We start from the raw sequence: 138891 nt of genomic DNA, 5'->3' as shown, positions 1-138891 counted from the left end.
GCACTGGTCAGGTGGGAGAAAGAGTTGCAAGAATTTGGTATCTCAATTTCACTATAAATAGGGCTCATGTTTCATATCCAGCTCTTCCTGGAATTCTTTCATAATGGCTTCGTAGCTTTTCCATAATAAACCTACTTAGCTGTCGTGTCCTTAGAAAACTATATCTGAAGGCAGTTGCTTTGTGGTTTCTTTTGATGAGTGGGTGGGCAGATTTTTTTTGTCCCTCCAGATTGCTTACTCTCTAGGACCCTGAGCCACTCAATGAGCTTTAAAAGGGAAGTTTAAAAGGCAAGTGATGCTATTAAGAATCATGAACCAAGAAAGATGAGCTTCAGCGGTGTCTTTCTTTCCAAAGCTTTGTACTTTTGAAAGAGAAAAATGCATCCTTGGCCAAGTGGATTCTGGATACAGATAACAGGACATAATGTTCTATCTTCGACATGACTGCAGAGACCTTGGACTGGAGGATTCATGCTTTGTTTTTCAGAATAACTTGACCAAAGTAGTCAGGGAGTCATGTAGCAAAGGGAAAGTGAAACAATAATTGAAAGCAAATAGTGGCATTTGAATGATAAAAAGAGATTTCTTGAGGGAAAAATAAATAGCTAATGCCTTCATTTAAAAACAATATGCTCATGAGTACAGAGCCTCTGAGTGAATGTTTTAACATCCCGCAATACTCTACCTGTGGTTATTCAGAGTAGCCTTCAACAAGAACAGTTGTATGAGTATTGGAAGCATAAGAGGAGACCAAATAGGAATTTATTTTTTTAGAAAAAATTCAGTTGGGTTGCTCAGGGACTAAAGTCAAACTACTGAGTCTTCTTGCATTTTAAAAGTGGAAAGAAAGACTTCCAGTTTTGCCTGCCTTATTTTCAAAGGTCTGTTTCAGGGTGGAGGAAACTGTCTAAAAGATGAAGGGCAAACATTCCTCTAAGTAATTTCTCCAAGTCTCCATTCCTGGTCCCACTCTAGCATCTGATAAAATAGGTAATTAGTTGTGAAAGCTCCCTGCTCTCACAGTAAATTCATTTCAACTTCATAAGAGCCAAACTGGCCTCTTTTAATAAATCCTTTTTTCTTATGTGGTCCTCCCAACACATTGTGTGAAAAAAAAAATGACTACTTGATCTAAGGATGCCTTGATTAACAGAATATAAGTGGGTGTTTTTTTCTACCTTGACAAACTTAGAGCAAATCAGCTTCTTAATATTATTTGCACACCAGACACATAACCTTGGATGTCTGGTGGAACTTTCTCCCTAGCTGGTATTTGCAGCTGGTGTCTTTGTTGCACCATCCATCAAAGTCATGCTCTGTTGACTGTTTCAGCCCTATGTATGTGACTTGATAAGTGTTCCCCAAATTGCCCCACCAATTTTACATTATAGATGGTCCTTGCTCTCTTGCACATTGTGAAATTGCTTTTTCTCACACACAAACATACAGAGGGAGTCATTGTGGCAACCTTGCCACAGGGCCCATCCATGCCTATAAAGTTCAAAGCAGTGATTCCCACCAGATATGATTGGAATGGTTTAAAATTTACCTTCATCCCAGTTGACCACATTGGCAACAGGTGATAGCAGTGGTAGTCCAGGGTATTTGGAGAAGCATCTGCTTGGGGAGCTGCTGAGGTCCAGCTCTTGAGAAGATCAAGAGTGCATGCTGTCAAAGGAGTCACTCCTGCAATCACAGTTGATCTGCCCCTCCTCAACTGAGAGTGATTGCAATAACGTTCACTCAAATGGTGATTGCAGTGGTGTTCAGTGGAGATCGATGACAGTGTGCTTTTTTGCTATCCTCATGTAGCATTTTCGTGATGCCTGACAAGAACTTCAGACAGAGAGATTGTAGGAGGAGAGCCATGTTCCTCCATCGAAGCCAAAATCAGGAGGAGTTCAGTAGCCCCTTTTCTGACTTAACACATTTTATTAAAAAGCATCACCTTTTATGAGCCAATGTTAGTCAGAAATGGGGTTACCAGACTCCTCCTGATTTCAGAGAGGATAGAGATGAATTTGTGAATCCCACCCTGTAGCTTGTCAAACATGTGGCCTGAAGAGATTCACTGTGGCTTTATATGCCCAGCTGGGTGGCAACATCTAGTTATCCTTGGCTGATCTCAAACGCTAAGCCAAGCGAGACCTGGTTAGACCCAAGAAGACCACAGGGGAATTCTAGTGCTGTAGGCTAGACTGGGAAGGCAGTGGCAACCCACTTCTGTATGGTTGCAAGAAAGCTACCTGAGGTCGTCCATGGAATCATCAGCAATCAATCTCAATTTGGGACTTTGTGTCCGTATATTAGGGGTAGCCTGTGGGCTACCTCTGTTCCCCCCAGCACTGTTTGGACAATCCTTGAGAACCCACTGCCCCAGGTGGGCCTGCCAACCAACTGCCCATTAGCAGAATGAGGTTTTCCTCTTTAACAACCTAAGCCTCAAAATAGATGGCTTGAGGCACCTATTTTGAACTCCTTCCCCCATCCCTGCCAAAAGCCAACGGTCCGAACAAGGTGAATATTTCAGTCCCAGTCCTTCCAGGGAAATCACTGCATCAGTACTGAACCCTTGCAGTCTCAGACGTTCCCACAATAAAGTAAAATCTCTAGAGAGAAAAAAAGCACCCCTTAAGTATAATCACTTCTTTATCATGATTTTTTTTTTCTTGCTGCAGGAATGAAATCTGGTTCTGGACCTCCCTTAGGAGTACCGGCTGCCTTCAAAATTCCCCTACTGCACAGAAACCTTCAAAATACACCTTGACATTTCATTCAAACTGAAAATTGAGCAGCAAGTTAGCGGTCTGTGGCAGATCCTCCCCCACCCCTCTTCCCATGAGACACTTTCATCATATAAATAAAAGTTTGCTTCTTTGTGGTTCCCTTAGATCTTTCATCTGGGCTAAGAAGCTAAATTCCCTTGGGGGGAGGGGGAAATAACAATTCTGCTTCTGATGAAATTCTAGGTTGGCCAAGGAAATGAATGGAGTCCTGAGCAAATAGTCCACCTCCCTGGGGAACCTCCTTCTCAGGGCCAACCAGTTGCTTTCTGATCTGTAGGCTGTCTTGACTACAAACCAATGGAATGGAATGGAAAGTCTGGAAGCCAGATGCTCCAAACCTGAGAGGGTTATGGGTGAGGATCAAATGAGGGAAAATCTCAAGGTAGGGTCATTCTACTTCAGTTGGCTGCTTCACTTTGCAAACATCCTGTGCATGTACTTAAATAAATGCATTTACTTACAGCGTATATTGCATACAAGTGAGTAAAGAAACAGAAGCATTGGTACTCCTCAAAGGCATTTGGTTCCACCCACTCCCATGATTGCAGTTCCTTAAAATTTGGTAGAACCAGGCTGCATCATAAGGTACCAGGAATCCTCAAACACTTAAGGAATCATGACCCAAAGGTATTTTCAGGTCAAGAGGCAAACTTAGGAGCCAAACTGTATATAGCCTGAAGGTGCACTCCAAATTGTAGTCAGAACCAGGATAAGAATGGCATTAGTTGGATTTCATTAATATCTTAGCTAATTCAACATCGTTCATAGAACTAATCTCCATTCATTATTTTTTCCCTTCTGTAACTTAAAAGTTGGTGAGAACGTTGGAAATATCCTAGGGACCCAACCCATCTCTGAGTTGGAGAGGGAGAAGAAAATCCAGAAGTTCACCCAGCCCTAGAAGTGACCATCTTGAGTGCATGCTATCTGACAGACAGCTAATCAACTTGTATTTAGAGAGCCACCAAGACTCAGTAGTCCCTCAGATGCAAGATTTGGCCAGCATAGGACTTTGGCAAATTGTTGCCCAAAGCAAGAAATAGAATACATATTCACATGTTTACCCAAATCCTTGAATGGTTCAAATTAGAGGTGAGTTGCTCATGCCTGGCTCCCTCTCAAGTCCAAAGGACCCAGCCTTGCCTCTTCTACCTCCTCATTTTCCTGTGTTGAAGGAGGTCCGAAGATGTGAAGAGAAAATGAGTCAACTGGTTGCATGATCCACATCATCAGGGTGGGAGCCATATAGATCTCTGCAAGGATGTTGTTCCAGGAGCAGGAGTTGTGAGAGAGAAGGCGCCTTTCCTAGGTCCTGATAGATGGCATCATTTAATCAGGAGGGCCTGGAGCACACCCACCCTGCAGCAACTATCAGAGATAGGTGATCCTTCAAACACTTGTAAGAATTGATTGCAAGCAGCATAAAGTTACCTTCCGTGGCAAGGGAGTTAGTTGCTACATAAACCAGCTTCTGTATGGAAACCTGGACTCAACCTTTGGCCTGCAGAGATACAGTTGGGAGTATAAGATATGCTTAGTGAATGCTTAGAGCTTTGAATGGCCCTCTGCCTTTGCTTAGCATGCTCATGCTAAGGCATGCAACCTACCTTGCCCAATCTCAATGGCTCTGCATGTTCAGACAACAGAAGGAGGAACTCTTGAAGCAGCTGTGCTCAGCTGTTGCAAGGAGACAGAACTTCAGCATTCGCTGCAGCGAGTCTGGACCAGCACTCTGGTGGCTTTCCAAAACAGCCTCTCAGAATCATTTGCCACAGCCCTACAAAATACGTATACAGACCAGCTCTGTTTCTGTAGGTTATTCAGGTCATGTATCCCTATCTTTTTTTTGTCTTCTTCTTATGAGGCATCTGGCTTCCACAAAGGATTAGGACAGTCCCCATAAATCTTAAGTCACCATAAGCTTCGCTGTTAATTCCTCAGTCTCAACTATTTATCCACTTGCCACCTACCTATTATATATATGTATCTGCCAAAAGCTGCTTTTCTTTAGCTCCAGAGATCCCTCTGGAGGGCCAAACATATACTGCCAAACTCACATGAGGTTTCCAAGATTTAAGCTAATTTATAAAGGGGAAAGAAAACAAAGGTTTTCAAAATAATTCCAAAGAAGGCCTCTGGGTCATAGATGTACCCTCACTTGTGCCTTGGTCTGAAAACACAAAATGAGGGTGTGAATTGGCAGGCATTTTTGTGTAGTTATTTGCTGCACACCAAAGCAGAAACTGGCATGCTGGCGGTGGCTCCATATTGCTGAAGGCCAGAGAAAAGAACATGCCTTCGAACATCTCTTGAAGATCAGAAGTGAAGAAGAGGACACGCAAGGCCATTTTTAACACAGACTTGATAGTCCAATCCAGCAGATGAGAAGTTGTACTTGAATTTGTTCCCAGTATTTCATGTAGCATTTTCTTATTTTACTCCCTTGGTAGACTTGGAGCTGAGATTTTAGGTAGGCAAAGATAAGAGGGGATTTGAACTATGGCTCCAGAGCTAGTCAGACAGCGAATTCATGTTTGACTCTTAATTGAATGGCGTTCTGCAGTGGGGGGACATTTGGAAGAGCCATACTTCTGCCAAGGTGTGTCCCTATGGAATAAACATTGTTTTACTGCAGAAATACACCCACCCACACACACCATCTTAAATCTGTGTTCACAAGACACAGCTGCTGTGTTCGCATAACAGCTTCGCTCAGCAAAGAAATATACAGTATATGGCTTAATATAACGTCCTGGTTTATATCACACGCTCACCTAAGAAAATGGCTGTAGCCTAGCCTAGCGTATTGCGCAACCCCTGCTGTTGTGTGGGTGTACATGTGGGTAGGTCAAATGTAAACAAAATGACATTTGAGCGCTGGCTGGGAATGTTGGAAGTTGTAGTCCAATACACACAGAGGATCCTGAGTTGAGGGAAAATAGTCTGATCTGATATCATTCTGCCTCTTCTCTTCTTCAGGGGAGAAAAAGACGTCAACACCACCAAGATAAATGAAAGTTATGAAACCAAATATGATCATGATGGATAGGTTCCTGAAGAAGCAAGAATTTAATGGCCAAATGATGGAAGAAAGAAGGTCTCGACAATATTTTAAAACATGCTTCTCCTTCATCCCTCTAAGAATGAAAGATACAGACAAGCAAGAAGCGGAATTTAAAGAAAATCTTCATCTGTTAGAGCAGTGTTTCTCAACCTTGGCAACTTTAAGATGTCTGGACTTGAACTCCCATAATTCCCCAGCCAGCCATGGCTGGCTGGGGAATTCTGGGAGTTGAAGTCCAGACATCAAAGTTGCCAAGGTTGAGAAACAGTGCGTTAGAGGAAGGGAGGCAATCCATGAAGCTGAGCACTTTTCCTGGTTTCTTAAGAACCAATGCCATCTCCTTTTCCAGCTTGTGAGTGGTCTGAATGCTCCTCTGCCCCCTTCCCCCCCCCCCACTTTCATTCTGGGTTGGTTGGATTTCATCAGATGAATCTCTGCACAGGAAAGACCCTGTGGTTGGTTATGGGGAAATCATATTGAAACGTTTTGATTGGACATGACAGGACGTGTTCTAGGTTCTCCCCAAAAGGATGAGTCAAGTTACGAAACAGAAGACCGTAGAGTGGATATTTTCAATCCTTCCTTCTAATAAAAAATGGGGTGACCCAGTGTGATACACTAAGGCAGGAAAATGAGTTTCCCCTGTACTTTATGAAAAGAGTTCGAGAACTTGAAAACTGTGAAGTGTCCCCGAGAATAAAAAGCCGTGAGTTAGCAAATCAGTCCACGCTTGGCCTGTAAGAGTTCCAAGGTTCAATTTCTGATATTCCCAAGAGAGGCTGAAAAAAAAAAATCCAACGTGAAGCCTGGGTTATATGGATGGGTTTTGAATGCTACGTGAGCTGCAATTCAAGTATCCGTTCAAAAAAAGAAGGGTGAAATAGGTTCATATTTCAATGGAAAGTTGTCTCCCATCCCTGACTGCTGGTAGACACTGGGTTTGTGTTCCTCCTTACAAGAAGGAGGAAGTGATGCAGGAGGCACATTAGATATATGTCATATACTGTACATCTATAAAAAATATATTTTAAAGGAAAGGAATATCTGAGCTTTTGAACTAAAGCCTGGCTGATGCCTATCTACAGGTTAGGCATACAGGTAAGAAAACTTTCCTTTCATCACAATCTCTCCACGAAGCAGAACAATCCTCCTTCCACCCAGCCAAGACTCTGTATCTGTTTGCAAAAGCTTTCAACAGGTTTCATTCAGTCTTGGCTTCAACCAGTAATAGTCTGTTGTAATTCACGTAGCCTAATTAGCAATACATCCCTTAACATTTTCACTAATAGGAGTTATCTCACTCAGCCAGGGCGGCTTCTCCCAAATAACCTTGAAAAAAAAAAGAAGAATTGGTGACAGCCAGAATTCTGGAATCACAGCAAAAGTGCTAATGGTGCTGTCACCCACCTCAACACCTGGGAAAGCCAAACAGCTTAGTCTAGCTCAGCCAACTGCAAGGAAGCCATCTCCATCGGCCTTTTCTTGCTAATGCTTTGCTGTTGGCTTTGATGACCCTTTCTGGGGTCAGCAGAATTGTCCTCTACCCCCTTATCTGCATGATCCTATTTTAGGGGCAAGGCTAACCCAGAAATTTGGGGGAGTGAACGGAAAGAACGGGAAAGCAAGGCAGAGACCAGACAGGTGAAAGCAGAGGTGGGGTTTTCTAGATCTGGGCCCAGCCAATCTTTCAAAATTCTTCACTCTTTTGTGGGTCAAGGAAATGAGCAGGTGATTTCTCCAAATTCTTCCATAAGAAGGAGACATTCTGCTACAATTCCTCAAGGGCAGGATTCTTCCTCAGGGGTGACAGCAGACCATACTGAATATACTCCAAGAGGAGATTCCCCAAGATGGATTCTCTTGTAGTTAAATGGAAATGTAGAAAGCCAGATGGCTGCAGACCAACGGAGAGGAGATGATATAATGAAGAGCAGGACATTCATGGATACCTCTTGGCCACATAAGCTGTAAAGAAGTGAAAGGACACTCCACAACAGCATAGTTTCCCTCAAAATAGACTTCTGCCCCTAATAAAATAAAATAAAGATGGGAGAAGTTTCCTCTTGATTTTTTCCTCTGGAACTTAATAGAAGCATGGGAAATCAGGATGACTGCAAACATTTGCAGAGATGAAGCTCCAATGAAAGACAAGACCATCATAGCACACTTCTTGGCCACCATCTCACTAAATAAGCATAAGAATGGCATACTCCACCCATGATGTTTTCTCCAACATTCTTTTTTTTTTTTTTTTGAAGGACATTTCAAAAGCAACTTGTCATTCATCATTGTCATTCATCATTTTGAAAGAGAACGGGTAGGAAAAATGCAAGAGAGTTTCTCTGCTCATCGTTTTTCATATTTCTATCAATGACAATGTCTTAATAAGTGGGATTGCTTTTTGATGATGGCTGAGAGAAGGTCCTCCTGAGTGAAGGGGCTTAGTGACTACCTTCATGTCTGAGTCTCTTGCCAACGGAAGAGGGGAAACACTGTGGACAAACTTACAAACATGCCATGGACAGCAAATCAGGGACTTGTTTGAAACAGCTTAATTTCCATACTTTCTGGGCAAAAAGCTGCAGTGGGTTTGCAGGAAGATTCAGTCTCCAGGAGGATCTGAAACCTGGGAGAACCCATGGCACTTACTTGAGTCTGATGAATATTATTGCCCTCCAAAGCTTTTGGATTTCATTCATAGCCAACATGCTGGGTCGAAATTCGTGGAATGGCAACTCCAACACATTTGGAGGACCCCACATTGGTGAAGCTGCCCAATGCCCTATGTCTGGATAGACAACACTCAATTTTCCTTTATTCCACACTTTAATTCTTAAAATCTTAAGCTCTTTTCCATTGATGATGATCCAAAGGGAATCAGCTCCCCAAACACAGCAGGATTCACTTTCAAGTCAGCATGCATAAAATTGTACTTGCAAAAACATTTTAATCTACAAAAGCCTGCAATCCTGTATTGTTGTCATTTTTAATGTACTGCATGGAGAATGTTCGAGTAATAAAATGGCTCAAAATAAAGCAAGTTAGCAGCTTTTTGTATACCGAAAGCAATCCAAAATATCTTGATACCAGCCATCCCCATTTGCTAGAACATTTACCTTCCATTTTCTCAGCTCATCCATCTTACCAACAATGACCAAACAATTTTGCACTGAATAAATCCTCATTTTATTTTATTCCTTCTAAGAGAAGGAGGTGGAGGGGGGGATTGCAAGGCACATCTCTCTCACCCTGGCTTGCTCTGAAGCAAGCAATGGCTGTACTCTGGTCCTTGAAGGCATCAGTTATCTGTTGGCATTTTCACAGCCTCAAATGGAGGCTGGCAGGTGGCAGTGAAGGAGAAGAAGTAAAAAGAAGGCATCTTGTTTGATTTGCTGTCAGCTCATTCAATGAACAAAAAGGTGAACAACCTGGAAATTTATTATGCTTCATTCAAACAAAGCAAAAATAAGAAACCAGGTATCTTAGACACAACGTTTCATAATGGCCCTCACTCAAAGCTTCAAAAGTTCTGTTGGGATGACCAAGGGCTCCTTTTCTGCCCCTGACCAAAGCTGAAAGATTTTCTCCTCCTTTGGTGGAACACCAGGCACCAGGTGGTTGTTGAGCAATGGCGGGCTGAAGCAGAGACTGGAGGTTTGAATTTGGGGGGAGATCTGTAGAAGGAAAAGAGGAAACATCATTCCTTTTGTACCTTGATGGGAATTATCTCAACTATCCTTACATGCAGATTTGAATACAGGTCTTGGAAAATGCTGGAATGATGGAAAACCCATCTATCTTAGATTAAGAAGGCTTTGCTCAAGAGAGTTGAGATGTTGGCAGGCCTTACGTTGTAAGAAAAAGGGCTAGCACAGCTTTCAAACGTTGTAAAACATGGCTTAACACAATGGGACAACCCAGTCTCAGAAGGAGTTCTTCATCTTCTGTCATAGTTGGAGGTAAATGGTGGGCAATAAGCTGTTTTGGTTCCCCCCGACCCACACCCTCAACAAAGCTTGCCCATCCTTGCCTCAAGAAGTATCCCATGGGAGATAGACCTCTTTTGTACATCTTCACGCCATGCGAGAACTCAGTGAATATTTTGTTAAGGAGAGACTCTTTGACTTAATCCTACAGCGTCCATGATCATTATAATCCACCCACTATAATTTCTCACTTAGGGAAATTAGTATGTGGTAAGCATTCAGGCTTCGCACTACAATGCACTTTTCGCCCTAGGTACATATTAGGAATTACGCAACATGCAAATGCTGAGGATAAAGCCAATGGGAGTTTTCTACCAGTGCTTCCATTTTCCAGAAGAAGTAGGACTTGATGTGCCCCTTTTCCTAAGCAGCTGGGAAACTGGCCTGACCTCTCTGGGCAGCCTCTTCATTGATGACAATTAGTTTTTCCTTTTATTTGATTGCAAAGTTCCAAACCCAAATAAGCCACTAGTAGGCTAGGATTTTTTTCCCCCAGATGGTGGCTGAACAATCATGCAAGACAAAAGGCATAATTAAATATGCTACTGAGGGTGCTGGATTCTGACTCAGCTGCAAAATGTGTGTAATTACCAGCATAGAGAAGGTTTTCGCCTACAACATGTTGATGTTCCCAAAGCAGTTTAGAAAGATTCTAGGGATGAGCACATCAGAGGAAGCCATGATATTATAGAGGGATCTTATAGCCAGAAGAGGTCACTTAGGCCTTCAAATCCAACCTTCTGCTCCCTGCAGGGATCCACATTCAAGGATCTCCAGCAGGAAGTAGCTGTCCAACCTCTACCCAAACATGTCTAGTGATGTAGAGCCCACAATCTTGCTGGGTCATTGGGTCCACTGTCAACCAGCTCTTACTGTAGGAATTCTTTTCTAATATTCAGTTGGAATCTGTCTCACTGTAACTTTTATCCATTTTTCTGCATCTGGGTGATAGAAAACATCTCACAGTCTTCTTATTCACCTTCAGTTTCTTTCTTCAATCTTTGCCGATACAGTAAGACTTCCCAACCTCCTGATCATTCTTATTACCTTTCTTGCAATCCGTTTCATTTGGTCTGAATCCTCCTTACATTGTGATGCGCAGAACAGGACACAATGCACCAGGTGAGGATTGACCAACCAAGAATAGCATAGAACTGTTACTCTAGTGGTCGGGAATCTGTATTTTGATTGATGTAGCCCAACATTATTTTTTCCCCTTTTCTTACAGGCCTTCTATTGTGTGGCCTTATTTAATGGAGTGGGAAAGGATGTGAGGTAGGAAGAAAGTTGCTGTCCAATTCATCTGTACGGCAGTAAATTGGAAGCAAGTGTGTCATATGTCTGCATGTCTGTTCTCTAAATACCCATTCAACCTTGTTGGGGTGACCTTTCAGATGTCGCTAAACCACAATTCCCAGCATCCCTTAATAAAGGCTATGGTAACTGGACTGCTGGGAGTTATAATTTAGCAACATCTGGAAGGCCAGATATCACCCACCATGATGCCATTATGATATGATTAGCATTGCACACAGCTGCAGTATAGACAACCTCTTATTTTTGGGTGTGGGGATCAGTTTTGCTAATACTTCCTTTTCTGGATTATCTACAGAATGATTAATGTGAATCCCATCTTCTCCCAAAAGCACACACTAAATTACAACCCACTGTTATTGTTCCTTTGCCTGTTACCATTGGTCAGGGAGCAAATGGAACGGGGAAACAATTTTTTAGCCTCAGAATCCAGTAAACAGTATACAAATGAAAACATAAAAAGAGCCATAAAGTTTACAATGTAAAACGAGCAATCTAAAATAAAGCCATCACAAGGAGGGGATGGCCCATGGACCATTAAGTGAAATGTCCCCCAGAACACCTCATCCCATTTTCTCTGCTGCTAATGAAATTTATATCTCTCCATTTGCATTGTTAGTGCCAAGAAAGCTACTCTGTGAGTCGAAAACTTGTCCCGGGTTGTTGCTAGTAGCAAAAAGGTTACTTCTTCTTCTTTCTTTTTTTTTTACTACCAGCTGGCAGGACTGCCACATGGGTTATCTTCTGGAGAAAGCTAAGGACTCATTTCAGCTGCTGTAATCAAGTAGAGATTGGCATCCGGTAGCCCAAGCAGAGAATCTGCCCATGTCCAGGATCTCAGAAAGTCATTGCTGCTTCTTTCTTCTCATCCAATGAGTTGAGAATTGGGAGGAAGGTAGAGAGAAGGCCTTACCCCCTTCTGCATCAAAATCTCCCTTCCTACTGGCATCTGATCAATATTCTCACATGTATACACTTGTGTGTGTGTTAGGTCACCTTGATCATATTATTGGAGAGGCCAGACTGGGAAGTCAATAAATGTAATGCCAGAAGATGATAGCACACCACTTCAGCACAGTTGCCAAGAAAACAGCATGGGTGTGTCCAAGAAGGCAGCAGGGGTTGAGTTCATCTTGAAGGAGACTTTCCTTTTTCATCATGGGCAAATTTTAGTCTACCTCCGTGTTTCTCAACTGTGGCAGCTTGAAGATGTGTGGACTTCAACTCCCAGAATTCCTCAGCCAGTGTGTTAAACCAAAACTAAATAAACAGTATTATGGATTGGTGCAATCCTTTAAAATGAAGTGCGTTCTTTGCAAGGTATTGATTGCAATTTTAAATCTGAGTCGTTATCTGAGTCTTTTAGCCAAGACAGGGATTCTCCTGGTACAACAATCCCACAATCCTGAAAGAAGCCTACAATAGGTAGGGCCAATTGGGAAGCATTTAGTGCTGTTGTACCAAGTACTCTCTGCACAGACTTGTAACTCCCTGACAAATTCAATTTCCAGCCATTTGCCTCTCTGGACAAAGTCACTTTCAGGTTAGGATGTAAGACCAACGGCTTCAGAACATCCTGATCTTTCTTGGCCAACAACCACGATTCGGATGCCCTATCACCTAAATCCTTTACAGCATCCTTACCTGAAGATAAAATTCTTCCTTTCTGACTATTGCATTCAACGAAACTGGCTGATAGGCAGAAGTTGAAAAAGACACTTGTATGTTTGCCTATAATTAATTTGAATTTTACTCTTTGGAGGCCCAAGGAGATATTACTTACTTGCAACAATTGTTTCCTTTTAACCTGAGGACAACTTAATAAATAACTTGGAACTCATAAAAAAAAAAGCATTGTCACTTCTGGGCATTGTATATATTGTGAGTTAGTTGGTGTTAATTCTCCGCGATGGGGCCAAAGACAATGCAATTAAAGAGATTCCATTCATAATGCAAGAGAAGACACCAAAAGGTTTCCGACATCAACTATGCCCTGTGGCAGAGTGATAGAAAAACACACTCTGATCTTTTGGTATTTATACTTGGCTGCTCTTTGAACTTTTCTTTTTAAGACTGATAACATCACCATAATAATAGCTAGTTAATGATTTGTAGCCCCCAGAATGTATTCTTCTCCAACTAAATTTCTGATTCCATTTCGGAGCCAAAAACTCTGTGCTGCATCAGATTACGCTCTGTTTTTCCCAGCATCCCGCTCCCTTCAGTGCACAGACAGACGCCTCTGGATACTCAGAGTAAGACATCAAGGCAGCTACGCTCCCTTGCTCTTTATCCTTCGTGTTGAATATTCACATGTACTTTGCCTGGGCACAGTGGGGTTTATGAAAAAAAAGGAACATCTCGATTGCTTTAACTGATCAGACCAAGAATCTGTTAGCATCCATCCACGTGGGATGCCTCGTCCCAAAACAGAAATGTGTGAACCTGCGAGAATTTCTAGCACAAATGGAGTTTCTGTCACTGTCAGCCTCACTAGGTAGACCAGACCTTGAAATCGCCTCCACAGGAAGGCTAAAACAACTTTGTTTGAGAGCGCTCTAATAACAGAATCTGGCAAGTCTGATTGTGCTGAACCTCCTCCCCCTTATACTCCAGGGAATCAGGGAGGTGTCTGTCTCAGCCACTTCTGAATCTTATCTGTCTGTTGTGAACTTAAAATATGTTTCACTGCTCATCGTCCTGGCAGTAGATCTTGCACATCTCCATCAATCACCATAAACGTCTTACGTCAACATTGAAACGTGGTCATGGTGTTGACTGTACAAGTAACCAAAAATCCATTGATGAGATAATAAGAAGGTAAATAATGGTATTTTAATGCATTTAAAGCAACTCCTCTTATATAGTTTTATACTTATTTTTGTGAGCTTCTGGGGGGGGGAAACCACTTTGCATCATACTTGATCCATTTAATCCAGCACTGTGAATCCCAACTGGCTTTCCCAAGTGTTGTCAGCTCTACAGGGTAGATCAGACTAAGAAACCAATACCATATAGGTTTAAAACTACTTTTATTGCAACAGCTGTAGTAACAGAATCTTGCAAGTCTGAATGTGCTTCCCCCTCCCTTCCTTTATCTGTGTGTGAATTAGGGAGGAGCTTGTCTGAGACATTTTCTCAAGTTACTTCCTTGGCTTGGACTCACGTCCCTCCTATCTAACTACTGCCTTGATAGTGGCTCTTCCTTCTCCCCTTCAAGGCCATTTGATATGCCCTCTACCAGTCTTGAGTGGGATCTAAACCCTGTTTAGACATTACCATTTTATGCTTAGTCCGACATGGGACAGGTAGTGAACATCCCTTCTCCTGATGACGTAAGCAAAGAGACCATCTCAGCCTGTACAGTATGATTCTCTGCAGACCATGACAGCACTGTTATGCTGCTGAAGTTTCTTATTCGTGATCAAGATCAAAATATCAAGCCTATTATAATACTACATTGTCCAATACAGTCAGGTTAAAAAAAAAAGGAGGGAAATATAGAGAATAAGGAAGATGACCTTGACAGAGAGAGGCCAGATCCTTTATCAAAACGACAAGGAGAAAATATGGCTTAAGTCTAAAACAAGCAGAAAGTATGTGGAAGCAGCTTAGACAAACACCTCCCTGATTCACATGGGTATAAGTAGGGGAGAAGGCACAGCTCAATCAGACTTGCAAAATTCTCCTATTATAGCCACTCTCAATCTAAGTAGTCTTAGCCTTCTGGTGGAGTTGATTCTTGGTCTGGCCTACCTAGTGGAGCTGACAGGGAAACAGGAAATTTAAAAATTATTCAAATGAGAGGGCTGTTTGTATTAAATTAATGGCCAAAGGACAGGTAGGTGACAACATTTCCACATAAGCTGGAGATCTCCACTATCAGTGGTCCATCTCCTCTGGAAATGTGAGGCATCTCTTCACTTGCATTATCAGCATGATTAGGAGAAGAAAAGGGCCACCCCTCAGTCTTCTGGTGTTAGATTCACCATTCAAAATGCATGAACAGGGTTATACGCTGGTTTTTTATTCATTGTTGAATGAGTTTCATGATTCCAACAGTATTAAATGCTTTATCATTCTTCAGGCTGCGGCTTCAGCTCGGTGCATTTATTTTTGTCTTTGCTCATGTTGTCCTCTTCATTCATCTCACCATCTCTGGCTTTCATTTGGCCTTCCTACTTCTTAATCTAATTGGCTCTGAATAACCATCCTATGGTGGTGTCATGGGTGCTAGCAAATGAAGAGATGTGAGTTCCCAGCAACTAAAAAACATGAGGCGTTTTTCAATACCTCGAGCCGTTTCCCTTTTCAAGATATTGCAAGCTCCCTCTATCCGTTTTTATAGTAATTTTATTAAACGTTACAATTAAAAAGATAAAAACTCATACAAACTAAAGAAAAAAGTGCAGAAAAGAAAAAATAGAAAGAAAAATAGAAAAGAAAGAAAAAGTAAGAATATAGTAAAGAAAAAGAAAAGAAATATAGAAAGAAATGACTTTTCCCTTCATCACAAGTATAAGCAATTTTAATAACTTATCACTTTCTCTGAAAATACAACCAATGATCTCTTCTTCTCATATCTCATCTCTTATTTATAAACAAATCTTTAAAGCCTTGTTGTTCAGTCCTGGTCAGGAAAAGTCCATTAAGGGTTACCAGAGATAAAAACATATCTATTTGAACCTTGATCAAATAAACCAGCTTTATATCCCTTCCTTTTACTTTTAACAATCTTGATCTTTAGTCCCTTCAAATGATGTCCTAGAACTTGATTTCTTTTCGTTTTTTCTTTTTCACTTCTCACAAAATTCCAGTGTCCTTTTTGATGGTGCCAACCATGGTTTGAGCAAAAAGTTGGCTATTCCCTTGTCTCCCAGAGCATTAAACCCACCAGAGACTGCTGTTTTGTGATCTCCTTGCAAGAAGCAACTGTATGGAGCACTTGTGGGTGATCTCAAGTCCTCTCCTTGTCTGGAGAGGAATTATCGAAGAGCCAGTCTACTCACCAGCTCTTCATTCCGTCGTGGTTGTCGGCTCCGCTAAAATTTCTTCCTCAGAAATCTCTTGTTGCAGACACATTTGAATATATGCTGAGAAAAATAATCCAGTCTGTTTCTTTGATGTGAAATACAATGCCTACATTGCTTTGAAGGCAGTGTATTGTGGCTGGTGTGGGTCTTCCGGGCTGTGTGATGTCACCCTGGGCACAGAGAGAACTGCTCCTGTCTGTGCTCCTGCCCTCTGAAGATGCCGGTCACAGGTGCTGGCGAAACGTTAGGAAACAAACTAACTTCAGCTACTGCAGACTACAACAACCAGAAAAATCTGCAGTAGCTGAACATGCTCTCAAGCACACTGGACACAAAATCCTATTTGAAAACACAGAGATACTGGACAACACCAACAGCCACTATACCAGGCTATACCGGGAAGCACAGCTTCATATAAAAAAGAGGAGAGTCTAAAAATCAACAAAACCTGGCTACCAATCCTGAAAAATACAGCCTGCAAAAGGTCAACGAACTCAGCTCAACCACCAGGATGTGTGAACAGTTCACACAATGAACATACTAATCACCCCCAGCAGCCCCTTGTTAACAACTCAATAGAAGAAAAAACCCTGCCTAATCCCCAGGAAGATACACACATATTCTGACACCAAAACAAGCAGCCACTCGTTAAGCCAAACCCAACCCCCCCCTTTCCCGTCCCCAGATCTCTATAAATACCCACAAAAGGGTCACATCATCCTGCTCCTGTCTGTGCTCCTGCTCTCTGAAGATGCCGGTCACAGGTGCTGGCGAAACGTTAGGAAACAAAACTTCCAGAACACGGCCACACAGCCCGGAAGACCCACACCAGCCATCGTATGCCGGCCATGAAAGCCTTCGACAATGCACTGTATTGTGACTGAGAAGAAGTGGAAGACTTGGTTTTAGATTCTTGAAAAGGAAGTCTTTTGGGTAAAGTGAAGGAAGTAACCTATTCTGTATGCGAACTGTGGATGTGTTCTCGGGGTGTGGATGTACACAGAGCCGAAAGAGAAGAAAATATTGCCTAATTCAGGAGAAGCCCAAGGTTTACAGAAGCTGAGTTCACACATCACATTAAGCCAAGCAGGGTTGTTTGGTTTTGACACAGCCAGCCAAGTGTGGCTTATGCAATAATCCTGGCTCAGCCCATCATAACTTCATGCCATTTCTGAAAAGAAACCCCCAAGGATTAGAGGAGCATAAGATGTGCTGTGAAAGGAATCGCTGCTGTTTTTCTCTCTCTCCCTGAGCACGCTTTAATTTTGTGGTATCTTGTTCGGCTTTCATGCTCTCCATTGGACTGCAAATGAGCTGGTCCCTAATGGGATGAAATTCACACCCTAGGAGAAGGTGAGGATTTGAGTACAAAAAGAGGTCAAAGATGAGATGAACCAGCCCATGGTTAATTTAATTCGTTGCCTCCCTCCTTCTCTCCTTTCTTCTGCTCAGAATAATGTTCCATTCAGCATTTTAAAAGGCAATGAGACAAGAAAGACTGCGTGGCCCAGTTCGGCCCAAATTGTGTGCATATGCCGTTCTCTGAGGGGAGACAGCTGGTGCCACTCCTCGTTATGGTTGGACAAGAATGGCGGTGGAGGAGTTTCTATGGCAACAGCAGGCAAGGCAGTGCAAAGAATGTAGGCATGGGGGCTCACGGAGAATTAGGTCAGAAAATAACTTTGCATGCAACGTTGCCCGGAGTGGGCCTCGGAGGAAGGCTGCAGAAGGCAAAGACTTCACCTTGCCACCAGATTGCTATGGAAACCACCTGTAGGCACAAGCTACAGCCAACTCAAGAGCACAACACACCATTGACACAACCCTTCAGAGGCCACAGGCAGGCAATGAAGCTGGTGTTGATTCTCATGGCTTGGGGTGCACATGGAAAAGGCAGGCTGGTGCAGGCCATGATCTGTCATCTTGATCTCCAGGCCAAGCTGATGCCCCCAGATCTGTAGGAATCACATTTCCAGAATTCCTTGGTGCAATAGCCAACTGGGAATTGTGATCTGAGCACTCTTGGAGGACACCAGCTTGGTCCAGAGCCTGGTTCTCATTGAAGTTTGGGGTTGAATGGTAGCAAGTCACTTGGCAGGTAGGAATTCACACGGATCCCTGAATTAAGAAAGGAAAAGAGACCCATAATGAGAAAGCAGAGAAAGCTGTTCTTCTCAAAAGTATAGTTAGATATCTTCCAATTATAATTGAAAAATACCATTTTATGATGGAACCTCACACTGTGCTGCCTAAAATAGCTTAACAGAGCTTAAAATAGCAAAGGAAATGTTGAATGCTTTCCTCAGAAATCCAGAATTCCATACATAACAGATCGCACGTCATCTCCCCATCTCCTATGACAGTTACTCTCCTCCCCAAAATGTTAGTGTTAACCACTCCCACTTTATCCTGATACCTACTTTCCAAAAACCATTTGGAGTCTGAGGAAGGTTACTACATCTGGTACTACTCAATTTTAAGCCAAGCTGATCTTTTAGTAATGGAATGTCTCTTCCATACACAGTTACAACAGTGTTGGCTAGGACTCTGATTTACAGAGACCGTATTCCAGCCTCCCTTCCAACTGATAATGGTGGTAGCTGCAGAAGACTTCTAAAGATGGTAGGTGGTTCTCCTAGCATACTATTTATCTAATAGTCTGTTTTGCACAAAAAACTCTTTTCATTTAGGAGACTTAATGCCAAAGGCCAGATTTGTGGATGTTTGTGTAAGTGTGTGCCTTCAAGTCAGTGTTGACTTTTGGGTTGTCTATTCCTTTTCAACAGAGAGAAGCTGTTTATCTTTAATGGAAAGACATCAATGATTAAAGAGCTTTGCAGGATTCCATATAGTAGGACTTTCCCATTTCTGCTTGCCATCCCCTTGCATCGCTTGAGGCACTAAAGCTTTGTGGTCCAATATTTTTTTTTAAGTCCTTTTTTTTTTTAAATCAGATTTCCATTTAGCAGCCTGCATTAACCCTTCTTGTTTGGTGGCCTCTCACTGGATGTGGCTATTTTGAGTTATATTTTCTATACGGATATGCATTCTACGTTAAGACTAGAGGATGCCCCAAAAAGCTAAACCAAATGAATGAATAAAGATCTTGGCAGAAGATGGGATTTTTAAAACAGGCTAGTGGCTCCCCCCACCCCCAGCACCCTGAATTCTGTCTTTTTGCTCCCAAGGGACTCCCTTTAACCCAAAAACCCTATTTCCATCATTGGACCATTTTGCACAAATGCATACTCCATTCAAACTTGAGAAAGTGTAGCTGGGGGAACGTAAGGAAAGTATTTCATTCAAAGGTAGAGTTGGCCACCCATACACCCACGCCTTGCATCAATGGTGCACTTATTCATAGAAAAAGAATAAGTGCTTAATACTGATGGCATCTTTTGTATACGCCGCACTAAAAATGCCATCCAAGCCACAAAGCTGATTAATATCAGCACATAAATAAAGCCAATGCCAATAACTAAGGAAACCAAATCTAGAGGGAGGGGAGGGAGGGAAGGAAGGAAGGAAGAGAAGAAAGAGGATAGAGAAGGGAGAAGCAAATCCTGTAGGGAGAGAAGGAAAGATCTCCCCTTCAACATTAACCTTAAGCATCTGTTCCAGAAGTGAGCAGATATCGTCTTCTGGAGAAGTTCTTCTCCAGACACAAGATTCTGAGGATCTTGATGATGCAGTTTGCAAGATTAATGTTCTGCAGCTAAGCATACCACACTCCAGAAGCACTCTTAGCAAAACTTTTCTGTGTATGTTCCTTCTCAAATGCAGATATGGTGGGTATTGCTGTGATTGTCCTGTATCTACTCGCCAGGTCTTTCCCAATGTGTTCCTGAGGCTTTAGAGCCTCTGTTTCCGTCTAAAACATTGTCTGTTTTGATGCATGGACACTCTGGAACGGAAGGTGACCATTCAAAGGTTTACAGGTAGCCCCTGTCATTGCTTTATCAAAAGAAGCCACTGGTTTAGGTAGAATCTATATAGCGATAATTTCTTGATGGGACAGCCAGTCAAAAACAACCTCCTGAAGCTAAAATCGAGCCTCCAGAACTCAGCACAGATTTGTCTTGCAATGAACCAGCAAACCCATAATCTGAAGTTTAGAGGGGGTTCTATGTGACTTTCACAAGGCTTCCTGGGCAGCCCCTATTCCTCACTGGGGCATTGGAGTATTGTAATTCCAGACAGGGGTTGCAGAAAAAAGGTGGATCTACTAGTAGTGATTTCTAAATGAGATGACTCTCAGAGAATGGGGTTCACTCTCCCCCCTAAAAAATGTGGTCAAAAGGAAGATGAGACATGCCCTCTTTTTTACTCTTAACTTTCCTATTTTCTGAATTGGCCACATGCCCTTGCCTCCTTGACCCACTATTTGGAAGCATGTAGATTTAATTTATCTACAATATTAACAATATGAATAGTCTCCAGTCATATAGGTCATTATTTCTCCCTTCTGACACATCAAAGATGGTATTTCGACACACGTTTTGGAGTTTTCTTGGGTCTACATTCAAAACGTGTTGGGGGGACTCCCATGAGGTCCTGGGCCAAAATAGACTTTACTGATTTTTACTTTTTAGTTCCCCCTGATGGGTGCTTAAGGCTCAGCTTGGAAGGGCATTTTCTATTTTTTCCATTGTCTAAGTCTCCAGCTTGCATCCACAAGCTGTAGAAAAGTTTAGAGCAGTGTTTCTCAAACCTGGCAACTTTAAGAACTCTGGATTTCGACTTCCAGAATTCCCCATGTCTGGCTGGGGAATTCTGGGAGTTGAAGTCCACACATCTTAAAGTTGCCCATTAAAAAACACACACACGCTGGTGTAGAGCCATCAGCCGGGAAAAGGAAACCTGAGTACAGAACACCCAGAAGTTGGAACAGGTGACTCTTCATTAAAGCTGGTGACTGAAGCTTCACCTGAGAATGTCAAAGTAAATCTCTGCTTCTTGGCACATCGGCAGATGACTCCAGGGAGGCATTGAGCTGTTCTGTCCCTATGTTCTCCGCTGCATGCCATATGTCAGGAAAAATTCCACAGACAGTGCAGATGTTCCCGGTGTATAAACTCTGCAATTTGCAGATCCTGCTAACCTCCTGTCTGTCTTGGGGTCAAGAGCAATGCATTAGAAGCCAGCCCTGAGAGAAGGGAGTCCCATACACGTCCCAGCCCCGGAGCTGTGTCATCATTTGAAAGTGCTTCATTCAAGGAGAAAAGATCTATCTCTGAGTTCTACGAAGCCAAAGCAATCGGGGATGAATGAAGTGTCTCCCGCTCAGCCAATTTTCAATTTGTTGCAAGCCTCACTGTTTTGAGTTTCATTCCAGAGTTCGACCTTCTGGAGTGCCTTATGGATGGTTTTCCAATTCATGTCGGCTGGTGTCAGAAACAAAAGTGCTTGATATTCCAGAAATGCGTTGCCTTGCTGAGACCTCTAGCAGATCCGATCCATCACTGTCTCTTGTGAACTGCTACATTTCCCTGATATTATATATAGACTCTGCTGCTTAGGCACCAGTATGAACATGTAAAGACACACCAAAAAAAAAAAAGGCAGTGTACGTGCCCTTTAAGGAGGACACAATGACACCAAGACAAACCACAAATACATCCATGAGGATAATAAGGAGCAATCATTAGAATCATGTATTGGAGTATTGTGGCAGATGTATCCCCCAAAATCACATCCAGGGTGGGCTGGCACAGCCTTGAAACTGGATATTAGGAGAATATGTATCTCTGAATGTTCAGAGCTTGCAAGAATCCAAGACAATGTTGGGTGTTGCTTCCTTCCAAAACATTGTTTTCCAGGGACAATGTTTCATTTGTGTTTCATTTTAGGTATTTATTTATTCTTTCCCTTCATTTTTGGCCTTTGGGCCCAAAGGACACTCAAAACCAACACGGCTGTTTTTTAGCTCAAGTAAAGTGGAAGATGCTTTCAAGCCAAGTTCAACTCCAGATATTTAGAGCCGTGCAGTTTTCTTAGCAGTAATGCGCAAATTTATTTATTTATTTACTTACTTATTGATTGATTTATTTTTCACATTTGTCACTGCCCATCTCATTGCAGAGCAACTCTGGGTGGTTTACAGTAAAAATGAATAAATGTTAAGTAAAATAGAATAAGTATTAATTAAAATACACTACAACAACAAGATTCCTATATAATGGCTTCTTCCTGGATTTTTTTTTTTAGCTTCCTGGTCTAGTCCACAACCCTGGAATTTCCAGCAGGTTCCTCCTCCACATATTAGCTACAGCTGACCCCATTAAGCTTCCGAGATGCTCCAAGTTTGGCTATAGGCTGCCAAATGCTCCAGCTTTATGTACTGCAAGAATGCATATTGGGATAAAAAAGCATAATACCAGAAAAGGGTCATTGGGGCATTTCTTCCTATGTTCCCATCCAGGTAATTCCTTTAGTTGTTTGAGCAGTCCAAACTGGCACACAGCAGACACTCCAGTAACATGAGGACCCAAAATAATATAGAATACATACGGTTGCATCAACCATGTTGTTGGATCCAGGAACGTGAGCATCAATAAACCTCCCCATTTCTTCGTGCCTGGAGAACTGTTGCTATGGGGGAAGGGGGGCTTTTGTGCAGGGGTGTGGTGGTCCCTTCCTAAAGCCCCACCCCCACATCACTCCCAAACCTATTCTACATCAACTAGAATTTAGATGGACCGAATTAAAAGAGAAGAGCAATCACAAACGAAAGGAACACAAGAAGGGGAAGACCTATCATCTCTCCTGGAAAAAGCAGGATGAGAGATGAGAGATGATTGCTTGCTTGTTTGTTGACTGATTGATTGATTGGTTGATTGATTAATTAGATCTCCGCCCACCACAATCAAAAGACTCTCAGTGGTACACCATATAGTCATCAAATACAGTAAATCATCCACAGTATAATCTTTTTAAAAAAAGATAAACGCAAGAGACCATATTAAAGCATCCACAGCAACCATCCAGAAAAATAGCATTAGTTTTGGCTGAAGATATATTTAGCAGCGTAAAAGTTAGCAACACTACAATTACAATGGAGCATTATGGTGGCAGAAAACTTCCTCTTCAGAAGCTAGTTTCATAGTGACTAGATAGTGAAGGAGATTTATTTTCTTCTCCTTTTTTTAACTTGATTCTAAACCACTCTGAACAGACACCAAGATAAATGCGGGAGAATAACCTTGACCATCTATCTCCAAAACCTCTAAGGAAGTATAATCGTTTTAACAGAACTTCAAGATCTTTAGCAACCTGCACTAGTCAACAAGAGCCCATTTTATTTGATTTACACTGACTTCACATTTCTAAGGGCAACTAAGTAAACATTTTCCATCCGGCAGCCATCTTTGCCCTCTGGATCACAATGGATCAGAAAGCATTTCCGCAGGAAATAGAGCGCGAGTGACTTCCTTTCCCTATTTCTACCTCTTCGTGTCAATGGACGTTGCCTTGCATTTTTAGGATCAGCACTTCCAGAGGGTTTACAGAGCCTGAAACACAGAGGTTTGGAGAGTCCATCTCTTTGTTCCTAGGCTTATTAACTCGAGCAGGATTTATAAAATGATATCCCCCCAGCTGTTGATAAAGGAGACGGGGTTGCATAGAGCCAAAATTATCAAAAACGTTTCAACTTACATGCTCCCAATAGTTCTGAACTGGGGATAGGGGCAAACACGCTGATTGCACTGATATGTTTTTTCCATTCCAGCCATTTTTCCAGCTTGCTTATTTATGTATTTGCTTATTTATCAAATTGATAGAGCTTCCCATGTCAGGAGTGTGTCTCTGGGTGGCATACAGTGAAACAAAACAATGAAAACACATCTTAAAAAACCATTAAAACAATTAATCGTAAATATAAGTAAGACCACAGGAGAGGGTTTCAAAGACTGACACATAATACAGACCTCTCACGGGTTTCTTGTTTCCAAGGGGTCTCCAAGCCTGCTGGAAAAAACACATTTTGAGAGATTTCTGGAAAGTCAATCGGGTTGTCCTTTTTTAAAAAACAAAAAAATGCACGCAAATTCACATGGATACTCACACCCAATACTCAGTATCCACGCGGATTTGGATGTATTTTTAAAATATATATATTTTAAAGGATATATATTTCCTCAAAATAGGCACCTCAATAGCTTTATACACCATTTAGGTAAATATGCCTAATTTACAGTGGTTATATGCAATTGCAGGTAAGAAGTTATTTCAGCACAGCTTTCCCTAATATTAACTCTATTTAGTTCGCTCAAATGTATTTTTCTACATGCAAGCTTTTCCATCTGGGGTGCACCTTTCACAAAACATTTCCTGTGTTGGTGCGTAATTTTCCCCAATCAAGAATCTTTTGTAGAGAATTTTCAACAACAGCAAAAAAAAAAAAAAAAAGACATGGTGTTTTAAGCAGCTGCTGTTCTCCACTCTGTGCTGAAATGCACTGAGACAGATCAGGTGCTCTGGGTTAAAAACAAATACGAGATACATTTCTTTGGCATGTCTGCTTGGAACTCAAGAATCTCTTGCTCCAGTTGAAACCGGAAGGGAAGGAAATATTCAGCCAAGAGAACAGCACCTTGGAGAGCTCCAGGGAGAAGACTCAAGGTGAATTCATAGCTAAGCAATTAATGTTGCTCTAGCAAAATCCTGAACTCCGCACTGCCATTGAAACCTTGAGTTTCTGTGGATGTGTTCACATGACCCAGATGACCCAACCATCCCTTCCCACAACCTATGCTAATGGTCCAGGCCACAAGATTTGATTTTTTTAGTCCTCCCAGCTGCTGCTGGCTTATTTTTTTCCCTTCCAGTAAGAAGCGAAAAGTCCCATAGAGGTAATATCAGGGCCAGCATGACATGGACAACATCAGAAGGATACTAATCCCCATATCTTACTTCCCAGAAAATATCTCACCAAATTCAGGTAACTAAGCTGGTCATTTGTGTGGGGTAGAGAGTCTATATACCTGCTGACCCTTCTCACGACCCAGTTAAATGTACCAATAGAGGTGAATATGTGTAGCTCAGGGTTGAACTGTGGAGTCCTTGGGGCTCTCAGAGATGTGTTGTGCCAATGGGCCCTCTCTCTTCTTGAGGAAGTTAGTTTCCACTGGCTTATTAAAATTTCTTTTCTGTGCTCAGGATCTGCCCTGTGGCCTCCCTTGGACCCCAGACTTGCTTTTGTCCTTCTCAATTGACACTTTGTCAGTGTGAGAGCTTTGTACAACTATCTTCAACAACCTGGTCAAGGAGCCCATTTTTGACCTGCTGGACAGTTTGCTGGTCTCACCTTGATATGACAGGGGAATCTGAGCACATGGCAGAGGGGGGCAGAATGGGACCGCGAGCTGAAACCCAGTTGACCTATTTGGTATTCTCCTTGTGTCACCCATCCTTTTTTCTCTTGTGGCTTCCCAGGGTCATCACAGCCCCTAGGATGCCAGAAAGATTCCACTTCTTTTCTGCTCATTCCTGCCTCCAAAAGAAACTATCAGTAATAATTAAATTTGTCTGCATCTCCCCTTGCCTTGTCTGTGTCTGTAGATTTATAGGCTGTTCCATTTCCAATCATGACACCTGTTCACCTGCTTTAATATTCCAGATGCACACTCCAACAAGATCACCTTATAAATAATTATCAAAATACATTTTCTACGGGATAAGGCTGTTAGGATAGCAAGCTGGGAATGAGAGAAGCTACTTTGGCAAGTGAGCTAATGAAGCTATTCCAGTCCACAGGCAGCAATTTCTTTGCTCAACCGGCTCAACAGATTTGCTTATTAAAAAACATGCCTGGTTATCTCAGCTTTTAGAGACTGCTTCGGCTCCTCTAGGCAGATTGATTCCAGAGGCAAATGATTAGTGTCTTTAGCGTTATAGGGGGTAGAGAGGAAGCATCTCTTCATTCCTTCAGTAGCTGCTCTACACAGGATTTCAAAAACAGGAATAGCGTTTGGGTGGCTCTTATTACTACTCCTAATCTTCTCAATCCTCAGCGTTTGTGTGGCTGATTACAGACTTAGTCCAAATATTCAGGTACAGCGAAACAGTTTGAAAATGGAAGCAGTAAGTAGTGCAAGGAAACGCAAGTAGCCCCACATCTAAACACCCTTTCTCCTTATAGATCTACTTATATGAAGAGAGGGGCAAAGGAATTTGGTCAGAACATAAAAGGCTTCACCTCTCTTGGCCCATGGGAGACCAATGGGTTGGAATCAAGAAGTTTAAAAGTCGACAGCCCGTAATAAGATAGGAAAGACTTCCCAGCTAGGATGCTAAGGAAGATGGGGTCTTCAAGCAGGTGCTAGGAAATTCCAAGAACATGGATGCTTCCTCGTGCATTTGTTTGGAGATTAAGGCCAGGTCCACCCAAAATGCATTGCTATGTTTGCTGAACCATCATTCATTGAATAAGCCATTCTTGGGAGCGTTCCTACCACCCACCTAGTCATTTACAAACCACAATGTCTGCATCCTGACGACACGATAAGCCCAACTCTAACAAGCTAGATGATGGCTTGCCACATCTTCTGAGCCAGCCAAAGCACAAGCATCCTTGGGAGCTCAACTTATTGACTTAACACCTGGGTAAATGCTGAGCAATTCCATATACCTCTATTCTTCAGAAGCTTTGATTTCCCTCTGACTACTGGGACGGTGCTCATGTGTGTGCATTTGGTTTGTTGTTAACTACGGCATGTCATGTTCAGCCCACTGCTACCATTCCCTAGCCCCCAGGAGCAAAATTACTTATTGATTTTTGAAAGAGCTATCTCTTATTACTCTCTGGAATCTGCTGCTGAATGTAAATATCAGACAAGCTACAGCATTGAAGAATGAAGGCAGCAAACAAATATATAAAATCAGAAGGCAGAAAGTATAAGATCTGCAGGGCTAATTCCTTGCGTTACACACTGTCCTTCATCCCCAGTGTAGGCAGGCAGTAAGTCTGTGGGATCCCCTTTGCCTTTTTTCCTTTGTGTGGTTTTTATCCGGTGGGTGCAGAATGATGAGTGAAGCCACGTCCTACCTGCTGACTGAGACAGGATGTGGGTGTCTACTAAAATCTACAAGCTGCACTTGACAACAGGGGTATCCCAGTCTTTGGGGGCTGAAAGTCCCCCTGGCTTTTGAGCAGTGGGTCAGGAGCCAGCCTAAACAGTTGGGGGTAGGGGGAGTCAGGAGGGGAAAAAAACGGATTTCATTTCATTTACATGTAATTCAAGTTCCTTCTAGTTAAAAGGAGAAACGGTAGTAGAGCAACTTTGAAAGCTAACACACACACTACTATAGAGCTATTCATGGATACAATCCATGCTCACTCTTCAATTATATATTTAATACCGCCCCCTCTTCTGCCAATTGCAGCTTAATAGCAAAATTGAGTTTTGAGACGTCGATGAGAGCCATATCCAAGGTTCTTGGAGGACACACAGGAGGACTTCAGTCAAGCTTTCTTGTGGAAAGGATGAATTGGAGACTCATGAAGCGGGGCAAAGTGGCCCTTGTTTTTCCCCCCACCCCCAAGCAGGTCTCTACAGGAGGGACAAACTAAAAGTCCTTATCTTCACCCTGTGTGATGTCTTTGATCCTCTTCTGTTGCACTTGAGTTTCTCTTGGACTGTGTTCACACCAGACCAGACACTTGTCAATTAAAAACCTAGAGACTGCATTTGAACAATGTTCAAAACATGGATAGCCTTAAACCCATGTTTGTCTATTTTGGAGGCTTACAGTGTTGGGTAAACCCAGCCTATTTGATTAGTGTAAGATTCTTGGTATTGTACAACCCCAAAACGGGGTTAATTAAATCCAGGTTAAACATGTTATAAGCACACAATACCGGTATGCCCAGGGCATAACCCTAAAAGATACTGATGTGTGGCCATTACTGACCAAACTGTTTCAGGAATCACTTTTAAATCAAAAGCTAAGATGTAGAAGGGCCAATTATAGATACATTTGTGGGGATTAATAGCAGGTGGAAGCCCCCCTAATATCTGTGACACTTACAAAGAGCTGGCGACTGGCTAATAGAGACATCTTTGCACTAAAACCAAAAATCACGGTATGTGTTCAGCCAATTAAATATTTCTGCTGTGCTCTAAGACAGAACTAGCCGCTTAGTCCTCTTAATTTCCCCAGCATCCTGCCATCTTTCATTCTCCCATTTTGTTGTGGGAAAGGCGTCTACTTCAACCATTAAACCTTTTTCCTTTCTTTGAGGGACCATCAATATCCCTGCAATGCCATCCGACTCGAGCACCAGTGATTCACTTTTATTGTCCTTTGGAAGGACTTTTTTTTTTTTTTTAATCATGATGACTTCCTTAATGAACCAGTATTTCCAAACATTTTGCATCATAAACCTGAGATAAGTGTCTGGAAACTGGGGAAGAAAAAAAAAAGCCTTGTGCCATTCCTTTCTCACCTTTTCAAGCCTGCAACGAACGCTAGATATTTTGCAATTCATCGATTGACAGAAGGCAAATCCACCCCCTTTTGATTCTGATTTGATGTCTCGTGACCTCAGAAAATGATTTCATTTAGTAGAGCGGTTCATCCTGATCGTCCAAAATCTCTCTTCAGGTCCTTAGATCTAGAAAAGGATTTGCATTTAATTATTTATGACTCCTTCCAAATCATGGGCTGCCTCGTTGAGATGGTTACCCCAGCTAAATCGGGTAGAGGTGGACATTTGCACCTGGAATAGGCTCAGCACGGCCATAAACCCTTAAAAGCAGCAAGCGAAGAGTCAAGTCAGCCCATCATCCCTGAAATCAAGTAAATGATGTGATTCTATTTACTTAAGTCTCATGTCAGGCAGAGAGATTGACTGGAAACAGTCCAAAGGACCAAGAGCCGAATAAATCCCCAAAAATAGGTTTCAGGGAGCAGGTACAAGGGAAGGTAAAGGAAGGTAAGTGCCAACCCATTCAATTGTTTGTCATTGTGAAGACCCCCCATAGTAATGTTTTCCTACTGAATGGAGAAGCAACTCGCTTGCGGACATAGTAGCTCCTTGTAATTATGAGGCTGCAGAATGATCCTTTACGCTACTAAATCGGATGCTTCCCACCTGGCACTTTCAAGTGTCTTCAGTCTCCAAGATCATCTTCCTCGGTTGCACTGTCCACATCTGTTTGGTTCATCTTCTGCATGCTGCACATCTGCCGGTGTTCCCTGGCCTTGATCCTACCAAACTCTCTCCTTTTCAGATGGGGAATCCTCCTATCCTATGGGGGCAACCGAGCAAGGGCCAGGCCTAACTCCTGATCTTTTCCCTGTCAGAAATGCCGTATTCCATTTGTTTGGCCGCTTCTGCACAGAAGCCTTTTCTGGCACTTCCAGTAGCTGACTAAGAGATGGAAGCGGTTTTCTTATATACACGGTGCATACTGAAAAGCAACCAGCAGCCCTGGGAATGCTGAATGAGCAAGAGAAAGCAAAGCAACTCAGCCACTTTGGTTCATCTTTAGAAGGAATGGAATATTCCCTTGTAAAAAAGCTTTGAAGAAATGCTTCGCAGATGCCTTCAAACGAAAGTGCTTCTTTGAAGTTTTGTACACAACTCTAATATCTACCATCTTGCGCTAACTTCTTCTAACATCGCTTGTCACCCCCAAAATCATGCAGAGTTCAATTTGCATCAGTAGCTTTCTAGGTAGTGGAAAATAAGTGACGGGCCATGATATATAAAGCTCTACTGAACATTTTTAACAATATGGCTTTGTTAATGATTGCAAAGCCTCTAGGTTAATGCCTGGATGGATGGATGGATGGATGGATGGATGGATGGATGGATGGATGGATGGGACAGATGATAGACACATTCCTACATAAAGTGTACATGCGAGACCTAAGATCTGGACAACACACAAAAACAAGCAAGGAAACCAACCAACCTGGACATTAAATGACAGGAAAGAGATCCTGAAATCTCTCTTTGTTCCCTTCTAGTAGATGTCTGGATTTTTGCAGCCCAGAGCTGGTAGCCCTAACCCACAGGCACACACCCAGATTCTGCACAGTCTTTTTGCAGTAGGACTTTTGCTTAAAACAAGGACAGTAAGTAGTGAGATCAAAAGGAAAGGCAGGATAAATCTAGATACAAGAAAGGAGAGCAGCTTTACAGCAGCTTGCAATGCTGGTCATTGCAGTTGACAGGAGAGGGATGGAGATGATGAAGGGGATGGAATGGAGATTCAAGCCATGATGGGGCACCGGAGGCCCCCACAGTGAGAAGTCATGGAAGAATGATTGGCAAATGGCAGACCATTTCTATCTTCTCTTCCTGGGCCAAAGCATGGTTTTGTCACCTTATGGTATCTCAAGAAACAGTCACTGTGTGAACTCTTTTCCTTGAGGACTCATACATGAAAGTCTGAATGGAAAGAACAGGTCAAAACTGAACCCCAGCAAGACAGAGTTGGTGTTTATCCATCAGGGTCTCTTTGGGCCCCACTGATTACTCTGGTAGGGGTAGCACTGCCCCTGAAGGAGCAGGTCCATGACATGGGGTCCTCCTGGACTCACAGTTTCTGCTACAGCAAAAGGTAGAGACTGTGGCCTGGAGACTTTTGCCCAGCTTTGGCTGGTGTGGCAGTTGCAGCCTTGTCTGGGACAAGAGGATCTTGTGACAATGACTTGCGCCCTCATCACCATATATCTAGACTGCTGCCATGTGCTCCACATGGAGATGCCTTTAAAGACTACCTGGAAATTTTGGTTGGTACAGAATGCAGTGGCCCACATGCTCACCAGCTGTCTTCACTGGGAGCATGTGACACCTGTCTTGTGGGCCCTGCATTGATTGACTATTAGCTTCCAGTTTCAGTATAAAGTGCTGGTCTTAGCCTATCAACCCCTTTATGGCATGTCACCAGGCTACCTGCAGAACCACATCTCCCTATAAAAGTTGTCTTCACCGTTACAATCATGCTGGGAGAAGCAGCCGGATGGTTGCTCTTTAAGATTTAAACAAGTGAGAAGATCACCCCTGCCCATCGATCACCATGGGGAGGCAGCTTTGACAACCCCAGCACATTACCAGCAAATGGGCAAGAATCCAACCGTAACATGGAGAAACAGTGGCTCTCCTTGTTTAGATTTGATCAATGACCTACTAAATCAAGCACTAGATGGCTGGAAAGGGTCCCATTCTGACTCTTTCTGAGAGGAGAGAGCCTTTCCATCACCCAATGAAGGTCGACACCAATCAATGGATGCTTTGTTTTAAGAAGGAAACAAAGAAATGTAAGTTTAAGGTCATTCAGATGGGATAGGCTGGTCCATATTGAGGCCTGAATTCTGTTCCTGAGATATGCAGCATCTTACATTTCAGGAGGCTGGAAGGAACTTAGTACATTGTTGGTCTTCTTGGGGTCACCATTTCCAAAACAGATACTTTGCCTATGCATCGGAATAGAGCATCCCCCTTGGAGTGCTCAAACAACTGTTCTATTTGTGTGTTTCATTTACTTCACTTATTTCCCACCATTTCTTTAAGGAATTTGTAGCATAGGTGGCTCTCCATTTTCATCCTCCCAACCACAGCTCCGTGAAGTTGGTTGGGTCAAGAACTGACCTCAGATCAACCAATATGCTCGGTAGCATGTGGGGACTTGAAGCTGGGTCTTCTGGACCCACTCTGAAACCTTAACCACAATGCCACACTAGCTTTTCTCTGCCACTTCTATGGTCCTTATATTGTCCCTGAGCAAATCTGGATGACAGGGGCATCCTTGGGAGGGCAGTCAAAAGAGTCAAGATGGCAGCTGTGATGGTGTGACTGAAGCCCTGTCCCTTTTAATGCAATGTGTTTTTATTGACCCCTGTCCCAACACCCCTGCTGGATGAACCAAGAATTGTAAATAAAATGGAGAAAACCTAGTAAAAGTCCTTCTGCCAAAACATTTCTGCTCCTATCAGTCTCCCACCTCCAATGTCTGAATCTTCTAGTTCAGAAAATACCTTCTCCCAGCAAATCTACACCCATATCAGATGAACAAATAGTTGGGGGTGGCTACAACCTACAGTATTTGAAATCTTATCTCATCCTAATATTTTTTAAGCTATATTTCATGTATGCTGTTGGGTAGATGGTTTGCCATATGTCTTGATACTTACAGTTCATTTTCCTCCCTGTTCCTTTCTTTACCAGTGGCTATACAGATGCATTACATAGGTAATACCTGCCCCCCTCCATAAAAGGAAAAAAAGCCAATAACCTTGATTTGATCAAATGAATGTCTGTTTTTGAGCAGGGCCTTTCTAGTGCACAGGAAGAGATGTGCATGCCAGAAAAACATTCCCCCAAAATGGATCATGGTGCAATAACTTTATCTTTTTTAGTGTTTTATCAATACAAAATGCTTTTCAGTGATGCAGAGGATAAAAGAAGAGACAAGCAGCTGTACTTGGCCCAACTTTGGAATTTGTTTTATAATGTGCCTAATTCAACCAAAAGTGAATAAAGGAGAATTCAGGGAAACATTAATGCAAAAACAGTGGGGTGATAAAGGGGTGGAATTGAGAACATTCCCTCCAGGAAGAAGATGGGTTTCCAGCTGCAAAGGTCTTTTTAGACGCTCTTCCCCACCATCACCCCATACCTACCAGCCCTCAAGCTTAATGAATTTCCATTATACGGTAGTCATTTAAACAGAACTTGTTCTAACAAGGAACTTGGGATGTTCAATCTGAAGAAAAGAAGACTTAGGGGAGACATGATAGCTGTGCTCAGGTACATAAAGGCAAGCTACAAAGAAGATGACCAAAAGCTGTTTTCCATGGCCCAGAAACCATGTCCAGAAATGCTACCTAGATTTCATTAAAACGTCTGTAGAACTGTGAAACAGTCTACCGATGGAGGTTTTGGATTCTCTAGAGGTTTTTAAGAAGAGGCTGGACAACCACCTCTTGAGGATGGTTGAATTGGCTTTCCTGCACACTGCAGCGGGTTGGACCAGGTGATCCTTGTAGTCTCTTCAAATTCTACAATTTTAGGATTGAATCATTCATATAATTACATGGGCTTTCCTTTTCAATAGATATGAATGGCTTTTAAAAGTCCAAACTCATTCCTTGTTTCTGGAAGACGAATCAAGTAAGGGCCAGAATTCCAAGAGGGAATCATATCCTGCCCTGTGTTTTTTTAGAAGAACAAATCTGGTGGTCTTCTAGGATGGCCTCATAATGCTACCTGCTTGGTTAAAATGAAATTCACTCACACATAGAAATGTTGAGAGGATCACCCTCATTACCAACATTTATGTTGGCAGCTGTTCAACAGGGCCTTGGGCTACTCTTCAGACTATTTCCTGGTTCCTTCCACCCTTGCAAATGAAGTAGGCAGAAACTGCCAATATTGCTCACCCATGGTATAAATCTCACCCAAGAAATATACTGGGCTGCACAGGAGAATCACCAGGGGAAAACATCAGGCCTCCAGTTTGTGAGGCTCATAAAAATAAAAATAGACAGTGGAACAGCTTCTTCTCCTGCACCTTCTCCTTTTCCTTTTCCTTTTCCTTCTCCTTCTCCTTCTCCTTCTCCATCTCCATCTCTATTTTCTTCTTCTACACCTCCTCCTCCTCCTCCTCCAGGTTGTGCTGCTTGGTTGGAAGGTCCTCTTGTTTCCATTGCTCTTGCTTAGTTAGGGTTCAATTAGAGCCATAAGAGATCTGCAAGGGTGGCAGCTGTCAGGACAAGCATAACCAAGAAACACCTGTAAGTACTAGTTGATTATGATTATGATTGTATTGTCGAAGGCTTTCACGGCCGGCATACGATGGCTGGTGTGGGTCTTCCGGGCTGTGTGGCCGTGTTCTGGAGGTTTTGTTTCCTAACGTTTCGCCACGGTCACAGGTGCTGGCAAAACGTTAGGAAACAAAACTTCAAGAACACGGCCACACAGCCCGGAAGACCCACACCAGCTATGATTATGATTATTTATTAAATTTATATTAATCTATATCAAACACCAGAGAAGGTTTTTCCAGCTTCATAAGGGTCCTGCAAAAAGAAGCATTTCAAGGGCCTTTTTAAATTTCAAGAGATCAGACATAATTCAAAGGGGAGTTGAGTCTTAATCCGTTTAGCAACATTGCACCGTCACACTTAACTATCAGTTGCTCTCCTGAGACCAAAGTACCGAAGAATCAGAAAAACAGAAGTTCCCTGTCCAATCTTGGGTGTCAGAAACAAATTGTCCAGGTATTCTCCAAGTACTTCAATCTTTTCAAGTCTCCGGTTTCAGTGTGGAATGCCTTACGATACTTCACCTCAAATATTTTATACCTGGCAGCGCATAATTGGCCGTCTTGGATTATTTCTGGCCCGTGGCATGACTACTTGACAGCTTGTGAAATCTCAAATGGGCTGACAATCAAGAGGAACCTACAGTGCTCAAATTGGAAATGTGAGGTTCAGTCTTTTCCCTTTGGGGGGGAAATAGGCAAACCACCTAAAGCAGTCAAATTGGATTGTTTGGCCAATATGGAACGTTTATATTGATTTCAGTGCAGCAAGTTCTTAATCACACGCGCAGAGAGTTATCACAGAGTGATGGAAGAAAGGGACATGGCCATGGAGACAATGACTGAGTGCAACCCTCTGCAGAAATCCAAATGAACGCTTCCTTGAGAAATGGTGATCCAGGTTCTGCTCCTTCCCTTTCAGGGAAGGAGACCCAGCACTTCTCTAGGCCATTGCGAACGAATCTGACTATTAGGAAATTAACCTAACATTCAACCAGAATTTGCCTTCTCTAGCTTAAGATTCCATAAAGGAAGTTAATGCTCACATTGGGGAAGATCCGTTAAGGAGGGAAGGAAGGAAGGAGCTGTTAAGGTGGGACTTGGAGGACAGCTTAGATGATCCAGAGACAGAAAGAAGTGTGAGCCAACATAGGATGCGGCAAAGATCCTTCTTGGCAGCAGAACCACTTCCCGAAAACCCTTCACAGTGCTTTCAAAACATAATTCCTGCAAAGTGCTTACTAGAAGCCCAGCCGACAATTACATTCTCCCATGTAATGGGCCTTTAACGCACCCACTTGTTCCATTGACCCTGTTAAAATAGTTGTTCAGAGAGATGGTTTATTACACACCTGGTAAATACTTGCTATTGGAGTTTAATTCAATTAGTGCCACTCGCAGTCAGTCAAATAGAGAATGGGCTGCGATGGGGCTATTGCAAGGGAACATATACGACAATATAACTAACACCAAGGGATTTTTGGAGTACTTTTCCCCAGTCTGTATTATCTGTTAGTTTTCTTCCATTGATTTGCCAGTTCTGTGTGTCCTTCAGGGTTATCGAAAGTATAGCTCACTGGAAGGATTAACTAGGCAGCTTTTACGTCTTTGATGGCCCTCTTACAGTTCCAAGACTTCTAATATTTCCTTTCTGCTCTTCCCTTTATTCCTATATTTTTGCTCAATTACCTGCCTGGGTCTTCCAAGGAGTATAATCATTCTGTCCCCCAGTTCCCTCGGTAGGTCTAATTTTACCCCTTTAAAAACCAATTCTCTAGGCACAGCACAATCGAAGCAAAAGAATGCTGTAATTCCACCATCTAGCAACACGGTCATGAAATAGACATGGTATGTTAGATGTTTAATAGCTGCTAGAAAACAAAGGCTTTTGGGGAAGGGAGAATAAAATAGGGTGTATTGGCCAAATTTGGGGGGCGGGAGAAAGAATGAAGACTACGACGCTGGTAATCAAAATCACAAGCTATGATTGCTTTGGGATGAATGGGAAAAGAATTTGGCACAGATTTTTCAAACACACAGGCCCTATTTATGGATTACTGGAATTTGCCTCAAAATAATCCTTCTTGAGCATGCATTCGGTTTTTCTGGATATCGGAGAAAGTATTGCTTAAGGAAGTTTCTAAAAATATGAATTCAAAAAATGATGGCCATATTGAGCCTCCATGTTTGGCAACAGCATTCTGAAGAGCAATTGACTAGCAAGGCCTGCTTTTGAATTTTCCAGCGGCCTCTAATCAGAATTGTTTGCTTGCTTGATAGTAAATATTTTCATCTGCTCCCCCTTAAAAGTAGTCCCAAAGCTGGGCACAATAAAATATACGAAGAAAACTGGAACAAATGCCAAAAATTAGAACATTAAATCAGTGTCCTCACCACAGAAATCAGCACTCTGCAGTCTGGGTAGCCCTCCAGATATATAGCCTTCAAACTCCAGAGGAAATTCTGCTGGAATTCCAGGAGTTCGAGGCCTCACAGCTGGAGAAGTATTTATGTTTAATGTTTATCTTGCTCAGGTTTTTACACTGCTCCAGTTAAAAAGATTCTAAGCAACTGACAGTCCTGCATAAAGTCATAGAGTTAAAAATAGTACAAAAAGTAAAAAAAAAATAGTACAAAAAGTAAAAAAAAAAGACCAGAAAATATATATTTAACTACTCTCATTCCATCTCCCTCTGAACCATCCATCCCGTCCCCAAAGGCCTTTTGAAAGAGTCGGGACTTCAAAGCATTTCTGGAACTTAATAGAGGTTGGAGAAGGCTGTGGCAAAGGATGCAGCCGCTGAAGAGGAGCCAAAGACGAGGTGGGAGGGTGGAGGAGGCCTGCGCGGATGCTGAAAGCAAAGTGCAAACGTTAGCCAGACGAGAAGGCAATTCTATCAATGGGCAGTCGGTATTGATCGGCTGAATCACTGGTCTGTTCCAGAGAAGTTCTTCTAAGACTCATCGGAGCTGGACAAGACAAATCTGCAAAACGAAGCGGTGCTTTTATTTACCGGCTTGGAGACGCTTCCCCTACCCAGAGAACTGCTTCTCTGTACCTTTGGGGGCTTCTGTACACGAGCAGCGGGACGTGCTCGGAAACCAGATGCTTCCAAGGGAAGCCATAGATAGAGTTCAAAGGCCAAGGTGGATCAAGCTGGCTCTGATGCTCCCCGCACGGCCCTGAGCCGGATGGTGCCCGCTGGCACAGGCCCAATGCTCACTGCGTGTTAAGTATCATATTCATGTCACCCCCATTTAAATCCAGAGGCCCATTTGACACTGATCAGTTATACGGAGCTTCAGACAACTCTCTGCTTTCTCCTTCGGCGGTTTGGTCTTCCCCTCTGCTGTTACTATATTCCATTCCCTAGCTCAACAAAACGCCATGGGGTGGGTTAATGAGTTATTATCCAAATGCCACCCGAAAGGCAAAGGATGGCATGTAAAACGAAAAGCTAGCATGATTAGTGCAGTCCTTATGGAACCCGGCTCGCCGTTTGGCACCTGTCTGGTAATTGAAAGGGGAATAGTGCTGCTCTGGAGGAAGGGGGATTTGGAAGAGGCAAACCTCAGGAAGGCATGAAGATGCGCATCGGAGAATTGATCGTCCCAGGGAAGCCTCTCCTTGCGGTTGGAACGACAGCGGGATGTCGGATCATTTGGTGGGGAAACGAGCACCGAGGGAGCGCAAAGAGCCCCAGCATCAGGATTCTGCATCTAACTCGCAAGATCCCTTTGCAGACAAATTTCACACACACTTGGTGGAAATATTCTATTAAGGACAAAGGGGTGAGTTTTATTTTATCTATATATCACATTTGCATAGCCGCCCATCTCATCAAAGCAACTCTGGACGGCGTACAACCATTGAATAAAATAACAAATGGATCAAAACCATCCTTATAAAAGATTAAAAAGTGATTATTAAAATGCAAACATGATCCAGAATTTTAAAAGCTTAGATTTAAACTCATCTCTGCCTTCAGATGAGCAGATCCTGGGTCTTCCAAGCCAGATCCCTTTACAACCACTGTCATCAGCCACCGGGGTGTCTGCCGGATATGGTCCAAAAAGTCAAGATGGTGGCAGCTATGTACATAAGAAGTAGGTGCCACCTTGACCTTCTGGACCATTCCCTGCAGATACCCTTGTCATCTTCTGTTCCTGGAACTTCAATGTCCCACTGCTCAAGCCATGCCTCCTGATTTGTTTCCATTTTATTTTCATTATCGCTTTCTAAAGCGGCCTTTCGTGCAAGGTGCCTTACAGAAAAAGCCCAACCCAGACAGCCTCGGTCAATTAAAAAAAGAATGTAAAACAGAAACATGAAAGAAATTCACAGGCTGGCCAGTAACCGTGATGGAATTGATCCCCTCATCATGGAGCAGTTCCAAATCCATTCCTCAGGGCAAAGCAACATTGGGAATACATTGAAAAAGCGATGCCGTCAGAGTCACAGAGAGATAGTGGAATGGGTTGGTTTGGGGTCCGGTCAACCTAATCAATTGTAAAATTCATTTAAAGTGTTGCTTGTACAGAAGGTTGTTAACTGAGCGTGCAGTGGAAAGATCACCAACCGATCAAGACGGGTCTCTGAATTTTGGGGTTCTTGGAATTCTGGCTATGGGCACGGTCTTGATTCTGCCCGTCCGAATTAAGCAGCTATGTTTGCACGCACGTGCATGGAAGGCAGTGGGCAACTGATGCCACGTGTGCCACGATGTCCTTGTGCAAATTATGCAAATGATGTATTTGCATCCTGTTGCATCACAGTTTCATTTTGGCATCACCGCCACTTCTATTACTACTCATACTGTATGAAGGGTTGTATGAACCCTAACCCTATGAAGGGTCGCATAAGATGTTTGGAAATTGGCTACCCAGTTCATAGGAGAGAACCTTTCAGCTGCCTGACTTATCTTTCAGTCAATTAATCTAAGTCAGTGTTGCCCAAACTTGGCCACTTTAAGATGAGTGGACTTCAACTCCCAGAATTCCCCAGCCAGCATGGCTGGCTGGGGAATTCTGGGAGTTGAAGTCCACTCATCTTAAAGTGGCCAAGTTTGGGCAACACTGATCTAAGTGATGCAGTGAGTGAATATCTCAGGGCTAGGAACAAAAGAACTGTATTGAAGAGGTAAAATCCTAGAGCTGGCAAATTTCAACCTTGGGTCACAAAGACATAATTGCAAAGGACCCTGGCATTTGATTCCTAACACTGTGGCCCTTGGCACGCCACATCAATTTTAAACCGTTGCTAATTCCAGACCATCAGAAACCAAAGCTTAAAGGCATGCGATGGGAATGCCTTCACCAAAATAGGAGTTACAATTCTTTCCATCTTCCAAGGTATTCTGGGGCCACAACTTGCTTTCCATTAAAACTAGCGTCCATATTAGCCAAAACACATTTTAACCCTGGTTGGTTGGGTTTGGCTTAATGTGTTGTGGGAACCCAACCCTTGGGGTATGTACAGCCTCCACTATGGCTTAGCTGGTTGTCTGAACAGAGCTGATTATCGTTTATGCAACCCACCGTAGACGAAGAAACGTGGAGATGAGATCCAAGTCTCTCTTCCTCCAAAGCGGGTCCATCGGAAACAGATTTTCCAGCTGTGGCAAGCGTGTGGGGCATTGTGCAAACCCTGCTGAAATACAATAATTGCCGTTCAGTCCTGGGGATGTCTACTGAGAAGTCAATCCTATTGATCTTGGAAAGACTTATCCCAGATAAGCTTCCATCACTCAAATCCCCCACCGAGGATTATGTGACTTTGTTTTCCTGACTCACAATCAGCATGCCAAAAGGTAGAGCTTCTTCACTGCCAGGCCTGTAAAGCAATTACCCAAAAACACACAAATCACAAAGACACACTTTCTGCGAATGAAAAGAACGTCCAATGAGGCCACGCTGTCACTGGAAACTTGAGACCAGGGGCATCCATAGGGCGGGACTTCTCAACCTTGGCAACTTCCAGGTGTGGGGACTTCAACTCCCAGAATACTCATCGATGGCCCTGTGGGCAGTGGAATTCTGGGAGTTGAAGTCCACATACCTGGAAATGGTCAAGATGGGAAAGCCTGCCATAGGGTATGATCCAAACAACCGAGATGGCAGCACAATGGTGTGATCGAACTTCTACTAATTTTTTATGCAGATCACATTTGTGGTGGTGGCCCTTGGTTGGGATTTTGCTAGGGAAGAGAAGGAGGTTCACCACCGAGGGCAGAATTCAAGGCAGGTGGAGAGACGCTCCCTCTTTCTTCTTTTCCACTGTGGCTTGGAAGAGACTTTTTATTCCTGAACTGTCCCATCCATTGCCTCTCTCTGCAGCTTTTGTACCATCACCGTGGGATCCAGCTTTACAATGCCCTGATATTTTCTTTCTTTGTACTTTGTCCGAAAGGTCACTCGTTCCTTTTTATTTGTATGTTACTGTGGGGTTTTTTTTTCGGGGGGGGGGACGCCAACAGAATATGAGTAACAAATATTCCAAGAATGTAATCATCCTGCTCTGGACACCCCCAAGTGGGACCCCCCAGCATCAGTTTTCTCTCTAGTTTTTCAAAATAATCTTTAGAACCCGTCTTAACTTTTGAATTTGTAAAACACGGAGGGCGCCTACCTGTGATACAAAAGTGAATTCCTCAATCATTTACTTTTGCTGAAAATTGCAAATCACCCTGCAAATGCAAATCCCTCTGCAAATCCTTCTTAGACTTGTAAGTTTCCCTTCATAAATGCATATTCTCCTGATGTAAGCTCTTTTTAAAAATACTACTGCCGCTGTTGGTACAGCATTTTCAGTCACATACCTTCTTTTCAGATGCAGTGGCCGGCATATTTTTTGCTCAGGAAAAGAGGAATGCTGGCTCCCCCCACAGCCAAGAAAGCACAGGGAAATCCCTGCCAGATTTTTCTTTGCCCCATTTTAGGCTTTGCAAAAAAAAAAAGGGGGGGGGAAGCAATACGCTGTCTTTAAAAGCTGACACGAAAAGTGTCCCAATAGAAGAGACTCTCTGTAGCTCAGGGTTGAACGGTGGAGTCCTTGGTGCTCTCTGAGCTTGGTGGTTTTCTTGCAGACGTTTCATTACCCATCTAGGTAGCATCATCAGTAGCTGTTGGGGAAGGTTGGCCATTCATAAGCCTCCTCTGAAGAGAGAGAGATACTGAAGATGTTACCTAGATGGGTAACGAAACGCCTGCAAGGAAACAACCAAGCTCAGAGAACCCCAAGGACCCCACAGAAAGTGCCTCCCACTGCTCTGTTTGTCCCAGAACTTCAAGGCTGGCCACAGTCCCGAGATTAGCCAGACTCCATTTGCCAAGGACTTCAGTTGAAGCTGCATCCATCCAGCTGATTCTGAATGGATGCAGTGGAAGAAGGAATCTGTTCTTAGCATGTGGGGCATCTCCCTCTAATTCAGCATCTTCCCTCAGCCTTGGAAGGATGGCTATAAAAGGCATCTGTCAGAAGGGACATCAATGGCCGAAGCATCGCCTTGGCATGCTTCAACAAGCTCTCGAGGTGAGAGTAAAGGACAGGCTCCTGACAGCTCTTATAAACACTTGCCACTTTTCTCCCGTGCCCCATTGTCAAGTGCCTTAAAGAAATCATTTAAGTGATATTTGTTTGTTCTGCCTTAGTGAGCTCGCTTTTTATTTCTTCAATTGGGCAGTTTCTGCTATTACTCCATCATGCTGAACCTGTCTAATTCCCATTCACAGCCAGAGGTGCTTTTCTACAAGGTAGCGCATTGAGGCCTCTGGGCGTGCTTGTCTGTGCGTGATGCTTGCGCAGATGTTCTATACACTTGCAAGCACAAGGCAAAACTGGAAAGCCGGGAGGCGGTCAGAATTGATCGCTCTGAGAATCGTTGCTGGGAAAGGCTGGGGAAATTAAGTTTCTGGTCCTCAAGGTGACTGCAGAAACAGGTTAGGGGATCCTCCAGTTGCAGCAAAAATGATTGGTAGGATTTCTTCTGGGGTTCCTCACTTCTCTTATCCAGAGTCTGAATGTGTCCAAAATTGTCCTCTTTCTGAATGTGGGAATTCCAAGAAAGCGGGCCTTCTTAGGTTGGAAAAAGTTTAATAATAATAATTATTATTATTGCATTGAGTTCACTCCTGTTGAAGAGATTAGATCAATCTTGTAGGTAGGAATGGATAGATCATTTTCCTTTCAATCCAGGACACCTTTCACTCATTTCTAAGCCCTTTCTATTTGGTTTCCACATCAGTCTGCAATTTTTTTCATTCAAATGTCCTCTCACAAATACACCAATCTAGCTCCGCTAAATGTCCACTTTTATGGGCATCGCGTCCTCAAATTCAAATCCTCCAAATGAGATGCCGTTTTGGTGCTTTTATTTTTAGCTGGAATTGGCAGAAGTGCAAACCCTGAAAGAGCGTTCTGACCTGCGTGCAATTCCACAAGCCCAAATCAAGCTGGCCACTTTAAAAAACGCCACCGGTGCAAAACCCAGGAGCAGGTCAACTTCTGAAGACACGATTCTAATCATCTACAGATGTTAGAGCAGGAGGCCATGGAGGGCGTTTCAAATGCGTTGCGTTGCACGGGGGCTGCCTTATGAATAAATATACCCACACGCTAAGATTGCCATTTTCAGCTGCGGCTTCGTGCTTTTTCTCCTGTCTGCTTTGAATTCTACTGCAGGGACATCCACGGGGAGGGGTGTCAAAAAAGTCAAGATGGTGGCCACACCATGCCACCGAAGCAAAGGCAGCCGTTGCATTAAAAAGGGCAGGGCTTCAGCCACGCCGTCCCAGTTGCCATCTTGACATGTTCGACTCCCCTGGGGACGCTCCTGAACCCCACCTCCTGCCAGAGAGCCTTGCAACCAATTAATTCGTGCAGTTGGGCTTTGAAGGTCCCTGACTTAATGCCTTCAGCAGCTTCAGCAGCATTTCTGGGCCAGTGCCTGCCAGATCCTTGGATTCTACAGCGTTTTGTTTTTGCATTCTTGCAACAAGAACAAGCATAAGGAGGCGAACTGATAATTAAGTTCTTTTCAAAGCATCATTGTATCTGGACAACCATTGTCGCGAACAAGCTTATCAGAAGCCGTTCCTTGATCTCAAAACAGCCTCCATGTTCCTAATTGCTAATTATTATTATTATTAGCATGATTACAGGATCCTTTGTTTCTCCATTATACATTCTGAACTATCTCAAGAAAAAGAGCCGGAGAAAAAGACTCCTCGGAATTAATATTTATTTATGGAATTAAACAGGCAGCAAGAATATGGGCGCCAGACATTGTAAATTTTCCTTTGCAGTAATTCCTTTGCCAACCATGTTAATAAGTTTAGGTAATGTACACAGTTTTAAAAAGGGCACTGCATTGCTCCCTATGTTTATATGTTTTGTTTCCAGTCACCTATTGGTCACCTGTGATGACATTCTCTGTTAATCTATTTGCTGATTAATAGAGCAGATGATGACTGGAGGAAGAAGCACTCTACCTAATTCCTAAACATTTCCTCTTATGTAAAAACAGGGTCCCAGAAGTGACAATGGAAGGAAAACAGTAGGGCAGGTCAAGTTCTCAAGTGGAGAACCCCTGCAAAGTTAAATATCAGAAATGGGGCTAAAGACAGAAATTCAGTGCTGTGGAATCAGGATAAAAAGGAGAAAGAGAGTGGAAAAATAACCAAGAAAAAGGGAAATGATTAAAAATGTACAAGGTGATCGGAAAGCTCTTGGTCTTCCCTTCTTTTACATTTAAAATATGTTTTTTATATTGTGTTTATACTGTGTTTTTTAATCATTGCTAGCCATCCAGAATTGCGTTAGTGAGATGCATTAATGGATTTAAACAAGTAAGTAAATGAAGCATGTTTTTAAAATGCCCCGCACACATTTGCAGCAGTGCTGGATCTCTCCTTATAAAATACCAGCCCTGGCGAACTCCCTGGAATGCCCTAATTACTCTGCAATGTCACACGGCTGCCTGAGCAGTCCAAGAAATGCTCAGCCCCTGTGATAAGTATAGGGAACCGGAGACCCTCCAGATGTGGAATTGCATTTCCTAGCATCTTCATCGCTAGCCTAGCAGTCTCGGCCTGTTGGAACTCACAATTCAGCAACATCTGGAGGGCTGTAGGATGCCAACCCATGGTTCTTTGGGGAAAACCTAATCCCAAGAAAATCCAAGAAGGGTACGCATATAGTCAAGATTTCTAACTTTGTGCGGAACATATAAATTAACAAAGGCCAACTTTATGCCATGACTGTAACGTCTTTGTAGGCTAATGCATTTCCTCTATTTTTGGCAACGGTTTGCAAGTAATAACCTTTCCATTAGAGTAACAAACATGGCATGAGGAAACCCAGCTTACTCCGCATAACCTTCCCTGCTCCTCAGATATCACCTCCAGTCAACATTTCTAGACACAATATTCTTCTCTCCAGATGTGGGCTGGAAAGGTCTGTGTGGTCAGCAGATGTCAGCAAAGGGATATTTGAAGCCAGATTTGGTTGGCCTATGTCTTCTGTACTTCTACATGTCCTTTCGAATCTTTTGGGTCCAAGTGGCCTCAGCACTGGGCCTTCTTAGACAACTTCACTGATGCTGTTTTGGTTTTCATGGTAGTTCTCTCCTCCTCCATTCAGAGCAATTCAGGTTGCTGGGTCAGACCTCCCTCTCTGGCCCCAGACACACAATAGCTCTGGAGCATTGTGGGCAACAAAACCGTACAGAGACACTGGGGCCAGAGAAGACTTCCATGCCCCAACAGAGGACCTCCCAAAGTCCAAGAGAAGGTGTGTGCTGGGGGAGAGGGCATGTTGTTTTGCTGGTTCCTGCCTGGATAGGACCTGGTGGCTTTCTCCCCAGTGGGCAGCTGACTAATGATAATGACACAGCCACGATCAAATATTCTGGCAATGAGATTTTCCTGGCTGTCACTGCACTGCACAATAAATAGCTTTATTTCTGCCCACTGCCAGGTGATGGGTCTCCCCAAAGACTCAGCAACTTCCTGGTGCAGCCTCTTCTGCAAGGCAACAGGAAGCAGGGGACAAGCATGACCTTGGCAGAACTCTGGGGCGAGGCGGCTGCCAGCCTGAGCGACACTTTTAATATTATCCTTATTAGCAGTGCCCTGCAAGGGGCAAGCTGGAATCCTGCTGTTTTCTGGACCGCGTCCATCCTATAGGTTACCAGTCTTCCCATCGAGGGCAGTCTGGCTCATTAGGGTCTTGTTTTCATGCAAGAAGAGGAATAGAAAGGACACCACCTTTCTCCAGAAGCACCACATACCTTCCATATGTTTCCATTTCGGCCAGATCTCCAAAGCATTGACGCATTTCTTCTTGGGGAACTCCGAAGGACCATTCATTCTTAGTTAGAAAATCACCATTTATTTGAGAGAGTTGTGTTTAAAAACACATGTCTGGGCTAAGCTGGATTTAACTAAGATGTATATAAGGGATGTTTGCATTGGAAAAACACACGCTAGAAGCAACAGCAAGACAAACTAATATTAATATATCAAGTATCAAGTCAATTGCATATATTGGAGTTAGCTACGTAGCCAAATACATAACTTAAGGTACTTGCTTAGCAAAAAGTGTTATACTGAAATGTAATACATAAAATATATTGAGAAATATATAAATTGCTGGAAAAGGGGTACAAAATCTGTAACATAGCCACATCATTTTATTTACTTATTTACACGCACGCACGTACACACACTTTGCTAAGAAATTAAATGGAATGGCATCAATTGCGGCTCGGTGCAGTTTTGATGCGGACCAGATTTCTGTTGCTCTTCATCTCTCTTAACCCAGCAAATTGAGAGTATCTCTTCCACTAGAGCTCATTAAAAAAACCTAGAAAAATGGTGCATCCACCAGTGGATTTTCCTAATGTCTCCATTGCCCCCTCCACAAGGTTCTTCTCAAATCAGAGTAGTGAATTAAATCGGGTGGCCTTCTACCCGTGAGCCCTCAAATTGGCCTGACCAGAGAAATTGAGCACGTAGACAGTAAGCGGGCTTTCTGCAACCTTTCAGAGAAGCTATTCAGATGAGGTCTGAATCCCATCACCCACACTCCAGGGCTGGACTTCTCCCCAACCCAACTAATTTCCCCCACCACCATGATAAATGGCTCTGTCAACAAAGTGACAACTTTCTAATCTGTCAGAAGACAGATGGGTTCCCTCTGAGGAGAAGCAAAATTCACCAATGAAGCTTGAACAGGACGGAGAAGAAAACAATGATGTAGAGAATTGGGGGGCGAGGGGGGGCGGGGAAGAGAGAGATCAGGGAAAAATGAGAAGATGCTTTTGAGATTCTCACATCTGTTAGTTTGTTTTTTACTTTCAGTTAAAACTCAGGTGTTATTTAAAGATGTGCCATTGAAGAGAGGGTGGAAACTGAGGCTGTAATCCACTCTAATTTCTAATAGGAGATATTTCCTCACCTTTCCACTTCTCTCTCTGTCTTCCACATGCGTACAAATGCACACAGACACACACGCTCCCAGGCACTAGATAATTGGATAGTCCTCTATGTCAGAGGATGCGGATAGATAGTCGACGTATTTCAGATGATGAATTCTAGCTGGTAGTGTTATCCACTGCTCTGGCTTGTCTTGTCCAGAGCCTACAATAGTTAAACAGTTTTGAAAAATGAGGGTTATTCTCAGGGTTCTTCCAAGGTTTTCAGCTTCACAGTTGCCAAGGGGTTATGTGTGATGAATAAAGGTCTGGGAAGGGAGGAGGAGGAGGAGGAGGAGGAGGAGGAGGAGGAGGAGGAGGAGGAGGAGAAGGAGAAGGAGAAGGAGAAGGAGAAGGAGAAGGAGAAGGAGAAGGAGAAGGAGAAGGAGAAGGAGAAGGAGAAGGAGAAGGAGAAGGATGGGAGGGACAGGAGGAGGAGGAGGAGGAGGAGGAGAAGGAGGAGGAGGAGGAGAAGGAGAAGGAGAAGGAGAAGGAGAAGGAGAAGGAGAAGGAGAAGGAGAAGGAGAAGGAGAAGGAGTAGGAGAAGGTGAAGGTGAAGGAGTAGGAGTAGGAGAAGGTGGGGCGGGACAGGAGGAGGAGGAGGAGAAGGAGGAGGAGGAGGAGAAGGAGAAGGAGAAGGAGAAGGAGAAGGAGAAGGAGAAGGAGAAGGAGAAGGAGAAGGAGAAGGAGAAGGCAGTTGGGCTGCCTGAGATTAAATTAAAGATAGCAGCTTCTTGAAAAGAAAAAATATAAACAACAACAGAGATATTTGTTGGAAATACTAAGTCTTACATACTTCTTCATTCATCCCAATGAAAAGTTACATCAAGCTTTCGGTTTCTTATTTAAAAATAAGATCTTATTTAAATAAAAGACACCAACATCTGGTGACATCATAATGAAGTGGATTTCTTCTGGCTTCAGCTTTCATAGACAGATTTCCCTCAATTTATGCCACCCTAGGCGTTGTTGCTGTTGTCGTTGTTTTGAGGTGCCACACATTTCAGTATTTCTTTGTTGCTGGGATTGACTGATTCTCCTGTCAGTCAATCTTAACCCGTGATTAGAGTTATCCAGCTTTCCAGGGTCAAAAGTGCCTGCCGCCAACCTCCTCCCAAGAAAGAGCTAGGCAAGCAGAAACCAAATCCTAAAGTCATTCTGTTGTGCAAGATGTAGAAGAAGAAGGAATGTTAAAAAAAAAAAAAAAACAGGTGGGGCTGCTTTAAAGCACTTCCCCCCTGCTCATTTCTGTGCATTTTGCAATGATGGATGAAGAAATAGCTATTGGAAAAAAGTTGAATGATTTCACCTGTATTTTTCAGCAGACTGAACATGCAGTGGCATCACAGTGATACAAACAGAGCCACTCCTTGTTTTTTTGTTTTTTTTAATTTACTGACACTGAAGGGAATTATTAGCATAATTTATATTTAAAAGATGCCCTCCAACTACTAAAGAGCATTAGCTATTGAATAAAACAGGAATATAAATGAATAAACAAATTGGGCATGAAGTTTAGTGGGTGGGAGAAGCAGATCAGAAGAACGTTGGTGGATGAAAACCAATTATTCAACTAGTCCAACACAGATGCATTCGTTGAACCCAGATGGCCAATCCTGGTGTCCACCAGATATATTGGACTATACATGCAGGAAACCTGGCTAAATGAAAAATCAGGATCACACCGACCAGACTTGGTGGCCAGTTTTCATACGGTATTCCTTAACAGGAATGGTCACAGCTCAATGGAAGATCATACTATGTAGAAAATACCAGATTTGGTGGCCACATCATCTGAATTAAAAATATCTCCAGGAGACAAAATCAAATTCTGGGTAGCCCAGGAGCAGCAACTCTCTTTCTTCCCGTAAGTGATAACCCTATTTCTCATTGTGATTCATTTCTAAAGTCTAGGCTGTAATTACTGATACTTTACCATATTTCTATTATTTTCCCTCCTGCAATCTACAGCTTTTGGCAGTGATGGCTTTCCTGCAAATCCAGATGTGTAGATATTAAGGCCCAGTTTGTACAGGCATGTTTAGTATCTGATGATGTTGGCAATTAAGCAAAGGCTGACAACAAGTATGTCATAATAACCACCGAAGCTCCAACACCACAGCAAGAGGCCTTCTAATTACCACTAAATCAACTGCTGTTCCAAGTCTTTTCTACTGCAGTATTTTTACCCTATCCCCATTCAATTTGAGGGAGAAGAAATGGCTTTTGATGTCTTTCCCCCCTAAAGAAGAAGAAAGATTCAGTAATGCTGGAGAAATTTTTGGAGTCTAGGAGAGAAAACGGAGGTTTCAAACCAAGGCAGATGAGGAACAGTCGGATATCTCAACCTTACCTCTAGTGAGGCATCAGTCCATCCAGTCGGGAGTCCATATGAAGTGAGATCAAACAGCTCACAACCCCCCTGCCTTAACATATCACTAATTAAGGAGGGCTGGAATGTACTTACCTAGTTTCCAGGGTTCTGTAATCTAACCCCTTTTTCCTGGCATTAAACCTGATTTTAATGAGTCTTGCTTCCTTGGTTGTGCAAGACCACCGTCAAAAGGTCTTTCTCATGGGAAGAGGCAACGTCCTTCAGAGACAATGACTTGCAAAATACGATGGGGCCACCTTGGCTTTCCATGCCTCAGTTTAAACCCAGGGACAGATGTCACAGGAGAATTCCTCTTAGGGAGTTTTTGTTTTGTCTTTCAGATCAGGAATAGGGGCAACCAAAAAGATGGGGTGATATCTAGTCAGTTCAATCTAGGTGGTGCAAATCAGTTGTCACATTTTTTCTAAGATCTCTATCCAGATAGAAATGGAGCAGCCCAACCTGACTCACAGCCAACACTCAACTGCTCAAGGGCTTCTGATGGTCCCCATCCTGACATGGAGTAAGGGGCAGGACCTGGCATAGCCCAGGGCACCTGCCTAGCCCCACTGCTGTTGTGGCTGCTTCCATGATGGCTGGCACCTTCTTCCTGCTTCTCCTCCTGGGGCTTCCTCCAGCAGCTGCAATGGGAAGACTCAGCATGGGACCGCTTCTGATGGGTGGGAACAGCAGCTGGTGCTTCCTCTCTTTCTCCCCCAGCCTTTTCCTACTGCTGTTGCCCCTAAGCCTCCAGATGCTACTGCAGCCAGCTACTGAGGTCACAGCTGCCTCTGACAGCAAAGCCTTGCAATCGTTTCCACCACTACATTCTGCAGCATTAATCAAGCCAGTCACAACTCAGATCATCGATTTGATTCAGAAAATTGATCCAGTTTGATTGACTTTTCATCTTAGACATTCAAATTAAATCATCAGGTTGATTTCATTTGGATTCTGAATTGATCTTAAAAAAAAGCTGTTTTGGCCCACAGGCAGAAGTGTGCAAATCATCCCGATCAATCCAGATGCATCCAATTCAATCCGACACTTTAAACTGATTTGGAAAGTCAACGGAGAACAGCAGTGCAGCTGAATCACCTTTGAATCAAACCTCCAAATACAATACTTGCACAGCCCTATCTAAAACCCAGGGCTTTAAAGCAAATCCTCAGATTTATCTGCAAAAAATAGCAGAGCAGATGGAATTGGAAGGAAGCTCACGTGCGTAAGAGGTTCTCATTTGCTCCGAGGACGGCAGGGGAACACCAGTGCATATCTGTAAGAATGCACACTGATTTAGAAGATGCAGGGTGTAAATCAGAAGACCTATCCAGAAGTGGTCTGTGCCAACCCAGCAGTTGTAACACTGACTTTGAGAGAGTTGTGATGGGCGTGGAAGTGAAACTAAGGCAGGATCCCCCTTAATGCCTTAGAGCAGTGTTGTCCAAACTTGGCCACTTTAAGATGAGTGGACTTCAACTCCCAGAATTCCCCAGCCAGGCTGGGGAATTCTGGGAGTTGAAGTCCACTCATCTTAAAGTGGCCAAGTTTGGACAACACTGGCTTAGAGTGTCTTCTAGAGTTATTCAACCATTATTGCGGCAAGGAAGCAGCAAGAGCCATAAATTACTAGTGAAGAAATGGCGGGAGAGAAATCAAGGTTAACAATCAACTATGTAATAGAAGGAAGCAATAGCAACGTGGGAGGTCTGGCACTTTGTATTCTGACCAATTCATTCCAACCCTACCCCAAACGCTCCTAATTTCCCCTTCCTTCTTTTTCTTTCTTGTTCCTCACCCCTCTTTGTCGAATGGTCAATGGCCATCATGCCTACATCGGCTGCCTACAGAGGGAAATGATGGCCCCTCTAACAACCTGTGGCTTTTGAACAATGCAGACTTTCTGTCGAGCCAAGATGATGCAGTTGCGTAACTAGCGAGCATGAGCACCCAAGGTGTTTCGAAGGGAGTTGAATCCTCCAACATCTGTTCTGCACAGTTAGTCATCCCTGCTAGTTTAGGGACTGGGGATTTTTTCTTATAGGTGAAATCATAGCATTGTTTAATTTAGGAACAGTTTAAAACGGTAATATTTTTTTCAAAGTGTTTTTTTTCCAACAAAGTTCAGTACAATCTTGTACAGAGTAAGGGTGTGCCAATCTACTGAGAATCCACTCTGCATGTACTCATAGATCATCATCGTCTTCTTTATCATCATCTTTATCTTCTTCATCATCATCTTCATCATCATCTTTTCCACCACCTGGTAATGCATAGTTCTCTGTGCATTTTTCTGTGGAATGTGTGACTCTTTAAGATGGATAAATAGGTGACAGACAGACAGACAGAAATAGCAGTATGTATGTATGTGTACATATACTGTGCAACTCTTCCCATCTTGCAATGTTCAGTTTCTCTGCAACCAAGATCCATGGTTGCAAATAAGCAAGCAGCAAAGTTCATCAAATGCATAAGCATTTATGGAGTTTATCTCCTAAGTGTAACACTTTATCTGGCACACTTAAATGTGTCTCCTGTACTTGCAAACTGGCTGTTACACCTTCCCTAATGTGTACGGGATTTGAATATTCCAAACATTCTCATCAATTGACAAACTTGAGGTGTTGCAAGGCAAAGCTTTTCACTCAGGCTTGAAAATGTGCTCTGTGGAGTAGAGGCCTTGCATTTCTAAGGACTTTGGTATCCAAAGGAAAAAATCTGGAAGCCTGGAGAAATAACCTAGCTGTTGGAGATCAAAAGGCAGAAGGAAAGAAAAATATCTTCAGTGAAACTCTTCCAGGGCAAACCATGCTGCCTTATGTAAAGGAAGAGCAGGTTGGAAGGTCCAGGGATGACCTTCTTCCTGTCCTCTGTGACAAGGGGAGATCTTCAGAATCTACTTCCTGCTGAATTGCATGGCCCAATTCCTCGTCTGCTATTTAAAAAGCTTTTTTAGGTTTTTAATTGTTGATCCTTAAAATTCCTCTTTAATCACTTGCTTTTAGCATGCTTTTAATTTTTAATTGTAAAGCCATGAGAAATTTCAGTAATGGGAGCATAGAAAGTCTAATTTTTATTGTTATTGTCATTGTCATTCCAATGGAGGCACCTAAAAAGTACCAGGATTAGGTGAACATTTCAGAACAAGAATCCGAATTCTTTTCCAATTATTGTTTGGAGGGAATAGGTGAGTCTACCCACCTCAATTCTGAATTAAATCAAGGTAGCTTAACTCCCACCCAAATGAAATCAACATGAATTTCATCCGTGGAGGGGTTTGCAAACCATGGGTGACATCAGATGGGTCTGCATAGAACATAAATAACTGAAGAATAAAGGTGGCTTGTGACACTGTGTGGTGTGCAGTCCTTTCATTCCGAATTTGCATTTCTGAGCAATCCCAGAATACATACTGGCCCATCCCTTTTCCTTCTGGAATTTATTTCTAGGGGCTTTGCTTTCTCCTTGCTTTCTTATCATGGTGGGTTGTATCACCTACAAAAGAGATTCAGTGAGATTTACAGTCAGAAATGATAGGACAAGGTTGCCATCTTCTGGAGAAGGTCTGTAATCCTACTGCTAAATCTTATTCCTTAGTGCTAAGCGTAGTTGCTGAACTACAGGTCCCAGGGAGGCCAAGGCAACTTGGGCAATGGAGTGGGATTCTGGGAGATGTAGTCCAGCAACTGCAGATAATTCCAAGCTAAGATCCCTTACCTCAACTGAATTCCATGTATTTATGGCAGAACTTCCAGATGGAATAATTCAATTAAATAGCTAGATTAAATAATCAAATTCCTTTCCCAGTATGGACAGAAGAACACAAGGCCCAGGAGAACTTCTGCATCAAAGAACGTGTGCTATGGACTTAGTATCTATACATTATTTTATTGTTCTTTAAATAGTCACAGAAAGAAGACATTTTGTCTACTTTCTCTGCAGAAACTTTTCCAACAATAAATCAGTGGGGAAGGGTAAACAATACTCTATCCAAGTCACTTTCTTGAAAAATGTTATCAGGAGATACCAGAAGGATGAGAAAGAAGACGGGAAGGATTCGGACAGGATCTTGCAAAGGAGAACTTTAGATCCAGGAACTAACAAATGGCCCACAGCCCCAACTTAACCATCATCCACAACTTCTTAAATCTGCCAACCAGATTGCCCATCAAAATAAGCTTGAGCTTAGTGGATGAAGCTGCCCAGGACAAGATCTTTGGCAGCTGAGTCTTTCCAAAGGTCATCTTGTCTTCCAAGTGCCCAAGGTGACACTCACTCTTTGATGAGGTAAACTGTAGGCGTGCCGTGGGCATATTCAGAGTGGCGAACGCCCAGGCTGAAGCGTGGGGCTCTGGGTTTGTGGATGGTGACCTGTTCTGCATTGTAGTCCAGCGGCCCTGGTGTACACTCCTTGGTGGAAGGATTGAACCTTTGAGATAATGTATAGGAAGGCTGCTGTCTCAAGTAAACACCTGGCTCTGGAATCGTATAGGCAGCTGGGCCAGGCCCTCTTCTTGGCATATAATCACGTCCGGGTGTGCCAAAAGTCCTCGATAAGCAGGGAGCCCCTGTTTTATTGCATAACTGGGAACCCACTGTCCCAGGGAGGGTATAGCTGTTGGGACCCGGAGTTGGGCTATTCAGCCAATATGGTGTTCGCGCACCTATGCTGTACGCTGGTGCATTTGCTTCATCAACAGGATGCACCTTCTCCACATAATACTCATTTGGAGCAGGAGTTGAATCTATACCTGGGAGCCAAAAGAATATTATTTTTGATTCCCCTTCATTTAAGACTTTCCTCTCCTACTTGGGAAATGTAACATATGATTAATTGAAATGGGGGGGGGGGAAGGATAATAGATGACTAATTGTACAGAGTTACATGGTACAGAGATAGCCCAGCAACCTTTTTTTCCTGCACTGTCCCCATGAACCCCAGCCCATGAATGAAAGAAACATCCTTCACTGTTTGGGTGCTGAAGTAGTGTTTTCCCCCTTATTCCAACACCATCCAAGAACAATCTCGAGATGTGTAAAATCTACCAGGCTATGGCACCTATTACTTGGAAGGAGATCAAGTGATTACAGTGATTTCAAACAGACGCAGGAGAAGGACTGGTTAGAGGCCCAGTGAATGTCATCCCTGGGTAATTTTCTACCTAGTATAGGATAGGAGGAAAATGTAAAAGTGAGGGCAATGTAAGAGGACTTCTCCCTGACCTCTTCCATTGGGACCTGATGGAAAAATGGGAAGCCAAAAACGCTGCATTGTAACAAACAAGAGATTGCATAATCACCATCTCCTAAATAAACAAGTACAGGAATGCCCTATTCCATTTTATTGAAGTTCTCCTTCAGTTGAGTGAGATCTGAAAGCACATTCCCCTTCATTGAATGGGACAAAAAGTGGTAGGAAAGAATAATGGAGAATACAATAGCCACGCCTGCCCCAAAATGCCTTCCAGTGCTTTGGTAAATGCCAGAAGACCCACCAAAGAATGCCCCCCACCCCTACAGAAGCCCCCTTCTTGCAAATATGGAAAGAGATAAACCAATCGGAGTTCATGAAGCAATACAGTGGATTATTGTCACTGTTAGAGGGGGTAGGGGGCATTTTGCTTTGTCAGACATTCTTGAGAAGATGCTTCCTTGAGATCTTTGTTGGTGCAAAGCCCCTCCCCCTCAAAGAGATCCACCTGGGGGAAGCTGTCAGAGTTTTGGATGATCTCCTGATGGCCTTGGAGGTAACTGAGATATGTTTACATAAGAGTTCTTCCTAGGCTTGGGGACTGCTGGTTCTCATTTTGGTACTCTCATCCCTTTTACTGCCACAAATTCCTCAATGACACTTTCACTTGTCCTTAATCTCCCTGTTCATTCCAAAAGTAGCTCTAAGGAACCTCCTAGATCATGGTTGCATAGCTACCGTTGCCCTCTTTATTTTCCCTGGTGTTCTTTCCTGGGCTTTATTGCCTGTCCCATCAGGCAAACAGAATGGCAGCATCTTCAGGACCCTGGACTTAGAAGGACAAGTACTTACCATACAGATTTGACTCATAACACTTGTTGTCTTTTTTCCTTCTCTTTGAATTTTGGAAACCCTTCAATGCTGTTTACAAGAACTATTGCAGTTCCTGTAAAGCATCTCAGTGAGCTGTTGGAACTAGTGATGAGAAACCATATCAAGGCAAAAAGAAGTGAATACAGGTAGTCCTCGACTTACGACCACAATGGGGACCAGAACTCCCATTGCTAAACAATGCAGTCGTTAAGTGAATCACACCTGATTTTGCAACCTTTTTTGCCATGGTCATTAAGCGAATCCAGCTTCCCCATTGACTTTGCTTGTTGGAAGCCCCCTGGGAAGGTTGCAAATGGTGATCACATGACCCCAGGATGCTGCAACCATCATACATACATGCCAGTTGCCAAATACCTGAATTTTGATAATGACTGTGACTGAGGGGACACTGCGATGGCTGTGTGAGGGCTGGTCATAAGTTACTTTTTTCAGTGCCATCATAACTTCAAACAGCCATTAAATGAATGATTGTAAGTCGAGGTCTACCTGTACATGATTCTCCATCTTGGCTGAGGTTGGACTTGGCATTCCTAAGCTTTTTCAGAACTCTTGGAGAGTGCCATCACAATGAATTAAATATCTTTTCATCACATCCATGATTTCCAAGAGGGGCTACCAAGGTGCCACCCTTTGACATTGACTGGGAAAAGCTTCATTTAATCCCCAGGGACCTTTTCCTCCCCATATGCTCCATCCCATCCACCAGTCACCCCAATGTAAGTATCTACAACTTGTGACTTACCTGTACTCTTTCCTCGCTGTTGCATGAAGAATGATACTGGCCTCCATATTCCTAAACGGGAAAGGCTGGGATCCACGTAGTAACAAGGTCCAGGGCTCTCCAGCACCATGATTGCTTGCAAGGGAAAGAAGAATTGTCTCTGTGAAGCCAACCCTGGCTTTCTGGCTTTCTTCATCTTCCTCTAATGACCATCCACATATCTAGCTACCAAAATGCTTGGGGTGGCAAGAAGTGCCTCTTGCCAGATAATCTGGCCACAGTCTTTCAGGAGGTAATTAACTTCTAATTGGGCCATGGTCATAAAACCACAGACTCATGGAACGAATGAATCAACAGGGCCCTTCAGGAGTCATCTGCTCCGGAAAGGAATCTACTAAATCCACTCAGTTCCCAGCAGTGGCCATCCAACCTCTTTGTCAATCTTTAGTGAGGAGAATCAAGCCCTTTTGAGAATTTGCTGCAATAAACTCTCAGCAGGGCTCTTTTTTTTTTGCAAGGCTTTGGGAAAATAGCCGTTGCTGGTCACACAAAACATATGGAACATATCACTTCAATATTATGCCATCTTAGTCCAACTGAAAGTTCTGTTTAAATGAATATGGACTGCTTTCACCCATATGTATCTGATTACTCTGATCAGGGTCTACCAAATGTTGATGGACTGCAACTCCCACCAGCCATTAGCATTAGTCAAGCTAGGGAGAGTTGATGAGAACTAAAGTTCAACATGTAGAGGGGCCACAGATGGCTCATGCCTCACTTAGATGAACCCCAGAGGCTTTTCTCCAGGTTTTCAGCCGTATGAGATTTGGTTATGAATAAGGCCACTTCAGTCATAGCCTCATTACACTGCGGATATCTTCTCAAGAAGTCCCACCTGAGTCCTTCACTGATGGCTCTCCACTGCGTCATTAAGACCTCATTTCCTCTAAAGCATTGAAAAGAGTCTAGTAGAACAGTGAATTGTGTCATTGACCTGATTTCATTCTGGATTAGTTGGGGATTCTTTTTCTTGAAATATATATAATGGCATGTTTAACATGGTTTATTTGCTTCTGGATTGGGTCTTTTCAATCCCAAAGCCCGTATTTTGATTTCTGCTATGAAGGTGAGAATAACAGCATTTAGATTATGCCCTTTGCCATCACTCCTGTTCAAATGGAGCCTCTCCACAGTTGCACCACAATTTAAAAAAAAGAAGAAGAAAGAGATTCATTCCATCACAGATCTCCTTCGTTCTGTTCATTTTGGCCCTGGAAACATGGTGGGTCTCAGGAACACAAACTGCATGGTACAGATAAAGTTTACTTAGCCAACTTAGTTTGGTGATTAGATTACATGCATTCATGATTAGTATGAACTGATAAGGATCTTTTACATGTTTCTTCAGAGTCCAGAATTCTTTTTCCTGCTTACTTTTTGGGCTGGATTTCACACGGATGGTATAAGCTGGCTCGGTAAACTTGGTGAAGTCGTGGTTCTTGATACCAGTGCAAGGGTGTCGGTTATATTTCCCAGGTCCTGGACCTAAAATGGGATCAAAACAGCTGAAAATGGAACTCAAAAGTAGAGAACCTGAAGGCTGTTCTAGAGACACATGACAGGTGGAGTCACCCTCAAAGTCTTGGCAGAAAGCAACAGACCTTGATCTGGCTATTCTTCTTGGGGAGCATCAATCATCTGGTCATCCAGGTTCTCTAGTGAACATCTCCCTTTTCCTATAGGCCCAATTTCAGCAACATTATGGTATGCTTTCCAGAAGATAAAGATAAAGGCTTTTCCTATTCTAGGTTTGCTAGTAGTTCCATCCCATAATTCTGAGCTGGGCAGATGAGGTGGGTTCCCAAATAAAGCAATGGGCTAGACTGGATCCAGTGGCCGCAGGCTGCTAATTCTCCATTTGTGGAGACATCAAGAAGCTAAGAGATGCTCCTTCCCTTATCATTGGGAACCCTCCTGTTTCTGGGCATTGTTCTTTTCCCGTGGCATCTAACTCACCTTTAAATTTGGCACTGATTAAGGCATACTTTTTTTTGCCCAATGGCACACTGGTCGGAGTCGGAGAGGAACCAGGGTTGGTGAGATAGCCAACTTTCTGATCTTTTTTTCTCCATGCAGATGTTGCCATTGGAATAACAACGCTATGCTGTGTGTGGAGGGAGAGGGTCACCAATGCAGCACTGGGGGCCCTGTGGATAACACAAAATTGGAATGACTTGAGTGCATGCAGATCTGGAACCCCAGAAGCTGGGAACTCTGCAGAAGGGGTCATAAAAGTCAAGATGGTGTCCACAACAATCTACAATCGAAACCTCAAGAAACCCAAAAGGCAGGGCTTCAATGGCCACCCTCTTGAGGTTCCCCCCCCCCAAGTAATTGCTTTATTTCATTACAAGATGCAAATACTTCATTAAAATATTGCACACTAGGATAGTTCAGATAAGTTGAACCTTTAAAGAGAAGAAAAAGAAAAAAAGTTTATATCCATGTTGAATATAATTTCTAAAATGTGAATAAATATAAGATTGTTTGAGCTGTACAGGTAAAGCTGGCAGACAATTGCAAAATGCATCAAATTATTCTGTAATACAAAAAACATTTCCATCTTGAGCTTGATGCTCAATACTAAAGTCTCCACTGTATTAGTATTTGTTACTGTTTATAAATGTTTAAAAAAATGAAAAAAGGGAAAAAGAAGGAAAGGAAAAAGAAGGAAGGAAGGAAGGAAGGAAGGAAGGAAGGAAGGAAGGAAGGAAGGAAGGAAGGAAGGAAGGAAGGAAGGAAGGGAGGGAGGGAGGGAGGGAGGAGAAGAAAAGAGAAGAGAAGAGAAGAGAAGAGGAGAGGAGAGGAGAGAAGAGAAGAGAAGAGAAGAGAAGAGAAGAGAAGAGAAGAGAAGAGAAGAGAAGAGAAGAGAAGAGAAGAGAAGAGAAGAGAAGAGAAGAGAAGATGCTTGGAAAAGTAGGTATCTGACTTCTAGCTTCTCCCTTCTTTATACTCCGACCAATTTGTGCTGTGAGTACTTGCCTTGCTGGGTGATGTATTGTGTATAAGTTCCATAGACTGTCTTGACTTTTTTGACCCTTCCTGCAGACGTCCCTGCCCCTAGCAGCTTGAAAAACACCTTCAGCATCCTATCATAAAAGGCAATTAATAGAAGCTAAACCCCTGATGGCAACAACCCCTAAGAGATAGAGGAAGAAAAAGACAAGGATCAAGGCACAGCGAAAACACAACTCCACGAAAGCCGTCATCGTGGAAACCTCACACACGGCCGTGACAGGACTCAAGAGGGGTATTTTTCACTTGGCAACCTCAGACCTCTCTCTGCCTCTCAATCACAAGGGTCTGCTCAGAATTAAACCATGGAAATTGTTGCCATCAGGTGAGCTGACAGACCCCCAAATGGATGGATGCAAGCATTTAAAAAAAATCCTTCTCATTGTTTTCTTTCTTCTCCATCATCCGAGAAAAAAGGGATCCCTTTCTGATTTGTTCTCAAAGGTGAAGAAAACGCCAAAACTCTCCCAGGCGAAGGAAAGCGGGCATTTTCTTTGACTCGCTTTAGGAAACAGCAGCCAAGGAAGGAGCAGGCGGGGGGGGGGATCTTTTCCAGCCTGGGTTTCTCCCTGGCTTCCTATTCCAGGGAAATGGTTAGGAAGGAAGTTCTCCGTGAAGCTTTTTCAGCTTGGAAGAGCGGACAGCCAGGGAGGCTGCAGAGAGAGATGGAGGAATATCTGCAGTCACAGGGCAGCGATGCGATAAACTTCAGTGCAATTCCACAGCGTGAGAGTGAGGTAGAAAAACAGAAGCCTCGTTGACAGGCTTTCAGAAGAGATTTCCCAGAAATAAGAAGGAAGGACATCTTTGTTCCAGATTAGTTGGGCAACGCAGGGCGGACCTTAGATGGCTTCAGAAGCTAAGCAGACCTGGGCCTAATTTATATATGGATGAGGGACCACCAGGAAATTCCAAGTTAGAGATTTGTCTGGGAAGTTGGAAAACACATCTGAGAAGGCGCTAATGGCAAATCACTTCTGAATTGCTATCAAGAAAAAAAAATGGCCATTTTTTTTGGCCACAGAAGTGGAGCTCAACTTGAAGACTTTAGCTGAGGCAGCACCTACCAACTTTGGCTGATTTCCACAAAGGTAAGCAGGACTGGACTTACTTAGTGCTTGGATGGGAGACCACTAAGAGATCTCAGAGAGAGGGGGGGGAAACATTACAGAAGGAAACAAGGGCCTCTTTGATATTGTGCCAAGAAAAAAGCATGGATGGGTCCCTGAAGTCCCTGAAGTGACCAGGAGTCAAGTCGGAGGAGTCAAGTTGGAGGAGACTGACTCAGTTTCCTGGAAGTGTCATCTCTACAACAGAAAGTCTCCAACAGACTTCTGGTATTTCACATCCTTTGGATATTCCTGTTCACAGAGCTGAAAATGAAAATACTTCTAATAAATGAGTATCTCCTGCTCAAAAGACAAGCACGAGGGATCTACCTCCCCTCCTCCCTGTTTTCCAACCCTCGACCCACCCCGTCATCTTTTCCATTCACAAGCTCCCCTTTCCCACATCTCTGTGCCTGGTTTTACTCCCAAGGAGACTTAGTCTTGATCCTATTCACAGCCAAGCCAAGAAACTTTCCGAGCGTAGGAGTTGAGATGAGGAGGAGGAGGCTTCTTCAGTGGTTTAAGGCCTTCTCGGCAGATGTACTTCAGAAATGAACAGGCTTGGAAAAGAGAAGAACGTGTGCATCGTTAAGAGAGAGAAGAGGCTGTAAAAATATAATAAATTAGAGAACGTGATGCCCTTTTCATCATGACTGGAAAAGGAAGGAAGGAAGGAAGGAAGGAAGGAAGGAAGGAAGGAAGGAAGGAAGGAAGGAAGGAAGGAAGGAAGGAAGGAAGGAAGGAAGGAAGGCAGGCAGGCAGGCAGGCAGGCAGGCAGGCAGGCAGGCAGGCTGGCCAGTGCCAAAGTTGAGAAATAATCATTTCTCCTTTTTCCTGGCACACTGGAAATGAGGAAATAAGCCCTTCCAAGCCATGTTGACCTAACCAACCCTTGACCCATCTCAGAAAATTCAGCCGGGTGGAAGCTGGCTACTGCTGGGACAGGAGATCCCGGGGAAACCCAACCGACTTTGAGGCTTACGCTAGAGAAGAAGCCGGAATGCGGAATGAACTTGGGGTTGTCCTTACTACAACCGGTTAAAATAACCGCGATTCGCCTGAGCCGTGCTCAGCCTTTCTGTTCAGCCGGGAGGCGAAGCTGGAGGCAGATTGGCAAGAAGTCACTCCCGAAGCATCTTTCCAACCCCTTCCCTGGATCTGCACGCACACCAGCCTTGGGGAGCATCAACACTTCCTCCTCTCCCCATTGGCTGCCTGGTTGCTGAGGCAACCGTGATGCAGGCTGGAAGGCTGACTTGTTTATTCCCATTTTGCTACGGTTCTGGCAGAGCGCGGCCGAGGTCCGCCTGCGTTGAGGCTAAACGGCTGGGCCTCTTCCTCGCCGTGATCCGGAGCCTTCGGGAACAGGAGCTGGGTCCTCGAATCACCCCGGTTCTTTCCTGCCTTGCAAAAGGGGTTTCTCTCCCCCAGCCTCCTTCTTGACGCGCTCTGGATGTTCTTGCAGATGTTGGGGGGGCGAACGTCCTTTATTGCAGCGGGAGAGGTGGAATTGGGGCTGGGCTTCCGCAGCGCTGCTAAAGAGGAATAGCCAGAGGTCAAGACGAGCAGCGTTAAGTAACTCGCCGGTGGAATAAAGGAAAGGAGAATCCAGTTTCAGCCACGGTGTCGAGCTATCTGGAGGGTCTTTGGCACTCTTGTTATTTATTTATGTTTATTAAGGATTTTTCACAGAGTCAAGGGGAAGGGAAGGGAAGGGAAGGGAAGGGAAGGGAAGGGAAGGGAAGGGAAGGGAAGGGAAGGGAAGGGATGCAAGAAATGAAAAAGAGAAGAAAAAACAGTAAAGAAATATGACTTCTGACCGTCTCTTCAACAGATAATTACAATCTTATTGTCTTTCCTTCCTCCTAGATATTATATAATTCCCTTCAGCCCTTCATTTAATCTTCATCTTTCTTAATCTTCAGACTCATAAATCATCATATCATTTCTTTCTTCTTTCAGCAAAAAATTGGTTTTCGGCACTCTTTTGCCAAATTGGTCAGTGCCCTCAATTTGTACCACACATGCAACCCTAAATCTGGCCAACATGGTGCCATAGAAGCCCCATTCCTTTCTATATACAAGGCATATGCAATACTCCTAAAAAACAGGGCAGAGCTTTGATTGCACGTTCACAGCTGCCATCTCGACTTTTTTGACTCCCTCCCCCTTACACACGCCCCCGAACTTGAGTAAACCAGTGGTTGCTTTTCATATAACGGGCTCTGCACAAGCAAATCAGCCCAGTTAGGGATTCCTGTAATCACCTGATTCACACAGCCTGTCCAAGCTATCTTCCAGCCCTTGGTACTGATTAAAGGATCTAAAGATCGCACATTGATCTCAGATCAATCTGGGCAGAACGTTGGGTTGGAGCAAGCTTGTTGGCCACACGAGAAAGATTGTTTACAGCAGATGCTGAGAATCACAAGGAACTGATCCTTGCCATGAGATATGTGACTATCATGTGCCTGGACTGAAGACTGCTATCGTGTCCCACAAAAGGAAGAAATGGCCATTCCACTAAGCAAACATCAAATGGAAACACCAAAACAGGCTCTGAAGGCCCATGAAGAGAGATCCTCGTGGTGGACAATTTTTTGTCTGTGTGTCTGCCTCCCTCTCAGATGAAAATCCCTGCGTTCTCATCCTTCCAAGCGGCAACCTGACTGAACCTACCTTGTCCCTGCCTAGCGATGGCATCTTTATGGCCATCAGAAGGAGCATTAGATATATGTTCCTCCTCCCTATTTGGTGAGGATAGGGAAATACTAGAAATATTGTGCCATCAACCAACAATTGAATGTATTCCAATGGTTGCTCAAAACCCCACATGCTTAACATTGCCTTCTCTCATGGCATTTACCCTATGCGTTAAGAGCAGCTGGCTCCTGGAGGTCTTGTGGAGGGCTCGTGGAGACCTGCTTGTGGAGGACTTGTGGAGACCTGCTCAAGGAGGGTCTGCAATAAGTCCTGCTTGTGGTTTCATAGGTTGGTTCAGTTCATAATACAGTAAGCCAAAGCAGGGCCTTCCAAGTAATATCACCCAATTATGCCATCCTCTGCCCATAGAAATCCACACCCCAACTATTTTCTTTCAGGTGACATTGGAAGACACGCCTCTTCCTTCAGGCATTTATTTATTTTATCTTGTACTTATTTATCCAATTTCTATCCTGCCATTCAGGTCAAGGCAGGGTACTTTTCCCCGGGACAACCCTGGGAGGAAGGAAGGCTGGGGTGGGGGAGAGGCCGAGACTGGCCTTAAGTCACCCAACAAACTTCCATGGTTGAGGATGGACAAGAACCCATTCTAAGAAAAGGGGCAATGATCAAGTCAAACCAAAGAGAAAACTTGATACTAGTTGGTCAACTACCTCAATAAGACTTTCATCACTCTACAACCTGCAACCGACCACATAACTTTTTAGAGCACATTCATCAATACTGGGTCAGCAGACAACATTCCTTAGTACTAAGATTCCTAAAAGGACAATCTCTGCTTTAATTTGGCCTGTTTCTTCTGTATAAAAGTTGGACTGGTTTTTTTTAAAGCTAGACACAGACTCTCCTTCAAAAAAAAAAAAAGCAACGGATTTGTTTGACAGAGAAGCTGTAACCCAGACATATAACTGCAACATATTAATGCCCTAGATTAGTGGGGCAGAGGTTTAGGTGTTGTCACTGTCTTACATTTAGAAGCAGCTGCATAGTTGCTGGTACTATGGATCAAGATGTCTTGCTCTCTTCCTGATCAAAGTTCATTCAATTTTAACTTCTAATGCAGGCTGGAGGAGGAGCTGAGTGTCTTCCTGGACTGTCGCGCAAGAGCATGTACAGAAAGGCTGGACCGAGAATTTTCAGTAGAAACGATTCTGCTTGAAATTGAAAAGACTGGGGCAGGGAGGGGAGAAAAGTGTGCAGATTTAGCTGGGCAAGGAAGCCATAATTCATTCACTTGGAGTAGGACATTTGCATGATGGAACAGTGCTAGTGTTTGCCATTCCTCATGCTGTTTCAACACTCCTCTGATGCTTTCAGAGTTGGACGAAACATAGGTTCATCCCACACAAATGATGGGAGATTCCTTCTAGGCCAGCTCTCTCTGCTCTTTAGAAATTGGGGGGAGGCCCTAGGTGGCTTCACAAGGCATCTTCCAATGGGTACTTCCTTTGAGCACTTGCAATTTGGGGCAAGGGCATTGTCCTACCAAGCAAAAATTCAGCCCTAAACCCAGAAGGATCCCCTAGATCAGAAGAGAGGCCATGAAAGACGCTTTGGCTGTTGTTCACATGTTGTCAGCCTTGAGATGTAGTCCAGACAGGAAGCACGCCCAGATGAACTAAATATACTTTTTTGTAAGGTTACATTAACAGAACCTTGCGAGTCTGAAAGTACATCTCTTCCCCGTCACTTTTACAGCCCCGTCACTTTTACAAGAAACTAGGGAGGGTCCCTTCTGAGATGTTTTCCACATTCCTATTCCTTCTGTGGTCTCAGCTGCCTCTTATCCGACCATTCCCCTGGCGGTGGCTTTTCCCCCATCTCCCAAGGTCATTCCCACATACCATTACACACTTCCAAGCCCCCTGTGCGTTGAACTAGCTGGCATACAATTTAAAATCCAACCAAACATTGAAAGTGGTGTTTCTCAACCTTGGCCACTTGAAGATGTGTGGACTTCATGCTGGCTGGGGAATTCTGGGAGCTGAAGTCCACACATCTTCAAGTGGCCAAGGTTGAGAAACCCTGACCTAAAGCAACAAGTGCCGCGTGAAACTAAACTCACGTACAAAAGCAGTGGCCCTCGTGAGCAGAACTGGGCCATTGGGGGGAATCCAGACTTTGGGGGAATCCAATGTCCTCCCCTGTGTGCCTCCACCAAAAAAACATCTGGCAATTAGATGATGCCATGGCAGTTAGTGGCCACTGTAGGAATAAAAATATATATTCCACCCAACCTCCCCTCCCCAAACCCCTTTTATGGTCATTTGCAGGAAGAAAATGGCTGTGGTAACTAACCAGTCCTTGAAATAGCTTGAAGGCCCAACAGCCAGAAAACTGTGCACCCTGGAAACATTTCCAGCAGCGCCGGCTTGTCGTGGTATAAAAATCCACTGCAGCTTTGCAATTCCAGCTCTGCCTTACTGTAAAAACAGGAGGGGCAGAGAGAGAGACTGAAGTGAGCAGAGGCTGTGCCAGAAAGATAATGATGGGGACCATTAAATGGGGAACGTAGGTGCGGTGGGACAATTTGGGCACGCTGTAGCACTGCAGACAGATGAAGGTCTGACATATTGGAGCCTTTTAAATAGAATGCATTCCGCGCTGCATGGGGGGGGAATATGACCTGTTTATTGACTCTTCAAAAGGCTGTTAAAACATGCCATTCTGGGCAGGGTTTTTAACTGTGGATGGTTTTAATTCATTTTTAATATTCATGGCTTTCACCTTCGTTTTATGGCCTTATCGTAAACTGCTTAGAGACGCCGATAGCAGCGGTAGAGGAAATTCACCGGTATCGCTGTCTAAGGGAGAGAGAGATTTGCAGAGGTGATCACAGGCGTGGTTCCACCTCTTACCTTCCTCACTTTAAGGAGAATTAAAAGGTCCTGCCTTACCACTTGGGGGTGAGGGTGATGCGCTCTCCAAAAATAACAAGAATTAAAGCGATTCCAATTCGGTGAGAACTTCTTTGTGTTCAGCACGTTCCTGTGTGTTCAGGATTCAGAAACTCCATACAATTTCCTCTTGGAGGGGGGCGTGTGGAACTGCTGACACCCGGCATACTCCCATGCAAATTTACCCATCAGGTTTGAGACCGTGAATGGAAGAAACAATGCACTGATTCATTAAATGGTGCTTTTGCAAAAGATATAACCCTGGCAATGAAACCCACACCAGGGGTGGGGTGGGGGGGATGAACAAAGTTTGGGGAGATTCTTCCAGTGTTACTCTGCTGAAAATTCATGGGGCAGCTTTAGCAAAGTGTCTGTTACCTTCCTCACTTTAAGGAGGATGAAAAGGTCCTACCTTACAAGACTCTTGGGGGGATTAGAATAAAAGTCAACGATATTTGAAATTGGTGGAAGAGAAAGGTGGCATTAGATCATGGAGACCCAGAGTCAAGGGAGACTTCCAGAGTCTGGTCACCCTTTCTGAACCAGCCTCCTTGTGGGGATATCAGCTGTTCTCAACTCCTGGGGGAAAATATAATAAAAATCTGTAATAAGAGCTGGTTAGTTTTTGAAGAGCACATCCTCATTTACTAAAAGTGTGGTTTGCTATTCTGCTTGGAAGTGCAAAAAGAGTCAAATGACTCACCAGCGTCTGCTCTGGGCACTAGGGTGGGGAGGGGACGCGTATGATCCAACGTGGGCTACATGGTTTTGGGGGGAAGAGCTTGGCAAGGGCCAATCGGTGGCCAGGAGGAGCCAATAAGCAGTTGGTGGCAAAGGTCTTCCCTCCCCGGCGACGTTCCTTTAGAAAGAGGGTGATAAGACTGATTTCATCGGAGAATCGCTGAGCTTCACAAAGAGAGGATGCCAAAGAGCTACAGTCTGTCACAACCATAATAGGGATGTTTGGTTTGGAGGGCAGGTGGCCAACATCTCTTCCTCGGGTGGAAGAAGCTCACGAGCCTCAAAGGCATCGCTCTCCATTGGACAGGAAGGCAGGCTGCTCAGTGGCCTGGATCCCCCACAGTTGACTCTTCCCCCCACACGTTGATCCAGATGCTGAGCTGGAAAGGAAAAAAGGCAACAGCTGCAGAGAACCAAACTTTGCTGCAGAAAGCCGTCTCGGCTGGGAATTTTTACAGAGGGCTGCAGCTCCCCTTTCTGGGGTTGGAGGAACCAGGGGAAAGGGGAGGAACGCTGCTAGGAAATGATTCGTTTCCAAGATATAGGATAAGTCCATCCCCCGGCCACAAGAACGTCTGCTTTGCCAGGTATCAGAATTGGGGGACAGAGACCCAGCAAATGTGGGTGAAAAGGCAGCGTGCGTGTCCTAAAACACCTGGCAAGAGGACTGCTCCAACAACGGAGCCCAGAATTGCTTGAATATTTGCAGAACGCCCTAAACCAGGCATAGTTCTTTATTCTATTAATCCATCTCCTTTTTAACTCAAATAAGTGCTAAGCTATGATCCAGGAATAAGAGGCCTTTTTGGGGCAGGAGAAACATTTGGCATAGTGACAGCATGGGGTAGGCGCAGTCACAAAATGGCCCCAGGCCTGGCCAGTCCCAATACCCCCATTGAGCAGGAGAACTAGGCCTTTGAATTTGTTTTTGTAAAGAAGTCGGGGGGGGGGAGCCTAGAAGGGACAAAGGAGGTATATCAAGGCACACGGACCACCCCCGATTTACAATGATGCTGAAGAACATGTGGTCAGAAGATGGCCCAGCTGAGTTCTGAAAGGAAGACCCAACGCAGACTCAACACGTTGCTGCCTTCCTGAGTGGGGTGACCTCGGGGTGGTGCCAAAGCATGTTGACGGGATTGAACTCCTTGAAGGAAATATGAGAAGGCAGCTAAAATTAATATCTGCATCCAGGGACGGACTGTGAGAACGGTGTCAGCTACTTAGGAACATGAACCCTCCAGGGGAGGATCAGCCCATTTTGGGGGATACCCTTCCATTCAGGGGTGTCTTTGGGAGGAGGATTAAAAAAGTCAAGCGGGCTGCCCTAAGTGCACTGTCAAAGCCCTCCAACCTCGGGGTCCCCCCCCCAACATGCCAGCATCTCCCCCTTTGTCTTTCCAGGCTCCTGTTTTGGTTCTTGTCCTGCTGTTGTTGTGATGATAAATGACAACTGGTTCCACATATTCTCCCTGCGGCCTTTGGCGTTTGCCCTTGGGTTTTACAAAGAGAAGCTCCTTGTGTTTGACACAAACATGGTCAGATGCTCGGCAATCATCTGATAGGAGGATTAGGGAAGTCCTCAAATTGAAACAGCATTTGCACTGCGTGAGACAGTAGCTGATTCAAAATCAGGATTGTGATAACACCAGAGAGGGAACCAGCAGAACGGATAAACTGCCCTTTATTGAAATAAGCTCTAGAGGATTATGGGTTGAAGCCCCTTAAAGTCTTCTTTCAAGGGTGGAAATGGGCCAGATCTAAATAGTTGTAGGATCAGGTTGTAGCTGGATAAAGTACCCCAGCTGGGAATTCCTTTGCTAGACTTCAGTTGGATTTCATTCCAGCTGCTGCTGTTCTGGAGGTTTAAGAATAGTATTTTGGATGTTGGGAACATCTCCTGATGGTGGCCAACTGAGAAACATCATTGTGGATCAAACATGCAAGACCTAAATGATCTTGAGGTATAGGAGGATCCATTCTGGCTGAGAATTAGGAGATACATCTAGAGGGTGGTTCTGAATGTGTGCACACACCACACTTAAGCAAATTAGGTACACTGGCTGCATTCAGACAACCCAAGGTTAATCTTAAATCTGGATAGTGTTTTTCTGAGTTAACATGTTGTGGAAACCCATCCTGGCCAAGAGAGAGAGGAAATCTCAGAAAATGGACTAATCCATAACCAGCTCAAGTAGGTTGTATGAATGATGCAGTCATTCATTCACACACTGCACAAAAGCCCTGGTTTGCCTAGCCAATGTTTGATTGCAACAGCCACAACTGGTTGGGTCCATAAAGTATGTTAAGCCAAAATCAAAACCGCACCCCATCAAGGTTTTGTCTGTGAGAATGTAGTGGCATTTTATCTTCATTAGAAAGAAAAAGTGTTTGGAAGCTGTTGTTTGCGGAAGGAAGGAAGGAAGGAAGGAAGGAAGGAAGGAAGGAAGGAAGGAAGGAAGGAAGGAAGGAAGGAAGGAAGGAAGGAAGGAAGGAAGGAAGGAAGGAAATGAACAGCAAACAATCTTCAAAATTTTCCTTCTCACTCTGTCCAGCTCCAACTATTTAGATCTGGCCCATTTCCACCACCTTGCCAGGAGATTTTAATGGGTTTCAACCAATAATCCTCTAGAGCTTATTTCAATAAAGGGCAGCTCTGCCAGTTCCTTCTCTCTTGATATCATGATCCTGATTTTGAATCAGCCACTGTCTCACACAGTGCAAACGCTGTTTCCATCTGAGGACATCCCTAATCCCCCTATCCAATGATTGTCTACCAAAGGAATTCCCACCTGGGGCACTTTCCTCATAGAAGGCAAGACCACCAGCCATGGGAGAAGGAGAAACCACCAGCCAGACTGGAAAGAAACATCCCGAACAGGATTTGTTGAGTATTAGCTCCTGATGCAGAACTGGGCAAGAGTTTCCCCCACCGATGCTCACTCCCAACTGAGCCCTGGGAAGATGCGGCCATAGTCAGAGCATCGTGAGTTACTGCCTGTTTTCCTTCTTCCCTTGGCAGGGTTACATTTAATAAGACACATAAATAAGGCTTGGAAATCTCCAATGTATAAAGTGCTGGGGATTTTATATCAAGCCTCTTGGAAGTGCTGTTATTTACGAGCATCAACATTCCCAAGAATGGAAGCATAAGGAACGATGTAAACAGGGCTTAGCCGGAGCAATGATATATACGTTGCATTGTTGTAGCGTGTTGCCAGTTGCCAGCCTATAAATAGGACTGGCAGAGTGGGAGTGCAGCAGGCCCTGTATGAAGGAAATGCTTGTCCAAGCCGTGGGCAGCTGGGTGAAAAGAGGTCCTGTGGGTCTGGAGCACGAAATAGTTGTGTAGGAGAAGGGTCAGATCGTTAATAAGACTTACCTACATGACCCTGCTGCGGTTGCTGGTTCGTTGGTTCCATTTTGCATTGGCCATAGTTTGTTTCAGCATGGTTTGTTGAATAAGCCATAGTTAGCTGAGTTGAAACACAGTGCTAAGTCATAAACCATGGTTTATAAACTGAACCTAGCTGGGTTTATTCAATATGGCCAAAGACAAGCAATTGTAGTAGAACAATATGCAAATCAGTTGTCTGAGCTGGTTCACATAATGTTGGACAAGTCATGGTGCCCATAAAATTTGGCAGCTGCTAGGCCTTGTTGCCCGTCACTGATATCTCCCAGAAGAGTCCTTCTTTGACAAAGACCCTGCCCTCTGCTCCTAGCTAAGATGTGAGGATGAACCCAACTGCCATTTCTAGACCTGGATGGACTCTAACACCCATCATATCTGACTATTGTCATATTTAGTCTAGCATGAGCTTAATGCAAGCTGGAGCTTGATAACATTTGGGAGGCCCAAAGGTCCTCATCCAAAGCAGAAGGGCTCCCATTTTTGTTGACCACTTCAAATTTACTGGCTTCCAATCTGGGCTGGAGGTACAGGCTCCATATTCCAACAGTGGATAGATATCTCATCTCCAATCTTCTAACAGCCTCACCACTGGTAAGAAGAAATGTTCTAAGTCAACTGTCTTTGGAAGGGAAGAAGCGGTCGGTCAGTGGCAGGTTATATAATGTGCCTGCAGAAGTCTCCAAGCCAGGATTTCTCAACCTTAGCAACTTTAAGATATGTGGAGTTCTACTCCCAGAATTCCCCAGCCAGCATGGTTGGCTGGAGAATTCTGGAAGTTGAAGTCTTGCTAAGGTTGAGGAACCCTACTCCAAGCACAGCTTACTTACAGAAAACCCCAGTTATCAGCAGTTATGGAAACATCTCTATCTGGTTCCAGAGATCCACTGTCAAAGATCTACTGACAGTCCTGGGCTTCATAGACTAATGACTCTGCCTCAAGGGGAGTCATGTGTCTTCATGCAATCAGTCTTCTTCATCTGCCCTGCACAATTTAGATAGTAAGCCTCGTGCCTCCACAAAAGCTATCGAGATAGGAGAAACGTCTTATCATTGGTGGGTGGGCAGATTGATGTACACATCAGTGGATGCTGAAAAGATCTGGGACATAATTTATCTGAATATTTGTCACCTTCTTCACAATAATGAAAAGTAGGGGAAGAGAGATGGAAGGATTTTGACTGCTGTGGGGAGCTATGATTGGGGAACAGAAAGGAGCCTTTTGTAAAATCGAATCAGTCCAAATCAGGAAAGCTTGGCAAAAAAGATATTCCAAAATCTTAATTCAATTAGGCAATGACTTTACTAAAACCCAGAGGGGGAGGCTCATAAAAGTCTTCCAAAGCCGACCAAGCACTACATTTACGTAAGATCTTTATTAATGATCTAGGAAACAAGAATAAACAACCCATTAATTCAGTTTCACAGTTCCTGCCCAAACAGGAGCTGCCACAGCTGCTGATTAAAGAAAGAGGTCAGACTTCTTTCAAGCTGGATCAAGCAAAACTTGATGCCGGTCCCCACGCTGGATCAAAGGCCTTGGCTGATCAGTGTGAACTGGGGAGATTTGCAAAAGAGATTATGCTTGTGAAAATTGGGGCTCAGGCAGAAAGCTTGCTAGCGTGAGGGAAATCCAGCTGCAGAAGCAGCTATTTTGCAATGCAGCCACACCCAGAAATTTCACTCCAAAGCATGAAACCAGAAGCATCTTCTTTTGAAGTGGTCTGAGTACCACCAAGGTGGATATACAGAAAGGTCTGGTGGGCATTCACGTAGATCTGGGACCAAATGGCCCTTGGAAGTGAAAACTGGACATTTATGTGTATTTTATTGCTTTATTTATTTTGTGGTTTTCAGAGCTTGCCCAACTCAAAGAAGCCTAGGTGGGTTGCAACACATTATGACGATAAAAGCAATAATAGGAATAAATCAAAATTATTTTAAAAACACGCCAATAATAATAAATCACCCCCCCCCCCCCCATGGTTTACATTGGTTTCCAATTTTGCTCTTCAAAGATAGATTGATAAAAGTAGGTGGTCTCCTCTCTGCTCCAGATATGGTTCACCTTGTTTCAAGGGTTGTTTTTTTTTTAATATGTATATTTATTTGAAACACGCAAGATAGGCTAGCAATCCAGTTCTTTTCACTGGCATAATTTTAAAAGTGGAACGGACAGGTCTTTTGACCAGGTGACAGAGTAATCCAGGTGCTGGATTGTTGAGACTTGAGACTCAGCACATCTGGAGGATCAGAAGGTGCCAATTCCTCATTTCTTTGGAAGTACTTGCAGGTCAAAGGTGGGTGGAATTTAATCAAGCCATGGGTGAGGTCAGAGACCAAAGTAGGTGGCCCCTCTAAGCTTTCTCTGACACCTCCTTTTTTCCTCCAAAACATGCCGGGTTGGTCAGGTAATTCATGCTAGAGATCTCTTGGCTTGCCATGGATTTTGCAAATGAAACCGAGGGTCTCTGTGTTTGAGGTCATAGGTTGCCTGGTTCTCCAGTAAAGTCTGCACTGCCACCCTTCTGACCAGCCTCTGCTCTTGTAGCAGCAGAAACTCAGCCCGTCATTCCTATGGGCAAATTTTCCATCTCTCCCACTTTCAAGGAACAGCACTACGATAAGAATCAGGCTCTCTGATTCCACAGTGGAAAGCCTACATCATGTTCATGATGGTGTTCTGGCTGCATGAGCATGGTCACCAATCATACTGGAATTCTATAGCCCAGGTAGTGCCCAGTTTAAGACCAAGTTCCGTTCCCATGGTCTGTCCTTAAGTCGAATTTGTACGTAAGCCTGAACAGTATTATTGTATAATATTGTATAAGCAGTATTGTGTATTTAACTTGAATCATTGTCTATTTAACTCGAATCGTTGTCTTTTTAACTCAAATTTTGCCACGGTAGGCTCCATTCTTAACTATGGGTCATCTTTAAACTGGGTGTTCTTAACTCGGGGATTGTATTCAAATTATATATAACAATTCAGAGGGAGGGAGAAAGAGAGAGCATGTAAAAATCAGCATCTCAGTTCTCATTTTTGATGGTGCATTTCTTCTCTTGGGTCATGGTGAACAAATAACTATTGCCTACCTGTTCCATTTTCTTCTGGACCTCCATTAAAACATAGGAAGGGATTTTAGATCAGGCCAGAATAGATGATTTCACCATCAAGCTCAATATTCCAGAGAGGTGTTAATCCACTGCAGCTCTTGAAATGCTAACACAGGAAGACTTAGTGATAGAGTTTAAAAAAGCAATTCTGTAACTGTTCCTAAATTAGAATCCACTTCACCAAGTCTTGGAGCATCATCTCAAGGAAGCATTGTCTACCCGTGCTTTTTAGCGTCTCTCCAGGTTCTCAGGATCTTTCCCATCAGATGCTCTTTGATCTGTTTGATTGGGATTGTTGGTCATTCTATCTGGGTTCTTGTTTTGTCATGCAAGTGCCCTACTGTGCTGCCCTATACCCTGGCTTGAACTGCTTCAAACCACAAATTGCACTTTCTAAAGCCCCCACCGTGATACAGTTGGGGAGACTTTTCCCCTGGAAGCAAACCATCAAACCATCCTGCTTGGCCCATTTCTTCTCCAAATCTGCCTCGTGTCCCTTGCAATCATTCAGGTTGCAGTCTGAGAGGTTGTGAAACTTCCCCCAAGGGTCTTCAATTACTGGTTTCCACAGTTTGAAGACCTGTTCAACACCCCAAAAATCAGTGAAAGAGAAACCTGGGCAAAAACACAACTTGGCTCGGCCAGTGATTTTTCAGCAGCCAATCCACCATGTCCAGATTGCAAATTGGCCATCACGTTTTAAGCACAACTCTTCTTCTCTGCACCATGAAGCATCTTCCTGGCACAGTGAAAACCAGCACAAGAAAGAGCTGAACCACTCCCTTGGAGGCCCAAATGATTTTGGAAGAGAAAGAAAATAGAAATGGTATGTGCTTTGAGGAGAGAAATAGGGAAGAACTGAAGTTCCCTTTAAGAAGAGAACTAATCTGTAATATGAGAGGTGCCTGTGCTAGCCCAGCCTGCTTGTGACTGGTGGGGAAATTCAGAATGTCCCTCCCTGTCCCAGCAGCAAGTTTATTAAATATAGTAGTAGCTGAAAACTCAATTGAAAACAGACAGCCTCTGTTTCTAACGCCTGACTCACCCGCTTGATCCTCCTTGGTGTGAGGGGAATGATCTGAGAGCCACTGGCCCAGTTGTAGGCAATACCATGGCATCTAGACTTCCTCAAGGAACATGGGCTTTTGGGCCACTCTTCCAACTTCTGCTATGTCTTCTCCCAATTTGTGCCAATCCAGAGTCTGGAGGTAAGTAATCTTTCCCCCTTACCCCACCTCTCTTTTGGATTTGCTTTCTGGCTTTCCAGGGGAGAAAAACAATGATGGAGCTTTGTCCAAAGGAAAGAGTGGGCCAACTGCACATGTCAGGCCAAGTCAATACATTGGAGTGTACAATGTTTGCATCCCTAAGGGATCGAGAGAGGCTGACGTTTGTCTGACAGCCTCAGCAACGAAAGGAATGGGGGCTAGGAGTGAGCCAGAAATTTGAAGAGAAATACGTTGCCGGTTTTCTGTCCTTCCAGCTAGAGCTTTTGGAATTCTCAAGCTTGGTGTTTGGTGTTCATTCGAACGAGCATCCTCTGACCTGTATTTAAATTCCAATTTTCAAGTAGCCGAAGGAGCAGCCTTCTTAAAGGCAAACTCCCTCAAATAGATCGAATCAGAGATCAGCTGAAGCTGAGGGTTACAAGAGCACCAGCTGGGGTGGACATCCCAGCTCTGTGAGATGTGGGCTCAGATGTCCTCGAGGAGACCCAGTTTACAACAGGAACAGGTTGGAGACATGCTAGGCTGTGAAATCAGTCACATTGGTGGAAAGTTGGGGGGAGCTGGCTTAACTTTCTCTTTTTATGACACATAAGAAATGAATGCAGTCTGGAAGGTCCATGTTCTGCCTATCAAGTTATGGGATTTGAGGCAGAATCAGTACCTTCTTCAGGTCTTCTTACAGAGGGCGCTGCAAAGTTCTCACCTCTCTTTTTCCTGCTGAGATGCTCTTAGAACATCACTTTTCAAGGGTAAGAGCCATGGGGAAGTTGAGCCCGAACTGCTGAATGCAAACCATGTGGATTCTGAATGTACCACCTGCCTAGTTGCTTGAATGTGGCTAAATATTGGGTGATGAATACATAGTCCTGACATACAAGGAATATTTGGTATCTAGAAACCTGAACTGCCAATTGTCCTACCATGCAGTCGGCAGGTACTTGAAAAGGAGCATGATTTCATAATTATCAAGGGGAAACTGAAAATTTTACAGACCTGGTAAAGGCTGTAACGTTAAGGGGAAGCAGCATATTAAATCCAGACACCATGAAGCACCGATTCATCATTGCTGCCCACTTACAACACCATGTGCTTCTTGCCCTTATATAGCAGAAGTATTTTGCCCTTATTTTATTTATTTTTCCAATTGGAATATGCTAGGAGAAATAAATACATCTATTTTTATTTCGGTGTGCTGGCTTCAGTTCCAAAACAGACGTACTTGCATCCTTTACTGTATTTGCTAATGGCGAGGAAGCCTCTGATACCGTTCGCCTTCACAAAGTGTTTGGTTGCCCAGAGAACAAATCAGCTTTCAGTTTATCTCCCATGTGGGAAAGGAAAATCATCAAGTTGGTTGGAATAAAAGAAACACTGATTTAAATGGTGCTGGTTTGTTAGTGCTGAAAGAAGACTCTGAGATGCAGAAAAGCTAAGGGACGAGAGGAGCATAGAAACAAGAGGCTGAAGATGTAAAGAATGGGCTGAACTTTCAGGAAGAGTAGGTTCCTTTTGGGAAAATGCTAGGGAAATCAGACATGTGAATAAAAAAGTGTTGATCAAAGAGAAGAACCCTCATGGTTCTTAGATCAGGAGAGGCTGCTTGAATGAATGAAGAAGGAAACATACAGCAATATTATGGGAGTTGGTCAGAAGCAGATCACTAAAAGTCATTCTTTTTAGGGTCTAAGATCTGACAAGGGAATTTGGCTGAGAATTACTTCTATGTCCCTGGGACTATTGGCAATTCTTGAAGGGCAAGGAAAGCCCCAGTATGTACATAGAGGGAGGTTGAACTCAGCATGCTGATTTGAATCAAACAATCTAGCTAGGTAGATTTGCTTACAGTAACTTTTGTATCCAACGTCCTCTAGTGATGGACAACCTGAAGATGTCCAGATATTTCTGATCCCCAACCTCCAGTCTGCCTCATCACTGACCATGCAGGCTTGGACTCCTGGAAACCATACTAGGGTCACATTTAGAAGTCCTCAAGTTCTTCACCCCTTATAAATAACTCTTCCAGAGGTTTATTTTGTGCCTCCTAGGCACGCTCCATCACTGATTGTATCAGGGATCTTTCATGCCACTTAAAGCAGGAGGCCAGCAAAGATCATGATGGCTTAGAGGGAGAGAGGCCGAGGTCAAATACCTTCCCTATTTTTCCATAAATATCTCTTGTAGGTCTGCAAACCTTGGGCTCCCTGGAGCCCTGTTTGCGGGTGGTGCCATTTGGCTAGAGAAGCCAGGGAGTGCCCGGACCGCATACTAGAAATGGATAAAATCCTGCAAATGAATCCATCTCTGCCTGCTCCTCCCTATTTTTTTGAATGTGAGGTCAGGTGGTGCCGTCTAGGCAGGGAACCGATCCAGCAGAATGAACAGTTACATTCATTCTGCAGGATAAACAGGAATGCAAAATACCAACCCATTTCCAGAGAGTGGTGACCATGTTTTCTCCACTGGGTGGTTTCTGTAACTTGGCCCTATAAATCTTTGGCAGCCCTCCCTATTTTTCTCCTCTGTCTTTTCTATTTCATCCTTATCCATGCTAGGACAGCCATATAAATCATTAAGGAAAGAGCCTCATCCCTCTGGATCCAATGTAAGACCTGATTCTTCTGACTATCTTAGAGGTTCCTCATCTCTCCTCTAGCTCTTGCCCGAATATTTTGTTGCGAGATCTCCCACCTTGGTCCTTTTTTCTCTTCCCCATCAATGAAGAATGATCATATTTGCAAGATGGAGAGCTCTTCAGCCAGCCTTGGATGTGCTGGAAACCAAACTCTTTTCCAACATCCCACTCCTACAACTGGAATTTACTTAGTTTCTTTTGTCAGTACCTGTCATGACTAATTTTTTCCATGATTGTTCCTGCTTGTTCTGGCTTCATCCATGGATCGTGCTTTCTGTAAAACACCCAGATTTGAATTTTTAAAAAACGATTATGGCAAGGTGTTATTTCAGTTTAGAGCTGCATTTGAAGCTGCATTTTATAGCTGAGAGTTGGAAAAAATTATCCGGAGATACCAGAAGTTCTTTCTTGTGCCTTAGGAAAAATTGATTTGATGGTTATCAAGAACAGCTGCATTATGAATTAATAGTCAATATTTGAGTCAGCTGCTGCTGAGATATATTGTGTTTGATAGATAAGCTGATCGTTGTTACAGTTCTGTGGAGAAATATACTGGGCCATAAATATCATCCTTAGATACTTGTATATTTAATGCCTTGAAAGATTCTGTCATTGGCTAATTGCTTAATTGATTGAGCTATTGGATTTGGTATTTTCTGGCATTTAAAAGAATAGAATTAAATTACATATACATGGATTCAAATAGCTTGTTTGCCCATCAGTTTAATGAGTCTGATTAACAGTAATTTATTTTCTCTTGAAAGCTAATGTGGAATTAATAGATTCATTATCTTGGAGAGATCATCAGAAGAACAAAAGAACTGTTTACATATTTATTATTGGAAAATCAGTAGATCATTAATGTGAGAAACTTTTTAGATGTAATAACTGTATGATGATAAATACAATTAATTATGTTACCTCATATTAATCAGCCAAATAGCATTATAGAATATTTTACATTTCTCTATAATGTGTGCGTTTCTGTTCAATTCTTTGACCAATTGTGCTAGTTCATTAATTGCGCAGTCTGCACATCTGTTCTCACACTATATTTCTGACACCATCTGCTATCAAACTTTTCCATTGATACAACCCATCTCTGTTTCAGTTCTCATGCTATACTAAAAGCATGCAATTTCTCAATTTTTTTTCCTTTTGCTACAATCATGTCACCCTTGATCATGTCACCCAAATCCTCTTCTCCTCAAAAGATGTTTTGAAAGCCTCTTTTCATCCACCAAACTGAATTTTTCTCCACTAGCCAAGACATTTCTCTTTTCCAACTTTTTCCACCCAAATGAATGTGAACCAGACATAACCCTTGATTATTTCACTGGCCCTGAGTCTAGCTCTAGCCGTGATGTTTCATACGAGCACATTATTTCCAAAAAGTGCTGGATCACCAGACGTGGGTCCAGCAAAATACCAGGGACATCGAGTCAATGTTCCTCATTGCTTTTGGCCAAGAAGACAGGGACAGCTTCCAGCTACATCAAAGAAAACCTTCTTCTCAGGCCTTACAGTTAAACTCTATTAGCAGAAAGAATTGGTGAGGCTAAATCTGAAAGGAATGGTGAAATGTAATTATTGTCCTTTGATGCTGTTGCTTGTCATTTCCTGCCATTGGTTTAGATTTCCTGCTGCAACCTATGAATTCATAGACACTTCTTAGGACAATATCTGGATTCTCAAGATTCCTAACATTTTCCTTGGTTCTTGGACCAATTACCGAAAGGAGCCAGGATATAGCCAGGAATTGACTGGTCCTTGCTGTCACTTGTTATGCTGAAATCTACCAGACTAGCTCCTTTTTGTGCTCCTAATTCAGTATCCACTTGTCAGCCCCACTAGGTAGACCAGACCTTGAAATCAATTCACAGAAAGCTAAAACTTTGATGGAGAGTGGCTATAATAACAGAACCTTGCAAGACTGATTGTGCTGGGCCTCCTCCTTCTTAATCTCCAGGGAATCAGGGCAACCTCTGCCTGATCTGCTTCTGAAGGTTATCTGGGTGTTCTGGGCTTAAAAAATGCTTCAACCCTTTTTGCCTAGGTAACAGTTCCTGCATGTCTGCATCAAGGTCATCTTCCTTGCTCTCTACACAAGTCCCATGATAGGCAGAGGCTCACTAGGGTTGCAGCGAGAGGACATTTCACATCACCAGCTAAAAGCTAGAGGCCCTCAAGTCAACTTCAACTCCTGGCATCACCATCCCTACAGTTTTCTTGGCAGGGCTACAGAAGAGGCTTTCCAGGTAGAGGAGGTGGGCAGCTTCACAAAATAGTTCAAGAATACCCAGTAGGGAATTGCTGGGAGGGTGTAGTATGTAAATGTGATAAAGAAATAAACAGATCAACAAAAGTAAATCTGAACACTCACCAGGGCCAACCCTGCTTAGATCAGCCAAGGTAAGCCAGGTGCCACCATCACCACCTACTTGAGCATCCTAGCCAGAGATGGTAGAAATATCTTCTTGGGCTGTAGTGTGTTTCCCATAAAAGGGAGCCATTGGTCATTGCGAAGGATGACCAGGAAGTAGCACTGCAGTTGCTATCCACCAGGCAGATGTCCAGATTTCCATCCTAAAGGTCCCAGATTCTGTGGGATCAAGCAAAATGCAAGTGCAGCCACTGATTAGGAAAACTGATTTGATGATCCGATGATCCAGATGTTTTGGTTTTCAGACACATCTTGAAAACTGTACTCCAAAAGTGGCGGGTGGGGGGAGAATCCATGTGGGCCAAAGTGAGTTAGTGGATCAAAGGGATACTTGATCTCCTGCGAGGCTTCCAACAACTATTTTTCTTCTTAAAATCCTTCTTTAAATCCAAATTTATTGGCTCCACCCATTCTCGAGATTGCAAAAGGGGTCCTGGAAGGTGACATTTTTGTACCTTTGATCTACGCCCAGAATGAGCAACTTTTTCAGTTTGGCTTTTGAGTAGCAAACTGGGAAGGCCCCCTTCTCCAAAATGATTGATTGATTGATCCTACCACAATCATTATGACTGCGGAGGTATAAAAATAGATAAGAAGAATATTCAGAAAAGTGCAGAATTTAACCAATTAGAAATCAACCAACTCAGATTTTTCTTCCAATATCGTTAGTTCAATGGACATGATTTCTACAGTACTTGTCCCATTCCTTGGCTCTTCTCACTCTTTAATTTCCCCCACTCCCACCTTCCATGTGAAATTGGTTTGAAGGGTTCCCAATTGCCTATAAAGTCCCATTTTCACTTTGGATAAACAGACCTGACAGGCTCTGGTTTCGCTTCCTCAGCTTAACAAACCTGTTTGATTTAGGCACAACCCCAAGACGAAAGAAGTGTGTATCTAACATGAGGAATTTCCTTTCCACTAAAAATCTGTTTCTTGTCTCCTGTCTTCTTCACTGCATAAACATATCCAGCCAATGTCAAGGACGTTGTCCATCACTGATTGTGAAGGCACTGGGGTTTTATCATTTAGCAAAGGGGCATTTCTAGGGGACTTTACAAGCTTGCATTCCTCTTTCCACAGGCCTTTGGCCTCGTGCACACTGCTGCAACATCTTGGGGCTGCCCCAAACATCAGGAGAGCCCTCGCAACCTCCTTGGCAGGGGATCCGGCTGAATTTTTTGTGCTACTTGGAACTATCTGAGTAATTTATTCTTTCCCTCCCCACCCCGCCTGTCCCACCCCCTCACCACACCGCTTATTTTAAGGCTGTGGCTCTAAAACAGATGGGAAAAGGAGCTTCCAGCTGATGGGAAACAGGGCAGAAAAAAGAATAGTGTCCGAAGAGGAAGAACAACCCAGCATCGTGGGAATCTAACGGGGATATGCTGATCTCACTCTTATTTTTAGCAGCCACATGTGAATTCATAAGGCCATGTTCCCCACCAAGGTTAAGATGGGCTTAATCCAGGGATTGGAATTTGTTTTATTTTTGTATCGTGATTTAAAGCCAGCAGGAAATGCGGTTTTTATCAGCAGATATGATGATGCAGATTCTGTAGGAGCCTCTGTACTTTTTCCCCACGCTGGATGAATTTTGTTCTTCCAAGGGGCCAGCAAATGAGCAGAAAGTTTCTTTTCTTTGTTTTCCCCCTGTAAGCATCTGTCAAAAATGACCAACGGCAAAATTGTTCACCGGAAGCAGGACGCTAGTATCCGTTCTTCAGGTTCTGTGAGAACTTGCCTGTGCAACGTCTTTCCTTACTGCACGGCAGCTGAGTAACACATAGCTTTACAGTGAGGGAGGAGACCAAACGTAAGAACTAGAGAACTCACAAGGTGAAATTCAGACTGAGTTATGAGCTGAGCTCTAACATCTCCAAAGTTGGGCAGAGTTTGGAAATACTTTCAGCCCTGTTCATAGTCCAGGTTTGTAGCTGCCCAACTGATGCAAGAAAATCCTATGTATAGAGTTTAGATGTGTACGTATTTCAACATTACACTGATTTGTAGGGTGGGGGGAGGTCCTGTTAGGGCATAGCCATGGCAAAGCAGTTTCCATAACAATAAAGCACTCCTACTTATGGACTGGAATGGTTTCTCCAATCTGCATGCATGAGACTACAACTCCCATCTTGTCCAGCTTGGCCCTGTTGGATGGGGGCACTAAAAGTCCCCTGCTCTGGAAGAGTTTAAGCGAGAGAAAGGAGGTCTAGCCACTCTATTCTGTTGTATAGTGCTGGCTTTTAATCAATTTTTTTAGGAGTATTGTTGCCAAATGCACACTTTGGTATGGAGTGGGTTGCAGGCTGGATACAACAGGGACTGTCTAACTGATTGGAGGCTGTATGAGAGCAAAGATCAGCTTGTAAACAAGCTGCTACAAAAAGCTCTTGAGAGGCAATTTGGTGTAATGGTTAAGGCACCAGGTTAGAAATTGGGAGACCATGAGTTCTACTCCCTTCTTAGGCACAAAGCCAGCTGGGTGACCTTGGGCCAGCCCCTCTCTCTTTATCTGTCTATCATCTATCTATCTATCTATCTATCCATCCATCATCCCTCTGTCTGTCTGTTTGTCTATCCATCCATCATCCATCATCCATCATCTATCTATCTATCTATCTATCTATCTATCTATCTATCTATCTATCTATCCATCCATCCATCCCTATCATCCATCCATCCATCATCCATCATCCATCATCCATCATCCATCATCCATCATCCATCATCCATCTATCTATCTATCTATCTATCCATCCATCCATCTCTATCTATCATCTATTATCTATCATCTATCTATCCTCCATCCATCCATCCACCTATTATCTACATCTATCTATCTATCTATCTATCCATCCATCCATCCATCCATCCATCCATCCATCCATCCATCCATCCATCTCTATCTATCTATCTATCTATCTATCTATCTATCTATCTATCCATCCATCCATCTATTATCTATCTATCTGTCCAGCACTGCAGCCAGCCATGCCTTCCTATAGGCTTCACCATTTCACCCCTCTCCACTTCATTACAAAAGATTGGGAAAAACGGAAGAAAACAGCTAAAAAGCCATTGATTCACTTCTATCACTCGAAGTCTACTAAGGCACATGGATCACCTGAGAATCTGATTCATTCTGAATGCCAAAGCAAGTTCTTTGGAACTAAATCAGATCTGAATCTCCATTGGAGTATTACAAACAAGCTTAAAACCAATTATTTTCGAGTCCTGACAATATCATTAGACGTTATACAGCTACGTTTTTGCTATAAATTGGCTGAACTCACACCCATTGCACTAAACCGTTATATGGTTTCCTTGTTTCTGGTTTAGCTAGCTTACTGCATGAATCTGGCTATTTGAGTTATAACCATGGTTTATAGCTCCACCTTATCTGTGAACCTAGCCAGCTCTGCTTTATTCAACGAACAGTGGTTGAGCAAAGAGGAGCCTGGTGCAATGTAGAGATTCAGTCCCTTAAGAATGATCTGCTTTGATGTATATATTGATCAATATTTTGACAGAATTAGCATGCATAGAATCAAGAAAAATAGAACTATACAGTGTAAGAAGGGGCCTTCAAGATAATCTAGCCCAATGTTTCTCAACCTCAGCAGCGTTAAGATGTGTGGACTTCAACTCCCATGCTGGCTGGGGAATTCTGGGAGTTGAAGTCCACACATCTTAACGTTGCTGAGGTTGAGAAACACTGATCTAGCCCAAAGATGTTACCTAGCTGATCTGATCCAGGTTATGAAGCCTGGCTGTTAAATTGCCACACACATTATGGCTAAGCCAAAAACTCACAGAAGGAAAGCCTGAATGGGATTGAACTCTTGCAAGCCCAAGCAAAACCAGAGCCTTGATAGATCCACGTGCCACATTCTTCAGACAGACAGCTCTTCCAGGCAGAGTAGGGAAAAATGTGAACTTACATCTTAGCTCTAATTGTATTGAAAATACTGGGACTTAAGCACATAATGAAGATTTTAATTTCTATTAATTCCTTTTTAATGGAACTTCATGGGCATAATTTTGATTTATGGACGAGCATTTCTCCCACATTTGAATGTGTATGTATTCCTATTTAGTCCAGTTGGGCACACACTGTATTGCACCAACCCAGTTTTAAGTAGAAGTGTGTCTGGTGAGTTCTAGATTAGCCTTAAAAAAAAGGCTAAAAAGTTTAATAAGGAAAAAAAAGTATCTCTAAGCACACCTATTTTCACCATCCACTCTCAATAGAGATATTAACCTATTGTCCTTATGTCTTCAGTCCTCCGAGAGATCAAATCTTCGAAACTTTTATTATCAAGAAATGCCGTCCAACTCAAAGGGAATTTTTTTATATGAAAGATTTATGTCTGCCAGTCTTACATGCCCAAACCGCTACATTTCTCAAGGGTTTTGATTTAACTTTGGTTAACTGTATTTTTTAAGAGCAGGTTCTTGAATTTGTGATAGGAAGGTGATAAGGAAGGTCAGGCTTACATGAAATTACAGTGATTCATGGCACCACCAAGTTCGAAAACTTCTGTCTTACTGGCATTGCTTTGACTCAGGGAGTTTTCTTCTCTCTGTCGAGCTACTGCCAGTACATCCTGATTATGAACTATTTTGATATTTCTCATTTTGAAGGGCTAACATGATGAATTATTGTTGCAGCTGGTGGTAGTTTAATTTAGAAAACTTCCCTAATCTAGTCCAACCCCTCACAGAATGCAGGAATCACTACTACAGCATCTCCAGCACATGTCTATCCAGCTACTCTTTCAACACCAACCTGCAAAGGAGAGGCGAGTGCCTCACAAAACGATGGTTCCATTGGTCAACAACTCTTCCCACTAAGAAGTTCTTCCTGATGTCCAACCAAAATCTACTTCCTTGTCATTTGTATCCATTGTTCCTTGGACTGTCTTCTGCAACATTTCTGAACACTTCTACTCCATCTTCTCCATTACAGATCTTCAGGTAGCTGAAGACAGCTATCGTGTCTCCCTGAAGTATCTTCTTCTCCAGGCTAAATGTAGCCAATACATCCAAAAATACCCCATCCTTTTTTCCTTCCAGGGTCCTTATCATCTTGTTTGTTCTCCTTGGGACATGACCCAGCTTGTCAATGTCCTCCCTAAAATGTGATGTCTTGGACTGGACACTATTCTAGGTGTAGTTTGACTAATGCAGAATAGAGGAATGATGACTTTTCTGGAGTCAATAAATTCCTGAAAATCACCAGATCCTCACAGATGGATTTAGCTCTTGCCTTTACCAAGGTTCCACATTTCAGTTTGGCCAGTGACAAAAAGGCATATAACATTCTCTTCTTTTCATGTTATTTGTTGCATTACATTTGCTCTAAAATGGTCTTCCCTAAATGCAATGTAACTGATACAGTGAAGATGGTAGAAACCTGTTCATGATTGAGATTCAACAGCCAGATCCAAGATGGAAATAGTCCTCATCAAATTTGCACACTAAACAACTTCTGGACGTGATGTGCAAAGAAAATCTCAGCCTGTAATCAGCTACATGACTTAACAATGATTAAAGAATAAGGTTTTAAACAAGAGGGAAGGAAATTATGTTTCAGGGATATAATTGAGGATGATGGGTTTTTTAGCCAGAGAAGGAGGATAAGCAACCCATTTTCTGAATGCAAAACAGGGCACAAATCCATGCATGGAAAGTGATGTGTTTGTAGTAGAGCGACTGGCGAACTCACACTGTGAGCCCATTATCTCACCAGTCAAGTGGACTTGGGAAGCTTTTGAGGAGCCATCTACACATCGCCAGGTAGATTTGTGGAATTAATGGTTCTGCAGCGAAGATCTTGTGGAGGATGTCCACTTCCCTGTACCGTGTTCAGGCACGGTGAGTTAAGTGTGGCCTGGCCCCTTGCAGAGAAGCACCATAATGCAATGGTTGAGAATGTGCTAGAGAGGAAGAAGGTACAGAATTCAGTTCCCAGGAGGGAAGAATTCTGTCTGAAATCTTAGGAAACTGCTGCTCCAAACACTGAAGGAGATGTCCCCTTGGTGTGACAGGCACAGAGACAGAGTCAGCTACGGTCCTGTCTGTCTCCCAGCTTTCTCTCTCTTGTCTTGGTCGGTACAAGCCTTGATATAGGACTCTATTTAAAGAAAAGTAGGGCTAGTAAAACACAGATGATCAGAAGAAGGTGAGCGAGCTTTCCTTTGGCTGCCATTAGTGGTTCTCCGGATAACACAGAAAACTCTAATTCTTTGCTCTCATCCAATGGAACTCTGGAGTTTTGCAGCCCAGATAAAAAAAAAGGTTCCAGGTTCAATCCACAGCATCACCAATCCCAATTTCTAGACATGTAATGGGCTAGGTGGATCAGTGGTGCTTTCCTTCAGCATAAAGCAACTGCCAACCTCTGTTCCCATAGCACACCTGAATTAACCCATTTTCTGGGTTCACACAATATGTGAAACCGTAAAACCAGCCAACCAGGTTGAATTCACACAACGTGCTAAGCCACCAAACAAACAAACAAACGAAATCCTCCCAAAGTTAAAACTACCCAAAGCTTGGCACATTGTATGAATGCAACCACATGAGTTCTTTCACTCATCTGGTTCAGAGTATTGTGTGAATGCAGTAAAGAATGGAGGCATTTGCATGATCGCATTGTGGCAACCGTGTTGTCCCTTTGATGTTATTGTGGTTTGTTCCAGACCCTGCTGGCAGGCCTTTTGTTCTTATTCCCATGGAGTGTGGGTGATTTGAGTCCTCAGGACTTGATAGAAAATATAGCCCCTTGCTAGATGCAGAGCACTTACAAGAAATGTCCAACAACATTTTGGGTTTCCATAAAGAGCTAATCCCACGATGTAGCTCGTTGAGCCAGAATTAGTGAGTTCACCATCTAAGCCAGTGTTGTCCAAACTTGGCCACTTTAAGATGAGTGGACTTCAACTCCCAGAATTGCCCAGCCAGCATGGCTGGCTGGGGAATTCTGGGAGTTGAAGTCCACTCATCTTAAAGTGGCCAAGTTTGGACAACACTGCTCTAAGCCATAAAACAATGGCTTGTCATCCACAGCTGCAGGCTTTTTCATGGGCATTCATGGAAGGCAAGGATGTGTATGACCTTATAGGTATCATGACATCATCACCCAAATGAGTCACATTATGAGCGTGGAGTTGGCCGACCCAAATGACGTCATTCCTACCATTTGTGCAGTGCTATCATGACATGAGCAATATCGCTGTGGCTTCTGCTGGGTGCCAAAGACACAGTTCCACTGTTCCCTCCGTTTGGGTTTAGGCCATTGTGGGAATCCAGCTGTTGCTGTTTGCAAACTAGGGTTTGTGCTTATTAATGTGTCACACACAGGGATGTCCACAGGGTACAGTCAACGAAAGTCAAGGGGTGGCCACAACATTGCGACTGGACTCCACCTGATTTTTCTATGCAACCCAGGTGGAGCATCAATCACACCACTTCAGCTGCCATCTTGACTTTTTTACTGTACCCTGGAGACACCCCTGGTCATGCAAGCCCAGCCAGTTGTGGTTTATTCCACAGATACAGATAAACCAATATGTCTCAGCGTGATGGATGAACCTAAGCTAAGTCAAATCCAAATAAATCACATGCCGGTTTGGCACAAGGGCTGCAATTTGATCACCAGAGCCTTGGAGGGGAGATGGGGGGCGTGCAAACAGAGATATGAGTGTGAGGCTTTGTATTCCCCTACAATCAGAGGCTGCACGAACTGCCAGAAAAGAGAAGCCAGGGGAGATCTCTGTCCTTCAGTTTTAGGGGACCCTGGAGCTTCTTCCGGTCCTGATAACAGCGCCTTCAAAGGAATCAGAACAGCCCTCTGTTTCTCCTGCCTGCCTGTTTTTCCCTGTTCTTCTCCGACTAGGAGAAAGGGTGCGTTTTTATTTTAAGCTGATGAATGCATATTTTCCATCCCTCCTCCCTTCTAAGGCCTGGTCTGCCTGTTGTAATATATATATTTTTTCAGAACAGCTTGTGCAGTACTGCTGGAAACCACCCCCAAGATATTACAGAGCCATTGGCTGCCGGGCAGGCTGGCAGAAGCTGGAAAACAAGGGCCCAGAAAGAGCAATTTTTTTCTCCAAGTGGCTGCAGCCAACAAAAGCTGCAACCAGATTGGGGAAGGGGGTGGCATGGGGCTGGCCATGGGGGTCCAAAGAATAGGGAGTTTTTTTTAAAGGAGGGGAGGATGTCCAAGGAAGGTCTGATGACTCCGCTTTTGAGAAATCCACTTGACTGGTTTGTAAATAGGGATAAATATTTGAGAGACAGAATATCGTAAGTGTGATTTCTCATTGTACCCAAGCTGAGTTTCATTTGTGGTGCAATCCAGAATGATGTGTGGAAGGGGGCTTCAAAAGAACTAACCTCAAACTGCAAAGGGACCATTCTCATTCTTGGTCAACCACAACATCATCTAACACCTCAATGGGGGGGAAAGAATACACACATTATTCCATGATTGACATTGAAACTAGTTTCCTTCACCACAGGAAACAAATGGGGCATTAGACGTTAGGCAGGTGGTTGAGATTTCAAAATGGTCTTCTGGTTGGGACACCACGCAGTGAAATATTTTTGTTGGGTTATTTTTTGGTCTTCGCTGAGCAGGGTTGCTTTCCTGCAGACATTTCATGGCCAGGTTAGAGAACATCACCAGGGCATCTTTGAAGTCAGTGACATATTGATTCAAAACTAGCAAGAGGTGTTAGTTCTTCAGAACCTGTTATCATGGACAGAGAATGAGAATCCTTCCAATCTTGCTGCGTCAGCAAAGGCCCCAGTAAAGTATATCTGCCATCTTCCCTTTTGTTCCTAAACCATTGGAATATAATTCCAAAGTTCAAAGAGTACCCCCAAAGAGACCCCCCATTGGGTCCTGTACTAAACGGGGACAGGAAGATGGTAGGTGATACATGAAATCTGCAGCTTCGTCCAACTGAAATCCAGCCAGGTTATGCTTTTTTAATCCTAGTTGACCAAATTTGTGAGAATGAACTAAGCAACGTGAACCCCCCAAAAAGAGCTCTCTGGGGCATCGTGTCTTTTAAATGATGATTATTTTGCCTTGCACAACAAATGCAGAATCTGGGGAGGCCTTCGGGGAGAGATTGAAGATGCGTTGTACATCAGCAAACGGAAGCCAGCTGCCAAGGAGTGGAGTGTATTAATTAAATGCAGATCTTTCCTGCCAACAAACCAAATGTGAGAAATCTAGGATAGAGATATTCTCTCCTCTCTCTCTCTCTCTTTCTCTCTGCCTTTTGGAGCAAGGAATGTCCCAAAGGAATGTGCACGTTCTCCTCTCTGCTTACTTTTCTAAGATGCTGGTGGTCTTGTTTTATGCATCCCGTCCCACAGAATTTCAGGGATTCTGGTGTCATTTCCTCTGAGAACCAAGGCGGGGGCTGGCTGAGAAGAAGACCATTTTGGCCAAGAGGAAGGTGGGCAGGAAGAATGGAGAAGACGAGGCTCTGATTCTGCCTTTGCTTCCCCATCCTTCCCCATCTCTAAAACTATCTTGATAGTAGGCTGAGGAGAGCCATCATTTACTCCTTCCAGACCTTGTTCTCGAACGGAAAAGAAAACCGGATTGGGCATTTTGGTCCTGAGAACTTGGAAGATGCCTCCCCCATATAAAACCACAGGAGAAAACAAGCTCTTGGTTTTCAGAGGGAGGGAAGGAAAGGAAAATGGCTATTTCAGCCTCTTTTCAGAAAACGGTTTTGATCGTCTCAATGTGTTTTCTTCTAAGTGGAGCAATTTTTTTTTCAGAAAATGAGTAGACGTGTCCCATCAATAAGCGAGTGCCTGCCTAAGATTTGCCTGCATCGGTTTTTCCTCGCAGTTTCTCTGCACAGAAAGAGAATGTGTGGAGCGTATGGCGGCCTTGCGTTCGTTTGCAAAAAAGGGGCGTGCAAATGTCTTCGCTTCTGTTGTCCCCCTTGGTCTGCAGCCCCCCAGCTTCCCACACCCATTTGATCCCAAGGGAATATACCAAGGGGGGGGGGGAATCTCCAGGGGAGGGGCTAGCAGCATTGTTTCTGTCAATGCTCAGGGGAGGATCCTGCCTTGAGAAACAGTTGAAGAATTCTTCCCTCCCCTGGAGAAGTGTGGAAGAATCATTCACCTCCCTTCTGTCTGCGCAGATAGAAAGGCCATTTGCATCCAGGGCTAATTCAGATATTATAGTGATGGGAAGTGGTAAAGGAAGAGGTACTTTCCTCTTGTGTCTGGAGGGAATGCCTCTTCCTTGCTACAGAACCTGTATGCACCGGTTAAAAAAATAAAAGAGGCATGCTTTTTTTTAAAGGGTATTAAAACCATATGTAGATGTATGGTGATCTCATTCCCAGATTCACCAGGTAGAAAGCGCCCAGCTCCGACGATTAATTGAGCTAAAGATTTTTAATAAGGCTGAAACTACCCTAAAGGTCATCCAAGTGGATTTCACCTCAGATAAGGGCACATGGGATTTTGCCCCCTTAGGAAAATGATTTTATGTGTCAGAAGTCTTGTGATTCCATGGAGGTCTTGGCTATTCGGTAGTGATTTGCAGCAATTTGTTTCCTCATTTGTGACGAAAGAGGTCTATCTCCCTCAATCAGTGAGAAGGAGCCGCATCTTCATGGCAAGGCAGATATTTTAAATGCCAAAGGCCCAGATTTCATCTGCTCTACAAGCCTATGGTATAGCCACATCTGGGATGTTCTGGACAGTTCTGGTTACCACATTTGAAATGGAAAGGAACTCAGCAACCAAAGACCAACCAAACGTCTTTCTTACATGTAGATGTAGGAAAAGAAGGGGAAGGAGAAGGGGAAGGGGAAGGGGAAGGAGAATTCATTCCCATAAAATATGGTGATGTCACTAACTCAGATGGCATTAAAGTAGGATTGGATAAATTCATGGAGGACTGGGACAGCAGAGCGATTTGTCTGGAAACTCAGTGTTCCCCTCAGACTGAAGGGAGCAGACCTACAGATCCCAAGCAATGGATGGAACAACAGCAAAAGAGGAATATGTCTCCAACTCCTGCTTGTGAGCCCCCCTTCCCCCCAAAGTCTGCTGCTGTGAGAAACAAAATGCTGGACTAAGCCGGGCCTTGGCCTGATCCTGCTGATCTATTCTTATGTTCTAGGCATCTCCAAATAGGGCTATTGTTAAGTTCTGTTCCGGCATCTCCAAATAGATCTGGCAAACAGGCCTGATCTACATAGACTGAGTCAGCTTGAGGGGACCAAAACAGCTTCCTGCGTTCCTAATTTAAAGCAGATCTATGTTCAGAACGGTAAGGGCTGCAGTACGATATTATTTTTAGGGGCCAACCATAATGAGCTAGTGGTAAGGCTGGGCACCAGCTTTGCCCGCAGAAGATTCTATCCTGGGCAATTCCGAAGAAAGCTGACAAAGATGGGATCTGGCAGGACTTCTTGAACATTGCAAATACACAAACTAACTGGCTTCATACATTGTACCAAGACATAGCTTCCTTAATCCTGGCTTAGTGAACAAACCGATTGTGACTGAGTTGGTACAGTACAATAAACTATGGCTTACAGGGCAGAATTGTTGGATTAACTTTACATCAATGCCAAAAATCTCACCTCATGGTATGACACGGGTACAACTCCAGGCATTGCCAGACCAGGCATAAGGTAGCTGAATTTTTGATGCTGTAACGTCCAAGGACAGGAAATGTTATTCAATATCATCTTAAGGAGCCTTCTGGAAATACAAACCCCTACAAAGGAGTGGGAAGAATACTCAGGGAGTTGGGCTTCATGCCTTCAAAATGTATCCCACAATCGACAATCACATCCTTGCCCATCGCATAGCCTTCCGTGGCTTGCAAAGATATCTGCCAAATTGGGTAGGGAGACATGAAGTCCCCCTGGCCCAGCAGCAGAGCACACCCACCAGAGATCAGATCCAAGTATGCAATGACACATCATGCCTTTCTAGATCCCATTAAACGACGAGAAATTCCAGCAGAAATAAGAAGGAATGACATTGGAAGGAAGAAATAGTGGTGCTGAACCCATCTCAAGAGGAGGCCAGCTGAGTTCTGGATTTCATTGTAGAGACTTAATAATATGTTGGCTTTTCACACCTGCCAATATTTCACTATTAATAGCTGTGAGTCATCCTTTTCCTTACTTTTCTTTCTTTTTTTTCCCCTTCCATGCCAAATGGAGTTCGCTGGTCCTCCACCAGAGGCCCTTCTGGTCTTCCCACACTTGTCTCAAGGCCAGGAGATCCCCCAGGAACCTTCCAGAGGGAGGTTCAAGAAGCAGGTTGGTGGCGGGCCAGCAGCTGCAGTGGATAAAGAGAGAGGGAGCACATTCCTAGGTGAAACTCAGCCATGGGATCTGCCAGCAATTGATCTTCAACCCACACAATCTGTCCTCTGGGTTCCTGAGCAATGCCGCTCCTGCCTCGGAAAAGGTGGTGGGTTCCTGAGGTCCAGACTGCTGTAGAAGGCCTGCAGGATTAGAGTTCTGCTCCAGTGGTGGCTTTTAGGGCTACCAAATCAACTAGAAAGGGTCCTTGTACTAGCAGGAAATTCCAACTTCATCCTGGGACATTAACCCTTCCAGCTCTGAAAGCATTCCACCAGAAATATTTCCTGATTGTCACTGCCTATGGTGGCTGGGCATGATGGGTCCTGGAGTTGAACACCTCTGGTGGAGGAAGCTACAGCCTCTCTCAAGAAATTAAGCATCTGCCTGGAGGTGGGACTGGACTAGGACCGATCGGTGGAAATAGTCACAAAGCAACTATTGGCTAAATGCATGGAAAAATTTCCTAACGATGGGAGCTGTTTTCACAGTAGATAAGGCTGCATCCTGGAAGATGTTTACGAAGTCAGGGATGCTATAATTGCGTTTCAGATCCAACTGTGGATCAAGATTCAATACAGCCTCCTAGAACACCTCCTAACCTTTTGTCCTATGAAAGTGTTTCATGCATGACAGATCATTGGCGCATTCATTCCAATGGTCTCTGGATTGGCTGACCGTTCTTCTCCAAAATCTTCCCATCAGTCTCCCTGGGAATCTGTGACCTTCTGCGTCCTGTTGCCCTGTCCAGATCTGTGGTGCTTCTTATTGGAGATTTCCTACCTGCTGGCTAGTTCGGGTCTTCCTCCATTGCTGAGTTGAAGATGTGTTCTCTGCCCGTCCTTAAGTTGGCCAAAAGGCTACACTGGCATGAAATTGGCTGCCAACCATAGTCTTGCCCCAATTGTCACCATTCTCAGTCACTGCCATTCCACGGACATCCCTCCAAGGTAAATGGTGATAAAGCCTCACCATTTTTGCACACCTTGAAGTGACCTCGGATAGTGTCAGAATAAGGAGGAAAAGATGGCTTAACATTGGTACATCTCAAGATGACTTCAGGCTGTCTTCTGCATGAGCTGGGGAACCTGTGAAGGCAACGTCATGAAGACATGGCAGAAAAGAAGAGGCGGATGGAGCACGCTTGTGCCGTGGTGAGGGGCAAGTGGAGGAAGACTCTTGCTCATGATTCACAACATCTTCTGGAGTATGCTGGTGAAGCTGCAGTTGAGATCACCCTTCCTCACCGAGATACAACCCCATCTCCCCTAGATAAGGTTGATCCGTCCAAAGAGTGCCCAGTGACTCAGATGCTTTTCTCCTTCTCTTTTTCCTAATATTTAACTGTGCCATCAAGATGCCCTTTTTTTCTGGACTCAGCAGTTCGATGGTAATCGTTCCTTAGACTTTTCCCTTGGGGAAAAACAGCTAATTTATGGGTCAGCCAAAGAGAAGCATTCTTCAAAGCTGATGCCTCTTGAGTCCTTCTGAGCCCTTTTTAGTATCATTACTTCAGAACAGGAAGCTTCAGATTCCCGAAAGAGACATCTCTTGACCTCGCGCTCCCTTTTTCTGTGGCTTTCTATGGTCCAAACCTACATTGCCGAGATGGTCATTTGGGGTCACAGCATCTTGCAGGGAATGGGGAAAAAGCCTCCCAGCTGTTATTCTTTCCTTGTGTTTATTCATGTGAACAACACGCAGTTTCCAAGCTACCGCTTGACTTGTATGAAGGAAGGGACAGGCAATTCAGCAGAGAATCCATCCCTGAGTGAAGCTCTTTGCCAAACTGCCCCCTTTCTAAAATCTGGATTAAGTTTCTGCTTCCTCAAGGGGCATCTGGGCCATGTGCAGGGGGAGGCGGCCAAAACAAGGCAAGGGGCCAGTGGCAACCGTGCAATTCTAGCCCCGCCCCTTTTTTCATGCGTTGCAAGCGTGACTCGTATCCACAAGGAACTTCATTGGCACTGTCAGGCCACCATCTTGACATTGATGGCCCACACCCAAGAGGTCCCTGCTAGGTGGGCTTCCGTGACACGTGAAGTTCAATTCCAATTGATTGTTCTGGTGCTCGACTAAAATTTGATTGGAAATTCTGACCAACGTTCAGACAAACGAGGCCGCATGGAGGCCGTCTATTTTTTAAGCCCTCATTGTCTCCCCCGCCCTCGCCCTCTCCTACTAATTAGCAGCTTTCCTTGAGAGTCAGGCAGAATAAGATGGGTTACCCTTTCAGGTGCGGCAAGTCTCGGCTGTTCTTTGTAAGAAAAGATAATATAGTTACCTCTCTGGAAATTAAGTGCCAACGGTTGTACTTTGGGTACTAATGTTCATTGATTGACTGCTACAAGAGTAACAACAATCCCTAGTACACCAACCTCTTATTGATGGCTGCATTGCTCTATCGATCGCCTTCTTCCCGATTTATGCTCGGTGCGGTGGAATAATTATTTTCCCCACCGTTCCGTGAAAGGGGGCAGACCGATTCCTCAGGTAAAAGCCCAACTTCATCTGTTGGCCCCTGCCCAGATGGGGCTAGGCCAGGTGGCTGTGGGCCTCCAGTTTCCCGAAGGCTTCATCTCAACCAGGTCTCCATCCACCCCCTGTCCAGGTTGGAGATGCCTTTTCTCAGAAGCTTCCCTACAGGATAGAGAAATCTGGGGGTCAGGGCGGAGTCCGGATGTCCACGCCATAAAATAGAAAGGAGGAGAGAGAAAAAGAAAAAAAAAAGCAGAGGATGAATTTGGAAACCACATCCTGTGGGGCTGTGATGATCTTTCCAAGCCAAGTTCTCTTGGCAGCGCTTACCCCATAAGCACAGCTGAGTCACACTACAAAGGCTTCATTTAGACTAAAACTCGGCTCTCTTCCCCCCCTTCCTTGGCTCCCCCCCCTCTTTGCAGCTTCAACCTTAGTTTCCAACTGTTTGGGGAGATGTTTCCAAGGCAGGCCGCCGAAGGAACGTAACTGGTTCTCATTTGTTCCACTCAAGAGCGCTCTAAAGATCCGTTCCTGGCTCGAATGTGGTTTTTCTCTTGACAGGCAAAAGCCGAATGCCTGGCCAGTATCTGCCTTTCAGTTTCACGCAAGTTTTCCTCCGTCGCTGCGAAACAGCTCCTGCGGGTCGGTCGTATTCCCAAACGGCTGCAGAGTTTGGGCTTGGTTTGGTCCTTTTCATATTTCTCTGGACAAGGTTTTCGAGCTGGCTTTATGGTTTGGGAAGATGGAGGAGGCAACTGCGTTGTTCTCCCAGCCGTAGCTTTCCATTTCTCCCCAAAAGGCCCAGACATGGAACTGCCTCCAGAGGTCTTCTTCAGGACTTAATGAACGCGTGGGAAACCGAGGCAGGCTGCAGGCTCCCCCCCCCCTTCAGGGGCATCCGTTGGGGGTGTCAACATCTGCACAGTGGCAGTCACGGCACTGCAGTCAAAGCTCTGGTCCCTTTTGCACAGGTGGCGAAGTCACCTCTACATCGAAAAGAAGCAGGGGCTTTGATTCCTGTCATCTTCCAGATGTTGATGCCCGGGGACCCCTGACTTGTCATCAGCGAATAAGGGCAAGACGATCAAACTCCCCCTCTATGGATTTCATCTAAATTGTCTCCTCTTTTGACCAGATTTCAAAAGGAAACCTTCTTTCACTGAATAGAAGGAGAATCAGAAGGTGAAGAACGCAGGAGACCTCTTCGGCACTCAATGCCCTCAACTAGTGTTTCTCAACCTCAGCAACTTTAAGATGGGTGGACTTCAACTCCCAGAATTCCCCAGCCAGCATAGCATAGCTATGCTATGCTGGCTGGGGAATTCTGGGAGTTGAAGTCCACCCATCTTAAAGTTGCTGAGGTTGAGAAACCCTGGGCCTAAATCCTTCCATTTCCCTCTCCATAAGCAAACACTTCTTTGGCTATTTTTTCCCCCTTCTAAAGAAATTGCTTTCAAATTATTTTCTCCCAACCGGCAGGAAAAGCCTGGCATTCTAACTATGGTATTTCTTGATCTTCCTGGTGCAATTTCCTTCTGCGCATCATGCACCGTGTATCTTGCACTACACCGCCTGCTGACTGCAGAACTGTATTTTTAAACCACCGGCCATGACCTCTTTGGCAACAAGAAGAAACACTCCTGATTTTTCAAAAACTGGAAGGAGGCAGGTGGCGATTGCCGATGAAACCCTTAGTAAGTGAAGAGCAGAGAAGATTTAGGCTATAATCAAAGAAGGTCCAACCTGGTTCCTTGGCTGTCAAGGCAGGAGGGAACAAAGGAGTCTTCGTTTTTATCCGAAGCATCCTGAAATCGTGAAATCTCCAAGGAAAAAAATGCATGCCCTGGATCCAAGTTGCTGTGAAAACCCCAGCCCTCTGCCGCCAGGATCCAAATGTCAGAAATCCAGATATTCTTATCCAAGGGCACCAGTGTAGACAAATCTGGATATTTTGGCCCAAAAGACAAATGCTTCCATGCCAGTTTCTCATTCCCTGACAGTTTTCCCCAACAGAAAAGGCTGTTTTGAATTAACAGGATGGAAAGGGGCAGAGCGTCCTGTGTCATCGTGATGCGAAACGGAGCCGCAGTCGGTCTGGGCAATACCAGAAAGCCACTCCATATTTTCCAGGGTATTGGATTTATTTATTACTTTTTTCACTCTTCCTAGGGATGACAGCCGTTGCAGCTGAAATGTGAAGTGAAAAGTTAAGCTTGGGAATGTTGAAAAGTCTCGCCCCTCTCCTTTGAAAGCCCTGGGGTAATTTCCCCTCCATTTAAAAAACAAAACTGCTCCTCTTTGGCGATGCCTTTTATGTTCTATCCATGAAACGCGTCGAGCACGATCATATTGTGTATTTAATGAGCTTAATTTGAATCGGATTTCAATTTTAATCTAACTTCAGCAGAGTTTTAATCTAACTTCAGAGAGAAGCGCCCCAGCAGGGCACTCAGAGGCCCAGGGTGGTCCTTAACCCTCCCCCCAAATTATTTTCCTGTTGTATTCTTTACCATAATGGTTTTAATAGTGCAGGCTTGAAATAGGAAAGCTCTGATGTCGTGTGTTACATCACTAGGCCTTCCCTGAATGCTCTCATGCACAGTCTGCATCTGCTGGGGTGTTTTTCATTTGTAAAAAAGCACCACTGTGTTTCTACATCAGCAAAGAGCAGGATATAACGCAATCCGAGGAGTCTGCAGTGAAGTGGGATGACGGGTAGCAAGCCCCGCCCCACAGAGACATCACTGTGCAAGCCCCTCCTTAAATGCCTGCTTCATGATGTCACTGCGGGGAGAGGTTGCAAAAGTACATCTCGTTCCTGGCTTGCCAGCAAAAAACGGGCCAGGCGGTTGGTTTTCTGCTGGCAATTGTCAGTTGCTGGTTGAGAGCAACCGGCTGTAGTCTACAACAGCAGGCTTGGTTTTTGCTGGCAAGGAATCATTAAAGTGCCATTACATTTTATTATTTTATTTTATTTTATGTTATTTTATTATTTTATTTTATTTCCCTCTGTTTGGATTTTTTTTTTTCTGAGAATCAGGAATTGACTTTATTGGCCATGGTGCAGACACCCTTCTGGCAGGGCTGTTTTCTATGGTCTTCCCATAATCTAGTTTTGCATCTGGCTAAGCCAAGTGCTAAAGGAAATGCCACAAGAGTTAGTTTCAGCAGTCCTTATAAACGCAGCTTGGACAATTGTCCAGTTGCAGAACTGCCAGAGCATCTGATCCCTCCAGGAAGAAGAACAGTTGCCAGGCAAAAGGCAATGTTTGTTTGTTTGTTTGTTTGTTTATTTTGCAAATTTATATAGCCGGCCATCTTACAAAAAGTGACTCTGGGCGGCATACGACAATTAAATAAAATAAGTATTTCAAAACAAGCATTATTAAAAATACAAAACAATCCATTATTAAACGTACAATATTTATTGATTTAGCAAATGTGTATGTATGTGAAAAAAGGCAGGAGGAAAACTAAAAGGAAGGAAGAAAATAGCATTGGGTTTTCCCAGCAGTAAAATTTTATGCAAATCCTCAGGTGGAAGCCCTAATCCTGCTGAATCATGGACTGAACAGTAAATTGAGGCATCCGTTGATTCACATTTCAGCCCTTTAAGGTAGCCGTATACAATCCACTCCATCCAGCAATATTTTATTTCATGCTTTGTTTTTAAAAGAAGCGTTTTAATTATTCCACTTTTCAATCAAAAAAGTCTCCCAGAATGCTCTAAATAAGCATGGGGGTTAGGGGGAGGTCTTTATTCATGGGCTGTAAAAGGAAAAGACATGACATAAAAGGAAAAAGGAGCAGGGAGGGAAGAGGAAAAGAGCAAGTCCAGGAACCAATCCTTAATGAAGGCAGAAATGGGTCTTTTCAGCAGGGTGGGTGGAAAAGTCAGCGTTCACATCTGATCTCCTCACATATATAATTTTATTAACACTTTTAAAAAAGAGGATAAAAATACAAACTAATATAAAGTAAGGAAGAAAAGAGAAAAAGAAAGAAAGCAAAAAGTGCAAGAAACGAAAAACAGTTTGAAGAAAAATAGAAAGGAAAGAAAAAAGATACAAAGCAGTGGCTTCCAATACTCTTCACTGCCGTTACAAGTGCGATTATATTTTAACCTCTCTCTCTAAAGTTACGTCAAAATATTCTTCTTTCTATAATCTATTGTGTCTAATCATCAAAACCATAAATCGCAAGTTAAGAGTTCACAGCTGATCTTCCTTTGGGTTGGCTTGAATTCCCAACTAGTGTGCCGGGGGGGGGGGGCGGGTATATCCCAGCACATCTGGAAACGGCTAATCCAGATGGGGAAGACTGCCTGTGTGAGAAATTCCTCCCCCAAAAGGCTGCAGCCCCACGTCGTCGACGCTGGGGCCTCCCACTTACCCTCCAGCTCCCTCTGGCATGGCCCCGGAGCTGATGGAAGCTGCTTACCCTGCATTAAACCTCGGTATCTTTTCGCCCCCGGTGCTTGAGTTCCTCCCACGCCACGCTGAGCCCCACGCCATCCCCACGAGCATTCTGTGCGGTGTGCGGAGTTCTCTGCGGCTCCAAAGGAGCTCAGGAATTGCTTCCGCGTGGCCGGCGGGGAAGAGGAACCCCAGGGCGCCAGCGTGCAAGAACATGACTGCGATGCCGTCTGGCGTTTGGACAAGCTTCGGCAGCAGCAGCCAGCAGCCGAGTGGGGCAATTCGCAGCCGAGTGGGGCAATTCACACAGGCGACCGTTGGCGTTGTGCGTCACTGCTGCGGAGCAGGACGTGTCTGCCAACACGGACACCTGGGGAAGTCGAGGATAGAAGAAAAAGAGAGACTGTCCTTTGGGTCTGACCCAGCCTTTCTCTTCCCAGATCCCGAGAGAGGGAGAGGGAGAGGGAGAGGGAGAGGGAGAGGGAGAGGGAGAGGGAGAGAGAGGGAGAGGGAGAGGGAGAGTGTGTGTGTGTGTGTGTGTGTGTGTGTGTTACTACCCTCTGCTTCATTGAGTGGGTGGGCAGGCAACGTGTAGCCAGCCCCAACAAGTTTCTGGCAGCCCGATCGATGCACCGTGTCCACAGAGAGGCAGAGCTTCAGAACCTTTTCCTAGCGGAGATGTGGCCAAACGGTGGAACTGGGGGGGAAAAAGTTGTCACCTGGGGCACACTTCCAGATTTCAGCCAGCCGCACCCTCTTCCGAAAGACGCCATTGCAGACCCACACACCCCTTCACTCCCCCCCCTTTAAAGCAGGCTTCAACATTCACCATCACTAAGCATCCTCCACCCTGAGTTGCTGCGGAGCAGATCCTGGGCCTCCTTAACTTCCCTTTTCCCAAAATTTTCTGCTATATTTTGGCTTTTTCACATTCGGCAGAACTTGTTCAAGTTCCGCTCAGGGCTTCCCATCGCATCTGTCCATTCTTTTGCCCTCCGAAAAGCGAGTGACGATTAGAAGAGAAAGGATATTCGATTAGAAGAGAAAGGATATTCGCCCAGTATTAGCTCTTCCGCTGCCCTGAATTGGAAGCTGGTTTTGGTCAAAAGGGGGGGGGGCTTCACAGCAGAAAACTTCCCTCCCCACCCTGAACTGCAGTCAGCTTCAGTGGGTGGCGGGGGGGGGGGAGCCATCCCTCTATGATTGAAACTCAACCGATACGATGGCTTCCGATATTCTTTACAGCAGTTATAAGTGCAAATATAAGTTATAAGTAAAAGTCAACCGTTTGTCTTGGTCTGCTGTTTCTCTTCTATGATATTCTTCTTGAACTGAGATCCATAAAAGTGTTTTTGGGCCCAACCTGGGTTTATATCTCTTCCCTGTTCTTAATATGGCACGTCTAATATGGCTCTGCTTTCGATCTTTTTTCTTTTCTTTCTCTCTCTCTAACTTTCTTCTCTTCTTGCACTTTTCGCTTTCTCTTTGCTCGCTTGCTCTTTCTCTTTTCTTCTTCACTTTACACGAGCTGGCACTCGCTTTTAATCCTTTTCAAACGTTTTTATAACAAGGGTATATAAAAAATAGAAAATCAACCAATGCGATATTCATACTTGGGATGTTAAAACCCAGCATAAAACTGGAATCGCTGGTTCTGATAAGGCAGGAGGTTTTTTTTACATTTAATCTATGACCCTCCGGATGAGTTAGGACGCAGAACGAGTCCGTTTCCAACACGTCCGGCAAAAGCTCGGCTTCACCGTCCCCCACGTGCGAAAGCCCACCCACACTGGGGGGCCTGGCTTTTCGAAGCGAGCTGCTGGAGGTCTCTTTCTCCATAATGGGGTCTTTGTCTCTCTTATCCAAGCTGCCAAATCAACATTTTGCTCTGGGCAGGAAAAAAAAAAGCCTGTTTTGTTAGGCAGAAACACACATGGGGTGGTGGTGGTTATTACCGCCACCATTTTATTTTCAGACTGGGCAAAAGAAGGACATTAGCCTCTTGCAAGAGAAACTAAAATAAGACAGGCTCATGGTCTGGCTGGACAGTTCCTGCTATTAGAAAGGGAGTGGTTCTTCTCGTCTCGTAGCACATCTGGCGGGCCAACCGTGCTGGGAGACGGCTTGACTTCAGTAAGCAATTGGGAGAAGGGAGTGAACATGGATACCAACGTTTTGGTGGGGCAGGACTCCATTCTGTGACCTCCTTTAGGGCCTGCCATGTGTTCCCGCCCTTCTTCTGTAAACTTCTTCTTGGTCATCCTGAATGCCAGCTTTGTCCCCTGGCAGGATGGATTTGAAATGCTGCTAACTAGGCGAGAGCAATGGAAACAAGTGCACCTTGCAGCCAAACAGGACAGCCTGGGGAAGAAGGAGAAGGAGAAGGAGAAGGAGAAGGAGAAGGAGAAGGAGAAGGAGAAGAAGGGAAGGTGGAGAAGGAGAAGGAGGAGGTGAAGAAGGAGAAGGAGAAGGTGGAGAAGGAGGTAGAGAAGGAAAAGGAAAAGGAGGTAGAGAACAAGAAGGAGAAGAGAAGGTGGAGAAGGAGGAGGAGGAGGAGGAGGAGGAGAGGAGGAGGAGAAGGTGGAGAAGGAGAAGGAGAAGGTGGAGAAGGAGGTAGAGAAGGAAAAGGAAAAGGAGGTAGAGAACAAGAAGGAGAAGAGAAGGTGGAGAAGGAGAGGAGGAGGCGAAGGAGAGGAGGAGGAGAAGGTGGAGAAGGAGAAGGAGGTGGAGAAGGAGGAGGAGGAGGAGAGGAGGAGGAGAAGGTGGAGAAGGAGGTAGAGAAGGAAAAAGAAAAGGAGGTAGAGAACAAGAAGGAGAAGAGAAGGTGGAGAAGGAGGTGGAGAAGGAGAAGGAGAAGAAGGAAAAACTGAAAGATTCAACCTTCCTGGCAGGAGATGGTTAGCTCTCAAGATTGTGGGCTTGAACCCATATTTCTATTCAGTGCTGAATTAGGTTTGCCACCCCTTATGTTCCAAGAGAATCCAGATCTGCAACAGCAGTGTGGCAGGCAGGAACCACACAGGTGTCTCTATGCTGGGAACAGTGGGGCCTGTTTAATTTGGCTGGTGGAGGTAAATGAGAATTTCTTTGGTTCCTTTGTTTTCAGTTCTTATAATTCATTTTCTAATAATTTGAGATTGGCCGAGGTGAAAGATTGACTGATGGAAAAGCAAACCTGACAGGTTTGTCCATCCCAAGTAATGGGTTCATTTACTCAGAAAAATGTTCTGGACAGTCAAGTTCACATAACTCATAAAGTTATAAACAGAATAATTAGATCAATGGGCTGATTAGTGATTTGTAGTCTGACTCGCCACGTTGCTATCTACAGTCTTAGGCCCTCTTTGAATGAGTTCACCCATTGAACTAAAACATCAGCTGTCTTCTGACAATACTCTGAACTCCAAACGATTCAACCCCTATTTAGCCTAGCTTAGCATCTTGTGAGAATCTACCCTAGTATTTTTCAACCTTGGCAACTTTAAGATGGGTGGACTTCAACTCCCAGAATTCCCCAGCCAGCATGGCTGGCTGGGGAATTCTGAGAGTTGAAGTCCACGCATCTTAAAGTTGCCAAGGTTGAAAAACACTGATTCACCCTATAGTTTTCATGGGGATTCCCAAAGAAGGGAACAGATATTCCATACATCTTTGTAAAAAAGAAGAAAAAGCAAGGGAGGTGTAGTGGATGGAGATTTTTGATCCAACATTTCTGTTTTGGAGGACTGAAAACTCTGCTGAGCCTGCAAACATATATGGTTAACTTGCACATTGGAAGGAAGGCCCAGAAAAGGCTGTTTGTACTAGTTGGGGGTTGCCAGTTAAACGCCCAATATGAGACATTTTTAACAAGCTTCTCCTTTCTTAAGTTCGTACCTTTCCGTGGCAGAAGAAATGAAAGCCCCTTTTTTGTAAGCTGCAGCTGGGGGAGCTTCAGGGCTGGTCCCTGGTGGGTTAATACATAACTGAGTCTTTTTCCATGTGTAGAAAGTGGGAAGAGAATGCATTCCTCTAAAGAAGACGTTTCTGTACTGAAGCAGAACCGGAGGAACTGGAAAAATGTAATTTAGGGGAGGGTCTCAGAGCCTCCTCTGTCTTCACTGAACCGGGTACCCCCACCCCTTCCGCTATCTAGATTCCAGCTTGCCCACAAACGGTCTTTCAGGATCCTCCACCCAGATTTGTGGGCAAAACAACCAGGTGGATGAGTCTCTGAAGTTCTCCAGGTCCAGGAGAAACCCTCCAACCATTGCTGAAGGATGAGCGTCCCGAGGAACGCCACTCGTGAAAAAGATCCTGGGCGGAGATCCTTTCAGACAGTCTTCCTTAGGACGGATGGGAAGGGTGAGAAGCCAAGGAGGCTGCAGATCCCTGGAGAGAGGATTGCGTAAGGGTTTTGCCCACCTCCTTGCTCAACAAGGACAAGGTTGCTACTCCCTCCAGAAGTGGACTAATTTCTTCTCCTCTGAAAGAAAGGCTGAATTTCATCTGATGGCTGGGGGGGGCCTTGGAGAGAAAAATGCAAGAGAATGTCTCTACACTAACCTACTTCTTCTCCTTCTCTGCTCTCCAGAAGCACGCCCCATCGCTCTGCAAAAAGCAGGGGAAGGATCAGGCCCTCTTCCATCCATCTGGGCCTGTATTTCAGAAGGACTCGGCCCTGTGCACAGCTGGCTAGGAATACACTGAGCTTTTTCTACCTTATAAAGTCCTCCCTATATCAAGAGGTCTCCAAATGCTGCTTCTGCTCAGGCGTGGGGCGGGGGAGGTGGGAGGGAATGGAACTGCTGTCTTCCTATTGAAAGGACAGCCACAGAAGAAGGTGGTTTGGGGTCAAATCCTTGATCCCCCTCTGTAGACCACACCCTGCAGATACCCCTTATGGAGAAGACGAAGAAGTAGGTTAGTGCAGAGAAATTCACTTGCATTTTTTCTCTCCAAGGTCCCCCTTCAGCCTTTCTTTCAGAGGAGAAGAAATTAGTCCACTTCTCCTGGAGGGAGTAGCAACCTTGTCCTGCAACCTGTTGAGCAAGGAGGTGGGCAAAACCCTTACGCAATCCTCTCTCCAGGGATCTGCAGCCTGGAAATGCAAAGCCCCCATTTCATAGGACCTATGAAACCCACTTCTTGAAGAATGATTTTCTGGGCTTCTTCCAGTATATTTATTTTCTGCTCCTCCTGCTTTCGCCTTTCTCTTCCTGTAAGAATCATACAAATAATCATACAAATCACACAAATAATGGATTCAGTCAGGCCAGATGTGTTCAGGAATGTGGTTATTCTTCTCTCCCCCATCCAGCTTCCCCTTGAGAATTCCAGCTTGGCTTTCCTAAAACAAAACTCTGGGATCCATAATTTCAGGACGTTCCTTTGTCTGCGGGGAATGGAGGCATTCTTTCTTCCCCAAGTAAGAGGAAAAACCTTTGGAAGAAACTTGGAGTCACCTGCTCTGAAATGGATCCTGGTCTTGTTTTCATGGAAAAGAGAGTGGATTCCTTTTTCTCTGGATGATAGTCCACACTTGATTTTTTTTCCCCCACTAGGGTGTTGATCTTTCTTTGTTCATTTATATATTGATTTAAAAAAAAAACACCTAATTTTATTTTACTTTTTTTGCTTTGGATCCTTCTAAATGATTAAGCAATTCTTGAAGATTTAGGGCAAGGGAAGAGAATTTGTCATCCTCCAGCTGTGGTTAAACTGCAGCTCCCCCTCAACCCTGATCACTGGCTGATGAAGGTTTAATAACATCTGGAGAATCATAAGTTATCCATTGGGCAATATCGGAATATTAGCAATATCAGGATGCTGAACATTTTACATGCTGTGATGATTCAGTGGGCAACCAGTATTGGAGATACATGGCTTCTGATCCTGGAGGTTCCATAATACATCTCAGCTATGTGTCATCAAAAGACAAATTAATGGGGAAGGCTGGAAATCCATCTTTTGACCCATTGCTCTCTGAAATGCTTTATCTTAACTGGGCTACCAAATGTTGCAAGCTGAATGAGCAATGTATGGGTGAATGGCTGGAAGAAGAAGACATCACTGCTTCACGAGTGAATTTTTTTTCCTTTAAAAAAATAGAGATTGTGCACTGTGAGAAAAAGAACATCCTTGGTTCTTGTGGTTTTAAGGTCAGCATGCCATTCAATAGGGAGGACTGAGAATCAGAATGTCTGCGAGGTGATTCATCAACAGGATAAAGGAAGGATGGGGGGAAAGAGGAGTGAGAAAATTGCTAGGAGCCTAAAGGAAGCAGGGTACCAAACTAGGCCTAAAGAATCTAGGACTGCATGATAGAAGAGATATAGAAACTTAGGATGGTGACATGCTGGAATTGGAGGTGTCTTCTGATTTTTATATTTTAAAAAATCAGAACACTTTGTCTAAAGTCACACAACACACATAACCAAGCCTGTTAAAGATCCAGGGACTCTATTGTCACAATCTGCAAAGAGTGATTAATTTTAACAGGGGGTGTCCCCCCTCCTCTCCCAAAATAATGCATGGTATCAATGTAGCCCATTTGATTCCAGTTGGGTCATGGGATTGCGCATACTGAATTAACACTATTGTACAAAAAAGAGGAAGGAAGGAAGGAAGGAAGGAAGGAAGGAAGGAAGGAAGGAAGGAAGGAAGGAAGGAAGGAAGGAAGGAAGGAAGGAAGGAAGGATCAAAATGGCCATAGGAGGTGAGGTAAGGTTTGTGTACAATCTAGCTATGGGGTACTGAATGTATGGAAGAGGGCACCAGGTTCACAGCTGCTGAGACTTCTACTCGTAGGTGTCCATCCAAATATCCAAATGGAATCTTTTCTGAGTGCTTCCTTGCTATTTTTCATGCTGGTTTTCCCTCCTTGTGATAGAAGAAATGTTGCTTTTGAGATATCTTTCAAAGGAAAGTTTGGGGAAATTCTCAGGGACTGACTTCTAGCCCTTCTTGAGGTTCAAGGCAACCAAGGGGAAGCTGTGAATGTCCTTTCTTTCATTGGACAGTTCTCCCTTCTGCCTCCCTGGTTGCCCAAGAGGAGACAGTAGAAGGAAATTCCTCCTGGGGAGCTTGTTCCGAGTGGGAAGTGTGCTTATCCAGGAAGGTTAAAGAGAGACAGAAAGAAGAGTCATGGAAAGCAAGATCACCAGCCTTGCCCCATCCATCACTTCTACCAAAGCCCCACCCCAAAAAAGATATCCTCAAGCTCTCTGAGAACGAAGTCCAGTGAACAGAAAGCAGGGGAAGGCAATGTTAGAGAAATTGCAAAGCCCATTTTAACACTGCTTTCTTTCAACCACACCACTGTAGGCACCTCAGCCTTTTCCAGGGAATGCAACTGTCAAGGGGATTTAGAAGTCTGCTGAGATGGAGTTTCTTGAAGGACAACCCTTCTCCCCACAGAAAGACCTGGGGGGCACCCATTCAATTCCAGTTTGGTGGTTTGAGAGATGAGGGCAAAGAAGGTGCAGGGGTGGCCTGGCTCAAGGATGACTTGGGCCCTCGCAGGTTCATGGGGCCGAGTGCATCTTGCTCGTCTCCTCATTCTGCAAGTTGAAAAAAGAGAAGGTGTCCTCCTGGTTGGCAGCATTGGGACGTCACCTTCTTTGAAAGCAACTTTCAGTTTTGCCTCTGGTCTCAGGAAATCATGTGGCGGCTTAGCTCCCAACACGTTCCACAAACACGGGTAGACAAGGGCCCGGCTGTTCTGAACAGCAAGGAGGTCCACTCCCTGATGTGTTTTTCTGCCTTAAGAAAACGGTGCGGCTACAGCCGGAAACGGACGAGAACAGATGGTCTCTTTCAGGATGAGAAATCCTCTCTGTGTGCCTTGCTTTCCTGGAATGAGTGCTCATAGGTAATTAAAGAACTCTTTTAATAAAATCTTGCACACACCTCTGATTTCCTCTGGCACACCTGCCATCTTCATTCTGTCTCTCTCTCACACACAGACACACACAGACACACACACAAGTACAAACACACACAAGTTCCTGCTGGCCCCAAACTGGAACTGCCCTGTTAAAGCACCCTACCTTTCAGCAGAGTAGCCCTTTTCCCACAGGTGGGCCAATCCATCAGGCCTCAAATGGCCAAACTGAGTTGGAGATTGGAGTCCATCAAAGACACGTGCAAAATTCCATCAACGCTTCAGCCCAATTCAAAGACCCCTGATGGGATTCCACACTTTGGCTCCGGTTGATTCCCTGTTGAACAGAAGCATGGTGCAGATGGATGTGTTAACTCTTTGTACGACATCATCCTCTGTCCATTTACGTATCTTTTACTGTAGCAGAAACAATATCCGTGCAACCAACCTTAAGGGGGTGTATGCTTGTTTTGGAGACAACAACAAGGCATCCTTTTTTTTTTTTTAATGTGCAAACACTTATTAAATATCTCTCCATGGAGGTCTTCCAAGAGATTTGGCAAGGGGGAAACAACCACTTGTAAAAAGATTGCTATGGTTGCACAAGACAGGCATCTTTTGACATGTTGCAGACAGTGATTGGAGAGCGCCAGTGACAAATAATTCAATTTTTTCCCTTCTTTTCCCCTCCCTTCCAGAAGCAATTATGCAGTTGTTTCCCAAGATCTGCTCACTTCTTTCTTTCAATAAGTTAAACATGAAAGGAGATTCATTTTTATCTCCTTCCCTTCTCCTTTAGCCAGCTCCCCTTCCTCAATCTTGCCTTACCTTGCCTTTCTTTCCTCACCACTGAATCAAACTGACTAGAGCGGTGTTTCTTAAACATTTTGCTCTCAGGACCCCTTCCCTCTTTTAAAAATGATGGAGGACCCGGAAAGAGCTTTTGCTTGTATGGGTGCTATTGATCGATATTGACCGTATTAAAAATGTAAATTGATGCATTGGTAGAATATGTATTTATTGAATTGTGTAAAAAATAACACTATTAAACCCATCAGATATTAGCATAAATATTTTTCATGAAAAAACCCTATTTTTTTAACAAATAAAAGATAACGATGAGAAGAGGGACGATGTTTTAAATTTCTGCAAATATCTTCAATATCTGGCAGATGGATTTTGTGGGACCCTGAAAGGGCCTTGGGGCACCCCAGAGGTCCTGGAAGCACACTTTAAGAAACACTGGACTAGGCCATTAGTAACTTACAAAAAGGTCTAGCCAACTTCCCCATCTCACTCTGGCTTGGACCGGCAAAGTCAAGGGTCAGGCTAATAACTTCCTGTTATTTGGGATTGTCACTTTTGTCAACCCCAGCTTGCAAAGTAAAACATCTCCTGGAATTTTAGCCCAGAGCAACTGGACAAGACCTTGAGCTGAAGGGAAAGATGACTAAGAATTAGGATAGGAAATGACTAGATCTGCCATGGAATGTGAAGCAATGAATGTGTAATTAATTAATAAAATTAATTCCCAATGAATAGCATAATAGCAAGCAATTGCACACACACACATACACACACACCCGTTGCTTTTCAAGCAAGATTCTCTCTCCGGCTCCATTTCTTCTCGGCTCTCATAGTCTGCGTTTGCTGTCAGAGGGAGCAACTGATTTTACTGGGGTAGCTTCAAAACTGCTTCAGAGGATTATTTTCTTTGTTTCTGGACTGGGGAGTTTTTCTTTTCTCTCTCTCTCTCTCTCTCTCACACACACACACACACACACACACTTTTTGGATGAGCCACTTCTAGAAGTACAAATGAAGTTCAGGATGGCACTGGCTGTTCTTTGTTTGGAGACAAAACAGCACACAATGGCAATCAAAAATACAAGAGTCATGGGTCTGACTGGCTCTTGGTCTCTTGCACGATTCCTTCTCTTCATCAACCTCTCCTTCACCTTTCTTGGGATTTGAGATGCGCCTCTTGTTCTTAAAATAGAACAGAGGTGAGTCTTGAAAAGCAAGGAGGGGCTGAAGTTTCATGGTCATAAACCGCATGTCTCTTTGGGGGTGTTGTTATTGACCCGTTTGCAAGCCAAGAGATGCCACAGAGAATTCGTTTTTGGAAAAGGGGAAATGGAAGATGAGCACCTCTAAACTATTTTTAAAATGAGATAGCCTAGGGGCAAGAGAGGAGGGACAGTCCTGCCTTAGATTATTTATTTTATTATTTATTTATTTATTTATTTATTTATTTATACAATGTATATAGCCGCCCATCTCACCATCAAGCGACTCTGGGTGGCGTACATTTCTATAATTTCTTTGGAGAAACGACAAGCTGAGTTATGCTTATTTGGGGGGGGGAAACTACAACAAAATATGCATTGACATTCATTTCTGGACTCTCAAGCAATCGTAATATCGAGAAGAATAAATTGTAGGGGAAGAAGGATTGGGGGGAAATGCTACTGCGTTGTCAGTGTTGTCTGTACGGGCTGGGAGCTTGGAAACCTGACATGGTTTCTTTTGCTGATTGCACTGCCAATGCTCATCATATGCTCTGATGAAGCAGAAAGATCTAGCAGAGGTTTGGAGCTGGGAATAAGCACTAGTCTTAGCTTGGGGACCTAGTAATTTGGAGATGGGACAAAGAACCACACAGCAGCCTTAAAACTAAAAAATGCTAGTACTCACTCCCTGCTATCACACCTAAAGCCCATTTTGCAGGAAACAAGGTCTAAGATCCAAACTCTGGTATCTCCAAGGTTGGCCAGAACCCTTTCTGGAAATCTAGAGGACTTCTGATGATGAGAACAAATAATTTTAGATCTGATATAAGAGGAACTGCTATGACATACAGAACAGCTAATCTCAGAGACCGAATTTGCACCACACAATTGATATAACAAGACATGCCAACTTGAGTTAGCTTTAACTTTGGGTCATGGGTGTGGGGGGGGGCAAGGTGTAGTTTAGCATGTCGTGTAACCCATTTGGTTTGGCTAGGTGATTCCATGTGTTCTGAAAATGAGTTAATTCCCCTATCTTGTTAAATGTTTGTGGGAACCCATCCAGAAATAACATAGACAGAAGAAACTCACTAGAACATGGCCCACTCCATGTTTTGGTTCCACTCGTAAAGCCATGTTTGAAAAAGGGTGCATATGAAAAGTCCCATAGAGACATTCTGGCCAGGCACCATCTCAGTGTGACCTATCTTGCAAGACTGTTGTGATGAGAATAGGATGAAAGATAGGAATGGACCCTTCGCTTGTCAGCCAACTTGAAAAAATGTGAGCTATAAATGACAGTCCTGGGCTGGACTTCCAATGAACCACATTTTTTATCAGGAGTTTGATATACACGGTTTGCATTCAACCTGAAGGAAAGTCAGAATAAATATATGTAAAGGTTTTGAATTTTCCTGCATCACTTTCATACCGTTTGTAGTGCTTCCTCTAATACATGCTAGAAATCAATATATTAGCTTGAAAGCTTTATACCAGAGCAGTGAACTTGGACAATGAGCATTTATTAAAGGAGAAATCATTTGCTTTTGCCCTCTCTTATAAATTTAAAAAAGGCTTTTTAAATTTAATGTTCTTCTCAAATTCCTCTTGTTCCTGTGATTGTAAAGAGGACAGGCGAAAGAATAATGTTGTACTCTATTTTCCTAAAGTGAAAGATACAATTCTCAGGAATGAAGACATGCCCTAATTAAAATCTGGAATCCCATTAAAATGTCAAAATACTCACAGAAATAATCACTGGAGGGCCAATAGAATTATTTTCAGAAATCAGTAACTCTGGAAAGTATTAAACGTAGAAAACCAATATGGAACACTAAGTATACAGTAATTTTCCTTTTAACATGCTGGAATACACTTCTTTTCCACTTTAATATAAAATGATAGGCACGGTCTTGCTGAATTTTTAAAATGCAATGTTCTAACTCTTAAAAAAAAAGATATAATGCTAAGAAAAAGCAAAGTGGTCCTTATTTTATGTGGATTCTACTTCTTTGGGAGATGTAATTTCTTTGAGTCTAACAGGGTTGCAGCTGTCTTTTTCACCAAAGAGAAGCAGAAGGTTTATAGCAGAAGGTTGACCTTCAACGTCCTTTGCAGATAAAAGCAAGGCTAATCCCTCAGTTTTACGAAGGGCTGGGTGTGTTTGGAACTCCAGACGCCAAGCCCAAGTGTCAACCTTCAAGCTGTGCAAGAAGTCCCATGATCCGGTGACATCCCAGTCTTTAGATGATTTCAAAATGAGGACAGGGTTTCACCAGATCTCAAAGTCCCATTGCTTTCTAGATTAAAACATTGCACAAGGCGATAGAAGCAGAGAGAGTTGCCACTTGTTATGAGGACATCTTGATCAGAAGGGAGGAGGAGGAGGAGGAGGAGGAGGAGGAGAAGGAGAAGGAGAAGGAGAAGGAGAAGGAGAAGGAGAAGGAGAAGGAGAAGGAGAAGGAGAAGGAGAAGGAGAAGGAGAAGAGGGTTTGTTCTGACCAAGTGCCTATCTCCCAAACAAGCTCTGAATTACAGGCCAAAGGGGACAGAATCTAGACTATCATCTACCAGTAAACCAGTGGCCAGGATTGTTATAAAGGATGCCAATTTAGCTCCTCAAGAAAGAACTTTCTTGTAAGAAACATCATTGAAAGCCTGATCTATAATTGCATCTGGGCCCACTTCATTCCACGCACATGCCTCCTACGTGTCAAAGGCTTGTTTCAAAGAAAGAGTAGTTGGTGGGGGATTCTCACCAGCTTTCCTCTTTGCCCATTCCCTGCCTGGAATAATCTGTGCTGGCGTTGCAGAAGCCTGACAATATTCATGGTCTCATCTGGGTTTGCTTTTGATCTGGAAAGACACGAGATAGCAGGGCATCTTTAAAAAAACAACAACAAAAACTTCCTCCTTTATGAGATCAGCTTTGCAAAATATGGGTTTTTGTAATTGTGGGAAAAATCACCACAGTTGTAAACTGGCAAGCTGGAAATGCAAATATTATGTACAGATGAGTTAAAGAATTAAGTCCTTTTGTTCTAGATTTGAATAACAGACATACAGTAAGGACAACAAAGTTAGAGTTCAGGGTCTTTGCGCATGGTTATCTTATGAGATCTGAACATCTATCTTCTGGATTCTCTATTTATTTCCATAGTGAACAGAGAGCTCCTAACATAGTCATTTATCTAGGCAATGATCACAGACAAATTTTAGTTGGTCCCTGTTGTTCTAATATCTAGTCTTCAGTTTAGCTCATCCCATGTCCATATCCGGTGGAGGTCTTTCTTTTGGCAAAATAAGTACATTATAGGGCGCCCTTTTTCCCAACACATACCTTTTCACAAGCAACTTCTCCTAATGCATGGGTTTTTTTAAGCTGATGTTGTCACGTGTTCCCAAAATGCAAAATCTGCACATTCTTTAAAATTGAGCAATTAGAGTGCCCAATTGAGAAAAGTGTGGCTTCCAAGGGATAATTGTGTTTCATGTCACAATATCGGCACTCAGGTGCGTGTTTGGGTAAATCTGCCACATCAGATGTAAATAGAATTAATTTCTTCCACGATCCTTAAATAGAAAGAACAGGATTTTTTTAAAAAAAACTGGTCATTTGTCCTCCTTCGGCCTGGAATTTGACCAGTAAGCTGTGCTGTTAGCACACCTACTCTTGAAACGAATTGCTGTTCTTGCAGTATTTTCCTTCCCTCTGTGAATCTGTTCCCCAAAGCTGTCTGATATGTGGTAGAGAGATGAAACGTAAAGCTGTTGTTTGAAGAAGAGACAATAGCTTGGCCTTAGAGGACCCGGAGTAGTTTAGTGGGTGGGAAGAGCTCAGCTACAAGAACTGTTCTCAGGGTGGGATGGGTGACATCATCTGCCTCCTGCAGTCATGGGGGCTCCATTGCTGGGGGGTTTCGAGCAAAGGTTGGACAGCCAATTGTCTGGGATGATCTGGGGATTCCTGATCTTCTGGGAATTCCTGATCTGGGCAGGGGGTTGGACTAGAAGACTTCCCAGGTCCCGTCCAACCTCGGGGTTCTGTGATTTGCCATCCTGCCAGAAGAATTGACAGACCCCCCCCCACCACCACCACCACCAAGCGGTGCTGGTGATAACAAAGCTTTCAAGTTTTGTTATTTTCAGGGACCGATTCTTCTGGAGAAACCCCACTGCTTTTTTGAGCATGTAACACTCCCGTTTTTTTGTCTATCTACCAGACTGTTTTTAATCAAAGTAATATGGCCCTCAAACAAAAGCATTCTGCCCAAATGCATGATGTCTGGTGATGCTCTGGTTAATATTGTTCAGCTTCAAATGTCCTCCTTGGAGGATCTTGCACCTGGTCCTTCTTTTCAGATCTAGAAAACTGAGCTCTGTCACAAATTAAGCAAGGCCTGGGTTTGGTAATATGTAAATCCAATCAACTAATAAATGTTTCATCAACAGCTAACCTATACGCTTGGAGGTTAGATGGAGGAGCGTTCATGAAACTAGTCTTCAGTGGATGATATGGAATTATCTCCCCATCTAATGTCTGTGAGCAGTACTGCAGTGTTTACCCCTTAGAGGTTTTCTTGATTTTCTCCCAGCCAGCCACCTTACAAAATCAGTTCTCTGTTGCATTTGCAGGAAACATTCCCAAGTTCCTGAACTGAACCTCCCCAAAAAGTTAATTGTGCAATCCATCTGGTTCTTGCAAGAAGTTGTCAGGTGTGACGAAAACCTCTCTCAACATCACTTCTTTTTCAGTGTCTTTCTTTGGAGATGGCCATGTGGAGATCCCCTTGGTCCACAAATACAGCACCATCCATCTTCATGTGCAGTTCTACACCAGCTATCACAGTGCTCTACTCTTCTTGGCCGCTGGACAAAAGGATTATCTTCTTCTAGAGCTCCGTGCTGGTGTCCTACAGGTCAGCAAAATATTTCCCTGGATTGGGGGTGGGGGGGCATAAGGAACACGTCAAAGACCATGTGTGAGTGGTGCATAGAAGAATATCTGGTCAAGCTGGAAGTCAGCACACCCAGAATAAAAGCTTCCTCTTTTTTAAATCCCATAAATTGATGAGCTACGTCAATTCTCTCTTACCTTACCCAGTCCTAACACTGCTAGTCTTTAATTTGGACTGATTGTCTATGATTAGATTTCCAAAATCTTCTTAGGCCCAAGGACCACATCTGGACCCCTCTGGACCACAGTTTATGCACCCATGTCTTACCAACTTTACATCCTCTTGCCACAGAAACTAGAAGCAGAAATAATGGGTATAAATTGCAGCTACCGAGATTTCATTTAAATATCAGGAAAAACATTCTGATTGTAAGAACTATCCAGTTGTGGAACAGGCTACTTTTGGAGGCGAGTTCTCCTTTTCTCAGACTTTTAAGAAAAGGCTGGGTAGTTGAATTAGTATTCCTGCACATTGCAGAGGGTGGCTCCTTCCAACTCTACAATCCTATGATGCTGTACAACTGATTATTGTATAACTGTGCACGTGTTGCTAGTTAACAGGATGAAACTTGAGGGAGTTCAGAATAGGAACTCCCTCCTCCCACTTGAAGGATACCATATCAATTCGTCTCCCGATGAATCCAGATCCACTCATTTCTGTCACTATCCCTTCCCAGACGAGGCCTCACCTTGTTAACTTTTGGAAGAGGAAGTTCTGAGAAAGTTCACTTGCCTGTGAGCCCCATCCTTAAAGACATGGCTAGAAGAGTCATTCCCCCAGGGAAGCATGGGAATCCATACACCCTCCCATTTCTCATGGTCCCCCTGCTGCAAGACCATTCTGCTACTATCACCGTTGCTTAGAACTAAAAGGAAGGAAAAAGGAAGGAATAGAAGCCCTTGGGGGAACGGGCTTGCAATTATGGACTGCGGGAAATTGTTTGATGAATTAAGAACTAAACTGGGGGAAGAACAGAGCTTCTATCGGGAGACGGGGAAATGTCTAAATTTTGAATGCCAGAAGGATGGGGGGGGGGGTTGCTTTTCATTTTAAAGGGAATGGTGTATGTTTAACTCAGAAAGGAGTTTAAACCAAGATGTTTAAACTGTACCATTCTGCAACAGTGAAATCATCTTGCCCCCATCAAGGCGGCTAGCAAACGCAAAGCTTTTCCACCATTCAGAAAATGGAAACTGACTGTTCAACATTATTATGCTGTCTTTTGTCTCCTCTTTGTGCAGGCCAGAATGGACCTTGGCTCAGGAGAACTGATTGTCAGGTCTCCAGCAGAAGTACAACTCAATAATCTCGTGACTCATGACACTGATCTTTTGGTGACAGATGGCCAGATGATCTTGATTGTGGATGGCCTCTTTAATACATCCACAGAAATTCCAGAGCCTCTTCAAGAGTTGGACATTGATTATGGGCTCTATGTGGCAGGTACAGGAAACCTGGAATTGTCATACCTCACTGGAGTGAGTTTGCCATTCCGGGGCTGTCTCCATACTTTGACATTTAATGATCACGATGTCCTCTCTGCACTGGCAACCAGCACTGACATCAAAGCATCCCGTGGCATCCGTGAGGGATGTAGTGAAGAGTTCTCTGCTGGCCCTGAGGTTCCTTTCGGCTTCCTAGGGCCAAGCTCTTATATCACATTCCCTGGCTGGAATGTAAGGAATGAAGGTACCATAGAGTTTGTAATCACCACAAGCGTCAAACAGTCCCCTCTGATTTATCAGTCAGGGCTGAAAAAGGATTTCTTCTATCTGGAAATCTTTGATGGACACTTAAGAGGTGTGGTAGAGAAAGGGAAAGGCCTTGTGGTGCTTCACAACAACATCTACCTCAGCAATGAGCAGGATCACTATGTCAAGGTCCACTTGGACAACCGAAAATTTGAGATCCTTGTTGACTACTATGTCTCACAGACCTCTAGCAAGGGGATCCATAGCTACCTCGATCTTCAAGGACCTCTTTTTGTTGGTGGTCTGAATGAGAAGGCTGCCATCAGAATGAAAGAGCGTGGACTGGGTCTTATATCTGTGAACAGCTTCTTCAATAACTCCTTTGTGGGTTGTATGGAGGACCTGAGGATTAATGAGGAAAGGAAGAGCCTGCAAGATGCTCTTGTTACTAAAGACATAACTGCTGGCTGTGGAAAGTTGGATCAGTACTCAGACTATGACAATATTTATGAACAGGATGAAGCCACCACAAGCTCTCCTCTAGACAGTTGGCAGGGTCCTGTTATACCCTGTCGCCCTGATCCTAGCCTCCCACCAGTCTTTACTAACTTCACCCAACTATTGCACGTCAGTCCCTTGGTAGTTGCTGAAGGAGGCACGGCTTTTTTGGAGTGGTGGCACATTCAGCCAACCATTGACCTGAACAGTGCAAACATCAGGCAATCTCAGGTTCTCTTCAGTGTCACTACAGACCCAAGACATGGGCAATTGGAACTAAACCTCTCCAGAGTCAGGAGCAGAGGGAAGTTCACCCTGTTGGACATTGTGAATCGGAAAATCAAGTATGTTCATGATGGTTCTGAGGGACCCATGGATCTGCTGCTCTTGGAGGTCACCGTCACTGCCAGAGGAGATATTCCGGAGTGTTTGTGGCAAGGCCAGACATATTTGCTACCCATTAAAATCAACCCAGTCAATGATGCTCCTGAAGTGATTTTTCCAGATGGAGATCACATGGTCATCTTGGAACACACACGCAAACATCTCAACCCAGACATTGTTCAAGCACATGATGATGATACCCCTTGTGACAGCTTGCGATTCCAAGTGCTTGGTGGGAAGAGAATGGAAGAAGGATATCTGGAATATGACTTCGATCCTGGAGTCCCAATTGAAGAGTTTTCCTGCAGAGATCTAGAAGCAGGCCATGTGGTCTATGTCCATCAAGATGGGCCTGTATCCACCCTTACTATCCAAGTTAATGATGGCATGGTGATGAGTCCAGTGGCCACCTTGAGGATAGATGCAGTGGAACCAGATATCCAGGTCCACAACAACACAGGACTCTTTGCCCTTCAAGGGGACACTATTTCAATAACCAAAGCCAACCTTTCTGTGGCTATTAATGCAGTCCAGCAAAAAGTACCTGTGTTGTATCGTTTGACTTCACCCCTCCAGTATGGTGAAATCCAGAAGCAAGGAGGCCTGAGTGGAGAGTGGAAGAAAATAGAATCTTTTTACCAGCAGGATGTTGATCAAGGGCGTATCCAGTATGCTAGCACAGATGATGAACACCGAGTAGAAGACATGATTGAGAAGCTGCAGTTCACCATCCAAGTAGGCCAGAAGATTCTGAAAAACAACACCTTCCTCATCAGAATTAAAAGGGCTACCATCAGAATGAAAACCATGGTCCCACTCCAGATGAAAAATGAGAAAGAAAAAAACATCACATCTGCTGAACTGGAGGCAGTTTTGGAAGAACCAGGTTCTAACCAAGTGACTTTCCACTATGTGATCCTTCAGCCACCAAAAAAGGGAAATCTTGAACTTCGGGGCACTAGGCTGGCTGATGGCTTAGGTTTTACACAGGAGGATTTGCAGAGTCATCAACTGAGTTACACTGCGACTGTTAGAGACTCAAAGGAGACAGAAGATTTCTTCCAATTCCGGATCATGGCTAAACCATATTATTCCCCTGTATATACTTACAAAATGGAGATAGGGGGAGATCCAGATGCCCCTGTCCTGACTAATGTCCTTTTGTCCATTTTAGAAGGAGGGCAGGCCATAATCACCAAGGACTACTTGTTTGTCAAGAGTGTCAACAGTATGAACTACATGTATGAAGTGATAGATGGTCCAACACATGGGAAGCTGATCTGGAGAACCCCTGAGCCTGGGGCAACCGGTGAGGAGACAATAACAACATTCACAAATGAAGATATCCTACAAAATCGCCTTGTGTACCAGCATGATGATTCTGAGACCCTAGAAGATGACATCCCATTTGTAGCCATGAAGCAGGAGGAGGGAAGCTTTGACTCAGAAGCTGAGGAGGTGAGAGGCGTCTTCAGAGTCTCCATTCAGCCTGTAAATGACCACACCCCAGTTCAGTTGGTCAACAAAGTCTTTAATGTGGTGCGTAAAGGTCAGCGCCTGATGACCACAGAAGACATAGCCTTTATTGATGAAGATTCAGGCTTCTCAGATGCACAGCTGGTGTTGGTAAGAAAGGATATTCTTTTTGGTAACATCATTGCTGCAGATGATAGAAGTAGCCAGCTGTATCGCTTCACTCAAGATGACCTGAGGAAGAAAAACATCCTCTTTGTCCACTCAGGAGCTGATCGAGGTTGGATTCAGTTCCAGGTTTCTGATGGTCTACACCAGATTACAACACTTCTCGAAGTGCAAGCTTCAGACCCTTACATCAAGATCAACCATACTGGCTTGGTCATTCACCAAGGTAGCCATGGGGTCATTGACTCCTCTGTCCTCATCTTGGAAACCAACATGGATATCAGGAATGACCAGGACATCCTCTTCCGTATCCTGGCCCCACCCATGTGGGGAGTGTTGCTACGAGGTGGGCAGGAAATCTCATCTTTTACAAAAAGGGACCTTCTGGCAGGAGAAATTATTTACCATCACAATGGGAGCAGGAATTCCCAAGATATTATTCACTTTTCTGTTGAAGCAAACCAGGTGTCTGTGGAAGACACATTGAAAGTTACCATATTAACAGATTCCCATCCTCACCCACTAAATATTGTTCACAATGAGAGAATACACGTCCTCCAAGGAGAAGCAATGCAGATTAAAAATGACTATTTGCTGGTAAGCTATACTTGCCCTAATTTTTTGTTTCTTTATTTACTTCCTCTTCCCCTGAAAAAGTCCTTAAAATAACAAAGTAGGAGGAATAGGAATATTCTGCAAATTTAAGGATTTTAAGGGGTCTTTTAGGTTTATTGTTTAACAAGATTTAGATAGCGATCTTGTAATATTTAGAGTCATAGAAGTGCTAGAAGTTCTTATAGGCTATCTAAGCTCACAAGATCACTGTATAGGATATTAAAAGATGGTTGTGGTGAGCTTAATATAGGATATATTAAATATAGATGGACTTATTTTGGACACTTCCATCCAGGAACAGGCTACCTTGGCCTTCAGGCAATTGGCTCCATTCCTGAACCACTCTTATCATCAAGAAGGTGCATGCAATAATCCAAATTTAATCTCCAGTATCTTCAGGGAGGTTAGGAAACACCTCTGTCTGAAGCCCTGGAGAGCTACCATTCACTCGGCGTGGAGAATATTAACTAGATCAGGGTTACACAACTTTTTCAAGTTAAGGGCCATACTTTGAGTGGCGTGTGGAAGGTTGCATGCATCCAGATGAACAGGTCAAAAACTAAACACCCAAGGTGTAGGGGAACTGCAGGCCTGGAACTGCGGGCATCCACAGAAGGGCATGAGGGGCCAACTAATATCCCATACCTCATGACATCTTCCTGAGAACAATGTGAGTTATGTAACATGTGTCAGTTACATCATTTGCACAATAGCATGATGATACACATGACATCACTACAGATTGTATTAGATGGTTATGCCTGGATCCTAAGATTTTTTAGACTGGACAAGGTAGAGCAATGGCACTTGCCTATATTCTTAAGAATATCCCAGGAGATTAGTGTTTCTAGTTCAGGGTTACGTTAGTCCACAGTGTCTGTTACAGTACAATTACTCTGAACTATGATGCATTGACTTTAATGGGATTTTCTCTGAAGTCTGTAAAATTCCAGTCTTGTTTTCATGCATCTGTTTTCTAATGGATCTAGCCACTGGATAAGAGAAAAATCTATGTAGTCTAGCTAATATTCCAGTTCAGTGATGACCACAAGGTGGGGAGGAGAAAGAAAATGAAAAGAAGTCCATTAACAATCAAATGCAATCAACCTGAAAGAAAGAAATCTTAAACCTTTCCTTCTTCATCCAATTCGCAGGTTGAGCATGAAGAAATTGAACCTCAAAACATTGTCTATACAATCACCCTCCCTCCCCAATCAGGATTTCTGGTGGCTTTGTCTCACAACCATGCCTCAGATGAACCCCCAAGCCTGGATCCCATCCAGACCTTCACCCAGGAAGATGTTAATGAAGGCAAAGTCCTCTATCTGCATTCCAGCCCTGAGATTCAGAGAGACCACTTCACCGTTGATATTACAGCTGATGGGGTAGATGCTCTGAAAGAGATTGTGGTGGACCTGGAGATCCTTCCCATTTCAGTCCCCCTGGAGGTTCACAATTTCACAGTGACTGAAGGGAGCAGCCAAGTGCTTTCCATGGATATTCTGAATATTCCCAGTACTTACTCTTCATATTTCAATGTAGAATTTGTGATTGTCGAGATACCAGAGTATGGCATCTTCCAGAATATGGAAAGACCTGAAGAGGGCAGCTTAAATGCTTTCTCCTGGTATGAGGTAGGAAGCAACACAATCTCTTTATGTTTGTTTATTTGAGACATGGCCAGTCCTTCTTGAAATATCTCTGCTGGTAATGCAGGATTTACTGTCGCACTTGAGAATCTCAGGTTGGATGGATGTAGCCTAATCTTAAGCTACAGTCCAGGATAAGATCTGCAACTCTGGTTGCTTCTTGTCATTAGTTTTCCAAACTCCAGGCCTCCAATTCTATATTTGCATGCAGAAGAAAACTACCTCCACCAGGAAAATAAAAGGGCATCTTTCTTTTAATTTAAAACATGGCTGCTGTTTTTTTGTCCAGTCATATGGATGCCTGTAGAGGAAACATGAAAGGCATGGATGACAGTCATCCATTATATGGACATGCACCTTTGCTGGATGGAGACATTGATGTGTAAAAAGTTGCCTTATGATGGCCCTCTTTGTGGCAGCCTCTCTATTCTAGTCTATCTGGGATCATATCTAATCCCTTTAGGATTAACTGGCTGGGTCAACTGATCTAGTTTTCCTCCTGACACAACATACTGATCCCCCACATGACTCAGTTAAGCAGGTTATGCAACTAGAACCACCAAATTAGACATTTTTGTCCATTGGTTCAAGCAGTACACACCCAGTACTGTCCACCCAGTAAGTCATATCTCCAAGTTTTTAGATTTTCCCAACTCTCCATGGCACTGATGAACCTTCTACATCTGTGTACCCTGTGACATTTAGGCATAAAGAAGTATTTGCTTCCACAAGCATCTTGGTTGACCCAAGTTTCAGATTTTACTAAGAACCATCCCAGCTTCATTGAAATTTAATTTCCCCACAGTCCCTTAGAAATAAATGTGAATATGTAAAGAGGCAGAATTTGAGCCAGGACTCTTATCACAATGTCCTCCTTGTGTTTAGGTGGAGAATCAGCTCATCAAGTATGTGCATGATGGAAGTGAATCCTTGACTGACAGATTCACAGTTGTTGCCAATGTTTCTGAAGTTAATCAACAGAGCCAACCCAAGACAATCTCCATTAGCATCACTCCAGTCAATGATGAGGCACCAGTGCTAATGGTCAACACAGAACTGCAGGTACTTACTTCAAGAGTGGTGGGTGGAATTTTCAGGTTACCCTGGGTTGCTCCCCAAAATCTTAGTCTAGTTATAGCTATTAAGTGGAAACTTCAGATGGTTGTGGAGACACCTATAAGTCTTGGCCTAACAAACAGAAGTAGCATAAAACGTATATTTATTGTTGCTGTTGTTCAGTTGTTCAGTTGCCTCCAGATTTTTGTGACCCAGTGGATATCATTTTGCCAGGACTGTCTGAACTTCCTTCAGTCCTCGTAAGCTCCTCCTTACGTCACCAGAGATAATATCTAGCCACCATGTATTCTACTGTCTTCCATTTTTCCAAGCCTCAGATCTTCTCCAATGATTCCTGCCTTAGCATTATGGGTCCAAAATATTTAAGCATCAGCTTCATTATTAGTTTTTTTGTACTCTTAACCATTTTCTCCAGAACTAAAATTCAAAGCCATTTTTTTTTCTCTGTTCAGCCTTTTGGAGGGTTCAGCTTTCACAACCACAAGTTACAACTGGGACAACTATGGTCTTCATGACAGTGTGACAGCTCTGTACTTTAGGATTTTGTGTAGAATTGAGTTTGTTCTCCTGAGGAGCAGGGATCTCTGCATTTCATAGCTACAGACAACATTTCTGTGACTTTTTGAGCCGAGGGAGATAAACTCTCTTACTTCTTGAGGTTCTTCTATGGCTGTTTGCTTTGGATAGCACTGCCTGTTGCCATCAGCTTAAGACTTGGCTTCTTGCTGTTGTCGTTTTGAACACTGAACAGCTGGCTGGGTTTTGCACTCTCTTTTTTTCACCCTCAGCAACAGATTCTTTAAGTCTACATTTCCACTAAAATCTAGAAAGAGATCCTTATGGGTTTTAGATCTCCAGGTCAGCTGATTGTTAGCAGTGCCAGAGACAAGGAAAGGCCAGGGTAGCAGAAGACCAAATCATGCAAACCTTGCCCTTTTTTTTCCACTGAGTCCTCGACTCTGATTTAGACCTTGAGAGATGAAGGCCGGGTGGAAATGTCTAACCCTTTTCTTTTTTTAAAAAAAAATGCATTGATTGATTCTGCATTCCCGGAAGGGAGTGCCCAAATACCATCTCATTCCTTTTGCCATCTTTTGCCTGGCAGGGTAAGTCGTTGCTCACAAGATGGCAGTAGAAATCCATGTAGCCATTTCCAACTTGCAATGGAAGTTGATGACAAGATGTACTTTTTAATATAAAAGAGGCAGGAATCATCTTTCAGCCACCCATTAGTGTTATTGTTAAATTATTCCAGGGTGCTCTAAAAGAGTGAATAACGGTGCCATCTCAGCACACAATCTTCCCTTCCTTTCAGTACCACCTTCTGAAATTCAACTGCCTGTTAGTAACACCTCATTAATCATTCACCAAGGAGAGCAATATGAGGGCCATCCTTGTTTTCCACTACTTGATCTCATTAAATTGTTTTTCTCATTACACACAGATACACATTTTCTCTTTTGGGGTCGCTTGGCCCAAGCGTTGCTTGATCCTTCTCAGCTCCTTGCTCTAAAAGCCAAGTGTGGGAGGAAACCTCTCACCTTTAAGGGGCACACCTGAGCAAGAATACAGGTGATCCTGTTTTTTAAAAAGATATGCCCCGTGATCACTATTATTTTAAATTAGACCTGTTTGTTCCACAGCTGAATGAACTTGTTGATCTTCCACAAAGATCAGAAATGTTAGAGAAACTCATTCTTTTTTTTTTCTTTTTACATTTTTAAACTAATTCAGCGGCAGACTTCACCAATCTGACAGGTCCATTGGTGCCTTATTTTCAGTTGCTTCTTGTATCCTTGACCTGACATCTTTCTACATGTGGGATTCTGTTTGGGGTGGAAGAAGCATTCCAAAATAGAAGCCCTCTCCTCTTCAATCTGTAGTCTGAAGCAGGACAGCCTTGACTGTGCCTGCCAGCCAGGACTAGGCCTCTGATAGTCCAAGAGAGAGCTGAAGTTAGCCATGACAGGATTACAGATGGCACCTTAGAGGTCACCTAGTCAAGTCCTTGCTCAGATAGAGCAGGGTTTTTCTAGTTGTGTTCCACAGAACTCCTGGGAGAGATGAAGGCCAGAAGGAAAAAGAAAAACATTCACTCAAAGACAGCCCATTTTCAAACACTAGAGCTTTGCTTCTTGATCAGGGGGTCCAGGAATTATTATTTTTTAATTAAGAGGTCCCACTGACCCCAAAAGTTGGAAAATGCCCTGCTCTAGAGTATCGCTGACAGAGGACCATCCAAGGCCTCTCCTGAAGGAGAATTCACACTTCATGTTGCAGCCTGTGCTGCCAGCAATCAAGCCCTACCATCAGGAATTTCCTTCCTGCCATTTTAACCCCTTAGTTCTCATCCTGCCCTCTGGGGTTAATAGAGAACTTGAGTGTCTCGTGTTTTGATGGCTGAGCAAAGAGCTTTGTATTAATCCAAATAACAGATAATGATTGCAAGCAAAGGCTGGCCAGCAGAGTCCCTAGACATTCAAGTGTGCCAGCTCCCTTCAGGCAGTTCTGCTCTAAACAAATTCCAAAATTAACCCCCCAAACTAGAATTTTAAGAATAGCAGACCTGGGCTACAAAATTCCAGAGAATCATTGCAGGCAGGCAGAAGTTGGAGCTTCCTTCCACCTGGAGGTCATCTAGATGGAGCTCCTAAGTCAGTGTTGTCCAAACTTGGCCACTTTAAGATGAGTGGACCTCAACTCCCAGAATTCCCCAGCCAGCATGGCTGGCTGGGGAATTCTGGGAGTTGAGGTCCACTCATCTTAAGTTTGGACAACACTGTCCTAAGTGCTACATCTCATGGTGTCAAAGGCCAACTCCTGCAGGACACGTCCATTGTGTCAGCACAAAAGATGGAGCTGGACTGCGTGCCAGAGGAAGGAGGAAAAATTCCACATGAGTTTTTTTTTCTTTTGAGGGATCGGGTGTTGTAGAAAACAAAATCAAGGGGGAACATATTATTAAGTAAAAATAAACCCAAAGCGTTCGAAGGCGATGTTCTCATACCGTATGATCTCATTGTTGAACAGATGCTTAACGAGATCATTCAGGGGCCAGAGTTTTTTGGGATTTTTTTTTTAAATGTTTTGGTTTCAATTGTAGCAGTTCAGGATTTATTCCAAAGCTGCAATTCTTGCTTAATGCCAGCAACCAAAACAAATTGAAATAAACAAGCACAAAATGAGTTTTCAGGGGCAGAGGTGAAGGTTTCTGAGTTCTCCTCAACTGAGACATTGCTACATGTTTAATTTCATTCTTCCTCTAAAGAGTGTTGGATATCTTTGCTCCTTAGTCCAAGACCTTAACCACCACACTGGGAGAGATGTTTTCTAGGAAAATCAACCTCTTTGGAATTAGAGCAGGACTGGGTTGTTCTCTCTTATGTCCCACCAGTTGGCCACTGGGGAGAAGAATAGGCTACCCAGATAAGCCTTTAGCTTTCTCCAGCAAAAAGGTTCTTCCAAGAATGGGCTCAAGATGCTGAAGACCAGGAAGGAGAGAAGAAGCATTTTCCTTGCAGAGCCTATGAAGGGGAAACCTGGGCCAGTGATGGTGATTTTTGAGTGGTTGGGAAGCAAGTGATGGAGAAGGAAGATCTGCATAGAGAAATTCACAAGACTTCTCCCAAAGATGTCAAGTCCGCTGGGGACACAAATGAACCAGTCATTGAACCAGTCAGGACAGAAATGAGGCACAAACCTTGAATAATCCAGAGTGAACATGGGCTGAGATTAAGGCAATCTCTAAGCAATCCCTTGGAGGAAATGATCTGAAGCTAGAAATCTCCATTACGCTCTTGTACTGGTTCTTTTTTTCTTTTTTTTTTAACAATGAGCTACAATTCTATGCATCTGCAAATATGGAGGTGGAAGAGAAAGATGTAGGAGGTTGATGGACACTAAACCACTTCCCTTGCGGTCCAGATGTACCTTTCTGATGGTCATTCCAAACAGAACAAAAGCTCATAGGCACAAACCGAAGCTAAAATTTGGCTCAGTAAAAATCAGCGTGTAAATCTGAGCTTTCTTTGTTACATCAAACATTTGAAAGCTACTAATTCACCAGCCCTGTAAAAAAGCTGCCTTAAACCAAAGTAAACGATTGATCCCTCTAATTCAGTGTTTTTCAAACTTGGCCAGTTTAAGATGTGTGGACTTCAACGCCCAGAATTCCCCAGCCAGCAGCTATTGAGGATACAGAAACCCTGCTCTAACTTTTGTATGAATTGTCACGCTCTTGGCCAATGATTACAGCCAAAAACAAGATTTTACCAGAGCTTCCTTTAATGAGATGTATTGAAAAGGAATGGAACACAGTCACAGAAATCTCAATAACTGGATTGCTTTCACTTTAGAACCCAATTTATCTCTTAGTTTTAGGTAGGGATGTAGATCATCACAGGGTCTGAACACACCATTGCAACTATTCTCCATGACCAGCAAGTTTCAAGTTTTTTCCCCCATCCAAGACTGAATCCAGGACTTTCTGCCTACAAAGCTGGCTCTCAACCACTGATTTTTTGATTTCAGTCCCTGCTAAGTCACCCTCTTTATCTTACTGAAGGGAGATGGGTGAGTTGTTAACAGAAGACCAGATTTTTGACTGAACACTGTGAGAAAATTCTTGAGACTGAGAGCATTTCTGGAATGGAATTGTTCACCTAGAGAGATGGTGGTTCCCCATCACTGAAGGCCTTCAAGCAGAGGCTGGACAGCCATTACTGGAGGTCTTCTACATCTAGTTTTATATGGGTTGAATTTGTTGGCCCTCCAGGTCCTTTTTTCCATTCTTCTGTTAAATATTTTATTATTGCCTTTGCTGGGGGGCAAGAGGGAAAATACCTATGCACCTTCAAAGGTTGTGGCAAGATATTACTGGAAGAAGAACAGAGCAAGCTAACTTATCTTTTCCTCCATTCTCTTTCCAGAAAGAATGAGTACGTCCCATGCATGTCCTTTAGCAGTGTATCATGTTAGATGACAGAGAAATTCATCTGAGACATGAACACTGAAAGTAAAGTACGAGCAGGAACTGTTTGCCTAAAAACTGGAGCATTATTGGAGCTTATAATCAAGGCCTCCTCTTTCTTGGCCAGAACATCTTCTGCAAACTTTCCTTGGAGAGTTTTGGGAGACAAGCACGCCAAATTTTGCATATTCTAACCAAGGAGCTACCATGAGTCAGGATGTGAAACTCTAGTCTTTCCTGCAATATTCATCCCTTAGGTTCTTCCATAGGAAGAAAACAAATTCAGCATTCGGCAAAGGGAAAGAGGAGTGACACAGGATAAGTCACTCCTATGTTGCCCAAATCCAGAAATACCAAGGCATTGAACCAGAAAACTTCTCCAAGCACATTTTGGAGACTGAGGGCACTTGGCTCACTGAACTGGGTGTGCCCTGCATGAAGACAAGCAAAGCAGGCGGAGCCCAAGATCTCTTGGAGTGTGAACAACCTATTCTCAAGTCCTCATGCATGAAAGAAGTTGGGAATAATATCCTGGGGCAATTCAGGAACAGACAGAATGGAAAGACAAAGAGGAAAAGAGAAACAGGGATTATGGCAGAAGCAGGACCAGACTTGAAGGGTGTTAAAATTTGGTATTTCCATGGCAGCTCAGAGTGTCAAAAGGGTTCCTGGGAAGTAGGACAAGATTATTACATCCATTTAGCAGACTGGGAAAAGGAGCCATAGGAAATAATGGGTTCCCCAAATTACTAAGTATAGCATTTGCCTACTCAAAGCAATTGCAAAGGAGATCAATGAGACTTAGTTTCAGAGCTGTGTTTCTAGGGCTCCAGCCTGAACATATCTGTAGGACTTCCTTCCTCCAAGGTTGGACACCAAGGTCCAACCTCAAAGGGATGAGTTAAACTTGGGTCCTTCTGATCTCTCCCCAAGCCTTAAAGAAGCATGGGGGAGGGGAGATGATTCCCTGCCATCCTCCCACCACACCCCAAAACTGCTAAACATTTAAACAAGGTGTGAGAATCATCACTTTCTCACTGAAAACAGTGGAAGAGATTTCTTTTGTTGATGATGGGGAAGAAGGAGAGTAAAACTTTGCTGCTGCTTCTTCAGTCCTTCAGGCTACAGTCACCAGGGCTTCGAAATTCATTAAGGTGCTCTTCAGTCCTCCAACTAAACAGGAAGGTTGCTTTGTCGTATTAAAGGAACCCCCTCCATAGCTCAACCTTTAAGCCACAAGCTAAATTTTATTTTAAATGTCCAGGGCCAATTCTCCTTTCCCTAGAATCACCTTGTCTCTGCTCTTACATTTCTCCCTTGCGTATTTAATAAATAGCATGGCTAGAGCAAGTTCAGTGTTTTTCTAGACACAACAGGAGCTAAATGCACGTAGCAAAATTCAGCCTGTTGCAGCATGCTCATTGCAAAAGGTTCCTGTGCATGGAAAAGTCACCACCTGGATTTTTTTGCAATTTGTGGAATTGCAATTAGTTATTTAAGCCACTTGTAAGCGTATTTAAAACAGTCATATGTGAATGTTTTATCCTGGAAAATCCTTTAGTGGGGGAGAGAGTAAATAACTACTGTCAGATGATTCATGCCTATGAAGAATCAAGTTCCAGCAATTGTGTAGTAATTAAGGATGATGCAGGACACAGGTTCTTCTTCAAGGTTCTCAATTTACAGATAGCGCCATAGGATAAGGTTGGCTGGTGACTAACTCCAGTGTTTTCTCAATCTTTCTTGCAGATTGAAGAAGGTGGCACTGCAGACATTACACCAGAGTTTCTCCAAAGTGAAGATGAAGACACGCCTCTAGAAGAAGTCATTTATTCCATCAGGACACCAGTCAATGGGAAGGTGGTGCTGAAATCATCACCCAGCAGTGCAATCCAGAGGTTCACCCAGTCCCAGATAAACAACCACCTTGTTCAGTTCATCCACGAAGGTCCGTAGCAGAATGGAGAAAAGCAAGCAGTTTGGGTGCAGAGATTACAAAGGAGTAGACAAAGCTAACTTCTGCAAAGTCAGATGGTTGAATTAACTAGCCCAGCTTTGTCAGCTGTTCAGGATTTCAGATATGGGTCTCCCAGTCCTAACCCAAGACGCCAAGATTGTACTTGAGACCTTTCTCCAGACCAAAATGGCATGTGAGATGAAAACAATTTCTCAGCTCCATGTGATATGTATTCATGGGAGGTGTCTAAAGGCAGAGTCCCTATAATGTCAAATCCCTTTCGAATTCAGTCTGGCTTCTAGTAACCTCACAGAAGCAACCAAGCCATTGTTGGACTCTCCTTGACTTCTCCTGGGATGGCTCTCAAATTTCCAGTCTAGCCTACACTGATTCTCCCTTCTCTGTACTACCCAAGGCCAACCCTGCTTAGTTTCCAAGCCTACACAAGATCAGCCAGTTATTTCCACCTGCTGAGACATACTTACTTTCAAACCCTTCATTTGCAACCCAGCCCAAGGCCACTAGTGAGTCTATGTCCAAGGAAAGCTTGAAATCCAGAACATGCCTTATCATTACTTCCACAGTAAATTCAAGTAGTGAGTGCCACTTACCAGAAGTCCCAAATCTTGCAGATACCCCAACCAATTAAAAAACACAAAAAAATACAGGTGCAGATTGAACAACAGAACATTTTAGTGATCACTGGGCGTAATTGGTAGCCATGAAAAAATGGTTGGTGAATGTCAGATGAAAAAGAAAAAGAAAAGTGAGCAATACATTGGAGTATTCCAACAGGAGGGCTTAAGCAAATTGTTCCTACCAGAAGTAAAAATGCACACCAACATTTTGATGCAGGTCTCCCATGCAGTGTCCAGTATCCAAAAGTAGCAGAGGTCAAGAAGCTAGGGCATAAATGACCACACCATATGTACTTGAGCTCTGAGCTTCTTTTTGGTTGTCATCTCTAGGACCTCTGGATGGAGGGTTTTCCTTTGATCTATCTGATGGTGAGAACATGTCTCCTGGACACTTCTTTGCTGTGAAAGCTCAGAAGAAACTGGTCATCACTCTGGAAAATAAGCAAGATCTGATGGTGTGCCCAGGTAAGATATTTACTGATGAGATGGTCGGGTGTTTTATTTCAGAGACAACATTATTTTGTGTGAAAGGCTAGTCCGATCCAAGTTCATAGAAAGTCCACAATGGAAAGTTAGAAGGTGCTTTAGGGAGATGCAGCCTCATGAGATACATTGACGCGGCTTCCAACTTGTCTGGATTGGATTTCCATTGGTTTGCTCCGCATCCAGACCATTCATCTGGCCAGGCATGGATTTAAATTGGGGATGGTCCCACCCTGCTTTGAGGTGGCTTCCTGGAAAAAAAAAAAAAAGATTTCCACTGGCCTTCCATCTCTTTTGCTTGTAAAGTACATGATTTACTTATGAGTTTAATGGAAGGTTCTGGAGAACAAAAGGTCATCAAGTCACTTGAATCCATACAAACACTCCAAGCAATCTTGAAGACTGAATCTGATTTTAAAAAGTTATTGCTTAAATTCTATTTAAAAATGTCCAGTCAGGCTGCACAAAGTTTTGATTCAAAGACAATTTGGTCAGTTCTCAGAACCAAATAGAGTTGCTAAATAAAGTTGTCAGAATGACTCAAATAGTCAAATCAAATCCATTTGACTTGAAACCATCCAGCCACTGGATTGCTTTTTCACATGAGCAATCTCTCCCCAATCATTAGACCACTTCTATTCATTATGGCAAATTCACATGCTGAAACAGTTCTGTGCTGTGAGATGAACATGATGTGTATATGGAATATTTCAAGCAATTACAACTTTCCATTTCTCTCATAAGTGAGCAACCTTTTCATTGTATTGCATCCTAACGGGTGGTTCTCCCTAACCTTTACTTTTCAAGGTTCTTCTCAGCCAATCAGAAGCCAGAACCTGAAAGCAGTGTCCAGTCAACAAGAGGATGAAAGGTCTTTACTTTACATCATAAAACGGTCTCCACAGTTTGGCAAGCTGTTGAATAGCCAGAAGAATAACGGAGAAGAGCTGAGAAATTTCACACAAGCTGAGGTTAAAATGTTTGGCACTCTTTCTGTGATGGAGACCACCAGTAAAAGATCTTTACTATATGCATTGATCATCAAGGGCTAAAAGTGACTTTCTTTTGGGTGGGAGGAACCATTTCCATCTCTTCCTTGTTTGAGTGATGGCCAGATGTGGCATGAACCTGTTTCCTTTTAACCATGTGGAAATTGGCTCCCCCAATAGTCTTCCTGAGAATTTTCCTTGAGCAAGGACCAAAAAATGGGAGAAGAAAAGGAACACAAAATTCACTCATTTTCTCAGGGGAGGGTGAATCAGCACCACGCAAACACAGTCAATCGGGGGCACAGAGGGGAGTCAGTTTATCGCAACCTGAGGGCACCAAAATTAAGTTGTGGAGGAAAGACATCATAAAAGGGGTCAGATCTCCTTTCCCCCCATGGAAAAAACAGCACCAGGAGGACATGACAGAACATAACTGGTGGTCATGGAACACCACCAGCACTTCCATGGGGGAAATAAAATGAGAAATGATACAGGAGAGGAGAATTTGGATGGGATCAAGCAGGCAGCCTATGAATCAACTTTCTTCAACTGGATGTTCTTTTGAATTTCATCTCCCATAAGCCCCCAGCCAGAAAGACCCACAGCCATGCTGACTAGGTTTTGTAGGAGTTGATGTCCAGCACGTCTAGAGGACTCCAACTGGGGAAGGCTGCAATATCTGCTCCTGTTGTGTGGACACAAGTAGACATGCCTAGGACACAAAGGGGCAGAGAATAAGAGGCTCCCATCAAGCCAATGTTATTGTTTCTTTTCTCTTTAATGAATGTCTTGTCCTTCTTCTCTGCTGCAAACAGGTGGATGCAGGAATCCTTGCATACCATCATGATATGCCACCAGAACCTTTCTGGATCCTTGAGGATAATTTCCACTTCCAAATTTCTTCTCCGGCGGTGACCACAGACCTATTTGTCCTTGGAGTGATGGTATCGTTCGAGGCCAGCTGTCCCCAGGGCTCCTCTCAGCTGTGGAGAAATAAAGGTAGAAAGCAGAGACATGTGTCAATGTGCAGACATGCTCAGGAAGCAGATCTGTAGGTCTTTAGGACACTGGAGGATTTTTAAGTGAGCTGAGTTATTTTGCAATGGTTGGGCTGATACATGAATCAGAACGCAGTTATCCAACCGACGGTATACTTCTCCATTTTTTGTCTTTGTTTTTGCAACAGAGATCTCAACTTCAGGGTGTGTATAAAAATGACATGGGGATGGCAGGCATACAAAATGCAGAGTTTAGGATAATACAGGTGTAATAATAAGCACTGGAGGAGAAAGATGTTCAAGGACACAGGCTTACATGCACATATCCATACCTTTGAAAATGAAGACATGGAAAAGAGGAGGACTGTGAAACAGGCATGGGCCAGAAAGAAACAGATCTATCCATTTCTAGTAGTGCTTCTTCCTGAGATATGAGAGCATCTGGCTGGAACAAGAACTTTTTTTTTTTGACCCTGGAGAAAGGGATGGAAACATTCTTTTGTTAGTTAAAAAAATATGCGTTAGAATGTTCTCATGGCGAGGTATTCCTGGTTGTCCCCTGGCACCTTCTGATTCTACTTTCTTGAGCCATAATCTGCCTCTCTTCATTCTCTTCCCTTTTTCCACTTCTCCTTTCCTTGTTAATTCTCTCTTTCTTCCATTGCAGCTTCTATGTTGCCTCCTTGTTTTGAACCCAGTTGCGTATTTCAGGAAGGAGATGGTCACACCATGTTTTTCCTTTTCCTTTCAGGCCTCACTATTCCAGAAGCTCAAAATGCAGCAATCAACATCTCATTACTAGATGCTTCCAACCTTCTTACCAAAGAACCTGAGCTAAACAGAACATCCTATGATGTGGTATTTCTGGTGACTGAACTACCCACCTATGGGACACTTTCTGTTCCAGATGGTCCAGTTAATAAGATACATCCCTATTTTCTGCAATCTGACCTTGCTGCAGGTGGATTGGAATATTCCCATCATGGTCCTGGAATCCTGGATGATTATTTCAGATTTAATGCCTGGCTCCGGCATAACACAGTGAAATCTATTCAGCCCCCACAAAAAGGAGAGGAAATCATGATTTCTGGGGTGTTCAATATCACAGTGAGTGACAGTAATGAAATGCCACCAAAACTAGTCAGCCAAGGAAAAGTCCTACAAGTTCTCCAAGGTTCCTCCACGATGCTCTCCCCAGAACATTTGAATGTCATAGATCCAGACAGCTTCCCTGAAGAAATCAAATACAATGTCATTTCTGGATCTTCAATTGGATTTATAGCTAAGGCCCATAATAAGCCAGTACCTATAACCCAATTCACACAAGCAGACATCAATGCAAGATACCTGATGTTTATCGCCAATAGAACAAGTTCTACTGGAATCTTAGAGCTTGCTGTATCAGATGGTCTCCATAAGCCCATTTTCACTTCTCTGGAAATCATGGTTCTTCCAGCAACTACATGGGCAACAAACCAGACAATCTTGGAAGTACCCCAAGACTTGAACATGGTTTCACTCTCTCACAAACATCTTCTAGGGTCTTTAGACCAAGGAGAGCAAAATACCCTATATAAGCTCATCAGGGCCCCACAGTATGGCCAGGTGGAAGTCAATGAAAAACCTGTGAGAAGTTTTTCACAAAGACAAGTGGACAATGGGGAGGTAATATTTACTTTCACAGATTTTGTCTCCTCCAAAGATGAATTTCAATTCCTTGCCACATCAGGAGCAATCAACATCTCAGGGATTGTGAATGTAACAGTCAAGGCCTTGGTCAAAACTCAGCAGGAGATTCTTTGGCCAAGAGGAACCACTGTCCAACTCAATACCAATATTCTTGATGCCAATGAGCTAGCCAACAGGACAAAGAGCATCCCTGAGTTCAAAATTCTCCAAGCACCTCAAGGGAGCAATTTTGTGAAAGTCTCCAGAGACAAACTGGATCAGCCTGTCTCCATCACTGCTTTCACCCAAGATGACCTTGAGAAAGGGCTAATCGGGTTAGAAATCTGGGAGACAGAAGATTCAGGGCAAAATCTCCAAGAGGACAGCTTTCAATTTGAATTGGCAGCTGAAGGTGTGCCCCCTGCCTTGGACTGGATGGTGTACACCACTGAGACCTTCAACTCCTCCACCCCTTATAAGGCCACCCTGATCAGTATGCCTGGTCCCCAGGAAAGCAGCCATAGCTCTACACCACAAAGCATAGCGCCCTCATTCCAGACATTTACAACCAGGCCTTATGTATCAGAGAGACCCCACTATAGTTCCAACAAGTCCCATGTCCTTCCAACAACCTGGCCAGGCTCAGGATCAACATCTCAGACAGAAAAGGGCCCTCTACTAGGTTTCATTGAAGCCAATATGTTCAGCATCATCCTCCCCATTTGTCTCATCCTTCTGCTTCTGGCTTTGATCCTGCCCCTGCTCTTCTACCTCCACAAACGTAACAAGACTGGCAAGCACAACGTCCAGGGGACACCCCCCAAATACAAGAATGGGACAGTAGTAGACCAAGAAACCTTCCGTAAGACTGATCCTAGTCAAAACATACCTCTGACAACAGTCAATACCTTGGAGGCCAAAGAATCAGGATCCAATTCAAAAGGATCAGGGCCAGGAGGACAACAGGATCCAGAATTGCTCCAATACTGTAGGACATCTAACCCAGCTTTGAAAAACAGCCAGTACTGGGTCTAAGTACTGGAACAAAGGACTAAACGGCCCATCAGTCTCTCCGCAGAACGCCACAGTTTCTTAAAGGTTCCTTTCTCCTCATCTTGCTTGTCCTTTCTCTTCTATTTGCAGATATGTAGAAGAGGCAGAAATCTTTTAAGAGTATGCTGATTTGGTGCCCTCAAAGACATTTACTCAGTGGGAATGGTGCCTTTGGAGGGTATCCTAAACTACTGATGCCCTTTATGAGAACCAAAGTTTTTTATGAAATCTATTTTTATGTCCTTATGGACACAACAGAGTCCTCAGGGGTCTGCAGACAAGATGAAATGATGGAACCCAACAGGAAACCAGTCAAGACATCCAGAAGCTGGTGGGAGAGGGTGGTGGCAAGGTTTGTTCTTCCCCTTGGCTAGCAAAGGCTGTAGTAAAAGTATGTGAAATTGTAACTATTGCAAAGTAAATGATGCAAAATGGGATGGGGAATAAGCATCATTTAGACATGCTGCAGAATGCCTGCTTTTGGAGAATCATGGAAGCGAGATGGGCTTATGCAGCATTTTCAGTATTCTTTATCAACAGAAACCTCCATTAATCCTGAATCTTAGGAATTAACAAAACAGGGTGATTCCTAAAAAAGAGTTAAAACATGCAGTTGGCTTAAGAGTTCCAGAAACCCTGTCAGACTGGGTCCCCCCCCCCCTTCTCTTCAAGAAACTAATGTTTTGCTGTTGAGGTGATTAAATGTCAGTTGATCCACAAAAGAATAAGACCATTTGAGTGTCTTGTTCCAACAAGCCAAATGTTGAGCTGTTCTAGAATACGTTTGTGTCATTCTGAATCACTTGCTCCAGTTCATGTCAGGAATTCCCCACATGGAAAGTTTTCTGAGGTTGTTTCTCCAAGTGTGAAGCATAAAGAGCTTCTAGCACTGGTTTCAGATGGAGAAGTAGGTTTCTCCAACAGATCTAGGAAGTCTAAGGAAAGGCCATGATTGAAATCTGAGATTAGAAATAAGAAACCCCCGATAAGAAAAAACAAGGAGGGAGATGGGGGAGGCAAGGAAGGAAGGAAGGAAGGAAGGAAGGAAGGAAGGAAGGAAGGAAGGAAGGAAGGAAGGAAGGAAGGAAGGAAGGAAGGAAGGAAGGAAGGAAGGAGGACCTCCAATTTTTAAAATTTTCAAGCTACAATAAAAGGATGCTATCAAAATCCCATCCACCTATACAGCAAGCTTGCTTCTGCTTTTCTGTGAATCAATAGCTGGGGGATAACTAAATGCTAAGCCCTTATTTTGAAGGGGACACATATTTAATGCAATTTCATAATTTTGCAAATATTATATCTGTGTTTATTTATAAATTGGTTAGCCTGCGGTGATTCGCAGCTCCGTTATGACTTCCCCCAAGCCTAAAAAGAAGGAAAGAAATCCTGGGATTATTTTTTTTTTCTCCTTAAACCACTGATCTTTCCCTTTCAGACAAGGCTCTGAACAGGAGCACTAGATTAAGATACCCTGTTGTGGAGTGGTTATTGGTTTTTAAATGGTCCCTTGAGAGAGAGTGAAAAAAAGTAGGTTTAGCTTACAGAAAAGCAGGATAAGGGAGCCATCTGCCATGAAAGCCATCGACAAATATCTGAAGGGCTGTGATGCAGAGGTCTTCTCTGTAAAGCAGTGTTGTCCAAACTTGGCCACTTTAAGATGAGTGGACTTCAACTCCCAGAATTCCCCAGCCAGCATGGCTGGCTGGGGAATTCTGGGAGTTGAAGCCCACTCATCTTAAAGTGGCCAAGTTTGGACAACACTGCTGTAAAGTATAAGACTTGAATTAGTGGGTGAAAAAGTACAGAGGAGCAGAGGCTACAGCCACATAACATCTTGAACACGGACAGCTGAAGAGCTACAGCCACATATGATATGTTTGTTTTGTTTTAACCATGATTAGGGTTTGTATGCTTTGGGGTGGTTTAGCATTTTATGCAAACCCAGGCTGCTGATTGGTACACAGTTCAGAGTCTTGTGCCAATCCAGAAAATGGGATAACTCCCTTAACTGGGCGAAGCATACGAAGACAGAGAGATATTAGGAGAAACATCTGAGCAGTAAATGCTGTTCTACAGTGGACCAGTCCATCTTGAGAAGATAGGCTCTCTTTAACGGTAGGGACTTAAGCAGCATGTGGATGACCTCTGCCCACAAGTTATGGCTGACCCCTGTATGAAAGAGGGGACTGGATTGGCGAGTGTTTTGATCATGCTGTAACTAAGGTGACCCAGTGGATTCTTTCTTGGTGATTCATTCTTCAGTGCTAAGCCTCACCTCTCTCTCCATACAAACTTGAGACAAATCCCTTCATCCTTTTCCCCACTCCCAGGAAATCCTCCAGAACATGACATGCTATGCTTCGGTCTTCCATAAATGCTCACGGACGCTAGTGATGTTTAAGTAGCACAAAGAGGCACCAAGGCTGCACCCCCAAAGGTAATGAGAAGCAGAAATGGCCATTGCTTGGTTTAAGGAGATGCCTGAACTTATTGCCTCTTGGAAAAGCAGTGTCATTCCTATGTTGCTTCATGCTGATTGGGTAATTTGGCCAACTTTGTAAAGAACATCAAAATAAAGCAGGTTATTTTTAAAGACTATGGGTATGTGGAAACTTCTGGGGGGGGAGCTGCATTTTGAAGCAGAGCAAAAATATCTGACCTTCACATTTTACAGCTGGAGACATCTGGAATCTGACTTTGAAGGAACGGATAGAGTTTTGAACCCTCAGTATTTATTTCCACTTCATCTAGCCTATTTGGATCAGACAAGAGAATGCATGGGCTGTATTCATAAAGCTAATGGTGTCCTTGAGTCAAGCGTAACTCCTGGATCAGCACGTGCAGTTTTCTTGGCATCAGCCCAAAAGGTGACTTCTTCGGGTATAGCAGCAAATGTGTACAGCTATATAATTTCATATACCTCAGGTAGAATGGCAAATTATTGATCCGTTTGGTCCTAGGCAGGCTTCTCTTGGTTCAAATCCCCTTGCCAGTGTGGTTGGGCTACCTAACTAGAACGTTATGGAAACTGTAACCTGATGCATTTGAAAGCCACCAAACTGGAAAAGACTGCATTAAATGTAGTGGAGAAAAGGATTTCAGGGTTGGTTTTCATGTGGCTTGAGCAGAATGGAAGAACTTCATTTCCTAGCAAACCTTCTCCGGATGTAGGACATCCTGTTTTTCGTCTCAGATTTTCTGGAACAAGTTCCAGGAAGAACCATTTTCACTCTTTATTTTGTTTTCTTCCGATATGTAGAAATCCTGCTTTTTCCACACTGGTATTCTTGACATGCTCCACATCGGGGGGGGGGGGGGGAGGAAAAAACCTCATAAATAATGTAAAAAAACTCACCTAAATAAATGCCAAATGGCCACAGCCAGCCACAAGCTGCTGCAGTGCAACACCCCCACTGCCCTTTTATGACAGTGCTGGAGCACAGATCACATTCCTGCTGCAACTGTGAGCCAGGATCTTGGCTTTGTGAAACCAGCTTCAACCACACCATCTACATCATCCAGTTTTTAGGGCCGAGTGTTGAAACTCCCCAGGAGAGTGAAAACATTATTTCTTCAATATGCAGACTCCAGACCTAGGGACGTAGCTCTCTGAAATGTCTGTGGTTGGGGAGCAAATGGAAGGGAGCTATTTAAGTCAAACTCTAGCCTGAGACAAAGAGAGTGAAGCTTTTCAGATAGTGGGGTGGGGTGGGGGTGTCAAGGTTGGCATTTTCCTGATTGGGGCTCCTGACTGCTCCTCTCTGGAGAACAACAAGGCCTGGCCTTCAATGCACCCCTTTTCCATCAAGCCTTTAAAAAGTTTAAAACTGTAATGCAAAATTGGAATATAACCCAAGGAGAACATTACTTAAGTCCATGGCAAGTCATTACATTAATTGTATGTAATCAATTCCATGTCGTCCTCGTTAATTCAAATGAAGTTAAACGTTTGGAGAATGCAACTTCAGCATGCCATTCCCAAGTCCAACTCTAACACCTCCCCTCCAAGAAAGATTATGCCTCCTTGGTTTAAGGTGAACTCATCTTCTTCATAGCCTACTAGAACTAAAGAGAAGGATATCAGAAGAGCAGAAGAGTCTTGAGACAGGATTAGGGCCTTGGACTGGATGCTTTTGAGAAGTTCACCATCCTGGACTGGAGAACAAGAATCCCCCTCTATTCCTTTGTCTCAAGCTAAAGAGCCTAATGGTTATAATCATTCAGCTTCATTATAAAAATGTCATCTTTGACCTCACTACTCCCTCTCTCTCTCTCTTCTCCTCACCCCATCTTTCTCCCCTCTCTTCATCTCCTTCAGATTGAATGTTATACATTCCTCAGAAGAGGAATCTTTCCATCTGTAGGTTCATGTGCGTGAATAATGCTGTTGTGGAGGATGATTTTTAATTTTACAAAGTGGATTACCCCAGAAACATCATGGCTACCATCTTCACTTCTTTGGAGACAGGGAAGAAAGTAGGAGACTTTGATGGGAGGAGCAGAGGCAGAGAAAGAAAGATGGCAGATACCAATAGGGAGGCATTGCAAAATTTGATGAAAGTAATTTCCCCTCTTTAGGATCGTTTTCTCAGTTTTGACTTTGCTTTTTTTAAAAAATCAAACTCTCGTACATTGCAATGAAAGACCAAAAAAGAATGCCCCTAGATGCCCATTAAATCCGCTCCGATTTAATGGGCATATAAAGAACCAACCTCAGAGACAGAGGTGACATCTCCAGTCTCATCTCCCCTCTCTCTTTCTTCCTAACTTTTGCAAAAAGGAGCTACAGCAGAAAGGGAGTTTCAGAAGAGGTTAGGGCGGTGACCCATTTCCACCGCCATGAACACAGGCACACCCAGCAGCTTTGTGGATTTTTGACGAGACGGTTGTTGCGTCCTGTCCGATGTATCCCCCAAGGGGTTGTCTTCTGTGTCTGCTGTTTAAGATGCACACAAAAATAACACTGGCTGTTCCAGTTCAGAATGGAGTCTCCACGGGCACTCTGCTCTGGTGAACTCTGCTTCAACTTCAGTCCAGCCTCTCTTCTTTGACTGGGATAAAGGGAGTGTAAATAAAAAGGGAGAAAGACCAGCCAGGCCAGATTATCAATAATTTCAAAAGCATTCAGTTTGTATAATTCAATGCCCAGTGTACAAATTGCCAAATGGCCACAGCAACAAGCTTTTTCATTATTTTCCATCACTAGCTGCCTTTACAGCAGGGGGAAAAAATAGGGTTGGGCCCATTTTACAGATGCTGTGGCGGCAAATTCAATATGCTACCAAACGTACAGTTAACAACATCTTGGTGCTCAGTTTCTGGCAAGCATGTGAAAGTTGTCTTGTTTGACTTTGGGGTCTCTTTTCAAACTATTTGGATGTGCAATGGAGGAGGAAGAGGAAGGTGAAGAGACCTGGTATCAGCAAAACAGGTTTGAACCAAAACTGCAAGAAAGGAATATCCCAGATCCTTCAGG

General features: G+C 43.7%; 2 protein-coding genes across 2 annotated transcripts; one reads left to right on the top strand and one right to left on the bottom strand.

Annotated features, from left to right (window-relative positions):
* Positions 1 to 52781: 52781 nt before the first annotated feature.
* On the bottom strand, positions 52782 to 57991 carry CIMAP1C (ciliary microtubule associated protein 1C). Its single transcript, XM_025169785.2, has 4 exons — positions 57633 to 57991; positions 57051 to 57161; positions 55635 to 55748; positions 52782 to 53558 (listed from the first exon to the last, which is right to left on the bottom strand). Exons 1-4 carry the CDS (start codon positions 57904 to 57906, stop codon positions 53080 to 53082), a joined length of 978 nt encoding a protein of 325 aa, XP_025025553.2. The 5' UTR covers positions 57907 to 57991; the 3' UTR covers positions 52782 to 53079.
* A 15704-nt stretch (positions 57992 to 73695) lies between these two features.
* On the top strand, positions 73696 to 134471 carry CSPG4 (chondroitin sulfate proteoglycan 4). Its single transcript, XM_088148372.1, has 10 exons — positions 73696 to 73899; positions 112903 to 113066; positions 114347 to 117916; positions 119089 to 119568; positions 120469 to 120645; positions 127379 to 127577; positions 128555 to 128689; positions 129515 to 129678; positions 130512 to 130695; positions 131446 to 134471. Exons 1-10 carry the CDS (start codon positions 73803 to 73805, stop codon positions 133395 to 133397), a joined length of 7122 nt encoding a protein of 2373 aa, XP_088004498.1. The 5' UTR covers positions 73696 to 73802; the 3' UTR covers positions 133398 to 134471.
* Positions 134472 to 138891: the final 4420 nt, after the last annotated feature.

The sequence above is a fragment of the Python bivittatus genome, unplaced genomic scaffold (genome assembly GCF_059951505.1).
Source record: "Python bivittatus isolate LINGU-HERP-01145 unplaced genomic scaffold, Pbiv_v1 ctg000530_np1212, whole genome shotgun sequence".
Classification (NCBI taxonomy): domain Eukaryota; kingdom Metazoa; phylum Chordata; class Lepidosauria; order Squamata; family Pythonidae; genus Python; species Python bivittatus.
Note: the sequence above shows the minus strand (reverse complement) of the source record. Positions and strands in the feature narration are given on the sequence as shown.

Coding starts and splice junctions, on each gene's coding strand:
- CIMAP1C (XM_025169785.2), bottom strand. CDS start 57,906: ATGACCCCTTCTGCAGAGTTCCCAGCTTCTGGGGTTCCAGATCTGCAT. Junction 57,162..57,632: donor AATCAGTGCCAAATTTAAAG/GTGAGTTAGATG, acceptor ATCCCATTTTAG/GTCCAGGACCTGGGAAATAT. Junction 53,559..55,634: donor ACAGCGAGGAAAGAGTACAG/GTAAGTCACAAG, acceptor TTTGGCTCCCAG/GTATAGATTCAACTCCTGCT.
- CSPG4 (XM_088148372.1), top strand. CDS start 73,803: ATGGCATCTAGACTTCCTCAAGGAACATGGGCTTTTGGGCCACTCTTC. Junction 120,646..127,378: donor TGGTCAACACAGAACTGCAG/GTACTTACTTCA, acceptor TCTTTCTTGCAG/ATTGAAGAAGGTGGCACTGC. Junction 128,690..129,514: donor AGATCTGATGGTGTGCCCAG/GTAAGATATTTA, acceptor TTACTTTTCAAG/GTTCTTCTCAGCCAATCAGA.